The sequence below is a fragment of the Ctenopharyngodon idella genome, chromosome 3, assembly GCF_019924925.1.
Source record: "Ctenopharyngodon idella isolate HZGC_01 chromosome 3, HZGC01, whole genome shotgun sequence".
In the NCBI taxonomy this organism is placed as follows: domain Eukaryota; kingdom Metazoa; phylum Chordata; class Actinopteri; order Cypriniformes; family Xenocyprididae; genus Ctenopharyngodon; species Ctenopharyngodon idella.
The window spans coordinates 28,410,359-28,513,159 of NC_067222.1; the positions used below are offsets into that span (position 1 = coordinate 28,410,359).

The 102,801-nt window shown below is 38.3% G+C and overlaps 2 protein-coding genes across 8 annotated transcripts; both read right to left on the reverse strand.

The window, feature by feature from the left end:
• Window positions 1-13,026: 13,026 nt before the first annotated feature.
• lrrc4ba (leucine rich repeat containing 4Ba) lies at window positions 13,027-62,081 on the reverse strand. 2 transcript variants are annotated; one of them, XM_051887641.1, is made up of 4 exons: window positions 61,961-62,081; window positions 51,189-51,350; window positions 32,077-32,593; window positions 13,027-30,019 (listed from the first exon to the last, which is right to left on the reverse strand). In XM_051887641.1, exons 3-4 carry the CDS (start codon window positions 32,320-32,322, stop codon window positions 28,073-28,075), a joined length of 2,193 nt encoding a protein of 730 aa, XP_051743601.1. In that variant the 5' UTR covers window positions 32,323-32,593; window positions 51,189-51,350; window positions 61,961-62,081; the 3' UTR covers window positions 13,027-28,072. The 2 variants fall into 2 exon arrangements, with proteins under 2 accessions (XP_051743601.1, XP_051743603.1); XM_051887643.1 differs by lacking the exon at window positions 51,189-51,350 and having other exon boundaries at window positions 61,961-62,078.
• A 9,873-nt stretch (window positions 62,082-71,954) lies between these two features.
• med25 (mediator complex subunit 25) lies at window positions 71,955-98,958 on the reverse strand. 6 transcript variants are annotated; one of them, XM_051887645.1, is made up of 20 exons: window positions 98,814-98,958; window positions 98,122-98,262; window positions 98,002-98,047; window positions 97,789-97,913; window positions 97,518-97,616; window positions 97,179-97,299; window positions 96,746-96,905; window positions 95,496-95,617; window positions 93,063-93,138; window positions 92,707-92,954; window positions 92,524-92,610; window positions 88,665-88,750; window positions 88,499-88,556; window positions 87,497-87,604; window positions 86,509-86,682; window positions 79,370-79,459; window positions 79,127-79,198; window positions 75,851-76,009; window positions 72,680-72,788; window positions 71,955-72,503 (listed from the first exon to the last, which is right to left on the reverse strand). In XM_051887645.1, the coding sequence occupies exons 2-20, from the start codon at window positions 98,244-98,246 to the stop codon at window positions 72,397-72,399; spliced, it is 2,172 nt and encodes a 723-aa protein (XP_051743605.1). In that variant the 5' UTR covers window positions 98,247-98,262; window positions 98,814-98,958; the 3' UTR covers window positions 71,955-72,396. The 6 variants fall into 6 exon arrangements, with proteins under 6 accessions (XP_051743605.1, XP_051743606.1, XP_051743607.1 ...); XM_051887646.1 differs by having other exon boundaries at window positions 88,665-88,747; window positions 98,738-98,942; XM_051887647.1 differs by having other exon boundaries at window positions 72,680-72,785; window positions 98,738-98,942.
• Between the last annotated feature and the right edge of the window lie 3,843 nt (window positions 98,959-102,801).

The window sequence follows — 102,801 nt, forward strand, 5'->3', positions numbered from 1 at the left end:
TCATGTAGTCTCAGTTCTGTAGAATGAGCTTACCCTTAAAAGCGGCAAATATTTAAAACATGGGTTCCTTTAATATGTATAACATGACTCTGAAGTTCTATGATAAACCCCCAAAAACACCACTGGTCAAAATGGCCAGAATAATAGAATAATTATATCTCTTTATGCTGACAGTAGAGAGTCTGTTGAGGCCCTGAAAATACAACATGATCCAAAAGACCACCCAGATCTATCTCAAAGAAGCATTAAATAATTTTTTCAATAATTTAGGGTGAATTCATTATTTTCAAAAATGTTAAAGTGATTTAAAAGTGATATGGATCTTCTCAAATTAAAAACATTAATAAAATGTATACAAGTTTGTCACCCCTTGGTTAACACCTGCTCGTAACACTTCTAGGGCCTCATTTATAAAATGTTGCACAGAAACAGTCCTAAATTTGACCTTCAGTCATTTCTCAGATGTGCGTACGTGTGATTCATAGAATGAACGTACACACAGAAAATGAGCGTACGCCTCTCTTTCAGATGTGAAATCTATAAATTGAAAAATATCTTGAACTTGCGTGCAGTTGAATGGTTTCAGTTCTCCGCATTGTAAACGACACCTAATTGATGTAATTTACATATAAAAGATCAACAGTCATCATCCAAATCCTTTCATTTAGAATGACGAGCTGTAAGAATAGCTTAGATTTCAAAAAACCTGCAGTAATCTGACAAGAAAAAGTGTGTACGTCTGCTCAGACCCTGACGTGGCTCTACGCGCTTTTCCACGTCAAAGACCGTTTTTCTAAATATGAGCGTTGGTGTGGATTTAAGCGTACGTACACTCTAAGATCAAATCTGTGCGTATGCACGCTTTATAAATGAGGCCCATTGATTTACATGGGCTGCATCCAAAAGCTTAGGCAGCTGAATTGTTTGTACACACAAAGGTACCTCACGAAACTGATTTCAGACAGACTTCGGAGGCAGCGTAGCGGTTTAATGATCTACAACAAAACAGTGTGAGCTTTGGTGATAATTAAGCAATTATTTAATTACTACAGTAGTAATTTCTCACAAGAAATGACACCAAAAGTGGAAACGTTGGCCAAAAACGTACATTTACCCACAAACTGACCACCAACCACAAATTTCAGACGCCATGTTTATTTTAAAGCTCAACTAACAAAATTAAAAGCACAGGATTGAGGGATATCAAAGACAGCAAAGGATACATCTATGCTATGTATTCGGACGTGCCGTAATGCCTTCCTACCTTGAAATGCATCCTCTGGTTAAGGCAGCATTTTTAAGCTTTTGGACGCAGCCAAGTTTTTCCTCGACCCTTGAGTGATTTAGATATAACCTAATTTTTAAATCAGTTATTCAATTTGCATTATTTCTTATTTGGAAATAATATTTATTAATGCTCTTTTGAACCTAATGTGGAATGACTGGGCAGTCTTTCACAGCAAAACAAATTTATTTAACATTCAGCACCCTGAACACTATCCCACTGAGAAAATACTGTGTGGGGATAGTGGTGTAGATTAAAAGAAATCTATATTTGCAATTTCTCTTTTAAAAGAAGCCATAAATATAGCTGCTTATCTTCACTGAATCTTCTCTGCAGTCCATTAGTGGTGTGAGAAGATTCACAAATCAACTTTTCACTTCATTACTCAATGAGATCTTTACCAAACTGTGCATTTCACTCCAACACATTTGAAGATATAAAATCCACATTTACTATCCACATAGTTCGTTCAGAAATGGTTGTGTAATTGTCCTAGAACAAACCACATTGCTCTTGGGACATTCTTGTTCCCCATCCATTATCCTGCTGCTCTGGGACAGTAGGAGCAAGTACACCTTCATGCTTAATCATTAATGCTGTAGAGCAAGAGTTCATACATGTTAATTAGCAGAGAGGTGGAAAGGTCATTACTGGTCCTCTCATCTCTCCAGATACCGTACAATGTATGAACGCTAGATATCCAGACTGAGCTGAAAAATAAAACGCAAGCAGAACTTTGAGAATTAGACTAAATTAGACTAATCAGCAACTGGAGTGAGCAGAGATGTCCTCACACAGAAAAAAAGGGTATACTGTAGGCTTTTGGGACATTGTCAAAATGAGAACTGACCAAGAGATAGTAAAAAGACCATGGGAGCAGACGTCACAGTTACATCACTTGCAGCTGTGTGCACACAGTGGTGGTGGAAAAACAGCGGTAACAAGTGGAGGAAAATGGTCCGTGGTTAACACAAGCTCAAGTTACTTTCGTGTTTTATTCTATGACATAAAATACATCACACTACCCATGATTTTTTTAAAGCTGTCTTGAAAATGATGGTTGCTAAAAAGTGGCTAAATCGGTCTACAGAGGCTGTCGGCGACATTAAACGTCATCATCATCATGCCGAACAGGTAAGCTCAGTCCGCTTTTACAGCCTAGTAATGCTTATAACGGCACTCTTACAGACTATTCTAATTCAAACTTTCAGGAAAATGTTTTTAGATAAAGACTGAAAGAGTTGCGGGAAGCTTAGTGGTGGTGACGTTGAAATTGTGCGACCGTGGTGTAGTTCGCTTATAGCCTACCTTTACCTTTTTGCTTCTGGCGACTGCATTTAGGCTTTAAAATTCACAAAAAGTTATGTTCATTTTTGAAAATGATCTTGATGGACAAAACGTGTAAGTATCATAAACCTTTGTTGACCACAGAGCTTATTTTTGCGATAATCCAAAAGCCTACGGGAAAATCCTATTGGGTTTTTGCTGAGGGAACCTGCACCGCGCTATATCAATACAGAAATGTAAATTCAAAAATGGAGAAAATATTTGTTTTGAAGAACAATAATAAACTATTTAATAGTACATAACATAACAATGATAATCAAAATGGTGGAAAGTGCCTGAGAACCTAATTACATCTGTGTTGTTTACTGAACATTTGTTGACTTTAAAAAAGGTGTTATTGTATTAATAATAAAATATTACTATTATTATAAATACAGTAATGCTTTTATTACTGTATTATTGTAGTTACTGTTTTGAAAAAAAAAAAAAGTGGTTTTAATAAAAAGTTAATATATAATTGATTGCTAGCTAATCGTTCTGATAAATGGCACATGCCTTTAACCTGGAAAATGGAAACTGTTTAAACCTGGAATAAATGTCCATCCAAACGCAGAGCGGAAGCTTCACAGATGTCCACAATCTGCTGTGGGCTGAATAAGGCGTTATATTTGACGCTATTTTTTTGTTGTTGTTGTTGTTGTTCTACCAGCATAAACCAGCCTAGAAATTTCTTGATCTTTCTTTAGCTGGAAACTATAGCATATAAACTGAATTTCCACTCTGACCTGTGCGATGTCTGCCATATGTTGTTAGATGATGATTTTCACATCCAGAAGGATGACTGCACATTTTCCACCTGATGATATTTCAGTCTAATTCCACTTTTATCATGCGTATGTTCAAACGGGACGCGACTATGGCACCTGAGGGATATGCATGCATGTGTTTGCACGTCCACGGTAGTTGAAACAAGCGTTTACATGCAAGTCGCATGCTCATTTATACCCACAGTCGCATGCATACACATTCACTGGCTGGCTAGACGCGCAGAGAGAGAGAGAGAGAGGGGGCAATGAATGCAGCAGTTTTGAAAGAGCGTTTGGCTCGGTTCAAATAGTTGCCATGGTTTCAAGAAGTTGCCATGGAAACACAAGCTGCCAATAAAATGAATCTGAATGCAATCTTTGCAGGGAGAGATGGGATGAAGGGAGGAGAAAGGTAAAGTGAGGCTGAACGAGAGAGAAAGCGCCCCTCCGGATTGCGTCCCACAGTAAAGTGAGCAGTACGGCGGAGGTTTGGAGGGGTGGGGATGTATGCTGCTGGGAGGTAAGAGAAGAAAACAGCGCCACAGAGAAAGCAGGGGTGAGCGCTAACTATTTTAGGCCGCCAGTCGTCATAGTAACGAAAGCCTCGCCATAGCATGAGGAGGTAGTGTGAGAAATGTGAGGCAGAGAGATAAACAAATAGCAACGCTCTGGGGCACAGAAAATGTGTCCTACGTGAGTCACGCCGATGACTCTCCTCAAAATGTCATCGCGCGCGCGATGAGACCCGCAACTTCGTCTGTTCTTCGGCCTGTCGGCAGGTCTCGTTTCTCTTACCGCGTCTATTTGCATCTCTCGCTCACGGTCCCCTCAACCGTTTCTCACCCCCACGCGCTTTCTTCCGAGCATCGCGTTCCCTCTTGCTCCCTCTCTCTGAAGGACAGAGGTATTCCCACATTTCTCGGTCGCCATGGCAACGCTGCAGCAAGAAAGGAAGAGAGGCCGCGAGAGGGAGGAGGGGAGAAGGAGAGATGAGGCTGGGGATGTGTGAACAATGCTAATGCTACTTCACTGATCACCAATTGTGTATTTACTCCTCCTCCTCCTCCTCCGCTCTCTTTTCCTCTCTTCTCTCGCTGGTTATCTTCCTCTCCTCCTGTCTGCTCTCCTCGCGGGCTGAAAACTCTCTCTTAAAACAGTGCTGCCATTGTTGTCTGTATTATTGTTGGGCCATTTAGCCGACGCCGGTATCCAGGGTAACCGGGGAGATGTGACATTGGTTCCCCACGTGAATACAAATATAGACAAGTATTCATCAATATCCAAAAGAGCCATTATGGGTGTAATGGCCGAGGCATCCCTGTCAGATCCCTCTATAAATAATGCAGTTTCATTAGAATCCCGCCGCAAGTCCACCAGACTTCATTTGAACCCGATTGAGTTTATGCCCTACCTATGGGTGTGTGTGTAACGCTCATTACCAGTGTGAGTAAATATAACCCTGTCAGTAAATCAACTCAGGTACTGGATCTGGCGTCAACAGGTGTGTGTAGGGCCTAAAACTAACTTTTTGACACACCTGCCAATGGCCGGTGACTTAAGAGAATTTAGCAGCCATAAATATTTTTTTAATCAGCCATGAAACAGATTAATTCTTATTAAAGTTACAAAAGTTATCCAGTCAAGAGCAATGAGTGATTGTTCTTTGTCTTTTGTTGTTTGATTAACATTAAAAACACAGACAGCAGCAGGACTATTAGGCTGCTGTCACTTTAAGAGCTAATGCACAGACCCAATATAGCCACATGCATTTCATTTCTCAGCTGTTTACATTCGGTTAAGACATAGCTATGTTTAAGGATACTTGCCAAGATGGTAATTTTGACAATTTTGTTTGTCTTATTGTTTGTCAATATGTTAAACTTCAAGCACAAGAAGACATGAAAGAGGACTCAATTCAGTATTCTTGCGCTGTTTGAGACACGGATTTCTGGGCACGTGCTTCAGATGTTTGCTGACAGAAAACTTCCCACACAGCGCACGAGTAACGAATTGAGTTCCCTTTTGCGTCTTCTTGAGCTTTAATATTTAAATTGGCAAGCCTTAAACATTTGTGACAATGCAGCACTGGCAGCATTTGGCGCTTGTCGAGTGTTAATTTTAGGCTCTGGGTGTGTGTGTGTGTGTGTGAGTGTGTGTCTGCTGGTATCACCTATATTTACATGCAGAAATCGCCTTCTTCCACTCCACAGCGTGTCTCTCATCCTAAAGGCTTTTCTTGGTTTAATCCATAAATAGATATGCTTTGATATCACTAATTTAATTGAACGCAACTTATCTCCTGAAATGGCCTGTTTAAATGGATAAGTTTACCCAGAAATTAAAATGGTTTACTGATATGTTGATTCATGTTTGGTAGCTCTTTTGCATGCAGTGAATGGGACTGGGGAATTTCAGTTTATCAATCAGAACTGTCACGCTGAGTATGTGGAATACTTTTTAAGCTTAAAAGCTTCAATATCTATTAACTGCATTGAAAAAGGGTCTAGATTCTTTAAAAATCTCTTTTTGTGTCACACATCCATCCATGCATGGACTTTATTTGATTTATTTATTTATTTGTTTTTAGTCTTATAATTTGTTTGTTTATGAAAAAGGGCCCAGGTTAAACCCTGATTTAATGTATTTATTTTTGTAATAAAATAATTAAAATTGATAATGACATTTGTGACCCTGGACCACAAAACCAGTCATAATTCGCACGGGTATATTTGTAGCAATAGCCAACAATACATTGTATTTTTTGTATCAATTTTTCTTTTATGCCAAAAATCATTAGGATATTAAGTAAAGATCATGTTCCATGAAGATATTTTGTAAATTTCCTATCATAAATATATCAAATATTTATTTTTGTGAGTGGATATGCATTGCTAAGGACTTCATTTGGACAACTTTAAAGGGGATTTTCTCAATATTTTGATTTTTTTGATTCCAGATTCCAGATTTTCAAATAGGTGTATGTCGGGCCAAATATTGTCCTATTACATCAATGGAAAGCTTATTTATTCAGCTTTCATATAATGTATAAATCTCAATTTTATAAAAATTTACCCTTATGACTGGTTTTGTGGTCCAGGGTCACATTTGTGTCCGATGGGGAAAAGAATATTACCTACCAAACCATGTGTAATAATTATTATTATGAAACATGTTGTTATTATAAGTATTCATCAGTTTTTGGTAAATCCTCTTTTCCCATGAAACACAAATGGAGTCGTTGCAACTTAGCTTGCTAATATATAAAATAATTATTATTTATTTAAAAAATAATAATTTAAATAATAAAAATAATTATTATGATTATTAGGGATGTCAAGAAACATGGAGAAAAATCATTAAAACTCCATAATAATAATAATATATATATATATTTTTTTCACCGTTTATGCTGGGATCTGTAGGTTGTGGCAAGGGCTAGGCGACATGTAACTTAAATTTAAAGAATTGTCATTTTTGGCTTAATTATTTTTTAAAGACATAAACAGGGCCTAAAATTAACATTTTTATGAATTCTAACAATGCAATGTTGTCAGAACATAAACGTGAACAAAAGTGAACGATGCTCTGTACAGTTGACGGTCAGTGCTGCATCTTTAGAGGTTAAGTCTTTCCAATGTGAATATTCAAGCGCTGGAACACGCGAAAGGGAATTCGATACTCGCGCTCTATCTAGAAACATCCAAAACGTGCGCCCTGAATGCCATGCAAATACTACGTTGAATTCTCTTTCATGCATTCCTTGACAAATTCACACAAAAATTGTCAAAAAAAATGACAGTCTCAGCGAGTATCCTATAGTAAACAGCCAGATATGTCTTCAAAGAAAACACATGATCCGTGGTGCGTGCATTCGGTCTTAAAGTGACAACATCCTAATAATCCTGTTGCTGTCTGCGTTTTTAATGTTAACCAAAAACAAAGGAAGAAAACAATCACTGCTCTTGAACTTTACAGTATATGTGAACAGGATAGGATACGAAGACTATGCAGTGTTATTTATTTGATTAGCCTACTTTATTAAATTTCTGTACCTGAAAACTACTGTTAGACCTGCATAAAAAAAGAACTGTTTATTGAGTTTGTATCTTTGTTGCATTGCATTTATTTCTGCTATAGCTTGTAATTTGATTTTTTGTTCTTTTTTTACTTGTCTTTAAAAATGTAGGCTATTAAAATTATATTGGTTAAGCTTTAGCCGTGCTATTGAAATTGGAATAGAGGATTGTGAATTTTCACTAGTATCTAAAATATAGATGTCATAACTGCCTGTTTTTGTTTCATGGCTGGTAAAAATGTCAAATTTGGCCAGTAAATTTCATATAAAGACAGCAGTCCATTAAAGCAGAGCATGAAGATTCCATTTGTAAGTGCATTTATTTTTCATGTCTGAATTAATGCCGAGCCAACCAGCAACAAAGTCAGCTATGTGCACTACACGCCGCTATCTTGAATGTGAACAGTACTGATCTCGAAACGATCCACATACGTGAGAACATGTGTAAACGTGTGCATGATTAACACATAACGCCGCCTTCGACAATCTGTGATGGTTTAACACATGTACTGTATATGGAGTTGGTAAGAACAGAATGTTTTTGATGAGCGCCCTGCATTTCTGTACGTCTTTACCCAGAAAAATGATTTTGAACTCCGAGCACACAGATCCTCAAGCCCCTCAGTGCCATGGAAACAGCATATCTCCGATAGCAACAGTGACCGTGGTGACATTTGTGATGTAACCTGATGTTCTGTCATTTCTGCAGTGGAGTGTTTTAATTATTTTTTTCCCCCCACGTTCCACAATGTCCCAAATTCCAGATCATTTGGAAGTAAGAAAGTGTTGTTGTTGTTGTTTTTAAAGATACATATTAAAATCAGATATTGAGCTCTTTTTTCTCATCGCCTCAAATGATCTTTCATCTGACAGAGGTGTGAACCAAAAGACCTGTAAATTTAGCTGTCTCGCACATATTTTGCTAGACTTTTTAGTCAAGCCGTTGTCAACATAGGCACAGGCTGCTTTTTATGTTACCATTAGTGCTGAAAGGCACTATTAATAATATTCCATTAGAGTATGTGCATGGATTTGTGCAATATGGTGCATCTGACATAAGATTGTTGTTATGTTGTTGATGTGTCATTGTACTCACTCTCTGATTATCATCCTGTCTTTCTTTCCTTCACTCACACACTCATGCACCCTGCTTTGCAATCAATAACTCATCTTTCAGCGTCGATTTTCCTCTTCCCCACAGGAAAACAAACGTCCTTCTACAGGACAAACAAAGGGGAGAGAGGGGAAAAGAGATGATGACACACCAGAAAGAGAGGACAGGATGCGAGGGTTGATCATTGGAAAATTACAGAATATACTGAAACAGAAACATACTGTCATTTAAGATGAAGGGAAAAGTGGGCCAGGGTGTGCTGGGGGGAGATTGAAAGGGTAGTTATGGGATGGATGATTAGCCCTCGTCTCCAAGGTTACCCTTTACAACTGTATTAGCGCAGAGCGGATTGGGAGAGATGAGGAGGGGTTGTTTGGGGGGACGGCATATGGAAGGGATGGAGCTTAAGTCAGCACAGAGATCAAAGACCCGTATTGACCTACGGTACAGCTGCATTAATTTCTTATAACTTGGGCTGCGAAAGATAGACAGGTTTTAAGGCTCACAAAGTGAAAATGATACTTGGCTCAGAACTGTAATACTGAGTTTATGACTAGGAGTCTTCTTAAAGGGATAGTTCACCCAAAAACGTTTACTCAACCTCATTTAGTTCCAAGCCTGTATGACTTTTTTCTTCCATGGAAAGAGGTTTAGCGTCTGCTCTTTTCCATACAATAAAAGTGAACCAGGGGCTGTGAAGATCCAAAAATGACAACATAAAAGTACCATAATGGTGGTACATAAGACTTGTGACCTATAATTTTGAAAAGATACAGAATGTATATATGTAACGGAGGCCAGCTAGTATTCGCTGTGTGAGTAAACCTCACTCCTCTGATCTCAAGAGATGCTCTAGCGATGCTATAGAGGTTGCAGCCTTTAGCCTCCTTGTTAGAGCATCCGACTCCCACGCTGGAGACCCGGGTTTGAGGCCCGCGCAGAGCGGGGCGAGTAGGACCTGGGTAGAGGGGTTACATTGGTGCCGTGACCCGGATAGGAGTGAGGTTTAGGGGGGTGAGTGTAACGGAGGCCAGCTAGTAGTCGCTGTGCGAGCAAACCTCACTCCTCTGATCTCAAGAGATGCTCTAGCGACTGACGCTAGGGGTTGCAGCCTTTAGCCTCCTTGTTAGAACATCTCTTGAGATCAGAGGAGTGAGGTTTACTCGCACAGCGACTACTAGCTGGCCTCCGTTACATATAAATGCTTAAACATCATTTTTTTTGTGTGTCACAATGGATTGTGACCAAATGTGAGAGCTTTGGCAGGGGTTGCTTATCCAGTATCTTTGCATAATATATATTGCATGATTTCAAAAGATTTTGAATAATTTCCTTACAGAATGAGAGCAGGGCAAACATCTTGCCTAATATTTTTTTGTGGTCTAACGTAGAAATAAATGAATTTTGGAATGATCTTGGGGTGAAAAAAAGACAATTTTTGGCTGAACCGTCCCTTTAACCTCAAAACTACAGAGAACAGCTGGAACATCTATTAATAATAGAGCTCAACAGATGTAGGATACAGTTTTTAGTGTGAGAGCTGTTCTGTTTATTAAGTTCAAAGGTGGAAACAGGGGTCAATACAAACCACAAAACCTCCAAAAACACATGTGACTAGATTGAATTCAAAAGAAAAATTTAAGAAGACTGGCAGAGGCAGTATTTTCACAGCACCAAAGATGTAACAAATATTTAGAGAATAAAAAACGCAAGCAGATACGTGACTCAGTGTTTTGGTTTTGACTGGAATTTTGTTGATTTGACCAGACCTTGACCGTTTCAAAGATAGTTTAGTGGGATATTAACAATGATCCAGGATTCAGGGATGCGGTGCTGGATCATTTGCACGCATTAGAAGCAGTGTAAACATTCAGCATGTTCAGATGAGGTGTGAAGACGGGGCCCAGCCGAGGCTGTGGTAACATTAGTGTACGTATGTATGTGTGCTGTGAGGTGAGAATGAGGATTGTTAAGCTGCTTACATAATTTATTCAGTGCGAGTGTGGATCGGGCACCCTGGGTGAGGTGTGTCACATCAGCATTGTGAAGGGCGCGCACTAGGCTGCCTTCAGCTGAACTCCATACCAAGAACATATGATGGATGTCAAAGCTTTGTGATTTTAAGATTTGTACATCAGTTTTGTATCAGTTTGTCACTTGTATGGTTGAATTAAAATTTATATTTGAAACCACCAAGTATTAGTATAAGTACATTAATATATATATACTATTAGCATATTGAAATATCATGGTATTTTCATGGAAAATGCGAAGGTACTTTAAAGAAATCCTGTCCAAAAATTTGTAAAATTACCATAATACTATATCTGGGGGGGAAAAAATGCAATAAAGGAGAATTTTTTTCTTGCATTTTTCCTGTAAAAATATATATAATTTCTTACAACAAGACAAAATAAAAATAAAAAATTACATACATTTACAATAAATTAAAAAAAAAAATAAAAAATAAATCAAGACAAATAAATTGTCTATAATTATATATAATTAAGTTTTTTTTATGTGTTAAGCATAAAAATATATTTATTTATTTATTTATTATTATTATTTATTTAGCAAATGTGATAAGGAAAAAATGTATTGTTCTCTGAGAAGTTAAGCCTTGTTTTGTGTAATGTCTTGTTATAAAGGGTTAGTTCACCCAAAAATGAAAATTCTGTCATTTATTACTCACCCTCATGTCGTTCCACACCTGTAAGACCTTCGTTCATCTTCTGAACACAAATTAACATATTTTTGATGAAATCCGATGGCTCAGTGAGGCCTCTATTGACAGCAAGATAATAAACACTTTCAGATGCCCATAAAACTACTAAATACGTATTTAAAACAGTTCATGTGACTACAGTGGTTCAACCTTAATGTTATGAAGCGACGAGAATACTTTTTGTGCGACAAAAAACAAAATAACGACTTTATTCAACAATATCTAGTGATGGGCGATTTCAAAACACTGCTTCATGAAGCTTCGAAGCTTTACGAATCTTTTGTTTCAAATCAGTGGTTCGGAGCACGCATCAAACTGCCAAAGTCACATGATTTCAGTAAATGAAGCTTCATTACATCATAAGTGTTTCGAAACGTTTCAAAATTTCAATAGTTCACGTGACTTTGGCAGTTTGATACACACTCTGAACCACTGATTCGAAACAAAAGATTTGTAAAGCTTCAAAGCTTCATGAAGCAGTGTTTTGAAATCGCCCATCACTAGATATTCTCGAAAGAGAAAAAGTATATAGAAAAAGTATTCTCGTCGCTTCATAACATTAAGGTTGAACCACTGTAGTCACATGAACTGTTTTAAATGAGTCTTTAGTAGCTTTCTGGGCATTGAAAGTGTTAATTAACTTGCTTAAGGTTTGGAACGACATGAGGGTGAGTAATTAATGACAGAAATTTCATTTTTGGTTGAACTAACCCTTTAAGGCTGTTTAAATGTTTTTACTGCAAAATAAAACAAAAACTGATTACGATTTTTTTTTTTTTTTTTAAGTTTGAGTTAACCTTATTCATCTGTGTAATGCTATCCCTTCTTAAAGACATGGATACTCATAAACATATGCATACTTTTATTCATGCAATGAGAAAACGCCTCCACTGGGGTGGAATGAAACGTCAGAAAAAACCTGTACGCAGAATCATAGTGCTGCTCTTGAACGATCTGCCTGTCCCTTGTTTTTGTATCTAATATGCAAAACACAAATGGACAGGAACACAATCACAATGTCACCCTCATATACAGACTAGCATTCACACCCTTGGGTTAGCCGATAATTGTAACCCTGAGTCAGTAGTATTCAGATGCTGACCCCATAGCTAACCCTCAGCCAGCACAGGAGGCGTAGACTGCAGGCTAAACATCAGCCCAGAGAGACACACGTACACACACAAGCTCACGCGCACAGCGCAGGCGGAGGTCAGCCATTGGGGTCAACCTAAACACCCTGCAGCTAGCAAGTCACAGCTCTAGTGTCAAAGCAGCGATAACACATTGATATAATGGCTGCTAAGCACACATACACCGATTCCATTTTAAGACATCCATAAACTCACACAAATCACTGAGTCAGATGTTAAATGTCAACATGACATCAAAATGAACCCTTAATGTTCTTATTGTGTGTGATACATGTATGTTGTTCCATTAGAAAAACAGTCTTTATAAGTCTTTTATCAAAATGAAATTACTTGCTCCAGCGCTTTTTTTTTTTTTGGCTGATTTCATCAAGTCCTTACTTCTAAGCCCCTCCCCTCCACATTTCACAATCCAATCAAATCCCAATGGATAAAATCAAATCCTGCCCTGTTTTTTCTCACCGAATATCCTATTTCACTGAGAAATACGTACATTTACTAAATTAAAATCGGCTGTGATTGTCGACTTTAAAATATACGTCATACAAACAAACATACAAAATACACACTCGTGTTCTCACATCTCTCGTTTTGCATTCGTCGTTTGTTTGATCCTGCTTTTGACATGAAAAACATCCAAAATAACCACCCACAGTTCAATACTCATTTTGTGAAAAAAGAACATCTTTTATTCCATAAATTTATCAGTATGGCACATGAACAGAGATTGAATGGTCTGAAAAAGATTTGGCACAGAACCATTACAGCAGAACGAATCTGCCCTCCTCCACACACACACACGCGCACACACACACACACACACACACACAACACATTTCAGATGTTAATAATACACACATTCCAGAGCGATTTATTTAACAGGTTCAAACTGAGTCAGGAGAAACAATCACATTAACAACTACTTTCAATATTTCAGAGGGACTCAAACAACCCAAAGTGGCAGATGGGGGGAATGTTTAATTGAACAGAGGGAAGGAAATATCTGAGGCATCAGTTTGCTTCTCTGTTGTGTTTCTGTTTTTTCTTCCTCTCAAGAGAGGATTGTGGTTGCAGCGTGTGTGTTTGTGAGTTAGACACCAGACAGTCATGAATTTCTGGTCCTTCAAGAAGAAAGGATAAACGAGAGGCTGATGAGAGAAAGAGTGAGAGAGAAAGAAAAAAACAAAAGCGATGAAACTGGGAAAATAAGGTAAAATGGCAAAGGAATTAAGGGATTGCTCACCCAAAAATGAAAATTATGTCATAATTTACTCACACTGTCATTCCAAACTAATATGAATTGATTCCCAAAAGATGAATTTTTGAAGAATATTTTCAATATAATGAAGTGAATGAGGATTCAAGCTCCAAAATGTGAAAAAGCACCATAAAAGTATAATAACAGTGGCCTAAGCTATCTTCTGAAGCTTTGTGTGAGAAATGCACTGAAATTAAAAAAAAAAAAAAAAATTCAATTTAAAATGGTGTGTAAAGTAGCAATGTCCGATTCATAAATGAATCATTCATGTGCAAGATCATTTCAATGAATTATTTGCTCCAGTTCACAAAACCACTCTGAATGATTCAGACTGATTCAGTTATTTTCTTTCTCAATGGTTCAGACTGATTCGGAGCTTTAGTTCAGCTCACTGACTCAATGATCCGGTCATAGCGGTTAACAGCTCACTGGAGGAACATTATCAGTGAATAGCAACTTAAATTTCAAACTGCTCGTCACACACGACTACTGTATCATATGGCTTCAGAAGACTTGGATTACAGTGCATGAGTCAAATGGACCGCTTTTATGGTGCTTTTGCTTCTTTTTTGAAGCTTTACAGCCCCCCTTTACAGCCTCAGTTTCATTACATTCTATATTTTGCAAAAATTCACCTTTTGGGTTCCACAAAAGAAAAGTAATACAGGTTTGGAACAACATGAGGTTGAGTAAATGATGACAGAACTTAGATTTCTGGGTAAATTATCCCTTTAAAGGGCTGAATGAAGAGCATGAGGTACGAAGAGAAAGAATGTCCCTTTTTTCTCTCTTTCATTTTCTTTCTCTGTAAGTCGGTGACTCAGAACAAAAAGGTCTGATGTGTTATCCGCATGTCGAGAGATATAGATGTAGGGAAGGAGGAAGAGGGTGAGAAAAGGAGAGAGCGAGGTGATGTCAGCTGTGCGCCTCTCATTCCTGCAGGTTACTAACAGTGAGGTCATCACAGCCCACAGCAACGCTTGACATACAAGGATAGCAATGTCCCTGCACGCACACACACACACGCTTGCACCGAGACACACATGACTCAATTTTGGCAGACGGACGGACGTCCACATGCTGACTGTCAGTGACCAAACACGCAGAATGTTCACACGGACACCTACAACATACAGTATACACACCTTCATGCACGTCATACAAACGCACGCTCCTATATGCCCACACACTCATTGTTTGGTAGATGTACAAACACCTTTCTTACTTAGTTCACAATGTCATTGGCGCAGACATGCCTACGCGCACAAACACTCAAATAAGACATGATGAAAAGTGACAAGACATGTCAGAACGTCCTATGACAGCCAGCCTCATCTCATCGCTCCTTCTATTTTCTCTCCTGATCTTGTTCTTTGTCATAGATTTATCAGCAGAATTAGCAAATAAGTGCATGAGTTTATCTGCAGGGAAAAACTTCTTCAGCCTTGATTTTAGCCCTGGTTTCAGATTTTGTGGTCTAGGGGAATGATTTTTGACTACAGAGCAAGAGCTCACAAATAACTTTTAATAGTAAATTAGCAATTGGTGCCATATTTTTTTTGTGACTTCACTGTAACGGAGAGTGGCCCACAGATGAGCCTATAGGGGTCAAGGTTGTGATGGCTTGGATGGTCTAGTTACCTCCTGCTGGTAGATAACAGGGGTCCATGAAAATTGTACAGAAAAAATTACAAAAATATATTTTTAGGGCTGTCAAAGTTAGCATGTGCATTTGAAGGGTTAGTTCACCCAAAAATGAAAATTCAGTCATTAATTACTCACCCTCATGCCGTTCCACACCCGTAAGACCTTCATTCATCTTCAGAACACAAATTAAGATATTTTTGATAAAATCCGATGGCTCAGTGAGGCCTCCATAGACAGCAAGATCGTTTCCTTTTTCAATGCCCAGAAAGGTACTAAAGATGTATTTAAAACAGTTCATGTAACTACAGTGGTTCAACCTTAATATTATAAAGGGCTAAAAAAAACCCCTAAAATAACGTCTTTATTCAATATCTAGTAATGGGTGATTTCAAAACACTGCTTCATGAAGCTTCGAAGCTTTATGAATCGTTTGTTTTGAATCAGTGTTTCGAAGCGCCAAAATCATGTGATTTCAGTACACAAGACTTTGTTACATCATGAATGTTTCGAAATTTCAAAAGTTCACGTGACTTTGGCAGTTTGATACACGCTCCGAACCACTGATTCAAAACAAAAGATTCGTAAAGCTTCGAAGCTTCATGAAGCAGTGTTTTGAAATCGCCCATCACTAGATATTGAATAAAGTCGCTATTTTGTGTTTTTTTTGGCGCACAAAAAGTATTCTCATCGCTGCATAATATTAAGGTTTAACCACTGTAGTCACATGAACCGTTTTAAATATGTCTTCAGTAGCTTTATGGGCATTGAAAAAGTAGATGATCTTGCTCTCAATGCAGGCATCACTGAGCCATCGGATTTTAGCAAAAATATCTTAATTTGTGTTCCGAGGATGAACGAAGGTCTTACGGGTGTGGAACGACATGAGGGTGAGTAATTAATGACAGAATTTTCATTTTTGGGTGAACTAACCCTTTAAGACTTGAATGCAATGGGGTACAAATTTTATACAATCAATTTCATTCTGCTTTTTAAAGAAATCAAAAGATAAACTGCAATTATATTATTTTATTAAAAAGCACTAATTTTTAACATTACAGATTTTTTTAACATAAGAGCACAGGTGGCCTTGAGTTCCCAAGGCTTCCGGTGTCAGATGCTTATTTTAACTGTACAATAACAGTCCGTTATGTTGCTTGATTTTGCAAACTGGTATTTGTTAACATGTTATTTTAATTTATTATTGTAATCATAAATACACAAGTTTGTAGCCCAAATACTTCTATAGCAGATAATGAATCTTAAGTCTCATGCAGTCACAGGAAATAGCTTTTATAAAAGTTAAAATAAAAGATAAATGGCAATTATTTAATTTTGGAAACATTTAAATTTTCTTGTCTTTGTAGCATCACACGTATCTCAATATTTTTCTTCACACAGTATAAACTGGTAAAAATTCATAGCTGCCTTTATATTTTAAGAAAGGGACCTTCATATTTGGGGGTCCCTGACATCCAAAGTTTAAAAACCTCTGGGCAAGAACATGAATGTTGTCTAATAATCTTCAGTGGCTGGGGTTTTGGGAAAACCCTACTGGGGAAGGATAGAAAGGAAATTGTTTTACAAAAATGACTGCTCCGTGAACATAAATCAAAAGCTTGAAAGCTGACAGAAGGGGGGGAGAAGTTTAAAGTGAAATCAATAATTCTAGTTAAGCTTTATTTCATATTGATAAATGTTTACTGTTGTGCCGCTCTGTGCCTTTTAAAGTTATTGCACCAAAATCAGTGTGTGAGATTTAATGTGCTGAGATAATGGCACGCTTATGTTTCGCCTCTTCTGCAAATCTTGTTCTGCGTTCCACCGCACTACACTGTAACTGGGTCACATTCAGATCCTTCAGTTCACCCAGTCTTAGATGGCACCAGCGCTCTGACCCCAAGAACCCAGATCAGGTCCTCTTGCAGCTCTAGCGTGGGTTCACTTTATGGTATCCCAGCATGAACAGGTTCATCATGAGGTGATCGGGTCACAGCTCATTGCTCTCTCACCAGCCCCTCCACAGGCTGGCTGCAGATTGTCCACTTTAAAGGTTTTCCAGTGGACTGCTTCTCTAACATACACCCTCACTTTCCAACTTTATTCAAACAAACTTCACACAGGGCATCTAGCCATTACGATGCCCAAAAACCATAAACAGTAACTGTGTTGGAGGCTGAAGAGCCGCAAAAGGCATAGTCTGAAATTCAACTGAGAGTTTATCCTCAGAGAGAAACCAAGATGCTGCTTCAGCGGTTTTAACAGGGCAGACTCATTCAGGACGCTGTCACACATTTACACAACCCTACACTGCAAAAAAATCTAGTATTTTTGTCTAGTTTTCCAGTATAAATATCTGAACATCCTTACAACAAGAGGATTTTGCTACTTCAGCAGTAAAATTGCTTAAGCTATTAAGATTTTTTAAGAGAATTTACCTTAAATTAAGCTTTTTTTCTTACCCCATTAGCATTTTTTTGTTTAAGCCTAAACCTCTTTTGTTGAATTTATGCTTAAAAACAGAAAAACTTTATTCATGTATATTCTTTGAACACTAATCTTAATATTTTATGAAAGGGGGGTTTAAACTGGTGTCCATACACTGAATATATCAAATGCAATGAAATATGTTTAAAGCTGCAGTCCGTAAGTTTTGCCTCTTTGCCGCCATCTCTGTTTGAAACCTGCAATTGCAGTTATTTGCAGAATTATCATCTTTACGTGGGCTGTGTGTCGGCATGGCTGCTCAGTGCAGATGAATCTGATGTTTGCTGTCAGTCACCGCACTGGTGTGGATACTGTACTTCAGAATCACAGATTGTAGTCTTGGAAGTATGACCAAAATAAGAATTTTCACCAGAAAATGTCATCTGAACAAGTAAGTAACATGTCTGCCACTTTTGTTCTGACCAACTGAGTTAAAAAGCATTAGCCTACAATAACCAATGGTGCCAATGGTGATTAAATCTAACAATCGCTTAGCTCGGATCACGTCAAACCATGCAAATTATTATTACTGTTATACTTTGTTCTCAAACTGTTAATGTTAACAACATCAGCATTGCGTGACTATAGCTGTAGATTTCAATTTCTGTAGCCCCTCCGCAGTCCGAAGTCTTTTGCTTTTGACTATGGGTGAATCTCCAGTTGTCACTGATGATTGTCATTTGGACCTTTCTGGATTACAATCCGCCATCAAAATGATAAGTTTAATTATTGCAGCTGATGTGAGAAAAGGCTATAAATGATCCGTCACCTGTAGCATCCTCCACATGCCATACAGCCTACTAGCTGGGACTCCTTCTTTCTGTTTACAGACGTGAAGTAATGACGCAAAGACGAATGGCGGCATGCTCGAATTTCCCACGGAAACCTACCAGTAGGGCTGCACGATTTATCGTGTTTAAAACGCATGCGATTTGGCAAAGGCTGTGATTATTTAATGGGCAGCTTGTCAGAGCTGTACGGCTCTGTGATCAGTAGTAAATGCTTCTCCATCTGAAAGCCAGAGGGCGCTCTTGCGCAGAAACTCAAAATTTGCCCTGCTGCAGAAGAAGATAACAAACATCATATAGCTGTAGCTGAATAAACAGAAGATTTAAATGCTTTGATTGATTAAATATGACTAATAAACACATGACTGCCTTATTCTGTGTAAGAAGCCACACAGAAGGACGCTCAACTGTCATTATGAAGTGATTTTGGAGTAAAAACAGGTTATTAAATGTTAATAATTAAGATGTTAATAAATGTTTCTCATGTCTGGAAAGATGTTTGATGCGTGTTGCTTTTTCAAATGTACATTATAAGAGATTCAAACTCGCAGTGCTTTCAGATGGATTAGCATTTGGAGCCATAACGTACTTCATTGACAAGCTGCGCATAAAAAAAAAAAAATCGCAGCCTTTGCAATTTCATAATCGCACTAAGAATCATGTTTAAGTGATAATTGTGTTTAAGTTCAATGGTAAGGAAGTTCTAAGGTAAGGAGATAGTTTTGAACACTGGCTGGTTATGTACTTGCTCAAAAATTGATTTTGGATCATTTTTAACCAAAAAAACGTTACGGACTGCAGCTTTAACGTAATTATCAGTGTTATTATTATCATATTGCTATTTTATTATGTTTTCTAAAGACTGGCCATGAAAACCCCATGCTTTAAGCAACCTTGCTTCTAAAGTGAAAACAGCAAAAATACTGATAAAGAAAGTGATATTTTTTTGCAGTGACTCAACAAGGTTGCAAGACTTTCTAAACCAGAGGAGCCGAACACATCACCGCGTCTCTAAAAAATAGAGCATTGTGGGAATACACGCAGGATTGAAGAAGCATGAAAACAATATTGCAAGGGATTTGTCCTATGAAATAATCTATGTGAACTGAATTTAGCAATGTAATTCATTCCCATTAGCAAACACACTCAGCTGTAACTTTATCTTCATAGCCTTTGCATAAGCTAGCTATTTGTTTTAAAGGAGTCAAAACCCCAAAACATGGTCTTTCTAATGTTTCCAGGAAACACATGCACAAAACAGGATGATAATAAGCCACATGACCACCATCACAAAACCTAGTGACATCCTTCAAAGTTCAAAGCAGGTAAGTCAAACCACAACATGCAGCCTCTTAAACCAGACCCAAGACTTATCATGGGGCTCCGGCACATGGTGTGGATGGACATTATTGCAGACATGCAGAAGCACAGTATACAACATGTCTGGCCCATGTGCATTTACCAGCCAGTCAAGTGGCATCCAATCAAAAATGGCAGTGACATTTGAGAAGCTTGTACCATGGAGGATTACATTAGATGACAAGGCACAAACTGTACAAAATCACACAGAAGACACTGATGCGGTTTCCGAGTCTGAGGTGTCACATGCAATTATCAATGCCTCTGTCCGTAGGCGCATGTGTGCGTTCGAGGGAGGAGGCGGGTAAAAGCACTCTTTATTGACTAAGGTGAGGGTCTAGAATACAATCTTGCATTAGTGTGTGTGTGCTCAGGGGCAATCAGTGTTTGACAAGCTGCTGCAGGCTCTTGTACAGACCAGTGCAATGACGCAAAGAGACGCCATGAACAACTCATCTCATTCTCTTTATAAAACCCCTCAAACACACACGCACACATAAATGCCCTGATGGGTATCAAGGAACCCACACAACTACAATGGCAAACGAGGCACATGTTCAAACAAACCATACACACACTCCCTAACACGATAAATCATTATGTGTGATTTTTGCCGGCACACACACTCAAGCTGCTTTAATGCTCAATTCCAGATCTGTCACACACACTCAATCTCAGGGGCTAAATAAGTTTTTAGTGTTGAACAACACACTGGTCCTCTCTCTTTCTCTTTCACTCTTGACATCGAAGCAGACTATAGTTTTGTGAGCACTGACCATCAAATAATAGTAATTGTAGCCAATTACAATAATGGTAATGCTTTACAATAAGGGTACATGAATAATCATGTACTAATACCTGAATTATTACTTAATTCAGCATGAACTAATGATTATTGAAAGCATGAACTAATCATGAACCATTGAAGAGCTATACTTAACTATGACTGGAGTCATATGGATTCATGCATGAATAACGGCAGTCTTAACTACATGTTAGTACATGTTTGATAGTTAATGAATTAATTAACATTTATGGCTAAACCATATCAAATAGCCTCTTTAAAGTGCCCCTATTATGGATTTTTGAAAATTACCTTTCATGCAGTGTGTATGTGAATGTAAACAGACCGCAAAGTTGTAAAGCTGAAAATGCATCATAAATAAAGTTACTCTCTCAAAAGAAAGAGTCGACTCTGAACCGCTTAAACGAGTCGTTTTTAGTTCGAATCCCACGCTCGTTCGTGAACATGTCGACAAGACGCTGTGCGCTGCGCTGTGAAAGGAAATTCGTTTTATTCTCACTTCCAAAGTGTGAGGCTGTGAAAGATGGGACAGTACTTGCTTTATTTGGACCAACTTGTTTCTCAGAATCACAAACTGTAAGTGTGATTAATTATTGATGTATTTTATACCGAGTGTTCAAAATACATAGTTTTGTGTTTTAGCTATTTTGTGTAGGTCTCCGGCTAACTCAGGTTATTACTGTCTTACTGAAATACTTCTGCTAATCAGCTGTGGCCCTCTATTACTTAAAACTGTCCATTAATACAGACTGTCTGTCGTTCTTACTACTTTGAGTAATGATAAAGGATGGAGCAAGATTTGTTTTACAAACTTTAATTTTACATCAGTCATTCACGTTAGTGCCTGGCTAACGTACACCATTACTGATAGTTATGATAAAGTTACCACATGTGCACCGCAATAAATTAGAAATATACACATCGGTTTGTTGATGGACATACACTTGTTAATGCTGATAGTGAGGAATTACATCTCATAATGTACCTCAAACTGAGTAGTGTAACACTGAGAAACTCATATTCAAGTCGTCCTTGCGAGGGAGGTTTGGGTTGAATAACTATTTCTTCTAATATTTCATCATCGGACTCGCGCTTAGATTGATATGGTAAAATTGACGCTATCGTTAATGTCTTTACAGCGTGTACAATCGCTCAGCTTTAGGAAGCATACGGACCTGAATCAGTTATGGTAATGGCCGTTTGTTTCCGACTTGCGCTGTACGCGGTAGTCCAATCACAACAGAATGTGCCGTCTGGCCAATCAGAGCAGAGCAGGCTGTCGGAAAGGAGGGATTTAGAGAGACTGAAGCATCCATCGAGTCGTTTGACAATCATTGAACAATGTGGTGATATGCAATGTATATTATGAGAAAATGAAAGTGTTTTTTTTTTTGACCTTGGATGCATGTAAACCTGTTGTAGGAGACCTCCTAAACAAAATTAGGAACTTTTCAACTTTTACCCTAATAGAGGCACTTTAAGAAGGAATAAGAAGTACTCTGACTTTGAAACAAATTTAAATAATATTATCAGAGTTTGAACTTTTGACTGCAGCTTTGTCATAAACATTACTAGATGGCACAGAATTAATTGATCCTCCTCATAAAATGTAGAAAACACTAAATAACTGATCTTAAAAAGTCTTTATCTGTTTTGTGTTGTTCACTTTCCCTTCAAACTCTCCCTACTGAAACTTATGCGCAGCTAAATAACAAATAAAATTTCAAAACCCATGAAGAACATCTGTGGAACGGTTCCCAAAGAAATTACCAAACTGGAATCATGGTCAGAACGTTTGCTGGGTATCAGTACAGTTCATCCAGATGCAGGCCGTGATGATACTGTACCTCCACTCTCTGACTTCTTGAAAAGCCACACGACATCACTTAACTGGCCTTAATACTAGTTGTTTTAGTACATGTGTACTTGATACTAAGTTTAGAATAAATCATGTGCTGAGTTTAGTAAGTAGTTAACAGTGAAATACAAATATTTTGTTAGAATATAAATGTCTTTACTGTCAATTTGAAGCATCCTTGCTAAAATAAAAGTGTTAATTTCTTTAAATAAATTCTATTGAGCCCAAACTTTTGTTTTAAAAGTGCTTAAAACAAGAAAAAATAATTTGCCAGTTGAGTAAGGAAAATAAACTTTAGTCGACATTTTACTACATACTGATATACAGTCAAACCAAAAATTATTCAGACATTTTTGATATATTTTTACTAGTGGGTGCAGGACACTATAGTTCATTTATGTAAGTGAGGAGAGCAAAATAAAGTAAACTGTGACATATTATACCCAAAAATTCTTCATACAGTGGACTACCAGTAAAATTGATAAAAATTTGGGACCAAAAATTATTCAGACACTTTGACCTGACCATGTTTTGCTTAAGTGTTATCTGACATAATTAAGATAATTTTTTTCTGACACAGTTTATCTTTGAGATCATGTCATATTTTATTACCATTTTTTTTTTAACTATAGTGAATAAACTGTATTAATGAATGAAATGTTCAAGGTGTCTGAATACATTTTGGTTTGACTGTATTTTCTAAGTCTTAAACTATAAAAAGTATCCAAATACTCCATTTATGTGACAAGCAAAATTGTGACTGAGTTTTTTTCATTGCACAATGCTGTTTTTTAAACCCGGCTTTACAATCGGGAGCATCGGTGTCAGAGCGCCGTGACAGGCTGTGGAACTGTGGTAAAAATTGTGTTTTTTAGGCACACAAGCTACATCCACACCCTGCCATAAAAGATTTGTCTGTTCTGTCTAGCCCTGACAATTACAATGAACCAGTGTGAAGAATGAGACCATCCCTCGCAGCTGCTTTAGAAACGGACCATCACTACAGCTTCCACCAGTAGTAGGGCTGAAGTATGACTTTTAACTTAGATGTACTTGAAATTCTAGCGATGCACTCTCAAGTAAGTAGAAGCTCGTTGTTTGTGTGTTCTAGTTGGTTTTGTGGCTCAGACTGTGACATCTCAGGGACCAATGCTATAGATCTTCTGCTGATGAATCCAGGACCAAAGTGCAAACGACCAAATACAAACCTTTTAAGTAAAGGCTGGAACAAGATATTTACCCCTCACACCCAAAAGCAAGAGCTGTCCTAGATTTGTCTGTCAAAGCCTGAGCATGACTGCAGCTTTAACACAATACAACGGGGACTATTGTCGCATGTCTGAATTTCTGAATTATGTATCACGACCGCAACTAGGGAAGTACCTCCCACCGTTTCAACTGGTAGGAAATTGGCACGGCTGGCCCCTGACTTCTCGACTGGGGTATTTAGGAAGGAAAGAAAAAAAAAAAAAAACGGAAAATCCCCAACTGATGTTTTTCTCCATTCTGGCTAAGAGCATCATTCAGAAGATCATACACACGCCTGAAGCATAGTATGCTAAAGTGATTTAAACCGGGGATTTGAAAACGGTCTGACTCTCGCCGTCTCTCACGACAGTCTCTAAACGCAAAAAAAAAAAAAAACACAGATAATGCAATCATACATACACAAGCTCAAACACACTGCAATGACAACAGAAAACAGTCTCTTATTGTAAAACAATACAAACTCGCTCTTTCCCACACATACACACACAAGAGGGCAACAAAAATGATATCAATGAAAAACATTGGTTGAAATACTTGGATGTCTTCAAATAAGCTTACAAAAGCTGAAATGGCCATTTCCAAAGTTTTCATACACTCGCACACAGACACATGGTTAAGCCAAAACCAGCAACACCACATTCTCTGGTGCACTTTGCATAAGTCCTAACCAGCTGGTGAGCAGGGTATTTCTCTGCCAAGCGTGTTTATGAGAGAGCTGAGATTCGTCGGCTTGATGTGTACGAGTGTGTGTGTTTTGGGTCCTGTGACTCAGATACCGCAGTGCTACGAGGGAGAGAGAGGGCTCCTGTCTTCCTACCTTTGTCACAGCATTCGCATGCTTCATAAAGACTTCAGGAAGCGAGAGATATCTGAGCTTGCAGGCTAGGTGAATAGCATGAGATATGTGATATGTTATAACAGTCTCTGCCCTGTCCCACTACCAATCTGCTTGGCAATACTTTCTTGTAAGTTGCTTTGGAAAGAAAGCATATGCCCTAAGCACAAATGTAATACGATTACTGTGTCTGATACACACACATGCAAACAGATGTGTACGTAATTCGCCCGAGAAGCAAATGAACATATGCAAATCGCCGGTATGAGAAGGAGAATATGATAATTTCAAGAGTAGGAGATGGTGTGCCTATGGAAGATCAATGGCGTGTTAGATATGGGCATCTCGATGACTGCTACTCAAGGTTCATGAATGTCAGTGGTAAGGAGGTTTATTGATATGCAGTGTGCTGCGAATATGCTAATTTCGGTTACGTCCTCGTAAACGCCGTCCTATACTGCCTCTGTCCTCGCATTTGTATCCGAGACCTGAACGCTGTGATGGGGACTGTCGCAGCAGCAACAGTTGCCAGGGAAACCTCACCATAGGAACCAGTTGGGACACTGTGCCAGAGTATGGGTCGGATGACAATTGACACGGCGGTGTGCTCGCGTGTGGATATTTGTACGTGTTGTAGGCTAACAAGGTTTGACAAACACAGGCACGGGGACCCACAAAGATGGAACCCTGGCTCTGACAGTGTTTGGCACATTAGTGCGAAGGCGTGTTGCTGTGGCAACAGAGTGTTGACATGGCACAGTCGCACTTCTCGGCACTGATAATGGGTGACATTCTGAGAACAAGCGTGTATCAGAAACTCGGTCTCTCTCTTTCCTCTCTGTCTCTCTCTCTCTCATATCTCTTTCTCTGCAGAGAAGAACGCTACCACCAGCCAAATCACATTCTGTCTGCATCTGGGGAGATTCTGTCTCCAAACCGTATAAGCTCCAAGGGTTACATACAGTGATACCTCAAATACATGAGAAAAAGAAAAGACAAAAACATAGAACAAATCAATGCCACCAAGTTTCACGATTTCAGTTGCCATTTTGTGTGCCATATATATATGTATATATATATTTTTTTTTAAATTTCGAAGTGACTTCTGCTAACAGAACAGTTTTCATAATTATAACGAGTGTAATATTAGCTAATTATAATAACAATAACAATATTACAATTAAGATAACACTTGATTTTGAAAAAGAAAAAAACAAAAAGAAACTAGATAAAAACAAATAATGAAAGACACTTATTATCATAATAGTTTTGTTTTAAAAGAGCTCTATAATTTTCTATAGTTGTCATTTATTTGTCCATTTTCATTAAAAAAAGCTTTCCAAACTCCAGTCTTGTTCACTGAGTGGGTTTTCTCTTACCTTTCAAAAGCTATCCTCCGTTCGCTTTCTGCTCAAACAGTAGTTCCGTCCACATGTCTGGACACAGTGTTTGCAATAATCCATTTACCCCTGCAGTATTCACCAGTGTTTGTGTTCTGTTCTGAATCGCCTTGAATCACATTGGCAAAAAAAGCAGGGTCCTGGTAAAGTTTTTGTCTTGTACAAAACAGAAGGGACAGGCCATTGAGGGAGCCATTTTAAGGGCCATCCATTTCCTTGTTTGGAGTTGTTGTTGTGGCTTTGTGGTGCTTCAAGCAAATCGTTGTCATTGTCAGTACGTCCACCGCTATTCCATCTTTACTGAGGGGATTATCAGATGTAGCGACAACCACTTTTTACACAAATACCACCTCTAGGTAAAAACAATGAAAGCAAATAAAGCCTCTATGCTTTTGACACTTGATGTTTTTCAATAATGATGATAGTAGTAGTAATGTAATGTCAACAGGAGCCTCTTTTTATTCAGCTTTCAAATCGAATTTCACTAAAATGTCCCACTAAAAACGGCTTTTCTCAGTATAGCAGCATGTAGATAAACTTTTACAGTATCTTGTTTCATTGCATTACATAGTACCATCATTATTGTCTTTTATAATTCTGCTGATATTGGTGATAACTGATATCCAACCAATTTGGATCTCAAAGGCCTGCGGAATCAAACAGTAGTTATAATGTGAATTAAAATTACATCTTCTCAATAACCCTGTCAATTAAAGAACAGGAAAGAGAAACCTTTTAAGACTTAAAAAACAAAGCCAAAGTATCTGAAATCAAACACAATTTCCAGAATATCCATCCCTGTCCCTCTGTCCCCTCAGGTCAGGATGCCCTTAAGTCCCATGAGGGTGTAACAGTTTTAGACGCATTTTTGTTTTAATGCAGAGAAAGGAATTATCAGTGACAAAGCGCTACAACAGCAGCTGCTAATTTTTCAAAAGCCGTGGCTTCAGTCAGAAAAATGTAAAGATTCTTCATAATTTATTTCTCTGAATGAAAATATATTTATATATCATGTATACTTTCATAGTTTATATATTCTTTTAAAATTTGTATATCTTTCATTGTCTTTTTGCGCTTTAGGTTCTTGTTCGATTTTCCTCTCTTCCCCTTAACTGTGACAGCCTTTGAGAAAGGGGAGAAACTGAGTCCATCATCATCAAGAAACACAGGCCCTCTACACAGTGCTGGTCTACTTATCCATCCTTCACAGGACCGCGAACCTCAACAAAATTTTAATGATCCATTTTGTTATCTGAGCTTTACGGTTCTCTAAAACATTTACACACATGATCTTTCGTTCTCAGCCAGTGTCCATAAATACTTAAGGTTGTTCATGTATTTCTATATACACTTCCTACCTAATGGTGTGTATAGTTTTGATTTTTGTAGCATCTTTGCTTTATTGATGGAGATCTGTGTACGATGGTGTACAGTATTCACACAGATCTTTTCACCTTCTGAAATGTGTCTGTACACATGTGTAGTGATGCTGATGTGCAAAGATTTTGCTTTGGCACAGATTGGTGCAAGTTTGGCACATAATTATCAATCTTGCATTACACAAAAATGTATCAATTTATATTGTTTTGTTTGCTGATGTTTGATGATCCCCTTGATATGTGCGGATCAGAGTATGGCAAAGGCTGTGATTTTAAACTGCGGTGCGTTTGCCTGTCTTCCTTCTAGAAATTCCCCCACTCTTTGCCAGCGCATTTACTTTATAGTGATTTCACAGCTGTATCTTGTAATCTTGTGTAGGATATATTTCATACAATGCTAGGTCTGCCTTTCTCATTACTCCTGAGAACATACCCATAGGGGTTGAACAGCCAATACGCTTCATCTGTTTCTGTCTCCCTGACACTCTTTCTCCATTTTTTATCTGTACATTTACCTTTCTCCCTTTCTCCCTTCCTCTCTTTCTCAACTTCAGATCTGGGTTTCTTGGACATTCTCCTTGGAGCCACTCTTGAAGAGTAACGGCTCGATCTGTGGGTTCTGCCCTTTACTCATCAGGGTTTTTATTGACCCGTGGATGCCAAGGGTCGGCAGAGCCATTGGAGTAGGCATGGAGCACGATGTAATACCTGCAGAGACTGGCACCTGCGTGCAAGAGATGGGGGTATTCTGGGCCTGGGAGCAAGGCGAAGGGTTGTTGTTATTGTTTAGGCCTCCGCCCGAGCCTCCACCAAGGCCCAGACCCATCATGTTATTGTTGAAGTGATGGGCCTTGTAGTAATGGTTGAGATGCTCTGCTCGTGCAAGGTTTGGGAGGCTGACGATTTCAGGGTGGTGCAGTCGCAAGCTCTGTCCGCCGGACCCTCCTTGCGGTACTGTGGATCCTCCTGAAATGCCGCTGCCGCGGATGCCCGTTCCTGCTCCGATCTCATCTTCGACGTTAATGATCTCGATGGCTCGTGCCGGCCCGTGGTGTTTGTGCAACTGGTGCTGCTTCCTCAGCTTGTAGAACACCACCAGCATGACAGCGGCCATGAAGGTAATGGCCACAAAGCAACCAATGATGATCTTGGTGGTCTTCATCACATCGTCTAGTCCAGAGGGGTAGTTGGGCTCAGAAATGGGTACTGTGAAAGTGGGTTTGGTTGCTCGGGGAGAAGATGATGAGCCAAGGATTGAGAGAGAAGAGGGAGTAGTGGGCACTTCACGCCAGAGGTGCCCAGGTGGTGTTGTGGGAATGTGGATGAAGGTCTCGTTGATGGCACGCAATGCAGAATCTTCCTCTCCCGTAGTCTCCACAGTTTCTACAGTGACCGTGGTAAAGTAGGTGTAGTTGACGCTAACGTCTGCTGCGGTCACATTCAGGACAGCAGTTGCCGTAGTGTTCCCAGCTGAGTTGGTCACCATGCAAGTGTATTGGCCAGTGTCACGCAGAGTTACATTGGTGAAATTAAGTGTGCCATCGTGCAGCACAGAAATCCTGACCCGATAGGAGCCATGGGTCATTAGGGTGCCATTCGGTGTGATCCAGTTCACAGAAGTCATGGAAGTACCGGTGCGACACTTGAGCTCAGCAGCCATGCCCTCGGTCACATTGAGGTCAGTGGGCGGCTCTACAATGACAGGGGCATAGCAGGTGAAATGACTCTGGTCCAGCTCTCCAATGTACTTTCCCTTCAAGTAGGGTGGTGCGTGGCACCGTGCACAGCAGGTTGTGTTGCTCGGCACGGTTTCTTTCAGCCACCAGCTTAGCCACAGCACGTCACAGTTGCACACCCAAGGGTTGTGATTGAGGTGAACTCGCTCTAGCTTCTGCAAGGGTGTGAAAAGATCATGGGGCAAAGAGTGAAGGGAATTGTGGGATAGGTTGAGCTCCTCTAGGTTCTTGAGATCATCGAAAGCATTGCGCTCGATGACTGACATCTGAGAGTGCATGAGCCATAGTTTGCGCAGAGATTCCAGGCCTTGGAAGGAACCAGGTCTGATGATTTCTAGACGGTTCCCAGACAACTCTAGCTCCTCCAGTCGCACAAGGGGAGTCAAGTTAGGAATGTCCTTCAGGCCACACATACCCAAGTTCAGGTAGCGCAGGTTGATAAGTCCAACAAAGGCTGCGTCAGATATATAATCCAGCTTTTTGAGTTCGCCAAGATCAAGACGTCGCAGCGAGGGGACGCGGTGAAAGGCATAGCCTGGTAAGGTCTCGATTGGATTGTTTCGTAACCACAGTTCCCGCAGCTTGCTGAGATACTCAAAGGCTTGCGATGGCACCAGCGTGAGGCGGTTGTCGAACAGTTCCAGAGTGTTGAGGTTTGGGAGGCCATTGAAAGCACCCACCTCTATTTGACGAATCTGGTTCTTGGAGAGCTGGAGGATCTCCAGGTGCCGTAAATGTTTGAATGTGTCTGATTTTATCACCTAAGTGAGAAAATTACAGGTACAAGTTTAGGATCAGAGTTATGTGTGATCAATTTGTTCTTGTGAAGGATGAACATTTTTAAAAAAAAAAAAAAAGTCATAGACAAAGTTTTAAAAAAGTACATTCATTACTGACTGTTGTGCTTTACAGATAAAATGTTTTGCAAGTTGTTATCAGTCACTCTTAATGTTTGAAGAAAAACACATTAAAGGGATAGTTCACCCAAAAATAAAAATTGTCATTGTTTACTCAACCTCTTGTTGTTCAAAAACTGTATGCTGTTATTTTTAATCCATGAAAAACAAAAGGTAATTTTTGAAAAATCTTCAAGCAGTTTTTTTTTCTGTTCATAGTGACCACTTTTTCCAAAAACCAACATAAACACAAAAACAACATAAAACCACCTTTAAAATTAAGCCATATGACAGCTCTGTGCAAGGAACAGAATAAAATTTAAGTTACTGTTCACAGCAAATCTTCCCCTTTGTTGCAGCACTCAAATGTAGTAATTTGACACATTTGAACTGGCATTTGAACAGTGTTCAGTTCTGACATGTTGTTGCACCGTTTCAGAGGGGAAGACTATGAATAAGGCTGTGTCCACCAAAGTGTTTTTAGCCAAATAAAAATGCTTTTAGTTGAGACGTTATATGTGGAATATCCGCAGAACTGTTACTAGTATCTGATTTTGCAAATAGTTTGTTTCTGAATATAACAGTGTCAACACAATGTAACGTACTTGCTCTGGCACTAGTTTTGGATGAAGAGATGTGTTTGTTGTTGTCGTTTGTTATCGTTGTACCAGCAGGATGTGGCGGTTGGTCGGTGTGGTATTTGCCCCCTCCACTGTGATTGGACAGCTGGGTACCCAAAAGTTGAACAAAAGTTTACACAAAAGTTTACCCAAAGTTGAACATTCTTCAACTCTCAGTGACGGGTAAAAAATGCAGGGCGCTCAGTGTGAAAAAGACGCTCATTGCCTCGTCACACTGATGGTGTTTTAAAAACGCAATGCTCCCACTTAAAACAAGTGGAAAAATACGCTAGCCTTGGGGAAAAAACGCTTTGGTGGACACAAGGCCTAATAGAAATGTAAGACAAATAACAGAACTGTAAGACAAAGCACTGCATGAGGGTTCCTAAAAAAAAAATTTTTTCCAAAGAAAAAAGCATACAGGCTGTAAGTGACATGAGAGTGACAATGACGCAATGTTCATGTTTTGGTGAACTATCCCTTCAAAACCCAAGAGAATGACTTTCAACTGTAAATCTTAGTAATGGTGGGGGGGGAATCAACCAAAGAGCAAACAACAGTCATAATAGAATATCAACAGTCTTATTAGAATTTGCTAAAATGTAATGAAAAGACTAGAGAATATCCACACATCATAAACGCTATGGGTTCTGAAGCCATTTGTCTCTGTGCATCTGATGTAGCCAGAACTGCTTTTCTTGGGCAGCGAGAAGCTTCCTCCTGGCCTACTGCCACAATCCCCTCTGTATATAGAGCAGGGGAGGGGAGGAGGGTGTTAAACACACTGGGTTGGGGGTGTTGAAGAGGAGGGTGGAAACTGTCAGAGCTGCACTCTTGTGGTAAAATGCTATGGGAGAGAAAGAAGCCAAAGAATCTAGGATGCCTTCAGGTATTAAAACATTTTTAGATTTTTAATCATTTCAAGTGGGGCTCGAGGACACAACAAACCAAATCAGAATTTTTATGCTTAAATGGAGGCTTCATGAAAAGCATTATTATTATTCCCCATTTTTTAATAGGCTTGTTTTTGGTTAACACTTTCAGTGCCGGGGTTAGCCGTATATTTGCTGTTATCTTTTTCATCTTGAGAATAAATCTAAACCTTCACACTCAAAGTAGGTCATGTTAACACCTGACTCCACACTGAAACCTCAATATTTGAGCAAGGCTGAGCCATTAGAGCTAACACAACTCAGTGTTCCAGCAACATTAGTGAAACTGAGACACAATACAGCTAAGAAACAAACATAAACATCCTTTCCCAAAGCCTAATGGGGAAAGAATGCTGTGGTCACTATTTACCTGTATCGAGTTCTCCTGTAAGTTGAGGTATCGTGTGTTGTTTGATATACTGTCTGGCACCTCTTCTAAGTTTCGTCTTGTACAGATCACTCGACTAGCTTGATTAGAACAACTGCACAGCGTGGGACAGGTGGAGGCGGCTCCAACTGCGTCTTGGCCTGGGAGGATGAGCCGCAACAGCAGCTGAACCAATAAGAGGAGGAGGGGGGAGGGACTAGGAAGGCTGGTCACCGTGGTGATGCGCATGGCAACTGGGTCATGACCCTTCCTATATTCCAAAGAGGATGACAGGCAGATTCCAATGTCTCTTGAATGCTGTCTCTTTAACTGTTGTAGCTTCCTCCCGCAACGGATGTCACTTCTGCATTTTTCAGTGGAAATATTGGGTCTCCTTGGTTGGTGGCGTGTTTTGTCCTTGTTTACTTTTTCATACAGATACAATTACATAAGTTGTGTCATCTTCGCCTTAACAGGTCCTCTAATGTGACAGGCCGCTTTGTGGTGAATACATGTTTTACTGCAAAAGAGAAACAAAGAAGAAAGCCATGTTTTGTTACTCTCACATAGACAAATATTTCAGGTTTGCATAATAACTAAAATGCCACACAATAATTACTTGCAATCAAATAAATGTTGAAGAAAATTAATGCATCAAGTTGACAGGGACAAAAATTGTTTTAGGGATGCAAGGAGTAAAGGTGTTTCCATATCTCGTCTGGAAAACTCGACTACTGTACATTTGTAATGCATATGGATTCTTGTCTCTCTGTGCATATTAATGATCCTCTTGTATTATATACAAGATGATCATTATATTCATATCCTCTTATATTCATGTTATATATAACCAACCTAAAACATCCCAGACTTCAAATTGCCTGCTATATGCAAGGTTTAAAACTTATAACTTGCATGCGAGATGAGTCTCCTTCTCCATTAAAACTGCATCTGTCATTAAAAACACTGAGACCCACTGAAATTTTGTTCCTCGTATTTACATCTGGGAAGCATAATGGAAAGAATATTTTACAAATGTGTTGCCACCTGGAGTTTTGCAGTAAATGCTTTAGCCCTTATGTTGTGAGAGGATTTTCTTTTTTAATGTTAATGTTATCGCATTGGACTAAAGCTTACTGATTTTGCTCACACAGGGTATAACTACTTTCCAAAATTTTGGGGATAATTTTTGTACTTCTTGGATTTTTTTCCACATTGGCTATGTTTACATGCACCCAAATAATCAATTTGTAATCGGATTGACGGCTCAATCGGATTGAAAAACGTTCATGTAAGCACCTTAATCAATCCGATTGAGCTCGACCCGAATGATATTTCGATCGGATTGGAAGGGGTGGTTTATTCCTTTTCTAATCCGATCCAACAGCAAAACCATGTAAACGCTTGAATTCGACTACTTTCTCAATCGTATTCAGAAGTCTCTAGGGCACATGTGCAGTGCAACTTTGACACGCATTACGCAGTGTTCACGTTCACGTCTTTAGTTGTAAAGATTTATGAATGTGTATGCCAACAGGGCAAAAATAACGATGAGCTCTGTTGGTGTCAAGTCCATGGTTGTCTGAGCAAGTGTGATTGATAGGACATCACACGCAGAGCACGTGTGCAAAAGTTTTAATCAGAATGTATACAAAACACATATAAACGGATATTTGAATCAGATTACAATGTTAGAGTACATGTAAACAGATCTGCAATCTGATTCTGTTCATTCGGATTGACGCAAATTGGTGCATGTAAACATAGCCACTGCTACACTTGTAGTTTTCCTCGTCAAAAATGACAGGCCTACAAAAAATAGCTTATAAATCTCTCATTATGCTAGATTATCACCAAATATTGAATTCAATATTTTTGAAAAACTTGTTTGCTTTTAATTTTGGACAGGTTTTGTATTTCTTCCACGGGTTCACACATATAATCAGATATAGTATAAAATATGCATACATTTGCGATAAAAAAAAAAAAACCTCTTGGATTTCATCAAAAATATCTTAATTTGTGTTCTGAAGATGAACGAAGGTCTAACGGCTGTGGAACGATATGAAGGTGAGTACTTATTTACAATAATTTAATTTTTGGGTGAACTAACCCTTTAAGGGTTAGGTATCCTAGATAAAATGGTAAATTTTTTACAGAGGTTTTCATTAGTAGACATTTATATAATATTTTTTAAAGTCGACATTAAATGGAAAATCACCTTAGCTATTTTCTAAATGCATCCTATTGATCTTATTGGGAATGGTTAATCTATGTGCACATTTCTTTTTTCTGAGCTTGTAACTTTTAATCACCTTCCGTGGCGTCTAAATGATTAGTTTTGAACCTTGTTCATCACTTACATTAGTGATGGTCAGACTACCGTTCTTTTAATTCAAACCATGTATTAAGTTGCTAGTGAGTAACAAAAAAAAAAAAACTGTGAATCACTAAAACCATATTTTACTCATATTTGGCGAGTGTTATTTCTGGACCCTGGCTGTATGCAATACACAGAACAGATCTGGCTCAACTTATTCGCCTTTACCAGATTTATGCGCTTTGCTCCTTTGTGCTTTTCTGCAATAATACTGCACGTGTGAACTATGGTACTAATCTTTATGTCCATACTCGCCCATAGACTTGAGGCTCATGGGGTCTTAGAGCAGCATTAACTGGTGCAATGTGCTACAGCTGATGGATTGCTAATTCAACACGAACCCCATGCAAGGGGGCTCGGCTCTCTCACTGCAGGTTATTTAGACTCCAGTAACCTCATATAAGGGTATCCAATGAGACACAGGCCGTTACTAATGATGATGGCCCTAATTATCGTACTCTGACATGCATGTTCATTTAACACAGGATTTTACACTCGGCGCAGTGAAAAATAAGAGAGGAAGAGAGACAGGAGATAGAGAGAGAGAGCAGGGCAGAAGGCAGAAGGATGGAGAGATTATTAAACTGATAGATGACTGTACAGCTGCAGGGATAGAAGAGAATCATCAACACTAATAGATGAATACTGAGACAGAGAGAGAGAGATCCAAGTGAAATGTGAACGAGAGACAGACAGTAAGGAACAGATATAGAGAGAGGGAAATGTTAAGAGGATGAGATAGAGGCTGAGGAAAGAGAGGAGAGGGAGAAACATTAATATTAATCATTTCTCCCAGAGAGAGCAGCATGGGGAAGGCTTAATAGAAAGGGATGAATATGAAACAGACAGAGAGATAGAAAGAGGAGAACGACAACATAGGTGCATCAAAAACAAGGGCACAAGAAAGATGGGAGAGATGCAGGGAAGACTACACAAAGGAATGAATATAAAACAGGTAGAAACAGAGAGAGAAGAAATAACTACTGCTGTGTGTGTGTATGTGTGTGCGATGGGGAGGTGATAAAATGAGTTTGAACACTCAATATAATACAGTAGTGCAATGACAATACAATGACACATCTAAACATTTCAGTGTCTCGTTCAATAATAATTGCATACAAGTATACTTATTTATGTACACTTGGAAAGATCATGTGAAACTTTAAAAAATAGTAATAACTTTAGCCCCTGCAACGGATATATCTGCCACTGGATATGATGCCACACTCCATGCCTTTCTTGTGAATAATAACAATACTTGTAATTCAGATTGTTAAAACATACAATATGCTCCACTCTGCTGCATTCTTTGTATTGAGTCAAGAGGTCTACCGGTAAAATGTCTTTCCCTTACATGATTACACAAGTTTAGTCAAGAGTTCACCAAACCTGAACTTTCTAATAGACAAAATTTCTTTATGAGCTAATATTTGCATGCATATGGATGAAAGTGAAATGAGCACAAAGTCTGCACCAGTCCTTACCTGTTTAGACATTCTTTACTCTTTGCAAATGTATTCTTACATGCTCTAAAGATGCAAGATCTTTCTAACTTATCCTAAATTTAGACAAAGTGCAAACTGAATGAATGAATGATGATTTCTGCATAAAAATATTCACAGGCTCCCTTTAATAAGCACAACTACAAGGCGATGAACCCTGCCTTAAAAAACACACTCTCCAGTCAGGGGAACAAATGTGACATCCCCTGCTGCTGCTTCACTGTGACCATAACCAGTGTTTTACTGTAAGCATTAGCATGCCGTTATGGGCATAAGCCATTTGTAGAACTGTCATGTAACAGGAAGCCATGCCCCAGGCCCTCTTCTATAAACATTGCAACTCAAGCATCACTAATAGTCACAGCTACCTGCAGCAATACCTGCCTCTGTTGTTCCCTACTGCATCTGCTGGTAACCAGGTGGGCAACCAGTCCCGACTACTGAGCTATAGCCCCAAATGTGTTTTCAGTAGCCCTGGACCCAGGGCCTAAAACTAACTTTTTTGCCACACCTGCCAATAGCCGGTGACTTAAGAAAATTTACTGGCCACAACTATTTTTTACTAACCATGAAACAAAAACAGGCAGTTATGACACCAATTTTAGATACTAGTGAAAATTCACAATCCTCCATTCGATACCACAGCTAAAACTACTAGCTTAACTAATATAATTTTAATAGCCTACATTTTTAAAGACAAGTAAACAGTCAGTAATAAGAACAAATAATTATTGAGATACAAACTCAATAAACAGTGCTTTTCATGCAGGTCTAACAGTAGTTTTCAGGTACAGCAATTTAATAAATCAGGCTAATCAAATAAATAACACTGCATAATCTTCATATCCTTTTTAAAGTTCAAGAGCAGCTAGTGATTTTTTTTTCCTCTTTTGTTGTTTGGTTAACATTCAAAACGCAGACAGCAGCAGGATTATTAGGATGCTGTCACTTTAAGACTAAATGCACACATGGATCATTTTCTTTCTCAACTGGAGACATAACTGGTTGTTTACTAGAATACTCGCTGAGACAGGCTTTTTTTTTTTTTTTCGTGACATAATTTTGTGTGAATTTGTCCATTCAAGCACAGGAATGCATGAAAGAGAGTTCAACTTTGTATTTGCGTGCTGTCTGAGAGATGCTGCTTTCAGGGTGCGCGCTTTGGATGTTTCGGATGTTGAACTTCCCACATAGCACATGAGTATCGAATTTCCTTTCGTGTGTTCTAGCACTTGAATATTTACATTGGAAAGGCTTAAACTTTTGTGATGATGCAGCACTGATCGTCGGCTGTACAGAGCGTTGTTCACGTTCATGTTCTCACAACAATTCATTAAAATGTTACTGACCATCTGGCGACTGGCAGTTTCAAATACTCGCCAACACCGATTTTTACACGCATTTGGCGCTTGGAGAGTGTTAATTTTAGGCCCTGCCTGGACCTTATGTTCGGTCTCTTCCACAATTGTAAATTAAATAAATGTGGAAAATGTTAATGATTATATGAAAATGAAAACTGACAAATGAAACTGGAGCTGTCAAGTTGACCTGCGGTCATTACCTTACAGCAGTGGTTCTCAATCACTACGGGGCCTCAACAAAATTTCAATAGGGACTCAAGATGATTTAACTCTAATTTATGTAAATGAATAAATTAGAGTTAGGTTAGTTTAATATATTAATAATAAACTAAATCACATGCTAAAAAACACATCTATTTTCTTTGTTCCCTTTAATAATTACTGCACATATTTCTTGAATACAGAACATAACTTCTGGAATCACAAAATTAATTGTGGTTAATTAAATATATTACATTAATTATTCCTGTTAATTGAATAAAGAAAGTTTGAAAACAAGCAGTGGTGTCATAATTACAGCAGAAATATCTTAGAAAATGCGGGGCTTTCAAGTCAAAAAGGTTGAGAACCACTGCCTTGAGCTATTTCAGCACAATTTAACACAATTCAATTTTGCTGATGTAACCTAATAAATTTAGGTTGATTCATTGGTTACAAATATTTTTGACTTGAATAATATCAATTAACTGTTCTAATACCACATAAAGCAAACTGTTTTTGGTTAACATTTTTTTAAAGTACCATAAAAGTTGTCCATTCAAATGCACTACATTCCAAGTCTTCTGAATATTAAAGTTTTGTGTGAGAAAATGTAAAAACAAATTTTCATTTTGAATCTGTCGATTCATTTCACAAAACCGGCCTAAATGATTTGTTCGCTTATCAGACTGATCTTGTTCTTGACTTCAGCTCAACGACTGATCCAGTCGCAGTGGTTCTCGGGTTCACTGGAGGAGAAGATTCAGTAGTCATTTAAATTCAGGGTTTTTTCTTACGCAGAGCTGCTGTATGACTTCTGAAGACTTGGAATATTTGAAAGATTAAATTGGCATTTCTTTAGCATGTTAACAAATAAAAATAAAATTCATTAATGGAGCTCTCTTTCTAAATATGTGTGGAGCAGGAATCCTGCTGTAAATAACCACAGCAATTAGACATTCTTTTCTTTTTTGGACATTTAGAGATTCATAAATATTTATAATATAACACAGTAATGTTGTGTGCATAATGATGATTTCATGATAACAATGTTTTGGTGTTATTTACTCTTTTAGAAAACATACCAGTGTGGGCAAATGGGAAACATACTGTACCTGCATTTGCAAGGAGGTTATGCATTTAACAGCATGACTTAACCAGGTTACGTCTGATGTTTAAAATGGATCACGGGCTCAGTTCCTGATGTTTGCAGAATCTCATCACGCTCATTCGTAACGATGCATTTTGTGAGCCAAAAGAAAAGGGCAAGAGCGCTCACCATGAAGTAATTATTAAAACATCATCCTGGAAATTACGATCACCTTATTTTATCTATCCGTGTTGTGTCATCTTCATGCATGATTGACAAGAGCTACAATTAGCTCAAAGTGCCAACTGCCAATTAAATGGCTGTAATGGGAGATGGCATCTGCTGTGATGTTGATGGGAAATGGAGTCCAAAATGACAGTGATGACAGGAAACTGAGTCAGCTGTGAGCCTGTTGGGAAATGTGGTTTGAATGGTTGGCACATAAAATGTGTTTGCGATGTGCATGTGAGACACTGTGATCCTGTTATGGTCACATGCACTTGAATTCTCAACCCACCTTGAGCCCTTATCACATGCTTTTGTCTCTGTCCATAAACATGTTAAACCCCACTGATTGCCTTTATCCTCTCTCCCATTCTACGAACACTCTCTCTCACACTCCTGTCTCTGCACGTCCTGTCTGTGTCCAGTCGGTGTGTAAATACGCCGTTGGCCTCTAAGCCTGATGAAAGGTTAACCTGCTGCACTGAAACATATTAACCCTTTAGCCTACGTTCTGCATCAGCATCCTGGAGGATCTCAGCCTCACTCTCTGTTTCAAATCTTAGCACACCATAGTTACCATGGTTACCTTTCACCAAACTTTCTCTCTACACCAAATTTCCATCCCACAGTGCTTTTTACACACATACACACACACACTCTCTCTCTCTCTCACACACACACACACACACACACTGCTGGTGGATGCATTGCACACATTTTACATGCCCTGACAGTACACATTAAACACTACAGATTAAACAGTAGGTAAATAATACCTGGATGTACTTCTACTACGACCGTGCGAGGGGAGCTCTTAATGATGGAGAACAGCGAAATGGCTGATGTTGTTGGTCACACTTTCTATGCAATGATGATTAATCAGCTAAAGCCCGTTCACACCAAGAAAGATAACTATAACTAGAAAGATAAGTATATTGGCATCCACACCAATGACTAATAACGTTTGGGTAATTTGTTTTCAGTGCTCCAGTTCATTAAATGCTGGTGGATTCTGATTGGCTGTCAATGTTTTTATCGTTCATCAGCAAGGAAAAATCGTCCTGAAAGTGACTTCCTCTGTGTCGTTGTCATTATGTGTAGTAGAGCTGTGGGTGTAGACTTCCCTATTCTCACAGAATTACAATTATAAAAACTTTATAGTTATAGTTATAATTAGCGTCCTTGGTGTGAATGGGCCTTAAACCTCCATGACAAATAAAACAATACCCCCCAAACACACACAAAATTATCCTAATGACTCATTCACTACATTAAAAGTTGTTTTTTGTTTTTTTTTTTGGGGGGGGGGGGGTTAGTTCACCCAAAAATGAAAACTTACTACGCAGTTGATGTAGTAAATACAGTGCAGTGCTTCCGTGTTTACGTCTGAACGCCGGCTCAGTAAAATACGGCAGCTCTGCACTGCGTTTACTGCGTCAACTGCGTAGGAGACTGACATGGAAGAGAAGACATTGTTGAATAAAGTCGTTATTTTTGTTTTGTTTTTGCACACAAAAAGTATTCTCGTGGCTTCATAAAATTAAGGTTGAACCACTGCAGTCATGTCGACTATTTTAACATTGTCTTTACTACCTTACTGGACCTCAAAAGCTGCCTATATGTGGTTCAGAAACCCTCAGATTTCATCAAAAATATTTTGTGTTCTGAAGATGAACGAAGGTCTAACGGGTGTGGAACGACATGAGGGTGAGTACGGAGCCTGGACATGACATGCAGGAAAAAAATAGTAGGCTAAATCGTGCGCACGATTTAGTAAATCGAGGGAACGAAATAGTAAATCGTGCGCACGATTTAATTTTTTTTCTTGCATGTCATGTGCGGGGCTCTGTAGGTGAGTAATTAATGACAGAATATTCATTTTTGGGTGAACTAACCCTTTAAAGGTGCAGTGTGTAAATTTTAGCGGCATCTAACAGTGAGGTTGTGAACTGCAACCAAAGGCAGCTCACCCCTCACTTTCGAAGCAAAATAGGTAAGTCGCGGTGGCCGTCTGGCTGACACAAGTCAAAGATGTCGTCTGAGACAGCAGAGAGTACATTAGCCAGTCAAGCAATGAGGTTTCTTCTTATTTCTAACAAAGAACGGTCTCTGCTTTTAATAAACCTGACGACTACTACTACTACTACTACTACTACTACTACTACTAATTTGTGCGTATTCAACGTAGTGACGATGCAAGCTGCCTCTAAAAACACGAACGATTTAGAAGAAGAACAACATAGCGATGAAACGCGCTCTGTAGAGTGTTTGTCCGTTTAGGGTTGCTGTAGAAACATGTTGGCACAAAATGACGACTTGACATGGAGGGGGACCCGCGGTGCATGAGATAAAAATGACTCATTCTAAGGTAATAAAAACATAACGGTTCATTATGTAAGGTCTTTATACACCACTGAAAACATAGTTATGTATATTATATTTCATTTCTGTCAATAGATCCTGCCAAATTTTACACATTTAGCACCTTTAACACTTTTGATGTATGTGCATGAAGGGATTCTTCAAAATATCTTTTGGTTACACAGAACAAATAAAGTCATTTGGATTTAGAACATCATTTGTGTGAATGATGTCAGAAGAACCTTTACAGTTCTTGAGCATGGACTCAAAATTATTTAAATTAATAATTATTAAACTTTCTGAATTAAACTTAATTAAAATGCTAAACACAAAACATACAATCAAGATGCTTCTTTTCCCCTCGATACCTATTGTTTTTATTGAAGAACACACATTATTATATTATATTATATTATATTCTTAACAGAAACTAGGATAGAAACTAGGTATAGGTAAACCACAATTCATTTTGTGATTCCAGAAGTTTCAATAACTTCTTCATTTACTAAATTTATAGTGTTGTTATATTATATAGGGGGCTTTCAGTTGAGAACTGGTTGAGAACCACTGCTTTATGGTGTGAAAGGAAAAAAAAAAATCACCTTTAACATCTTAATGATAATACTCACCCACGCACATGTCTTACTTTTAGCACAGATCTGTACACAGCCACATAAAGCGGATGCAGAGCACTGTTTCCTCCTGAGGGAAAGTCCAAATTTAGGAGAAGACACTAGTATGGATTCTGGGGCTAGCAATGTGGCCTCCTTGTTTCAGCTACAAAACCTTCTATTATATCAGCTGTAATAGAGAGGTGATGCCTCAGCATTACATTTAAGATCCCATCACGAACAATACACATACTGCGGCGAGAGATTTGAAGGAAAGCAGCGTAAACGTGACTATCTCTCTCCCCCCGCATGTCTGCCAGCTGATGCGGAGAAAGGGGGAAAAAAAGCCTATTCTATTTTTACTTCAGAGTTCAGTCCAGCAACTGTGTTTATTCCTTTTAGAGGGAGATGTTTGAGGTGGCACGCCGCAGACAAGGGAGGCCACTAAAATAAAGGATTCTGCCGTGTAAGCAAAACCCCAGAGATAACCCATTCATCTGCTGTTATACAACAAAACATGTGGACCTATGATGAAAAATGGTAATTATTGGTTGGGCAGATTGCCATTGACAGATGCACTGGCACTACAACAATGTGTATGTTGAGCTGTTATTGTTTCCCCTGTAATAAAATTGTGACAATTAATTTTAGTGGCGGTTACTGGCTAACACACTGGTGGCTGCACTATTTCAGCTGAGACAAGAGTACTGCAGTTAAGGAAAGTGGGGTTTTTACAGAGCAAGACATCAATAAATAAATGTTTGTGAATCACTGAAAACTTGAACCTATATAGAATAGCACTCATTCAGTGAGCAATATATCTAAAAATATCTGACGATCCAGTTATCTTGGTGTGAAACGGCGAGATCAATGGTGCAAGTAACACAAAACGCTCCTGATCCTCAGCGTTGAGATGATGTTAATGAAATGTAACTAAATCCAATAACTGGGCCATACGTTCCTCACACAGAGCCGTACAGTGCGTTAACTAGGCTCAGCAGTCGGCTAAGTACCTTATCATCAGCACAGACAGTGAGCGAGCTAACATAAACTCCACACAAACTCTACAGCAGCCGTCACCATTGGGGAAAGACTCTGATTATGCAAACAGTATGAAAAAAAGAAAAACCATACATACTTAAAACTCTGCTCAGCATAAGGATGAGTTTATTTTGAACGGCAGGCGCTTTCTATGTCTTCGCAGGCTAAGATGGAGCATTAATTCCAAAATAGAAGTTAGTTAAAGGCTATCAGATGGTTTTAGTATGTAATTGTAATTATGAAGACATGATGACCCTGACATGACTTATAAAACTAATTTAACGCTTTATTAGTAAAGACTCTGAATAGGGATATCAGAGCACTGCCAAAGCGCTTAGACAATCTACAAAATTAGAATTAATATTTTAAATAATAATACTGTTTATTTTAATGTTGAAGCATGCACATAAATCTTTCGTTCATTATCAAATTGAGATATGCATACTGAGTCTGCATGAATGTCTAATAATATAGAAATGAAAAAAAGCAAGGACTTGAGAACCTGTACTCTGGTGCGAGTGGAGTTTCTAGTGGCACTTGCACATCCTCGATACTAATCTACAGGTCAATTTTCTGACCAAAAATTACAGAGCACAAAACTCCCGCAGGATTTTTTTTTTTTTTTTCTACTCTTGGAGTAAATGTGCCAGATGTCCTTCACTGAGAGACAGAAAGTTCACACTGCTTGCCACTCGAGATGACTGCAAGGAACTTGCAGTGTAAATAATGATTGAACTTCGTAGCAGGTGCGTGTGTTTGTGAATCTGATGCTTTTTAAAGGGTTAGTTCACCCAAAAATGAAAATTCTGTCGTTAATTACTCACCCTCATGTCGTTCCACACCTGTAAGACCTTCGTTCATCTTCAGAGCACAAATTAAGATATTTTTGATATCTTTGATATCTTATTTTGAATCTGATGGTTTAGTGAGGCCTCCATTGCCAGCAAGACAATTAACACTTTTAGATGCCCAGAAAGGTACTAGAAACATATTTAAAACAGTTCATATGAGTACAGTGATTCAACCTTAGTATTATAAAGCGACTAGAATACTTTTGTGCGCCAAAAAAAAAAAAAAAAAAAAACTTTATTCAACATATCTAGTGATGGGCGATTTCAAAACACTGCTTCATGAAGCTTCGAAGCTTTACGAATCTTTTGTTTCGAATCAGTGGTTTGTAAGGCTTTGAAGCTTCATGAAGCAGTGTTTTGAAATCGCCCATCACTAGATATTGTTGAATAAAGTCGTTATTTTCTTTTTTTTGGAGCACAAAAAGTATTCTCATCACTTCATAACATTAAGGTTGTACCACTGTAGTCACATGAACTGTTTTAAATATGTCTTTAGTACCTTTCTGGGCCTTGAAAAAGGAAATGATCTTGCTGTCAATGGAGCCCTCACTGAGCCATCGGATTTTATCAAAAATATCTTAATTTGTGTTCTGAAGATGAACAAAGGTCTTATGGGTGTGGAACGACATGAAGGTGAGTAATTAATGACTGAATTTTCATTTTTGGGTGAACTAACCCTTTAAACGTTTATTTTGTTATTGATACCATGTTTCACACTATCAGCATTTTTGTGTATCTAAAAATCCCCCTGAATCCTTGATGCATTGCGTGGCTGTTTTTCCATAAATCAAATGTCCCATTCCATGCATCAAACATTCAGGTGATTTTTTATTTTTTTTGGTTCTGTCTAAAAAATACATAAATAAACAGTAAACAATTTGGAATGTTTTAATACCAATTTTACATCAAGCACAGTATTGCTAAATAAATATTTTACCTAATGTTTATAGCGTATCTATTTCTAGGAAGAATTAAGCTCTGTTGTGCTAATGTAATGTGACGCATAGCAATATTTTATTTTTAGGCAGTCACATGGGATTGAGGCTGACATGGTTTTTTATTCTGTTGCTTCACTATGGGCAGCAAAAATGCATCTGTCGGTACTCAACCACAATAAGGTCTGTGTTACAACTCGTTTTAGCTTTTCTTTCCATTATTCATCGATTCGGTAACCTCAAAGAGGAGCTTCAGACTTTCTGCATGCCTTAGTCGTCTGATCTTTGGTGTAAGGAGTGTGTGTTCAGCTTCATTTTCATCCCCATCTTGTCTCCCATTATTGTTCTGGTCCTGGGGTTTCAAACTGCCAAGCTGAATCCAAGTAAAACAGCCTCAGAGATGCACTGAGCCAAGTCTTTTACATAAATAAATGTGCTCGTTGTGGAATATTATGACACTCGCCCACTTAAAAAAGACTGGATATCACATATCAGACCTAAAGGCTCTCTTTTGATCAAGTTTATATGAAGAAGGGGAACTCACTTTTCTGAATCAAGTTGAAAAATAGGTAGTCCACTACCTGTTTGTTTGAGGTCTGAGAGACTTCAAGGTCATTTAAACAGCCCAAAATATAAATTTAACGCTATGTAGCAGGCTTAAACTTCACAACTTTACCTAATCTTATATGAGATATGATTACAAACTATTTTAACTTGACAACGCGCTTCAACTCTCCATATAAATTTAATTAAAATGTTTAAAACATAAATAAATGCAATAAATTATCCATCGCTACGATTCCAGAAACATATAAAAAGAATTTAAATGCAAAATAAAAAATTAATTTCAATATTTTCATTTCTACACATCCTTAATTGCAGGCTCTGTGACTATAAACATAAAAAATAAATTTAATATCAACATTTAGGAGGATTTTTAGCCATCTGCAAACAGTGCAGCCGTTTAAGCCAAGTGCAAGACCTGAACCAATGAATGAGGTTTTGACGTCACGTGCCCACATCCCACACACACTCCTCCACACGAGCGCTCGTCCACGTTTGCACGGAGCTCGCACAATGTCAGAGACATGACTAATAGTATGCTAACTCGCCTGCTTTGTGTTGGCTGTGTAGTGGCTGATTTATGTGTAGGCTCGGGGGAGAGAAGCCCCCCAGGTTATTGAAATATTCTACGTGGGGTTTGAGGCTGAATGTTTGTACAGGTAAATCGATGGTCGCAGTCAATACTCTACCCATGGCTAAGCGAGCCGAGAGGGGCGAGCAGGGCCGCACGGAAGCTGGCTCGACTCCTGCGCACCTCCATACAGGTCACATCACATATAGCAGCAAATTAATCCCGACCTCCATTTTACTTTCGCACTTTATTTTTACACGCTGGAATTACGTCGGCGTCTGCCAAGGACATGATCTGTGCGTGGCCGTATTCGAGTGGTCTGTGAAAGACTGCAGGGCTGGATGAGATCTGATGGGATGTGATTGGGAATGATGGGGCTGCTGATGGTAGAGGAGAGATCCTCCTCTCGCATGTGTCATAAAGTTTTAGCACTCAGCCTCGGCGGGGCTTTGTACAGTGATGTTACGGATCGGGATGAAAGATGACGTGCGGGACTGTACGACAGTACGCACATATGCAGACGTGTAAACAACTCACACCTGCGGGGCACTTTGAAACCTCGAGTGTGCATGAGAAAACAAGTCATAAGTATTCTGTGATCCTCATCCAATCAGATGTTAAGTACACACAGTCACTCTAAGATCATAAGCACATGTACACAGCACCCTCTCCCACTCTCTCACACATACATACAAACAGTCCTTGATTTACTCACACTAACAATTCCTCTCAGAGACTACTGATACTTCCTGTCTGCCTGCATTTCTCCTCATTAGGATGCAACTGGAGGGCTGGGATCCGGCCTCTCTGTAAGCTGAACATAGGCGTAATTTACGGGTGGGACATGTCCCCACCACTTTTTGAAACATCTCGCGGCACGGATTGATATTACTACAAAAGAAACATCTCCAGTTGATTAGCAATTCGTTCGTTGTGTTAAATAATAGGCGATCTGGCGCTGGGATGTGTTGTTTTTGAAATCATGTTGAGTATGAGGTGTCGTTGCCGCTGTTATCAGTGCCGCAACAGCGTTCTCTTGGCGCTCGTGCACATGCGCAGTCTTCAAACGAGCGCTTCAATCTATCGTCCGGAGATTCTATTCGTTCCGGTGAAATCACAAAACAAAATACACATAAACGTGTCCCTGCTCTTGATATACAATCACTGATGAACATCTTTGGTTTAAATGAAAAAAATAAAATAAAATAAATAATACAAGGGCAGATTAGAACCCAGAACCTCTGGTACGCTGAATGTATATTTCACCCCTCGTCCATTAGGACGATCTAATATGAAGTGCAGATTTATTGGCTAATGTAAATACTTTCGAGACTAACAATATATTGTATTATAGTAGATGCGAGGACGAAACTATCATATTAAACATGAGGTCTATGTCGAATTTTGTGCTTTTATTATTGTAATGATACAATTACAATACACCACCCTGTTTATTGTGTATTTCTGATCAAATGAATGCAGCCTTGGTGAGCATAACAGACTTTAAACATTAAAAAAAAAATACTTTTGAACAGTAGCGTAAGTCAATACCATTAAAGCTCAGGTCTTAGTAATGGAGCACAATTTAAAGCCTTTGGTGCAATTAAAAGGATTATTCACATATAACGACTTTTATTTTTGGGTGAACTACCCCTTTAAACTTCCAGTCATTCAGTCTCCAGTCATTAGGTTTATCTAAAAGAAACTGGGAAATAAAATCAAGTCCAGAAAACTGTGATGGGGTCCATCTAAAAACTAGATTTTATTGCCAGAATATAGCACAGGTGAAATGTAAGTCAATCTTTGCCATTATTATTGCTCATTCTTTGGGTTTTGAACAAAAATTTTGAATTGGAGCTTTGCAGCTACAGCCGCCAAACTCGACACAGTCCTTTAGCCTGTTCTGCCTCAGTTAATTTTTTCTTTTCTAAAAGGACAAACTGTTTTACTTTAGGGGACGACTAAATATCCCATAGACTTCCATTTGAAATTTCTCACGGTAATACCAAGAGCTTCCAAGCTAGTTCACACAACCCCAAATAACGCAGACATGACATAATTATATTATTATATGTATAATGCAAACAATAATCTATCTATCTATCTATTCAAAGAACCTAAGGACTTAACAATCTTCAATCCTCAAGGCTTTTTAAACTTTCAGGCAAGATGTTCCATTTCTAGTTTACTCTACACTGTTGCTGGGGCAATGCAGCCAAAGTTTTTTCCCCCACTTGACTATCTCTGTAATAAAAGAGCTTTTGTGAAGCGAAACACCCCTAGGTTGTGAGACATATATACACGTGCTTCTGGCAAACAATTAATTGGCACTTTGCAGTGCTAAAAGTGTTGATACACTTGATTCCTGTTTGGCTGGGAGGGGAGCAGAGCAGCAGCCATTAATCAGAGTGTCTCTCAGCCATTTACAGAAGCATGTAAACTATCACACTGTTGCAGTGGCGGTGCAGCCGCAGCCTTGCCAGCTCATCTCAGCGATCCGTGTTTCCAGGGCCTTCTGTGAAAACTTACTTCAGCACTTTTGACCACCTCTCTCTCTTTTTCATTCCTCTCTCTCCTTGTGATTTCATGTGGCTCTGCAGGCTAGAAGCATGCAGACTCTGTATGTCTCGGTCAGTGGGGTGTGGATGTGTCCTCTTGTGAAATCAATGCTTCAGTTCGCACTTGTGTGTGTGCAATTTTTTTTCTAAAAAAAACATGTAAGCGAGTGTATTTACATGAGCCGTCGTTAGAATTTAAAGGGATAGTTCACCCAAATTCTGTGATCATTCACTTAACCATCATGTCATTCCAAACCTGATTTTTTACTTCTGTGGAATACAAAAGCAGATATTTTGAAGAATGTCTCAGCAGTTTTTTTTGAGTCCAGTGTTGTGTTGGACGCTAAATAAAAATACCCCGCAATTGTAGGCTACTTTTGGAATACTAAACTGGTATACTTAAAGTCTGCTAAACTGGAACAACTAATTTTGTACTTAATGCACTTTAATTGTGCGGAAGTAGTGCTGAGGTCCAACTAAAGATATCTGATTGTGCTAAAGTGGAACTATTGCAAGTATACTTTAGGTACACTTTAAATATTTTGCATTTAAAGACCGATATTATACAAAGATAATGCAATCCTTATTAATAGTGATATTAAAACACTTTTTTGGCATAATATTAAGAAATGTGCATTGTGCGACAAATAAAGTTTAATTATAATTTTATATCAGTAAGTCAATAAATATGTTAATGGATTTTAAGTACTCAGTATGAAATAAATGTATTTTAAATAGATTTTGGTGTAGGTTTTTTTTTCTTTACTATGGGAATATTAGGAATACCAAAGTGAAGTGTATAATTTCAATACCCCTTACAAACAGGAAATGCAAAAATAATGATTATTTCCACACAGTTTTCCCAACCACCCTGTCTTGTGTTACTGAGAAAAACAGGTCATCCTGCCGCAAGTGTGTAGTGTACTTGTAGTTTCCTCTGCACATTAAACTGGGATAAAAAGTGTTTTAAAGTTTCAAACACTCACATACTTTGGCCCCGGTTTAAGAAGGCCATAAGGCTGCACCCCACACCCTGAGTGACACCATGACTAATACATACACAGATAAACACCATCTATGACAAACATGATAAGAGTGCGGTAAAACTCGCTGACAAACACCCCCAGATCCGCATCCCCATGGAAATGCTGACACATACTGACTGATGGATGTCTCCATGGATACCTGTCACCGTGGAGACAGACACCATGTCTCTCTCAGCGCAGTGCCATCAGAATCAAAGCGAGCAAGTAAAGCAGCGGGGAGGGAGGTGTGGAGAGATGGACATGAACAGAGGAGAGCAGAAGAAAAGCTGCGTTTATCTGACAGCCAATGCTGCAGTGTTTCTTTGGAGGTCTCCTCCCTCTTGCGAACCTGTCGGCTTGTCGCACCGTTCTGTAGGTGGACATATTCATCTCTGTCCCTTTTCTTTTCTATCCACCTCCTTTCTCATTCAACTCTCCCTCTCCATCCCTCCTTGGCCATCACTTCAGGGGTGTGGCTACGGACGGGCTGATTTACCACCCGATAGAAAATCAATTAAATTACAGTTTTAGCTTAAGCTTGTGCATTTTTCCCAATTGATTATTGGCCATTCAAGTGTCGACAGTCAGCGCTGCATAATCAGCTCAGAAACAGCTTTTAGAGTAAGTCCATGTGGTTGTTTTAAAACTTACTAAACATAATTAACAAGTTTTCATTTAACTAAGAATTATTACAGAAAAACTGGATTTAAACCATAAAAAGTAACTATAACCTTAACCAGGTTAACCTCAACCATTAGGATTTTTTTTTTCGGCTTTTCCAGTCGGACGGCAGTTTTTACAATAGTTTTGTGATTTTTAATTGCATTGACAATATTTTCATCAGAATCAATTATTAATTTTAGCAATGCATTTTTTTCTTTTTTGCATTTGCTAGAAAATGTTCTGTTTTTCATTAAATGTTAAGTTTAAGTTTATATTTAAAAAAATACATTTAATTTACAAATACAAATAATTTTTAGTTAACATTAAAGCTATTAAAATTATTAAAATAAATCTGTAAATTAATAACATTTTAAAATATTAAATTAACTGTTAAAAAGTTTAATATAATGAAAAATTGCTGAAAATTATAAAGCACAATGTAACTACAAATTACTTAATTACTTAATTATTACATAAATACGATTTTGCTAGAAAACAATGGCATTTGCAATTCATACTGAAGCTTTCAAATCTATCATAGGTCATTTTTGCTATTTTGACAAAAGCTCATCTATGTTAGCCAGGTAGATGACATTATCTGGGTGACAAATCAGCAGAATTTGCAACAATATTTTCGAAGACCATGTGTTTAAGTTTGCAAGACGTAAAAAATGGATGTACAACAAAAACAATTAATGTAAGAATTAATTTTTAGTGGCATAGCGGCACTGGCCCGAAAGGTCCAAAACTCTCCTGGGTCGTCAGGCCATCCTTATTGTTGTTACTTTTAGACCAACAAATCCAAAAAAAAAAAAAAAAGTGTCAGCTGTGTTATATTTGAGTTAATAATTTGGATTGTTACAGTAGCGTTTCACAGATTTGGTAAAATAAAATCATTATCCATGACAAAATGTTTAACTTTCTTCAACCAAATTTTACTTCCTCTCATATTAACTTCAGTTGCCTACACTACACCTCCAAATGCCCACCCCAGGATGTCATCCTAGTAACATCATTGCATTGCTCTCTCCTTGTCTGCTCTCCATACCATCCTGAAACTCCCTAAAGCTCCTGGCAGCCTACTCTTCAACATTCTCCCTCCATCATTCTCTCCCACACTGGGTGAAATGGAAGCACGCTCTGAGAGCCTGGGGTTGCTATAGTAACAGGCTCACTCACCATCTTGCGTGTCACCATCACATGAGCTCCTGACGACCATAGCCCAACTCTGAGGCTATGTGGCTGGGACGGCTCCATCACTCTGCTCTGGGGACTCAGAACCCCACCTGGGACTCCCTGTCTCTCTCTCAGTGCTGCCACTGCTGCTACTTAGGGCTGTATCTACACAGGGAAAGATGACAAGGTCGACCAAATAATTAACGAACGGGCAACTAAATGAAATAAATAAATCCACATGCCTGAGTCAACTCTCTGTAGACTCCTAACACCCACGGCAGGGCTCAATAATAACCCTTTTTTTTATACTGGCCTGGGTTGGTCGAGCAGGGGCAGATCAGATTTTTACTTGGCACCACCACAAATAAATAGCTATTTTTAGCCACATATTTTAATATGCATCAGAATAGGATATATTTATGTTTTCATTAAACATTTTTTTAGTTTTATTGTAACAAAAAAAATAAATAAATGCAAAATGCTGATCTATAAAAAAAAAAAAAAACTCTAAAAAAGCTGAATAATCAATTTTAAAATAAATACATATATTTATAAATATACATATAAGGGATGTGTATATATTATATATATATATATATATATATATATATATATAAAATAAAAGAAAATTAAAAACAGTATTTCTACCCTTTTCGAATGATGTTTCCAAGACCGTCACTTGCTAAATAACATATTTAAATCAGCACACTCACACCAACAATGTTTAAAACATCCCAGAAGTCCAAATGTTTAAGTTTACAAGGCATAAAAACACATGTACAGGCTCAACAAACATAATGTGCAGTGACAGTGAGGCACTGGCCCGACAGGGAAACTGACAGTTCCGTCAACTGGCTCAAAACTCTCTCACACTGGCCCCAGGCCATTGGGCCATCCTTACTTGTATTGGCCTGCACTGGATCACTGAGAAAACCGAGAGAGCAAGAAAGAGAAGTGTATGTGTGGGTGAAAGAATAAAGGCCAGCACATTCGCATGATGGCACTCTGCATAATCACTCTAAACATGGAGCCAAGGCTCTGATTTATCACAGTAACAGGGCTGACGTCACACCACGGACACTTCTGTATTGCGCTACCTTGCTTTATACCCTTCTCCATCTTTCTTCCTTTGCCCTTCACTCTCTCCTTTTCTTTTCATGGCACTCTCACCTGAAGACAGGAGAACTCACATTTTTCATCACTTTCATAAACACCTTACTCACTCATAAATCAGAATAAATGTAAATGAGCAAAGGTGTAAACTTTCTCATTTGCCTCTTTCTCTAATTGATCTATGTATAGCACATATTTCTATGGCATTGTGAATATGGTTGGAAATGTAGAACCAGTTTTTAATTCCGTTAACAGTTCTTCAAAATCCAAATTGTTCAGCCGACGCAGACAGAAAAGTTTCCTACTAAAAGTCAATGTGAAGTGCCTTTTGCAACCCACTGTACTTACATAATGTGACTAATTCTGAGTGAAACAAGATGCTAAACAAGCAAAAATTAAGGAAGGGATGGGATTTTATCCACTGGGAATTGACTGGATTTTGAAAAGGGGATGTTGCATCAGTGTCATCGTATTGTAGAACAAACTATTAAAAATAGTTTTTGTTAAGTGAAATAAAGCTGAAATAAAATATAAATATTAGATGAAATCATTAAACTTAGAAAATGTAAATGAAAATGAGACATGTTCCATTAGCAACTAACTGAAATAAAATAAATTTAAGTTGAAGTACTAAAATGATTAAAACTAAAACAAATTAAAATAAAAGTTAAACAGAAATACTGTATTAAAAAACTAAATAAAAAATGACAAAAGCACATTAAAGGGATAGTTCACCCAAAAATGTACATTTTGTCATCACTTATTCAAACCTGTATAAGTTTTTTTCTTCTGTTGAACACAAAAGAAAGAATGATGGTAATCAAACAGTTGACTGTAGCAATTGACTTTCATAGTATTTTTACCCTACTATGGAAGTCAATTGCTACTGTCAACTTTCTGGTTACCATCTTTCTTTCTTTTGTGTTCAACAGAAGAAAAAAACTCATACAGGTTTGAATAAGTGATGACAAAATGTTCATTTTTGGGTGAACTATCCCTTTAAGCATATTAATAAATACTATAATAGTATTTCTGTCATGACAGCTCTCGGAGTGTTTGGCATGGTAATGAGTATGACAATGTCGATATGTTTGGTCTTGGCGGAATAGATCTGATACGTTGCTGCTGCTTTTATTGCTGCTGCTGCTGCTGCAGAGCAAGTACGGGACTTGCTACTGCCGATACATACACGACACGCTGCTGTGAGCAAGTAAGACATGCTGCTGCTGTACAATATAGCATACATGAATAACCCGTAGCAGATCTATACAGGTGGAGCTGGACAAGGTGGAGGGTTTCTGATGCACGCTGCACTGCTAAGGCAAATGCTATTCATGTATTTGAAGATTGAGCACGCAAGCTCATTGGCTACTAATACAGCAGGAACCAATCATTTGTGTCCTATAGATAATGATGTGATTACAAGCAGGTTGAGTTAAAGGACCTATTAGCCTGACCATTAGAGTTTCATGCCAGAACTTTGTATATAAATAATACTAAAATGACACTGTGTTGCGTTCAGTTATGCTCCCAGACCTGAATGCAATGCCTACATAGCTAAGCGACTTTGGTACCAAAGGAAAGTCATGTTAGAGGAACTCATTACTACAGTAAATTTTGATTAAACATTGCAAATACATTTCTTTCTTTAATAACATGAACCTGAATAACAGAACCAGGGACATAAAGACAACAAGTCCATTTTGAATTAAATGTGATGAATCACAAATCGTAATACAAAGATACACCTTTGATTGCGACTAGCTTGCTGGTGGTTGCGTACAACAACAAACATGCAAACAAATTATGTGTTAATTAATGACTCTTAAGTTCTTTTTAATGAATCAACCAAAAAGACTAAGGCTGCATCCCATAGCTTAAAAATGCTGCCTTCAGAGGACACATTCCAAGGTAGGAAGGCAATGTTAGCAGATTGATTTTTGAAAGCAGCATAGATGTTTTCTTCGCTGCCTTTGATATCCCACAATCCTGTGATTTCCATTCTGTGACAGTTGAGCTAAAAAAATAAAAAATAAAGATGGCATCTGAAAGTTGCGGATGGTGGTCAGTTTGTGTGTAAATGTACGTCTTTGACCAACATTTTCCACTTCTGATGTCTGATGGAAATTACTATTTACTATTATTGTTTTGTGAGGTGCTTTTGTGCACAAACGCTGCCTGCAGAATCACTGCCTGATAAGGCAGCAAGGCAACAAGTCAAGCTGCCTAAGTTTTTGGATGTAGCCCACAATATCTGTCTCAAACTCATTAGTTATCAGTTTGAATCAGTCTAACGACTCACACACTCACTGAATAAGTGAGAGCGTTCTTCCGCAAGTACTAAGAGAATCATAAATTGAATCTTTAAAGAACCGGAATCATTACTTTCCTTATGATTCCCAACCTTAACCATGAAAAACATACATAATTAAAGGTCCTTCCTTCACATTAGACTCTCTCTTCGTGACTACTTCCTCCCACCCCAGAGGAGAGCATTAAGATGATCCCCAAATGCACACAAACACACGTCGTGGTGACCACCACTTCACAGTAAATAAACTCTCCCCCAGGGACAGTGTCTGCTTAAAGCCCCACGAAAAGCAGCACAGATGAGGCTCTGAATCTGGGACTTCTAATCAGACATCATCATCATCATGGTGATATATTGTATTCTGGCTGGCCTGCTTTGTAAAACACAGTCGAGACGCTTATTCTTACAAAGAAAAGCACATACTCTCGCATGAGGATTTACAACAGGAAAAGCCCCTTTGCTTGAGTCTATACTGCTGCGTCGAGCTCTTCTCCTGCCCTGGCTCACTTATTCCTTCGGTGACCCGAATCAAACTCCTTCCAGATAGTGTGGCTCAATGCAGCGGCACCGCCATAGTGCTTGCATTGCGAGGTCACTGAAGCCTGAATGCTCTCATTACCAAACTGCCTCTCCAAACACATGAGCTAACCATAGCCTGACCACTTCCATTACCCCAAGTCAGCTTTACTCACACATGATCGAGCCATTGTCTGACCACCCTTACAAGTCAGGCTATGGCTGTTTACCCATGAAATAAGCAGCTCCTGACAGTCTCCATTAGGGAATATCAATGTGACAATCCATTATCTATATAACATCACATTACGACCTCTTCATGTCACCCTGAAATCAATGACTTATGAACACATGGCTGAATCTTAGGTTGACTTGCAGTTGACCCTGTGCTTTTGCCAATATCCGTTAGGATCATGGCTAAAACACTTCCAGATGTACAGTTCTTCATGTTTTGAGTCAAACATGATGGGCTAAACATAGCGCCATCACTTGCAGTTAGCATTAGTCACACATGGATAAACCGCAGCATGGCTGCAGTCACTACAAACACATTGTGCGGAGTATATGTTCTGAAAGCATCTCGGCTAGAGAGCTTTCTTCAAACAGCTGCACAGAGGTCAGCATCTGTCATGACTCAACTTAGTTTACAAAGCGAAAACCCAAAAATACACCATGAAACCACGCGTGACCTTAAAATCCCTCCATGTATTCTCTCTCTGGCCAAAACAAATCTAAATGCTCATATTGTCTCGCGTCAACAACACCAGCACATGACATGAAACTAAGACGTGAAAATGTACACATAATGTAAACAAAGACAGACTGCTTATTAACACACAGCTGTTTTAACTGACTGTACGGCTGGCTATTTCGCTTCTTATCCACACAGGCTCATTAATAATCCCTCACGGGCAATTTACTTAACTCGGCACTGGCCATCCATGCCTATTGTCCATTTTCGTGAACACTCGATCAAGATGTTCCCCCCTCCCCTCAAACATGACAGACCTCTCGCCCGAGTCCCTCCATTCCCAAAGCCTTTTACCTCCACATGAGCGCACTTCCATCGCTCCAGTGGGTTTCCAGACCTTGCCACGGGAGACTCGAATACCACAAACGCTTTCTGCCTGGGGAGACATTTCCACTATTTCCAATTATGCCGCTTCAGGGCTGGATTACGGTATTAATTTTATATCGCTAACCACTGCCATTCCTTACTGACAATTACTCAATAATTAAAGGTCTGACAGTCTTCATTGTTCCCCTGAAGGACCAGCACACAGGCCTGGACTGGGGAACTCAATCAAAGCAATCACGGGTAATTATGCCATGGCCTCTTCCTCCACGCCCCCACTCTGCAGGGAGAGCAAAGGAGGCCAGAATCAGCACTATGGATGGGTCAGTTCTTGCACGGCTCAATCCACCACGTTTATCAGTTTTGAAAGCAAGCCAGAGTATGCAGACTGCTCACCGAGTCACTTTAACTCTGCGTCTAAGGTGACATGCTGTGATTTATACAAAGCCATCTCCATATCGACGGAGACGCCTCGGATTGCTAAGTCAGGCAGTGGTCAATTCAGTAGTCCAAACATCTCTTCAATAAAGCCTGAAGATGGCCTTCTCATGATCCAGCCAAAAGTGGCGTGTCTTGAATGCCACTAAGACGTTTTGCATGAAAACTCTGACTTCTGGCCCTGTAGTCGGCAGATCGTTCGAAAGCAGTTCAAGCAAAGAAGGCGGCCAAGAAGGGTCATCCTTCTCCCTCGCTTAAACAAGGGGATTTATATTTTATGTGCAGTGCATTAAAATACGACAGAAGAGTCTTGCACTTGCCATGATGGTGTAACTGTTGTCCCCAGACATCACTTCTGACTTATTCATTACACTTTCATAACTTTGCTCAATGTCATAATTCAGCCAGCCAGTAGACGCAACACGTTGCAAGATGCATTAAACATTGTGCTCTCACATACTGCTATACCACCTTGAATATAGACTACAAACACGGTCAGTGCACCGTAAAGCGGCGTCTGTATCGTTATCTCTAGGGGAAATCGTCCAGCAATGTAATGGCTTGAAGATTATTCGACACAGGCTCTGATTTTTTTGGCTTCAAACTAAGGTCTGTGGAAGCCCTTTAACTATGCCTGTTGAAGACACTGTATATGGACTAAGATGGAGTCTTACAATCAACATTATCGTACTGCAAAATTTCTCTGCATGTCATCAGCCAGAATTTAGCTCAAGATCCCATGGCACAAAAGCACCAAAGACTAGCGGATGGCTAATACCATCCAACATGCTACAAAACCTTCCCACTCCCCTTCTGAATTAGTAAAAGCCTTTTATTGTTGTGCAGTGGTTACTCCAGAAAAAAAGACTTAGTGTGATGTGTCACCTGGCATGTAAAAGAAGCCTATGAGGCAGTTTAGCCCAGTGGAGTGTGTGTGTGTGTGTGTGTGTGTGTGTGTGTGTGTGTGTGTGTGTGTATGTGTGATCATTTCTGAGTCATCTAAATTTCTTGCTAAGAGACAGGTGTGCAGGTGAGTTGAACCATGTCCCATGTGCGAGCGTGTCTTATCATTGTCATTGTCTATGAGTAAACAAGACAGATTTATGACTGTAATAATTAAAGAGCGTTCTGGTTTAATTAATGCATTACTGTACACATCCATCATTGATTTTTCCTAATGGAAATAGAGGTGAACAAGGGCGAAGTAAAATAAATAAATAAAAAATCCAAATTGAACACAAAGTTTACTCCCTGGACATCCAGATCCTATAGTAAAAAGCTGATTGCTTTATTAAAATGAATATTCCAGGTTCAACAGAAGTTAAGCTCAGTGGACAGCATTTGTGGGATAATGTTGATTCATTCCTTGTTTTCTTTTAAAAAAGTAAAAATCAAGACTATGGTGAGGCGCTTGGGATTTAAAAGCTGAAATGTGAAGCTTATTATTTTATAAAAACACTACATTAATTCTCCTGATAAAACTTGTGTATTATTTAAGCTGTAAATCATATTTACAGTCATTTTAAGGTTAGTAATTGTTTTGTTTTTTTCACACTAAAATCATGTTAAAACATTGTTTACATCTTCTGGCTATTTAAATGTCTCACTGTAACACAGTACTTTTTGTAAAGAAAAGGCAAAGTGGGAATTTATTTCCGTTAATCAACATTATGCCACAACAAACGATGTAGATTGAGCTTAAAGGGTTAGTTCACCCAAAAATGAAAATTTTGTCATTAATTACTCACCTTCATGTCGTTCCACACCTTCGTTCATCTTTGGAACACAAATTACGATATTTTTGATAAAATCCAATGACTGAGCGAGGCCTGCATCATCAGCAATAACACTCCCTTTTTCAATGCCTACAAAGCTACTGAATACATATTTAAAACAGTTCATGTGACTACGAGAATACTTTTTGTGTGCCAAAAATAACAAAATAGCGACTTTATTCCACAATTTGTAGTAATGGGTGATTTCAAAACACTGCTTCGTGAAGCTTCGATGCTTTACAAATCATTTGTTTCGAATCAGTGGTTCAGAGCGCCAAAATCCCATGATTTCAGTAAACGAGGCTTCGTTACATCATAAGTGTTTTGAAACTTCAATAGTTCACGTGAGTTTGATACATGCTCCGAACCACTGATTTGAAACAAAAGATTCGTAAAGCTTCGAAGCTTCATGTAGCAGTGTTTTGAAATCGCCCTTCACTAGATATTGTTGAATAAAGTCGTTATTTTGTTATTTTTGGCGCACAAAAAGTATTCTCGTCGCTTCATAACATTAAGGTTGAACCATTGTAGTCACATGAACTGTTTTAAATATGTTTTTAGTAGCTTTCTGGGCATTGAAAAAGGGAGTGTTATTTCTGGCGATGCAGGCTTCACTGAGCCATCGGATTTCATCAAAAATATCTTAATTTGTGTTCCAAAGATGAACGAAGGTCTTACAGGTGTGGAACGACATGAGGGTGAGTAATTAACGACAGAATTTTCATTTTTTGGTGAACTAACCCTTTAACTTGTATTGCCCCTGAAATATTCCTTTACATTATGCCACAACAAATGGTGTAGACTGAGCTTAACTTGTATTGAACCTGAAATGTTTCTTTAAATGTCTAAAATATCTGTTGTGTTCTAAACAAACAATGTTCATGATGTTTAACAAAAAAAAAAAAAAAAAAACTTTTTAATATTCAAAAATACAAAAAAAGTTGCCAATTGGCAGCTTATCCCTCTAATAGATGATCAAGGCCGTAACATGAGCAAGTTATCATGCAACACTATGCAACAGCACCTCGCTCTCCACATGCACATAATCTAATCCCACTAAGGCGTCTAGTTCTGTTCTGCAGCTGTGTCTTGTTTTTCCTTGATGTCAAACGACTTTCACTGCCTTCGTTTTCTGTGTGTCTCTAAACCACCTTTTAATCATTATCTAATTATTTAGATCTAGATTTGCCGCAGGCGCTGAGGAGCAACTTGCTGAGTTGCAGCCCTGAAGGGTCTGATTGGAGCAGAAGGGTTGAGGGTGCAATGCTCTCTGTGAACTGCTCCCTAAAGCATGTCTGCATAAGCCTTCCTCTCTGACGGCTGATGTCTGTCACCTTTTGACCTACTGAAGTTAAAAGCCCCTTCATACATTTAAAAAAAGGCACATGAAACGCAAAAGTAAGGTGAGGCATCAAAGGTCGACTAGCGCGCACACATAAAAGGTATGATTTTAAAGGCCCTTTTAGCAAGAGAAGCTTGAAGCTGATGTAAGAAAAAAACATTAGATATCATTTATCACTTAGAACTGCACATGCAATATATTGCACAGGCTGCCAGAGTCACAGAGAGGAATGGAGCGTGAACAAAGGCATTTAAATGATTATTCATAAAACTTCATGTCACCTTTAAATTTAACACCTGCGTGTTAAGAGAACCCATTGGAAAATCCACAGCAGGTAAATGGCTCACTTCAAACCATTCAAGAGGCATTAGAGAGTTATTAACGAGCGTTAATTCCAACATGGTGGATGGTTTTTATGAACACAGCTCTGGGTGACTCCAGAGTTTAAAGGGAAAGTTCACCCAAAATGAAAACGCAGTTAACATTTACTCACCACCATGTTGCTCCAAACCTGTATGACTTTTTTTCCCCAACAAAATATTATGCTAGTCAAAACGATAGCATCGGTCACTATTCATTTTCACAGCATCTTTTTTTTTTTAAATCATACAGTGAATGCAAATTGTGACTGATGCTGTAATTTCTGCCAAACACAAACGAGCTCAGAGCAGCTCCAAGAACTGGAAAATTTAGTACTCAACATGGTGAAAGACAACTGTTTACCAACAAACATCTGTCATGATTCTGATTGCATCCATTTTGGCCCAGCCATACCTGGTTTGCAATGTGAAATGTCTCCCTCAAAGCTTATGTTCAAATAATATTTATGTGATGTGTCATGGCTTACGTTGCCAAGGGAACATATATGATAATGAAAGCACACTTCCGCTCTCGAAATGCACTCCGATTGAACCTGTAAAAAGCTTCAATCATTCTCTTCCAATATGACAGCATGTCTCAAACTCACGATCATCTGATCACCAACTATTTCCACCATAAACTTTCAACTTAAAAATCTAAAATCACCCTTTTACTTCTGAAATGACATTGCAATAATATCAGCAGCATCTACTATTACTAGCCAACAATACACTGAGTGATAAGGCACAGCTTTATTCCATCCATAAATAGGATACAGCATGAGAAACCTGTGTGAAGAATTGCACCCTGTTCCTTCAGCAACAGATGCCCAAGTCATCACCACTCATGTCACACACACGCACACACACTATCAGAGCGCACAGCACATGCCTATGGGCTAATTCTCTCTCAACTGAACCACCGCGACAACACATCAGCATTTAAACCCTTCGTTTTATGTGTCACAGATAACAGCTATAGATCTTCATTCATTGCGCTTAATCTGTTTGTTTCTTGTTCGCAAGCGGTGGAGCTCGCGCAGACAAGCCGCGCGCGCTTTAGTGATTTATCACAGGCCACACAGTGCCTTCGTATTTATACCCATAAATTTGGTCAAAGCGTCTTCCGAAGTGAAAACACTCAATCATTTTCCAAAAATCCAACTTTAATCCTAAGTTTGAAGGCAACAGATTCAGTGGTTGCTACATTAGTTATTAGTAAACCAAGAAACAGCGTGACAAGTAAACTAAAGAAAATGCGCATTGGTGAGCATCTTTTACACTCTGAAAAATACGCATTGAGAGCCCGATATTTGATGTCATGCAAATAAGTCTAAGGTTATTACATACATACCCAGCACTAACTAAAATAACGGACGTTACAATGAATTTTCAGACTAGTTTTATCAGACAAGGTACGTGTTTAAAACGAATAACCTGTCGTTCCTCGACTTGTAATAAGCAGTCCTATATCCTAAAGTAATCCATCCATAATTTATGACTCTAGGTCACTAAATATTGGTGAAAGGTGTCTCGACAGCACAAATTCATTAGTTTACATCGACGCCCGGACACACACGCGTGCGCGCACTCGCGCGCAACTGGACACATACACAGACACACACATACTGCCGCATTAATTCCTTTGTATTCATATACATATTAAAACATGCTTTTCGTTATTATAGTTGTCAATACAACTGGCAAATAATAGAAAATACAAAATAACCGTTATAAACGCAGCTGTTTACGAAGGCTATTTATGCACAAATTTCCTAGACTACCGAACAACATGCGTACAAGAGGTTTGTTTTCCAAGTAATATTACTAAATTGTACAGTCTTACCTCGACTCTTGTTCCTTTGTTTTAATCTAAATATATCCGTCAGAAGCTCTGGTGCGGAGTCGATGTCTCTTCTCGCCTGTCTTTCTCCGTCTCTCTAGCTCTCTCGCCGTTCAACCCTCTCTCTGTCGCTCTCTCTCTCTCTCTTAAATTGATTCACCCTTTCGCAGAGCTGGAAGCAGAGCACTGTCTGCCTGTGAGTAGTGGCGGGTCAGATGGAAAAATACACGCAGGAAGAGATAGCAGCCAACTTTACCACTTTACGATGAAATACATGTAACATATGAGCCCGGAGACCATGTAGGCTAGTGTGTTTAAAAATCCATGAGATTAATTAAATATTATTAGCCTGAACTGACACAACAGAGATACTAAAATAACGATTAAATCGCAAAAACCGACCAGTCAAGTTTCTCGCTGTCAATCAAACCTAAATCTTCAGACAGACCAAAAACACGCCCCCTTTTTCAATAGCAATAATATTTAGGCTACCAATCAGAACACGCATCTCTTTTAACTCACAGAATCGCTCCAAGTTCACGTGCCACGCTCCCAGCTTCCGGGTTCCCATATATGGACTTCCCGCAATGAACGTGCAAAAATTACAAGAAAAAAAGCTGAAAGCTCATCAAAAACAAGTCAATTGGTGTTAAAAATGATTTTATTCTTACCATTATAGTCTGACAAGTCCATTTAAGAAAAAAATGTACATACAGTTGGCAATGTTTAATATGAGGCTGCGCAACGGCCTTAGTAAAAAAGTTGTTTGCAGCGTTTGTCCAATCAATTACAGTGACACCGCAAATATGCAAATAAGAACTCTAATCCAGGGTTTACGAATACAGTGTGACACATTAAATTATTGTTAAGCCTAGGTAAATAACGTTTACCCGCGGTATAGAATGATCCAGGCCTATATTTCAAGTGTGAAAAGCCGTATGGAGATCATTCGTAATCGAAAAACGGGTTTCAAAGTTTTACAAACAATAACCATTATCATCTACAAAGCACGAATTTGTGAAAACGGTAACGTCATGCGTTTTCAGAGCAGGCGCGGCCATTTTGTAATTTTAATGTGTCTGGCTTCCGGTGTCATTCGCTTCCAGTTATTAACTGTACAAAACAGCTCATTATGCTGCTTAATACTGCAAACTGGTATTTCTTACCATATTATTTTAATGTATTGTCTTAATTATAAACACGCTGGTTTGTAGCACAAACAGTTTTACAGTTTACTACATTTTGATATTCTTCCCGTTATTTCTCTATAGCTGCTAAAAATTCGGAAATCTTGCACATTCACAGACAACACCTTACTTCCGCGTTGAAAAATAAGGTAGATACTGTACAAAGTCACACCAGCTGCTGGCCTGTCATGAATAATACAGCGTTTTAGTCGTTTTCGCGGATCTGTGTGAATGTACGCGAAAAACGCAAAGGAAAATACAGAACGCTTTGAGCGGGCATGAGAAATTACTGTCGCTCCATTCCACCCACAACTGTGTCCAGTAGCCTATTGTGCTGCTTCACAAGTTCAATGCGTTAGCTTCTTTTGGAACTATTTTCGTCGAACTTACCAAATTTAGTTGGAAATGTTAGAAATGTAAGCTACTCAGTATTAACTTCATGTGTATTGCATTATTTATTCGTATACAAATAATTTAAACTAGCACCAGTGGTGTTTTCCTGATCAGCCTACATGCTGCCGAATTACTCTTGTTCATGTGAATAGGCCAAAAGCCAAGTTATCGTCCTTTCGTTTGGGCACTAAGACAAAACGTGTGTAAATCTCTTATCCACAGGGGCAATTACTTATTTAATGAGCAATGGCGCAGGTGAATGTCGGTTAGAGCGTATTTCATGCGCGTCACATCAGAACACGCAGGACATGTCAATCAATCGATGCACTCTATAGTAGAGACAGGCAGCTGTCCTTTTATCGACACCAGACAGGCCTGGTAAAGCATAAGAATTTCTTACTTCACACTTCTTGTGTTTGTGTAGGAGTAATATTTGTGTGCGAATATGTATGCGTGTGTGGTACAGAACGCATATGCGCGGCCACAACACGCGCGCGCTCCGCTTTGGATGTTACGTTGGCATAGCAACGCAGAGGCGCATACAGTAGCCGAAGCCGCCCCCTGCTCGCGCTCCCGAGCACCCAGCATCTGGCTTTAAACGCTTCACCTTTTCTTACCAATTTAGAGCGAGGTTGTGCAGAAGATCGCGATAAATAATTGTGAGGGATATCACTCGATACACGGGGGCGTGACAACATGAGTTGGTGCTTGGAGGAATTGGGGGGTAAATGAGGTGTGAGAGGAGGAGGGAGAGGTCAGTGGAGGAGAGACAGAGAGAGGGGGGTATATCAGATGGCTGATTAGCACTGAATTGATAACATTCTAAATTCAGACACAAGGAATCAGTCACTGCCTCTCCATTTTTAACTCTTCACATCCGACACTGCTGAGAGTTCTTTGACCGCAATAAACGCCTGAGAGATGAGATTGCGGCTGACTTTTCCTCTATATACCTTTCTTTTTTCTCTCAGGATGGACAAGGAACATAGCTGCTGTGTCTTTCAGCCTAAAATGATATTCACACTCGGCTACGGCTTCCTCAGAGGGGCTCGTATATGGTCCAGTGGCCAATCCCGGCCCCCTCCGAATTAGCATGCCCCCGAACGAACTCCCTCCGTCCTCCCCTCCTCCGTCGCTCTCTGCGGCGCACTCGCTCTACTGACATCACATCTATAGCATTAGCTCTCTGAATACCCCCGCCCCCCTTCCCTTCCTGCCTTTTGCCCCCGAACTGCGCTCTATGCAGTAGTAGAGGAGGCATTGTTCACAGCCCACAGCTCAACCCTGGAATTCTACACCAGTGGGTTCACTCTCTTTCTCTCTCTCCTTCTCTCGTCCAGCTTCAGCATCCTGCTCCTTCTCTCTCTCTCTATTAAATTTCCAGTCACACAACAGTGCAGTGGATATCCCTCCCTCCCTCCCTCCCTCCGGTTTTCTCTCTCTCTCCCTTTCCCTCTCTCTCTCCTCTTTCCAGTCTCCTCCCCTCTCCCACAGATACCCTCCTATGTTGAAATCTTCCTGGATCTCTGTGCGTCTCCCTGTTGACTGCTCTCTCTCCGAGTCAAAGCCCTCAATCTCCATTGATTAAGACTGCAAGCTGTCCCCCTCCTCATTTACAATCGCCTCATCTCTTCCGCTTTCACCCCAATTAAAACCTTTCTCTAGCTTTGAGCTCCCCCCACCCCGATTCACACTTATCCGGCACGGCAGTTGTGTACGTTGCGCAGTGTGTGTGCGTGTGTGTTGTTCGTTGACCATGTGGACTGTTTTTCTTGGTAATTCTCCCTCTTTCGGTCTCCCTCGCGGGCAGCTGAGATTTGACTGATTATGTGGACACCACAGGCCATTAAATGAACAGTGATGCGGGCCGGCTGGAGGATTAATGCAGTTCACATGATAAAGATAGATCGGACGCGCTGAACACTATAAGGCCCTGTGTGTGTGATTACCGCCCTTCACGGGGAGCTGCGGGAAAGTGCGCGGCCCTTTGAGTGCTAGCTTTACTACCTTTAGCGAACAAGGCGCATTTCATGACACGCTTCGGAATTAATGCTCTCCGCCGTGTCCTCACCTGCAGAGTGAAATACTCCCAAACCACAGTGTGGGACGACAGTGTTCTCGGGATGAGTTTCTGCTCAGTTTTGCAGTGCCTGCTAAATGTTTTTTTTTTTTTTTTTTGTCATGTGGGCCAATGATGTGATGCTGTGTTCATTTGCTCAAAGTTACATTCAAAATGATATTCATACACAAAGTGATTTGAATACAACTCATATGTGATGAGCATGTTTTTCATTTTTGTATTTAAATAATTTTTATATAGGCTATATATTTTTTGTGGCAATAAAGTAAATAATGGCAGGATGATACAACTGTCCTGATATTATAATGAAGAAAAAAGGCATTAAAGGGTTAGTTCACCCAAAAATGAAAATTCTCTCATTAATTACTCACCCTCATGTCTGTAAGACCTTCGTTCATCTTCAGAACTCAAATTAAGATATTTTTGATGAAATCCGATGGCTCAGTGAGGCCTGCATCGCCAGCAAAATCATTTCCTTTTTCAATGCCCAGAAAGGTACTAAACATATTTAAAACAGTTCATATGAGTACAGTGATTCAACCTTAATGTTATAAAGCAACAAGAATACTTTTTGTGCGCCAAAAAAACAAAATAACGACTTTATTCAATAATATCTAGTGATGGGCAATTTCAAAACACTGCTTCATGAAGCTTTATGAATCTTTTGTTTCGAATCAGTGGTTCAGAGCGCGTATCAAACTGCCAAAGTCACGTGATTTCAGTAAACGAGGCTTCGTTACATCATAAGTGTTTCGAAATTTCAATATTTCACCACTGGGGGTGTGACTTTGACAGTTTGATACATGCTCTGAACCACTGATTCGAAACAAAAGATTCGTAAAGCTTCAAAGCTTCATGAAGCAGTGTTTTGTAATCGCCCATCACTAGATATTGTTGAATAAAGTCGTTATTGTTTGTTTTTTGGCACACAAAAAGTATTCTTGTTGCTTTATAATATTAAGGTTGAACCACTGTTGTCACATTAACTGTTTTAAATATGTCTTTATTACTTTTCTGGGCATCTGAAAGTGTTAATTATCTTGCTGGCAATAGAGGCCTCACTGAGCCAACGGATTTCATCAAAAATATCTTAATTTGTGTTCTGAAGATGAACGAAGGTCTTACGGGTGTGGAACGCCATGAGGGTGAGTAATAAATGACAGAATTTTCTTTATTTCATTCATCATTTTTGGGTGAACTAACCCTTTAAAAATAAATTCTTGAAATTATTTCTTCTTAGAAAAAGGCAATATATGTGTGGCACGTCATCCACAAAATATAATATTAATAATTTATATTGGACTAAAAAAAAAAAAAAAAAAACTTTTATCACGTATTTATGTATTCAAGGTGTAAGGAATGGCATTGAGTTCAGACATTAAAATGGACATTTCCTTGAATATGAACGCATATTTTGATATATTAATTAAAAGAAATATAAATGTTTTTCAAAACAACGTGAATATAATATAATCTTTTTGAATATAAAGAGTACATTTCAAAGAAGTAGATTTTGAATATAAGTAGATTTTGAAAAAAAAAAAAAAAAAATCTGTGCCTCTGTGTTTTCATAACACTTTTTTTTTTTTGTACACAGGTCCACCAGACATGTGGCAAGCGTTGCTTCCTCTCCGCTGCTTTAAACCATGTCAGCAGATTTAGCAACATCAAAATTTGCTTTTCTCAAGGGCATGTCAGAATACATCTAACGCAGTAAGTAATTCATGCCATGTTTGTGTCAAGACCTGTGTTGTCCTCTACGGATGACAGAAAGGTGGGGCTATACTGTTCTTTGCGTGCCATTTTGAAACGTTGCAATACAAAACAAAATATGCGATGTAACCATGTGCGACACTCCACAGGCCATCTTGCTGTTACTTACAGTTGCATTAAAATTTAACTACTGCATTAGCACAAAGCACACTTGCACTGTTAACTGCACAATGTTAGCACTTTGTTCTGTGCTGATTTCTGAGTTGTTTCTATGTACAGATGCATACGTGCCCTGTGACAGTGGATAGTTTCTGAATGAAAGATTAACATTACAGGAGTGCTTTAAATCTAGAGCTGGACTGCCCTACAAACACTTCCTGGTCACGGACTAACAAATCTACACGAACCATAAGCCATACATTATTGATTTTTGTTTTGTCTTTTATCTCACCATAAAAGTATTTATTTTTCGAAATCTTGATTTAAAAGTTGTCTCGTTTTTTTTTCAAAAGTCCATTTCTAACTATCATAATTAAGTTGCTCATAATTAGGTTAGAAAAAACAACACAAAAAACAGAGTTGAGGGCACCTTGATGCATTTTAAAATGTAACCCTATATGACAACAAACTCCCAAGAGCGATGGAGAAACGCAGAAGAACTTTAAAAGGTCTAATAATATTTTCATTATGTTTACAAGCACTACAATCTCTGAACAAACGACACACGTCAGTTTAACACAGAAAGAATAAAGGCATAGTTACTTTTTTTTGTCCATTCTTCTTTGAATTTTTGGTCTACATCATCGTCTTCCACGTATCAGAATATTTCCTCATGTCATCGCGTTCATGATCAGATGTACCGCTGTATCAGTGTCCTTGATTAAATAGGTGTGCATACACGGTGATGATTCATGTTTAGAGCACTACAGTATGTGAAATATGTCCATAAAAACTTGCTTACTCCAGTCCATATGATCTTATCAAAACTCATCAAGACTCAAGATTACTTTATTGGTCCCTAAGGAAATTTGTCTTGGACAAAAGTCTGCCACATAAAAACATACAATTGTTGTACAATAACAAACACAAAAACAAATACAGACACTACTACTCAATTCACACTGCCTTACATCCTGAATTTAGAAGATTCACTGATAGATGAATGAAGAATTTTTATACCTATTCAGGTATCATCGCGGCGTTCCGCGCAGAAACCGCTCTTATGTGCGCTCCCCATGTTGTTTATGCGATTTTTTTCTTCACTGTAATGCGATCTTATGCTTAATACAGTGCAGTGATTGGGTTGAAAGAATTCATTCTCATAAATATAAATGCAGAGAAGCGCTAAGAACTGGATGACGTAGAATCATGCCTCTCCAGCCCCAGCAGCCAATCACACACTCCGGATGCACGCTTCTGTCAGATTCCGTGACGTTGCTTCGACAACGGAAGAACAAATTTGCTCAGAAAAATGCAAAAATAACTAAATTCCACTTAGTGATTAAATTTATGAGTGCTTTTAGTTAGGGCTGCACAATTTATTGCGATTTATCACAATTTTAATCGCACACGATTTGGCAAAGGCTGCGATTATTTTATACGGCTCTGTGATCAGTAGTAAATGCTTCTCCATTTGAAAGCCAGAGGGCACTCTTGCGCAACTCCAAATATGCCCTGCCGCAGAAGTAGATAATATGCGTCATTCCAGGAAATCCCTATGAGCATCATACTATCGCTGTAGCTGAACAAACAGAAGATTGAAATGCTTTGATTAAACGACTAATAAACACACATCTGCCTTGTTCTGTGTAAAAAGCCACATCATCTCACAGAAGGATGCTCAACTGTCCTTATGAAGTGAGTTTGGAGTAAAAACATGTTATTAAATGTTGTCTTTTGTTGGACAAGATGTTAAATGCTTCTAATGTCTGGAAAGATGTTTGACACGTGTTGCTTTTTCAAATGTACATATAAGCGATTCAAACTCGCAGTGCTTTCAGATGGATTAGCATTTGGAGCCATACTTCATTGACAAGCTGCGCATTTTATAAATAAATAAAAATCGCTTTTGCGATTTCATAATCGCACTAAGAATCGTGGCAATTTCAATCTTATTTTTCGTATCGTGTGATAAATTGCATTATTTTACCTTATTTTAATTGGTCCCTCCATGGAAAACAAGGACGCTGGTTCAAATTCTGACCTGATATATATATTTGTATATACATTTTCTTGCCTGGGGCACATCAAGTGAGCCAGAACTGCCTCTGGTGCTCCTTCAAAACAAAAGGTACAAAACAACCTTGAGTGGAATGATGAGATTAAACTGAACCAATCAAAACACAGTGAAGACTCGGCGGCGATACTCCCTTGACCAGTATGAGCACCATGAAAGCGCCACTGCAGTGAACCCGTTTTGATAAGCTCTAGTGTTGCCTGTCTGCATACCGTTTCTCAATGCGCAGTGCCAATGGTTAATAATATTTCCTATCAGACCTCTCAGTTTCACTTCCTGTTCTTAGCTGCATGTCAGCCGCCGTACCACATCAGGTCAGGATTTGTAAAAGGCTTAGTCTTACTGTGAAAGAAATGCATTACATCTTTCTTTGACTTTTTTGCTTGATCTGAACCATTCAGAGAGCGGGCTCCTGTGCGATACGACCAGAACTTTTGCTCCACGTTATACAAGAAAGAGATCAGTTTCCCCACAGCACAGCAATTACACCCAATAAACATCTCCACTGTCAAAATACAAACCCTTCAAATGCTCCCTCATGGGCATGAAAACCCTAAACCCTCAATCTTCACCCAGACCCTTGAGTTTTGCATGTCGAAGGCCGTCGAAAATCAGAAGAAACTACAAGAAAACACCTGCACGCTGAGCCTCCATCAATGCACATCCATTAAGGCCACAGATGCATCTCTGCCCCAGAGCACTAGCAATCGCGCCACTTTTTTTCCCGCCAGTGCAAGGCAAACGTCTCTGGAGGTAAAACGACACTCTACTTCCGTTCTCCTGCCACTGTGTTTTATATTTAAAACAAAAGTCAGTCAAAGCGATCGCCCCCTAAAACAAACTCTGTATGGCTCCGTGACCCACTTATTCCCTTGGCCACAGCTCAACGTCGTTCGAGCAGACGCCGCAAGATTAAATGCAGCCATACGGCCACTGGAACTGCAACAATACTCGCTCTTCCAGATGAGTGAGCAGAATGGCCCAACTCCTCACGTTTAATATACTGAAGCAGAGGCACCAGTCATCACTGTCAGCGCTGCAGCGATTTACTTGCTGCGATGCTACTCCAACGCTTTATTTAGACAATAATGAGCCAAGAAATGTGCATAAACACACATCAAACTGTGATAAGTGCAAGCAGTCTGCTTATCCCAAGGAGTGCCTTTGAAACCGAGCTGGCTTTAAATAGGAACAACTGCAGACTAGAAAGTGTGAAAGGAAAAAGGCAAGGGCATGTAGACCTCAGTTGTTCAGATGTTGACGTGACCTGGATGGCAGCGAAAGGGATGAGCAGCCGCCACTGTGAGACAGAAGAGCCTCTATCTATGAGTGTATGCGGCGTGTGTGTGTGAAAAAGGGATGGAGGGAAAGCTTAGAATCAGATCCCAGTGTCAGTGTATCTTAGCAACCGTCTCCGTCTCCCAGGTGACAGGGACCAACATCACTTCCTGTCTGTGTGAGAATGTGTGTCTGTGTACTAAGAGGTCCGCACGTGAAAAAGCACACAAAAACGTGCATGCTAGTGCAAACGCTTGACTGCTCTGACCGGAGGCTGTTTAATTCTCCTAAATGTCAGCGGTTGGTAACTCTCATTGTGCTCCCATGTTCCCATTACTGGTGCGATAGATTCAGAACACGCATTCCTAATGTGACAGATATATAGTAATGTCTCGCACAAAGCTTCATAATTAATGCCTCAGGGTACTCTGAAAGAATAAGCATGATGGGACAGTCACATTTAGTGACGGCCATTAAAATTGTTTGTTCAGCTCACAAGATGGTTAATCAGGATGGTTCAGTGTCAGATTATGCATATACGTCCACACCGATCCAAGATATCTCCGTATATGTGTGGATTGTAGTCGTACATTGTGTCTGTGTCCAGCCTGATTACGTGTTATGCCAAGAAAAGCGTGGCCAAGTGCCGCCATCTGGTAGGACTACTTGGCACAGGGGTCCACTGTATGGTTCCATGACATATTGGAGTGGTTAATTTTAACGCTGTGACACCATTTGGCAGAATCAAGCGTTTTGCAACCTATCATTCAGTCTATTTAAGTCACTCGCCCGCCACCATCACATCACTACCAGGTTAACACACAAACAAATACTTTGCCTACCTCATGTCGTTCCAAACCTGTAGGACTTTCATTCTTCTGTTAAACATAATAGAAGATATCTTGAGGAATTTCAGTTCCCTTCGACTTCCATTGTATTGGTATCGGTTGTCAGCATTCTTCAAATTATCTTCTTTTTTGTTCAGCAGAAAAAAAGAAACACATACATGTTTGGAACAATATGAGGGCGAGTAAATGACAGAATTTTCTTCTTCTTTTTTTTTGGGGGGGGTCGACTATCCCTTTAAAGGAAGACCTTGAATACAAAAACTGCTTGAGAAAATTAGGTTTATTTTATTTTCATAAAACAACATTACTAGATTTCAAAAGACAAATTAAGAAAAAGTAAAACCGATAGAAAGTAAAACTTTCATAAAAATACAATAGTAACCGGATCCGATCGGATTAATCTCGAGACGAGAAGAGGTGTAGAATGGCGAAAGAGCCAAGCCTGTTTTTTTTAAATGTCTTGCTCTTCGTTCCCATCTGTGTGAACAATCATGTTACCGCTCACATGACACGGTGATAGGCTTGTGTGTAAATGCATCAACGAATACATGAGTATCAAAATAAAGTCCTGCTCTCACTCTAAACACCGATATTCTTCCCCTACGCACTTGCTTATAACTAAAAAGTAAAAAGAACAGAGCTTAGATGACTTTCGTATTCCATAATGAAACCTCTGAAACAAAGAATGATGGGTAAAGCAGTCCTTAGATAAGGTCCATAAGAATTTCATCCTCCATGACGCTCGACACTGGTGGCATCCCGGGATTCTGTGCGACTGGCCCCCGTGGACCTGTAGGGATCATCAGTGGACCTGCGGGAATGTGAAACTTATTACATAAATGTATCTAAGAGGTTTAATAAAAGATTAAATAAAAATAGCAGTACAAACCACAGCAAATAAATGAAATCTCTTACACAATTAACGAGGTCACAGATGTGATAAAAATAAATTGTGCTAATGATACTGTACTGAAAATTAAGTGTTACCTTGGTGAGGCTGCCTCCACTGAGCCTGCATCTGAGCGCCCCCTCCTGGTGCTGGATGGACCATCTGCTGGATGGGATGCATCCCCTGCATGCCCTGCATCCCACCCTGCTGAAGAGAGAAATGATGGCATATCAAAGCAAGCCGAACTGTGATTGGAGAGATGATTTCACAGGTATGAAGGAGTCAGTCACACTCAAGGGCGCTGTTTTGGTTTGAACATTGGGAGGGTTGAAGTGTGAACTCTTTTAGCAGGGTCCCAGGGCATGCTACCTCTTGAGATTTATTTATTTCTACAAAATGGTCTTTTGTGGTATGTTACCCATCATCCACATGTGCAAAGTTGGATAACATAACTGCAATAAAGTAATAGCCTATAGTTAACAATTTTTTGTGAACATAGGATATTTACATTTATTCATTTTGCAGACGCTTTTATCCAAAGCAACTTACAAGTGAGGAATGCAAGTGAATAATCATGAGTCAATAGACACAAGAAGTGCTTACAATAAAAGTTTCAGACATTGCTTAGAGTAGCATAAGCTAGAAAAGGGAGGGAATAGAGGAAGTGAAAGCATTTTTTTTTTTAAGATGAGGTTAAGTGCTTATGAAAGACATGAGTTTTCAGCTGAATATGTGGTGTATTTTATATTATTTAGGCATCTTGAACCTTATCAGTTTGTCAAATTGTCTACTTCATAATTCAAGTCAAACTAACTTTACTTAACATTTTACTGTATTGAAATTGTTTATTTCCTATGTACACTTAAAGGGATAGTTCACACAAAAATGAAAATGTTCCCATGATTTACTCACCCTCAAGCCATCCTAGGTGTATATCACTTTCAGACAAACACAATCAGAGATATATTTAAAAATATGCTTAGTCCTCCAAGGTTTATAATGGTTGTGAATGGGGGGCTGCGTTTTGAAGTAAAAAATAATGCATCCATCCATAAAAAAAGTAATCCATACGACTCCAGGGGGTTAATAAAGGCCTTCTGAAGTGAAGCGATGCATTTTTGTAAGAAAAATATCTATATTTAAAACTTTATAAAATCACATAACTAGCTTTCGGTGGACGACCGTACGCAGAATGCGCAAGTCGATTTGCGGCGGAAGAGTATCCTCTGACCTGACGCACAACGTAATGATGAACGCAGAGGATAGAGCAAAACAAATCACCGGTCACGGATTATAAGTCTAAAATGATCATTTTTAAAGAGAAAGAGAATATATATATATATATATATATATATATATATATATATATATATATATATATATATATATATATATATATATATATATATATATATCGATATAAGAGAAGAGGAGCTTATATTTATTGCCCAGCCCTATTTGTTTGAACCGTGAGAGGCGTCCAAGTTTACAATACTCCTACATCCTGCGTCACACATCACTGCGTCACACATTACTCATTTGGCACAAGTCAACTTGCGCATTCTGCGGACGGTCGTCTGCCGAAAGCTAGTAATTTGAATTCATAAATTTTTAAATATGGATATTTTTCTTACAAAAACGCTTCACTTCAGAAGACCTTTATTAACCCACTGGAGTCGTATGGATTACTTTTTTAATGGATGGATGCATTATTTTTGACTTCAAAATGCAGCCCCCCATTCACAACCATTATAAACCTTGGAGGACTCAGGATATTTTTAAATATATCTCCGATTGTGTTCATCTGAATGAAGATAGTCATATACACCTAGGATGGCTTGAGGGTGAGTAAATCATGGGAAGATTTTTGGGTGAACTATCCCTTTAATATTCAAAAATATTACTGATCTGCCTGCACTGACACCATTGTATGCAAAATTAACTGAGCTGGATGATGACATCACTGTTTTCTCCAGAGCTGCTGTATAGATAAATGAACTAAATTAATAACTAATGATTTTTATAACAGAAATGAATCAATACTGAACTTAAGCTGGACAATGACATTATTTTCTTCTAAAGCTGCTGTACAGCCAAAATTGTGTTTCCTGCTATTACTGTAAAGCTGCTTTGACACAATCTGCATTGTAAAAAGCGCTATATAAATGAAGGTGACTCGACTTGACCTACTCCTTAACAGTTCATCAGGCTCTTAAAGATTTTGGCTAGGTCATCTCTTGGGATAATGCCAGGTTTTTACTAATATCAAACATTTTACACATGGAGAAAACTTGGGGATTGTCTGGTCAATAATTCAAGAAGGTCCAGACTTTAAAGCTTTTGATTCCATCTTGTACTTGCCCTTATGAAAACATAGTTCTTGTAATTGTTTAACTGTAGCATTTGTTACAATAAGGCTATAGCTACAGGTATGACCATTGATGGCTCCTCATTAGGCCAATGTTGACTTTTTTCTTTTTATTTATTGATCTATAGCATTTGTTATGAAAAACAGAAACCTACACATTTAGAAACTATGGCTACAACATGTCACAGTTGTAATATAAATCTATAATGAAAAATATATGTCATTAAGAGATTTTCTATCATAAATTCTAAAAGTTACTCAAAATGTAACAAAAAATACAATAAAACGTGATAAATTCTAGTATGGGTGGTAACGAGTAGTTTAAAAAGCTTTCTTAGTTTATGTTGGTGCAAGTCTTTTTAGTTTATGTGGCTGTTTTAGATCATGTTAAAGTAAATTTTAAAGTAAATTCTCAACAAAATTCAAATCTTTTTATCATCGGCGTTGTGATAGGAACAGCTGGTGAATGCGCACACAGTATAAGGTGATTTGCACATCACAAATGCACAAAATAAGCTTCAGTTCAGACCAGAACTTAGTGCGTATAAAAGCTCAGTACGTGCAAATTCTATGTTTCCACCATGGTATAAATATTGGGGGGAGGGTTGCAGGGTTGTACTTGTCAGTTTTGGTTATATCTCCTCGCAATCTACGCCCCTGGTCATACTACACTTTTTGTCCCATTGACTTCCATTCAAACGTATGCGAGTGTGGAAAACGCAAGCTCACATGAAATTTGCTGCATTCCAAAGTTTGTTGAACTCTGCCCTGCAAATTTGTATCACATGAAGACAAGTGACCAACAGAATACTAATTTATCACAACCAGACCTCTTAGCTGAATTAAAAGAACGCAAACTTTAAATCTGGGGTTGCATGTGCTTTTCACTGCACACACTTACAGGTTGTTGGCTGAGGAGGAGACTGCGGAGCTGGGGGTTTGCGCCTGGGTTTGGGAGCCGAAGCATGCCACCAGGAGCCTGGGCTTGAGCTTGGGCCACCTGATTGGGCGGAGCACCAGAGACTGGCGGCTGTTGATTGGCTGTTGCAGCTGCTCTCAACTAAGGGAAACCAAAATCACACACAGTAATGAAAAAAGAAAGTAAGTGGACATGAGAAGGCACTGCTGTAAAACACTGTATTACATAAGTGCTAGTTCTGTGTGAGAGTCTCACAGGAGAGAGCCTTGAATACAGACCACTGTAACTGTGTTAAAGGTAATAAAGGGGACATACTCCACACTTTGTAGCATTTTTCCCAGAAGTCCACTTATAATACAAGTCAAGGCTTCCCGCATCAAATACAGTTGTAACTTTTTTTTTTTTACTTACATAACCATTTTCCACTCTATTAAATAGAATATAGATATTCAGAGTTTTATTTGGCACAGTTAGTAACAAGTAAACTGGATATTCACAAGCAGAATTGTTTCTTCTAGGGATAGAAACCACAGGAAAATGTAATGATTCCAAAGGCGGAATAAATGCAATTCAATATTTGGCATTAACTATATATTACATAATACAAAACAAACAAAATAATGTAGTAGCATATTTCATGCATTCTTTAATATATTTTTAATAAAATACTACTGACAAATTTCATCTGTATTTTAAACTAAGTGTTGTCATAAGAACAGAAACTCAACAGCCTTGTGTAAAACAAGACATACTGCTAGCACTGAATGTTTTTGATTCATTAAAAAGAAGAGTCATTCATTCAATAACAGACTACACTGATCTCACTGTATGATTTGGATTTACTTAGAAGAAGTGACTCATGAGAGTCATTTGTTCGGAATGGGATGGGCTACACTGGTTGTGTTGTATAATTTGTGTTGGTTGCTGACTAACTGGGAATTTCTCGGACAGAATAAGCTGCAAAGTAGACCAGACTTCATCAGGGTTCCCACTCTTTTTCAGGACTTTTCCAGGACATTTCAAATTTCATGACGGAAATAAAAGACAAGGATCTATAGTAATATATTCCTCTTTCCAGAAGTCTTAAAAAAACCTGTAGTTTGTTTTAATTTTGTTTTTATTTACTATTTTACTGACAGTATTCAGTCATACTTCATTGTCTTTTGATTTTTGTAAATCAAATTTTATATAATCATCTTAAATAATGCATTCATATATTAAAAACTATTTAATAAAATTATATAAACAATCATTAGTAATAATCTAGTGTATTAACATAAACAAGATATCATAATTGCATAAATAATGCTATGAGTTTAATGTTTTAAAACATGTGCATGATTTATAAATCAAGGGAACGAAATAGTAAATCGTGTGCACGTTTTTGTAAATCATGCGCACAATTTAGTAAATCGAGGGAACGAATTAATAAATCGTGTGCACTATTTAATTTTTTTTCTTGGATGTCATGTGCGGGGCTCCGTAAAAATAGTAAAAATAAAAATGAAAGTTACTTTTAAAATTAAACTAACACCATCAGTAGGTGGCAGCGAATAATAATAAGTGAGTCATTGGAGTCAATCTTTCAAATGATTCATTTAAAAAGCTTATTAATTTACGAAGCAAATAACGGCAAAAAAATGGGTCATTGAATCACTTTCTCAAACTTTTCGTTCAAAATAATAGATTCTGCTCTGGTTTTGTTTGGAACTACTTCTTGTTGGCAAAACAGGCAATATTTTTTCTAAAATGTAAGTCACTTATATTAACTTATTTAGTGAACTGTTGCAAATCAGAAAGACATTTGCCTGCACCTCGTGTTCATAACACTAGTCTGTGCAATAAATCGCTGAATGTGTGATTCAAGGAGCATCACGTCAGCGTCTCATTATGACTTTGCTAAGAACTAAATAAAACCAGGGGGACTACGTAAAAGAATTACTATGAAAAACAATTTGTCATGGAGATGCAAGAGGTTTTAACATTTCTAAAGCATTGCTGTCATGCAAGATAGTTTTCCATGCCCACCTCTTGCATATACCACATCAAAATTATTAGTTGCAACAATAAATATTATCAAGGTTAACAGGGTACCTACATTCTCTGCAAACATTTGAGCACTTAACAATTCCTAGCTCCTTCACAGCAAGATTAAACAGCGTCATTTAAAAATACTTTTCTCACGTGTCAAAACTCAACGTCCCTGAACATAGCACTTTCTGCTACTAGTGTTAATTGTTTTGGAGCAATTGTAAACTGTTTGTTGTTCTTCACTGAACAAAAACACTTTTTTTTTTTTTTTTTTTTTTAAAAAGAAAGATTTTTCCAGGACATTTAGATTTCCTTTTCTCTCATCTTCTATGCGTTTTCCAGGACTGGAAAATTGGTCATTATTTTTTCAGGATTTCCAGGAAGCGTGAGAACCCTGTTCATGTCGATGTGACACTCTCCTCTTTCTGACCTTTAATCAGACTGTATCTTTAAGACATCTATATGTAAATGACTTCTGTTGTGTTTGGCTAACCTTTTCGCATTTGAAATGAGTAGCAACTCGACTACCTAGATGCTGAATACTGAAAAGGTGTTGATATGTAAATAAAATGTAGGTGACTATGGCACATTCTTAATGATACGTTTTTGCAGCTTAGTTTCATAAACGGACTAGACTTACACCATTGTTCTAAAGTTTGGGGTCAGTATTTGCTTTTTGTTGTTGTTGTTTTTAAAGAAAGGTTTACTTTCATTTAGCAAAGATGAATTAAATCAGTGGCAGTAAAGACATGTTACAAAAGTTTTCTGAAATGCTGTTCTGAATCCAGAAAAATGTATCCTGCTTTCCACAAAACTATTAAGCATCACAACCGTTTTTAACACTGATAATAAGAAGAAATGTTTCTTGAGCACCAAATCAGCATATTGATTTCTAAAGGATCATGCGACACTGAAGACTGGAGTAATGATGCTGAAAATTCAGCTTTGACATCACAGGAATAAATTACATTTTGAAATATATTAAAATAGAACTTTTTAAAATTATAATATTTCAAAATATTACCGTTTTACTGTATTTTTTGATCAAATAAATGCTGTCTTGCTGAGCCTAAGAGACTTCTTTTAGCAATGTCCCCTTTAACACACAGCTCTGTTCACAAGGTGCTGAAATGGCAGAAAATCAAGTGGTGAAATCCTGTGTTTGCAGGGAAACATGGTCCTGCGTGTGTGCATGCATGCGTGTATAATTGTGTTTCTGATTCTCACCATGTTGTTTTGTCTCTGCTGGTCCTCCATCAGTGTGACCTGACTGACGGAGGGCAAGCCCACCACCACAGACTGAGGCAGAAAGAGAGGGACAGAAAAGAGGGGACGAGGAGGGTTTAGAACAGCATGCACATTCCATCTCAAGCCAAGGAGAAATACAAACGGGGTGAGTGCACAGGGCCAGAGAGACACAGAGAGAGCAGGGCAGGGGAGAGAAGAGAGGGGGAAGCACTGCTGCTTTACCTGCTGTTGTACGTTGCCATGCGTAACGGGGATGGGGCCCGGCGGTCTGTTGAGGAAGTTCTGATTGGGTGGGACCTGTCCAGGTTGCATCTGACCACCATTGTTCATCCGAGAAAAGGACATACAATGAATTACTGACAGAGCTAAAGAAATGCAGCATAAGCACACTTTTCAAGCAAAATAGCTGTTCTTTTCATGACTGTCTATTTGTGTGTGAATATGTTTTCATTATTGTACATTGTTACGCTAGAGTTCATGCGCATGCACATTTTCAAGTGGGGGACTGCATAATTGATTTTGCATGTATGTGCACTCATGTTTGCAAAAACATTATTTTTTTTGTCCTGTTTGTTTCCCTCGGGGTTCAATCCAAGCTATGCTCAAATCAACATCACTTGTGGCATAATGTTGATTACCAGAAAACAATTCCCTCTTTTTCCTATGTCAACACGATCAACGCTGAAATGAATCTACAGCAGTCAGAGGCCTGTTGCATGAAGCTAGCTGAACAAACTCTGAGTTTTAGAGTATGCTTAGAGTTGACAAATCCAGGTAAACCCAACCTGGTTTAGATCAGGTTCAACGGGCTCACAATGCTTGATATAAACGTTCCCTGTCAACTCAGGTTTGATCCAGAGTTTGCGATTAACTTTGAAGCATGTGCACCTGAAAGTGTGATGCATGTGGCAAACAGCCAATCACACGGAACACTTCTCGCGAGAGAGACGACAAATTCACTACTCTTCTGAAGATTAAAATAGCGTTATGAAAAATATCATAAAAATTAAACACAGGAATTAACACTGCTGCTGCAGTGAAAGTTTGAGAAGGCAGCTGAAAGAAAATATCTGACTATATCAATAAATGTGAATCAAAGAAATAGGCCTTATAATTTACATAGGTTTTTATAAAGGTTCAAAAAGAGCTTGAATGAATACACATACACTTTTAATGAATGTATTTATATAAATTTAAAAGCAAAGCTTAATATTAATTGTCAATTAATATAATTATATGAATATATTACATTAATTATACATAATTAAAATTCTTATCATAAATATAAAAAATTATTAGCAGCAAAATAAATGTCTCTAAATTTCTTTCACTCTAATCTGGTTTAATTTGGAGCGAGAGATACAGGGTGAGTGGCTTTATTGCATCAGACACGTGTCACTTTGCTCACAGCTGATTGGTTTAGTGGTTTTGGTTTTCAATCTCTAACCCAGAATAAAACCTGCTCCGGAGCAGGACAGCGTTTGCTCAAACAAATCTCAAACTTACCTGGGTAGCAACTGAAACCAGCTTTGTGCAACAGGCCACAGGAGCTACAATTAAGAGCTCTGTAAATTGCTTACGTTCATTATTGTAATGTTATGTGATTTTAGACAGGAGATAATTTAACAATGTCTCTATTGACGCTCTGCAGATTCTGTTATGTGCTGTGTGATTTTGGAGGTGGTGTGACTTTGGAGACGCTCTGATGGGAGGGTGGTATCTTATGCTTCCAAAGTAGAGTTGTCAAAAGTACCGACTTCGGTACCAAGTTGGTACTGAAATTTTAAAAATGTGACGCTCTGAACGCTGTTGAGCGGATTCGTAAACACCTTCTGATTGGCCATCGTGTTCACGGCTCATCACAGATATGTCTGTGATTGGCTACAATGATCAACGCTTCAAAAACGTTGTAAATAGTTACCAATTACGCTCTTCATCAAGCGCTTAGACACAAACGGGAGTGGACCAGTCCGCTGATAGATGCCTGCTTTCAAATTCAAACACTTTTGTGTGCTTTCAAACGCTGCCGTGTGTTGATCATTGTAGCCAATCACAGACATATTCTGATGAGCATCTGAACACAATGGCCAATCAGAGGTGTTTATGAATCTGCTCAACAGCGCTCAAAGCGTCACATTTTTAAAAATGTGCCCCTTAACATTACGGGCAAAAGTCGCATGTGCTTCGGTGGAAATGTAAATAATGGCGTCAATATTGCCTTATCAATTTGAGCCCGAATGAGACTCAAATAGCAGTAATGAAGAGGGTCAAGCAGAACCTTTTAAAGGACGTTTATGAATGGTAAGTATTTTTTTTTTTTTGTATTTGTGTCAAAGTGTTTAGATATGCTGTCACTTGTAAATGTTACTGCTGTTTACGTTAGCTTTCGATATACGGAGTTATCCTGATTTAAGCTTTACTGTAGCTGAATACATGCTGAGTAGTAGCATTTTTGTAAAGGTATTGTTTAATTTATAACATGAACAAGCATGTGGGTAAACACAAGATAGAAGCCGTAATGAAACAATGCTGTACACTGGTAACAGAAACGCCAACAGAAGTTCGCTGGTGTGATTACATAGAAGTTTGTTGGTGTTTGTAGGCGTTTGTTGAAGAAGTATGAAATAGAATTTAGCTAACTGGCTAGCGAAGCCAAACCGCGTTGGTCTTGGTTTACGTCCCAGAAACTATATAACTTTATAAACAATAAAACATACTTACAGGTTGGGGCCCATAAACAGCAGCTTCTGCTTTTAAAGTAGGGATTGCTTCATCTTTCAGTAATAGCCTTTGTGCAAATCCAGCATTGAACTCGTCTAGATTATGGAAGCTGTCTTCCGTAAAATGTGCAGCACAGACAGCTAAATTAGCATTATAATTGTCAGGAACAGAATTAAACATAAATTTTAAACATTGTTCCCGAAGTCCAGCATCCCTAGAAAGTCCGAACACAGAAGACTACATGGCCTCGTCCACTTTGTTGTGTGTTCCTGTGGGCAGGATTTATGTTAATTGTAGGGTTTATGAGGTCACCAACCCGGGAAGAAGCTCGTTGTAGTCCAAATTTAAATATTAAAATTAGAAATAAACCATTTATCAAAGAAGACTGATCTAATAAAAACACAATTTTTGTTGCTGATCTATTCAACTCAAATGGTGATTTGTTATCTTATTACTGTTTTATATCTATCAATATCCTGTTCCGTTTAAAGAATTTAACTCTGTTATAAAGGCGATTCCTGATGGATTAATATGTCTGATGAAAGCGTCCCTTTCCCATGAGTCATGCTCAAAACAACATTCACAGTTATGTTTGGGAGGTGTTTCGCTTTTAAGTAAAGAATGTAATTGTGATGACGAACTCTTACGATGACGTCATCCCGGGGTGCCAGTTTAGTGCACCTCATTGGGGTAAATGTTACTGTTCAGTTTATTTAATATATTGTTTAAACTCATGGTTTATCTATAACATTTCATTGTATCATTCGGGGGATATATGTGTGTCTACACGTAACTGGTTAGGATGCCCAACTATGGACGCTAGCGACTGCACAAGTTGTACATTTGTTTACATCATGTAAGTTTCATTTCTTCTGCTCTTTCTGTATACCCAATAAAGTGAAAGTGCATTTTAAAATTTTGCATAATATATACCCTTGTAATGCTCGTGTCAAAATTTTGTGATGTAGCTGATATATGCACCTTCTGTAAAAAAGAAAGTGAAGATATTTGTCATTTATTTTTCTCATGTAATGTTTCATCACTTTTCTGGAAAGATTTGAGTTCCTATTGTTTTTCTAAAGTTAATATGAACTGAAATTTACACATTAAGGATGTTGTTTGCTTTTTTGAAAACCAAAACAAATCTTCAGAATCTACTGTTAACTTTCTTACCTTGTGGCAAAATTCTATTTTCACAAACAAAGGTTTCTTAAGAAAATACCTACTTTTATAGATTTTTTATGTGAAGTAGAACATTTAATCAAATCACTAAAGATAATTAATAACAAAAAAATTATTATTTTTTTTTTGAAGAGATATGATGAGATCTTTCATGTACCGTGATTAATACTTGTTTTGGTGTTGTTTTGTTTCCCACTTTTTCTTTCTTTGTTCTGTTCCTGCCTTTCTTTATGTTCCTAAAAAGCTATTTAAATGTATCTTTCTCTTTTAACGGTCACTGTCAATTTATTTTTTTCTCTTCCATATGTTTAGATGACTTTGGACTTATTGTTGATACATTCTGTGTAATGTATGCAAAGTTGTATTTCATTAATGTCATCTTTAAATTGTATGCAATAAAAAAAATTAAAAAAAAGTAGTCCAAACCGGTCATAATTGTAGGCATTCACTGCCATAACTTTAAATATCTCCGTTTGCATTGAACTTTCAGCGCTGTAACTTTGCAGGTACTGTTTATGCCCAAGCAGCAACATTACACACTAACTAAAGTTAAAAATGTGAAATCGCAAAGAACCACCCCTTTAAGGGTCCTAAGCTTTGTTTTAAATGGCCAAAGCTACTTTTTACTCGCAATTAGCACTTAGCAATAGAGATGCACCGATTTGTATATAACAAAACCGATGGTTTGTTAATGAACTGCGTGAGGCGCTGTCTGTTCCATGAACCCAGCAGCTGTCTGCACTTTAATGTTAATCAAATAACAAAAGACAAGAAAATCGCACACTATTCTTGACTAAATAACTTTTGTAACTTTCATAAGTGTAGCTGACCCCATCCGAATGATGGCCAAAACTTTAATGATGTTTTATTCACTTTATTGCGTCCGTTTTCACTACGAAAAAAAAAAAAAAAAAAAAAAATCACCATAAGAGCTAAACAAAATACAGCACAATTAAACTCTCTCTCTCTCTCTCTCTCTCCGTTGCATTATCATCAACATACAGCAAATTACACAAAACACTTATTACAACTAACAGTAAACAAATACATACAGACCTCATTCCTTTTCGGGGGGTGCTTAATAAACTGGCAAACTTTAAATCTACAAAATAACTCCAAATAACTGTGTGCACTCCCTAAATCCGTAGACGAGAAAAACCGTCAAAATAAGAGTCCCGCCTTAGTAAAGGAGGTAGTGCAGATCTTATACATATTTAAACTTACAAAAAAAAATATTAAAATGTATACAAAAACAAATTAGAAGATTAACCACAATAAAGTCTGTTACAATAAGGAGGGATTAATATGCATTTAATTTATACAGTGAAGAATGTGCAGTTTTATTTTACAATTTGTTTCCTTTATTTCTGTACCTGAAAAAGCACTGTTTATTTCATATGTATCTTTGTTCTGTTGTATTTATGTAGGCTTGCTGAATGTTAAATGGATCCAACCCATGTTCATTAAAATTATTTGATGATGCAGCAGCAATAAACTAGCTAGTATAACTTAATGTGTTATCTGATTTAAAACATGATCAAAATACTATCTATTTTAATGACAAAATTTCAAATAAGAGAGCAAGTGACAAATATTGGTATCGGCCAAATATTTGTTTGTTAAAATTGGTATGGTGCACCCCTACTTAGCAAATGTTAATTTTAGACGCTGTGTGCAGTATGTGTGCAACATAAATGCAAAACCAGAGACAGTTGCTCACAAGATGCAACAAACATAACTGGATTGATTTCATTTTTAAATAAACTCAAATAACTTTTGTTCTTTTACACGTAAACATTTTACAGAAACAAAAAGTGTCACTTTAGATGTGAATTTCATGTGTGCATGTTTTTCGTGTATTATATTAAAGTGCCCCTATTATGGATTTTTGAAAATTACCTTTCATGTACAGTAGAGTGTAACATAGCTCTAAGTGAATGAAAATATCCTGCAAAGTTTTAAATCTGAAAGTGCACTGTATATAAAGTTATTGTCTCTCAAAAGTAAGAGTCGACTCTGAGTCAATTAAACGAGTCGTTTGTAAAATGAATCCCAAATCATTTTGTTGTGATGTCACAAAGAAACATTAGCATATTGCCTGCCCACTTATTGTGCACGCAGACACCAGGGAAAAATTCATTTTTTCAACAATACCACAGCAGTGCAATCTTTTGTTCTTTTCCCGTCATTTTACTGATGACTGCTTCTCAAACCTCGGGGAGTTTAACGCAGGATTCACAAAACACTTGGTCTTAAATGACCAGTCAATGACCAGTTTATTTGGACCAGCTTGCTCCTCTGAATCTCAACCTGTAAGTATGATTAATAATTGATGTTTATATTTTCTAGCGATCATTCATAGTTTTGTATGTTATGTTGTGTAACGTACACCCTAGTCTGTCTCCTGCTAACTGGCTAACTCACGTTTCTGTGGTTCTGCTATTCAGATGTGTGTCCAATATTGTCTAAAAATGTGTTGATTAATGCAGCTTGTCTGTCTTATTACTTGGAGTAATGATCAAGGATGGAGCACGACTTTTCTTTACAAAGTCTAATGCATTATCAGCAATTCACGTTTGTGCTTTACAACATAGAAAACAAACTGTTTTTTTCCCTGCGTTTTTATTATTACAGTAGAGTAGAGCTCTATCTGTATTGTAATAGGATGTTAAGATGCTAGTCCGTGCTAACTAGTTGAAGTATTCTCTCTGTAAACACTAAACACCCATCGTAATGTCAAACAAGCCATTTTTCTTTGTTAATAGTTATGACGAAAAAGTCTGTACACATTTGGCCTAAATGTTTATCTTATGTTAGAGGTTTTCAGCTTCCCTTGGCATTCTGATACAGTTCCCACAGGTGCACCTACAGAAAGTATAACAGTGACGCTGCTATCACGTCTTATAAATAAATAAGGTGACACTTACCATATAGAAACGTCATACTCCAGTCGTGATTGCGAATCAGTTTCTGGTTGATCGACTACTTCAGACGTTTCATCGTCAGACTCGGGCTCGAATTGATATGGTAAAATCGATGCTATCTTTTCTGTCCATATGTTGTATACAAAATGTCTTACGAATTGATAGCTGTCATTCAGTTATAGCAATGGGCGAGCGGTGCGGGCAGTAGACCAATCACAAAGGATTAGGCCATCTGACCAATCAGAGCAGTGTAGGCTCACAGAAAGGAGGGGTTTAGATTCTTTGAACTGCTTCAAATGAGTCGTTTACAAAAGATTGAAAACTCAGGTGAAATTAAATGTATATTATGAGAAAACGAAAGTGTTTTTTGACCTTGCATGCACTTAAACCTGTTGTAGGAGACTCCCAAAACAATATTAGAAAGGGCTTAATAGGGGCACTTCAACAATTTTACATTTTTATGCTGCTTAGTTTGCATCACGTAAATAACTCTGTTTATTCGTATTGAAAACAACACCATTTTGTGTGACTCACCGAGCGGTGCTGCTGCACTTGTTTATGGTTAGTGATGACCTGCCGAATACCATTGACGAATCCGCTCTGGTCATTAGGGATGAGTCCCATGAAGATCCTCTTCCTAGACGAGTACAGCAGCATCAGCACACGCACCTCACATGGAGCACTGTGGGGGAAGTGCACACAGCCAGCCTACACACACACACGCGCACACACACACACACACACACGCGCACACACACACGCACACACACACGCACGCACACACGCACGCACACACACACGCACACACACACACACACGCACACACACACGCACACACACGCACGCACGCACACGCACACACGCACGCACACACACACGCACACACACACGCACACACACACGCACACACACACGCACACACACACAGAATATACATCAAACTATGTGCCAATCCACACATCTAGACAGCATACACAACTAGAATGACTAGAGAGCTGCCTGGGCCTACACGATTATATTTGAAGACAGGATTAAAACGAATTAAACAGCCGTTTCCCAGACACAGATTGAACCTAAAACTGAATTTAATCAGTGTTAATGGTGATTCACTACTGACATCTCCTAGTCTGCGTCAAGGGATCTAGCTCCAGGGTAAAGGTTCATTTCAGAGCCTTTCATTTTCAGAGGAAATGCTGGCTATGTGACTTTGCTGTTATTTTTTTTTCATGAGACTTTTTTTTTTTTTCCATAGCTAAATGTGAAAATCTTTTTATTTTGCTGCAGTGACACTTAAAAGCAGAGGAAGAACTCCCCCAAGAGGCTGAAGAGCATTATTACACACCATCACATTCTCTTCAGTAGTCTGCAAAGGGAAATACACTAAAAATAAACAGAGATATCTGCATAGGCAACACAAAAACCTGTTCTATATGAGAAGTTATTAGCCTGAATATTAATTCTTGAACTGACTGACGCATCTTACAGGAGGAGATTATAAATATGATGCTGTTCATGTACTCACAAATCCATTGGTCATAATGCGATACAGCCCCTTCAAAGACTCCATATCTTTATTAGTGAAGAGAAACTGCACCATACGAGAGTTCCTGAACAGAGGGCCCAGAGTAGTCTATAAAAACAGACAAGTAGACATATGGATTATTTTATTAATAAACCATGTGACCCAGACATTTGACAACAATTTAGCATATTTGGATGACACATTAACAAAAGCAGTGTAAAGTCAACAGATTTTAAAACTGATCTAATTTAAATACATGTATAGTATAAAGTCTAATTATTTTTAAAGGTATTATTTTGTGTAGTCTATAAATTGATATTCTACTCATTTGACATACTGTATTTAGCAAGGAAGTATGCATAGCCAAACACAGGGTGTGAATCAAAAAGAGTAGAAGGACAAGATGAAGGAAGAGCAGGCGAAGAAGATGGAGGAGAAAGGAGGACGAGGAGACGATAAAGGGGGAGAAAGGGAATTATGAAAAAAAGATGATCAAGAAAAATGAGATGATAATTAATGAAGATGAGGAGATAATGATGGAGTAGGAAAAGATAGAGGAGAAGAAAAAGGAGGAGAAAATGAGGAGATGATTAAGGAAGAGAAGGAAATCAAGGAGTAGAAAAAAGGAGGAGGAAAAGAAAAGGTGCAGAAAAAGAAATGAAGAAGAGGAGGAGAAAAATATGACAAAAAAAAGATGATGGAGCAGAAAAAGGGAGGAGGAAAAGATTGAGAAGGAGAAAAATGAGATGATGCAGGGAAAGCAATAATGATGAGAAGAAGAAAAAGACGAAGAAATAGGAGGAGATGACAGAGAAAATGGAGGAAAAGAAAAAGACATAGAAAACACTGAAAGGTAATGGAGGAGATAATAAAGGAGAATAAGAAGTAGAATAACAAGAAGAAGTAGGAGAACAAGAAAAATTGAAAATGATGAAAAGAAATCCTGCTTCCTTTGCAAGCAGAGTAATATATCCTGCAGGGAATGACAATGTTCACATTTACCAGGAGCTGCTGAGGGATGAGCTGCATGATCAGCTTCTGTGGCCACTGGTCTGTATTTCTGAAAAAAAAAAAGAAAGAGGGGGAAAAAACACTACTTCATTCTCTCTGTGCATCTCTACCATTTATCCTACATTATGCAAATCTGGGCCAAACAGGAGTCACTCACAGATTCTCCCCTTGGCTGACTTGGACCTGGCAGGGCAGGGAGCGTGTAAGTTTTGTGTTGGAGTCCATGGAGGAAGCCTTGGGCTTCTGCGGTGATTGATGGAGACAGAGGGAGAGGTGACAGGGGGAGGGAAAAAAGGAGAGGCGGAATAAGATGAAGAGGTTAACATACAGAGTAAAAAGACCTTGCTGGCAGAGATGGATGATTGGACTCAAGGCAGGAGGTCTCGGTGAAATAAACAACCTGTGTGTGCAACTTCCACAACAAGAGAGATCGCACTGGCGACGGAACAGCTGCTATGATATTATGTCAATCAAAACTGTGTTTCCCCCTAGGAAACATGCGTGATGGAACCTAATTTTTCAGGGCTTTGTTTACACAGACTTGTTGACACAGGTAACACAACAATTAGTTGATTTTGAAAACAGTACCAGTTTTGCACATCCTACAGTATCACTGCAAAAGGACAGTGTGGATAAAATGCAGGATTCATCTGCTGATCGACAGAGTGGCGCAGAATTACTATTGATTTAATTTACACAGCACAGCTTGGCAGTGTTTGTGTTTGCGAATAGTGTGCGGTGAGCTGTGTGAACTCATCATCCAGATGGTGACTCCGCGACAGGCCTCAGCAACGGAGCGTGCCACCATGCTTGATAAGCGCGCATTGGTTTGCTGGCATGTTATTGACCAGATGGTGATAATGACCACGGCGTGTGCGTCTGTGTTTTTGTTTCCTGATCATTTGTGTTGACCCATTGTAAAATCAAAACATTTCAATAGTCGATTGTGTGCTTGAGAACATTCATTGCTGAGACGCCCCCTGAGATGATCTCGTGGCTATTGTGGAATGGTCACTAGAGCTTCATTAATCTAAAGAGAGGGTCTCTCCCATAAATCAAACAGAAATCAAGAAACATCATTGATCCCATTACAGTCTGTGCAAATGGCACCTCAGGCACAATACCCATGGGTCACCTAACAATACATCAATGAAATGCGACTAGAAAGCTTTACCAGATTCGGTCTGAGTGAGCGAATCAATCTTTTTCACACGTCTAGAAAAGCCTGCAATTCATAGGTGAGTCTTTCAGAGAGATTAATTGAGGCACCAATTAGGTTTCATTTTCCAGTAGTAAACCACTAACAAACACTCCTCGCACGCACACCTGGTTGGTACAGGCAGTTGTTTAGAAAATTTCCCACACGCTGTCGTAGCTGGCAACTGTTATTTTAGTATTATATACTATTATTATTTATTAATAATTCATTTTAATTTTATTTCAAGGTTGTGTCCTTTTCAATTTCTTACACTACCAGTCAAAAGTTTTTGAATGGTAAGATGTTTTAATGTTTTTAAAAGAAGTCTCTACTGCTCACCAAGGCTTCATTTATTTGATCCAAAATACAGCAAAAACAGTAATATTGTGAAATATTTTTACAATTTAAAATTCTATTTGAATTAAATTCTATTTCTACATTTACATCTACATTTTAAAATGCAATTTATTTCTGTGTTGCAAAGCTGAATTTTCAGCATCATTACTCCAGTCTTCAGTGTCACCTGATCCTTCAGAAATCATTCTAATATGATGATTTGCTGCTCAAGAAATATTTATTAATATTACCAATATTGAAAACAGTTGTGTACAATTTATTTTTTTTTTTTCAGGATTATTTGATGAATAGAAAGTTCAAAAGAACAGCATTTATCTGAAATAGAAAGCTTTTGTAACATTATCACTACCATTCAAAAGTTTGGGGTCAGTAAGAGGTTTTTTTTTTTTGGAAAGAAATTAATACTTTTATTCAGGAAGGATGCTTTACACTGATCAAAAGTGACAGTATAGACTTTTATAATTTTGCAAAAGTTTTATATTTCAGATAAATGCTGTTCTTTTGAACTTTCTATTCATCAAATAATCCTGAAAGAAATTGTACACAACTGCTTTCAACATTGATAATAATAATAAATGTTTCTTGAGCAGCAAATCATCATATTAGACTGATTTCTGAAGGATCATGTGACACTGAAGACTGGAATAATGATGCTGAAAATTCAGCTTTGCCATCACAGAAAACAGTTATTTTAAATTGTAAAAAATATTTCACAGTATTACAGTTTCTTGCCTTGGTGAGCAGAAGAGACTTCTTTAAAAAAATCTTACCATTCAAAAACTTTTGACTGGTAGTGTATATGTTTACCTTCAATTTATTTTTATTTCAGTTTTAGTAATTTTAGTACTTAAAATTATTTCAGGTAGTTGCCAAGGCAACATTTCTAATTTTAGTTTTCCATATAATATTTCTTTTTTATTATTTTATTTTAGCTTTCAATAAAGAAATTTTTTTTAAGTTTTAGTTTTTGTTAACAATAACAACACTGGCTTGTTATGGGACATTTTAGCAACGTTAAATATCTTGTCAGGCTATTCATAACTACCATTCCTTTTTTGCTCCAATAATCGTGGAAGAAATTATTTTGTTCTCTTGAACAATGAAAAACTGCCTTGCCTAATTTTTTTTTCCTTCTCAATATTCAGATTTTTCCACATAAATTAACGTTGCAACTTGGACGGAAGCATATCTAATGACATCATCACTATCATTCTATAAAGCGCGATTCATTAAGGCCCTAATTATGGTTTGTTTTCGAGTAGTAAACCAGATTTCAGATGAAGACTAATCACATGGACTGCCCCCGACTAAAGATTTTTTTAGTCAACTAGTAGTCCTTCATTTAAGCCAACAGTCGACTAATTGCACGTTTATGATATTAATTGAATTGCTTAAATATGTACTTGGGGGGGGTTCAGGGCTGAGAAAGAATATTATATGTAACATTGCTAACATTGTTCTACATTACAGAGAAAAACCAATCCATAACATTTAGCCTTAAAAATATAAATTAAGTGCTCAAGCACACACATAAAGATTTTCGTTTGTCAGGAAAAAACAAAAACAAAACAAAGCAGACTGTCTGAACATTTTAATAATTTATTAATAAACTAGTGATTACTGAGTCAGTGTTGGCTGCAAAGATTGATAATGCTGAATCGCCATCTCTGCAGTATAGAGAGAAATGGACATTTCATACAGATTACATAAACAGATGATATTTGTTTTTGATTTGAATTGGTTAATTTAAAAGTAGACATTTCAATATGTCTAGACATATTTCTCATGTCTGTGAGTTTCAGTTAATTTTTGTGACACGCTTCAGTGCACGGAGACTGACAGGGCGAAAGCGCACCCTGTTTGTTTCCTTTTTTTTAAAAAAGCACAAAGTTTTGTTGTTATTGTGAGTGTACACGAATAAAAGTAGACCCTTTACAGTTTTGAATCTTTACAGACTCTTATCTGTATGTCTATTATCGGTAAAAATGACAGATTAAAGTTTTAAGTTCTTTCCGCTGTTATCAGGAAAAAATTACTGCGCCAACGCCTCCAGGAACACTTGGATATGCACCAATAATAGAGCATTTATCCAGGTTAACATTAGAGCGAACAGCCATGTAAAGTAACAAACATTAGGCAACTACTTGCATGTTTCAAATGATAAGTCATAGTTAGGCCGATGAATGACAGGGGACCGTTTGGATTTCCTGCCCGACATACTGTAATTACCACATGGACCAGCTGTTACGATTGGTCTGTCACAGACTGCGTAACTTCGCAGTCTGTAGATAACTGTAGATATTTTTTTTGCGAGTAACCAACTAATCGTCATTATTAAAAATTTGGTCAGCTAAGCCTCTTCGTCGACTAACGTTTGGCCGACTATTAGGGAGCAGCCCTACTAATCACCATTCAGTATGCAAATATTACCATGACATCATCACTAGTATAAGCTTCTCACCTCCTGCCATTCTAGAACTCCACTCCATGCCACAATCTTGTTGGCAACACCCTGCTGTGCCCCAGCCTGAGGTGCAGGAACAGCAGTCTGAAAAATAAGAATATTTTGAAAGGGCAAGAGCATGATGGAGAGTAAGAATCCAAATGAAACAACATCCACAGAAATACATTTCTCAAGTCTGACCATGCCAGGCTGAGTTGGTGGAGGCGTCTGCTGATTGTTGGGCTGCTGCTGAGGGGCCTGAGGAGGTTGCTGGTTGGGTGCGGGCGGGCCTGGTGGTGGGACTTGTGGTTGCTGTTGTGGCTGCTGAGGTGGAACTTGCTGCTGCGTTAACACTGGCGGTGACACTGTGGTAACTGTAGATAGGCTGGGTTTACCTCCTGATGGGAGAACGGGTGGTTGGCTGAAAGGAGGAGTTGGCATTTGAGGAACTGCAAACAAAACAAAAACAACTCAGTAAATGGTGTTTCAAATACAGAAAATAGGTGAAGCAGGAACACAGCAGAAGATCCAAGAAGCATAAATACAATTTGACTCACATCGACTCTTCTGCTGCTGATTTGCAGCTTCTAACGCCTTCTGTGCTGCATCATGGGCCGCGTTTAGAGAGGGATTCTATGGGAAGAGAGAGTGAGAGCGTTTGTGTGTGTGTGTATGTGTGTGTGTATAACAGAAGGACAACATTCATGAGGCCTTATCATTAGTGTGCACAGCCTCATTTCAAAACAAAGCCAGATCTTTCTCCAGAATACAAATGCATTCATGCACATCTCATCTACCACTTAGATCTATTCAAATGAGATTATAACAGCACTTAGTCTTAATCTTAAGAATCAAAATGAGGCTCTGTAGGCTGAAAATTGCCAATAATGTCCCTCCAATTAGGCACAGAAAGGTTCAGAATGAGTAGACTGAGATCAGCCTCTTATTGAGATAAGCGCTCTGATTACTCTACATCATTGAAGCAATGAGACAGACAGAGCCAAAAATTAACCTTTTACCTCACCTGCCAATGGTAAGTCAACTGAGACAATTAACCGCTTATTAAAATGGCATACATTTTTGTTGTCTCAATTTTCCCTTCTTGTCCCTATTTTCCCTGCCTGTGGCAAACAGTGCAGACTGGCATCTTCTTGGATCTGAACAATTTGAGCTCGACCATGATTTTGTTACTCATATTTTCAATTCGCTGGCCTCAAACTTACAACAATCATACTTTATGTTATGTATAATTATGTGAACTTCTGCTGAATGAACACCCACATACACACATATAATATTATATATATATATATATATATATATATATATATATATATATATATATATATATATATATATATATATATATATACACACACACACACACATTCATACAGTATCTCACAAAAGTGAGTACACCCCTAACATTTTAGTAACTATTTTAGTATATCTTCTCAAGGGACAATACTATAGAAATTAAACTTGTATATATTTTAGAGTAGTCAATGTGCTGCTTGTATAGTAGTACAGATTTACTGTCCTCTGAAAATAACTCGACATACAGCCATTATTGTCTAAATAACTGGCAACAAAAGTGAGTACACCCTAAGTGATAACAGCTCTACATCTTTTAACCATGCAAAGCCACATGTCCTATTCAACATGTTCATGTTTTTGTCTGCTTGATAGGACAATACAAATTTGCATATCTTGTATTAGAGCAGTTAAAATTTGGTGATTTGAGTACAGTTCTCTCATACTGACCACTAGATGTTCAACATGGCACCTCATGGCAAAGAACTTTCTGAGGATTTGAGAATTAGAATTGTTGCTCTTCACAAAGATGGCCTAGGCTATAAGAAGATCGGTAACCCCCTGAAACTGAGTTACAGTACAGTGGCCAGGGTCATGCAGAGGTTTTCCAAGACAGGTTCCACTCGGAACAGGCCTCGCAAGGGTCAATCAAAGTAGTTGAGTCCTCGTGCTGTGCGTCAGGTGCAGAAGCTGGCTTCAAAAAACAGACGCATGAGTGCTGCCAGCATTGCTTTAGAGGTTGCAGAAGCAGAAGGTCAGCTTGTCAGTGCTCAGACCATACGCCGCACACTGCAACAAGTCGGTTTTTTTATGGCTGTCATCCCAGAAAGAAGCCTCTTCTGAAGCTGGCTCACAAGAAAGCCCGCATACAGTTTGCTGAAGACAACCTGTCCAAGAGCACGAATTACTGGAACCATGTCCTGTGGTCTGATGAGACTAAGATAAACTTGTTTAATGCTTGGTGTCCAGCGGGTGTGGCGACGCCCTGGTGAGAAGTACCAAGAAAATTGTGTCTTGCCTACAGTCAAGTATGGTGGTGGTAGCATCATAGTCTGAGGCTGCATGAGTGTTGCTGGGACTGGGGAACTGCACTTCGTTGAGGGGAACATGGATTCCAACATGTACTGTGACATTCTGAAGCAGAACATGATGCCCTCCCTTTAGAAACTGGGCCGAACGGCAATTTTCCAACATGATAACGACCCCAAACATGCCTCCAAGATGACAACTGCCTTGATGAGGAAGCTGAAGGTGAATGTGATGGAGTGGCCAAGTATGTCTCCAGACCTGAACCCTATTGAGCACCTGTGGGGCATCCTCAAGTGAAAGGTGGAGAAGCACCATGTGTCTGATATCCAGTTATTTAGTCAATAATGGCTGTTGAGTTATTTTTAGAGGATAGTAAATCTGTACTACTATACAAGCAGCACACTGACTACTCTAAAGTACATACAATTTTCATTTCTATAGTATTGTCGCTTGAGAAGATATATTAAAATGGTTGCTGAAATGTGAGGGGTGTACTCACTTTTGTGAGATACTGTAAATATATATATATATATATATATATATATATATATATATATACACACACATACACATATATATACCCCAAAACTTAGTGTATATGTAATGAAGTTATATAATTCTATTAATTTCCATTAACTGTCACACACCTGAAATGGAAGGGCTGTACTCATCTGAGGAGGAGTCTGGGCTACAGTGCCCAGCGGAGAATGGGACACAGGTGGCAAGACAGGTTTAAGGGAGACTGGACCAGAACCTCCTCCAGGAGCAACTGGACACACACACACATGTAACAAAACATTACCAAAGCAAATCTAATACTACTAGGGGTCTAACGATATATCAGTATATTATGATATAAAATTGTAACAATATGCATTGGTGATGTAAACGATATGTTTTGCAACACAGAGTTAGTTTTATCCAAGACACATCCTCATGTCATTTCATGTTTTAAGTGTTCTTAGTCTTCTGAAGACTATATGATGAACAGATTTACTGATCAACACACATACTGTAGTAAACACAGACGTTCAAATATGTGGGTACGTGACGAGTGAGAACGACATGAAATGAAGAGCTTTTTTGGATGAACTAACCCTTTAAAGTTTAAGAACAGCCATTTTGACACACTTTGCCACTAGAACTTTGATTGACTGTATTGATCATCTGAAGCGCAAAAGTGCTTGAGCGGCACTCCTCAAATTGAAAAGCACAGAAAACATTTAAATCACAATATCACGTTTTTAGAAAGCGCATTGAATGCACAAGTATACTATGTGAGAAAAAAACAAATTTACAGTTTCAGTGACAATACTTCATTAAACAATTATACACAATGTTGAATATAATGTATACTATTGCAATGGGGGAATATTTGTGGGTCCTGCAGATGCCAAATATCTGATTTTACCAGTGAAAAAGGACCTACATTATTTTAAATGTACGTAGTCAGTGACAGAGAAAGCATACACAAACCATACATAATTCTGTATTTTCAGCTTCAAAATCATTAATCATGCACTGGGGACCAGGACCAAGTCCAAGCCTCTTCAAGTCCACCTCTGATGTAATACCAAATTTTGCATTTTAATTAACAGTACATTTTTGTTAACTTTTTATCATATGTCTTAGAAGTAATAATAATAAAAAAAACCTTGGCTTAAAGTAGTAAGAAAAAATGGCTTAAAGTATTGCGATAGTATCGTATCGTGAGTTCAGTATCGTGAATTGTACGAATCATGACACGAGTGCATTGTTACGCTCCTAAATAATACAATAAAATACTACTTTAACTCATATTCCGCCATGTGCCAAAAGAGGTCTGTCCACCTGCTGACACTGTTGAGGTTATATCACAGCACATTCATAAACACATCAAGACAAGTTTCTTTCTTACCAGGAAGTGCAATGCCCCTGACTAACACCATGTGAAAGGGGTCTTGACTGTAGTCTGGGTGTGAGGATTCAGGTGCACCTGCTACCGAGGACGCTCGTTCAAAAAGAGATCGAAGCGCTGGAAGTTTCCTTGGGGCAATTACAGAAAAATGGATCCCCCGCTACAGCCAAAAAATTAAAAAATAAAAATTATTATAAATTCATTAACTATGTATGAGAAAAAGACAACACCTTCTATAAAATAAATGGCTCATCTTAAAATTTGGCATGACTACACAGTGGAAAAAAAATAACATTTTAACATTATATTGTAGGCTATGATAGCATCAACTAATATGATCAGTATCAAGGCAATTACATTACATTACACGGTCTATCATTACAACCTCACTCTCAAATAACTTATTAAAGAGGCAGATGCAGTGCAGACTCACGTCACGTATGATCTGGACCAGGCTGTCTGCGGTGCAGCCTGTATAGCTGACGCTCTCCACAGCCGGTAGTAAGTATGGAGGAGAATTACACAGCAACACACAAACCTTGTGGGTCTGACCGCTGAAGAGAGAAACAATAGTTAAGTTCAAAAAAACTTGCCATCCCTAAAAATGCATTGTCATAAGTTTAGTATCGCAAACGAAATCTGCTTGAATGAATGGTTCCATACATAATTTTGTGTGAATCACAAATTATATTGTATCTTTTGCATCCCAAATCTTAGTAAAATGGAGAAATAAGAAGACAGCAGACTCCACAGAACAAGTCCAAGAACTCACATTTGCTCCCTCATCTTTTTGAAGTCGTCAAAGAGCTGTAGGGCCACGGAAAGACCCTCAGCTATGAGACTGCAGCTCTCTGCTCCGCCTCCCATGAATCTGTGCAAAAAGCATCAGCATAAAGCTGTAATTCTCAGCATTTAAAACAGGAAAATCTTTAAAGCAGACATACACCCATAACTAAGAGCTCATCTAAACAAACAAGAGCACAATTCTATCTCAGAATTCCTAACGTAAAATGCAAATATGATGGAATCATGGAAGCCCGTACTGAATGCTGTCAATCCAAGAGACGAACTCGAAAGCGGAGCTGGTTGGAGCGTGGCACTGGACGTAGGATTCTGGAGCACAGTCCACTGTGTTGAAGACCACCAGTCCATACTGAGTGCCACCATACTAAAAAAGGAAAAAGATCATCAGATGTGATATCTGAAATGATAGCAGGTATGTAAAGAGAAAGTGTAAATGGATTCATCCAACTCACATCTCCTCCAAAATCAGTTTCAGCAGGTGGTCCTCCATTAAAATACCTGAGATCATACAAAGTAGGTTGGTAAAGAGGTCTAACAAATGTCAGCGTGGATAAACAGGTGTCGATTCTTACTCTATAGTTGGTAGTATGTAATTCTTCCGAAGGGATTCAAAATATGGACCAAGGTTTGCAGTTCCCTCTATGACAAACACTACATCTGACACCTGATTCAACCCAGACTTGGAGGTGGGGTCCATATGGGTCACCTTGGGTCTACAAACAAGACAAACATTAGATCAATACGAAACATTTGCTGTAAATCTTAAATAATCTATATAATATGTAATTATTGTAGTGCACTTGCCCTTAATGTTTAATGTGACTATTGACTGTACAGCAGTGTTATTTATTGTTATTTTGTAATTTACTGTTATTTTATTATCATGTCTATTCTAAAAGTTAGGGTACCAAACCATGACATACACATTAGCTGTCTCAATACCTAGTGAAACGCCTATAAAGACATTTTTAATGATTAAATTCGTGTCAAAAAAGATTGACAGCCTCATTTTGGCTTATATATATTTTTTTTTTTCTCTTCTCATCCTATTAAATATTTATCCGTTTAAATATAGTGCAAATACAAATGAACTAAAACAAACAATTTGAACACATTTAAGTCTTACACATCCAAGTCTTAGCATGATAGCCGTTATCCTCAAATGCTAATTTAGCTCGTGTGCCTTACCTGCTAGTATTAGTAGATCTGACTTTTAATAAGAATAAAACGGACTGATACAGTCATTGATATTGATTATACGCACACCAGCCGACTTTAGTTGTATTTTGAAAGCTTCATCTGAACGTTCATGTAGATCCTAATGACAACAAATATCTGGATTTACGCTCGGCAATCGACAATCCGGTCTGGTCTTAGATCCGGAAAATGACTGGGTTGGTGAATCGATTTATGAGTGATCGATTTTATACCAAGAGTACGTAAATTTCAAACCAACCTAAAATATAACTATGCATCCATCAAAAAATATCCATCCATCCATTATTTTCTCACCGCTTGTTCTATGTATGTATGGTTAACTCTATATTAATTTTATCTTAATTGTTTTATTATTATTATTATGTGGTGGATCTCATCTTCAATCTTACATTACATTATGGTATTTTATCTGTTTTAATGTGAAGTACGTGGTGCTTTTTGTAATGCTTTTTCATTGTAAAGCACTTTAAGATATATTTCTTGTATGAACTGTGCTATACAAATAAAATGGGCCTATATTCACCTGCTAGGTCTAATCTGGCCACCCTAGATCAAAGAGCTTAGCTTATTATATATATATATATATATACAGTCAAACCAAAAATTATTCAGACATTTTTTATATTTTTGGTATATTTTTAGTGGGTGCAGGACACTATAGTTCATTTATGTAAGTGAGGATAGCAAAATAAAGTAAACTGTGACATATTATACTCAAAAATTCTTCATACAGTGGACTACCAGTAAAATTTATAAAAATTTGGGACCAAAAATTATTCAGACACTTTAACCTGACCATGTTTTACTTAAGTGTTATCTGACATAATTAAGATTAATTTTTTCTGACAGTTTAACTCTGCGATCTTGTCATATTTTATTACCATTTTTTTTAAACTATAGTGAATAAACTGAATTAATGAATGAAATGTTCAAGGTGTCTGAATACATTTTGGTTTGAATGTGTGTGTGTGTGTATATATATATATATATATATATATATATATATATATGTATATATATATATATATATAAAGGGTTTCTAATGGGCATTACATTATTGTTCTTAAATAAGAAAATATATTTTTTAAAAATCGTATTAAATTTAAGTGTATAAACATAGTCTATATAATAATAATAATAATAATTATAATTAATATTATTATTATTGGGGGCATTCAACGGTTTCTAAATTTAAGAGCAATCATCTAAGTAAACAGTAGATGTCACCAAAGTCAAGCATCCAAAATTAAATTACAAACAGTTGAAGACTAGACAATATACTGCATAACTGTGTTTTGTTTTTGACCAATCACTTTGCACGTGGACTCTAAATTATTGTCCTGTTTAACCCTCATGTTAGGCCTACACACAGTCAGTCCAGTCTCTGCTACTTCACTGAATAGGCCTATCAGAAAGGAGGAGACAGGTAGAATCATGTTTTTAGGTCGGTCTGCAACCTGTTTCCTGTCCTCGTTGCTCTTTACTGCAAGAATGTGCATAATTACTCAGACGGCCCCGAGCGACCCAACCTGCTGTCAAATGAGAACAGCGTGCCGTGAGCTAAGTGGCCCTGAGGCTCTTGCGCGCTCTCGTGTTCGCTCTTATTCCAACAATAGAATTTATTCTCCAGCGAGCAACGAAGAGCATCAAGTCATCATATTTAAAACCTCCCATACATACAATGCTCTGAATCAGTTTAACCCGTTTAAAGCTATTCTCTTACAACCCCTGGCTGGCTTTCTTTGCTTTTCGCGGTCAGTAAACAGAAGAGGGCCCCTAGGGTAAGTTATGATTGTCCGGAACTTAGGGCCAGTGTCCTGTGTCCAAATACGAGATTTTTTTAGAGATGCATTTACTGTGCTCTATTCTACATCCATCTCCAGGGAGTTTTCTTTTGTGGAGTGGCACAATTTTGGAGGCTTTAGCTCAGCACCGTGTGATCTAGGGTGGCCAGATTAGAAGGAAACTGCAGAAAAGACAAACCCACTGATAATCTTTACTTCATATATTAACTGACAGCATCACACAGCCCAAACATTGACTGTATTGACTAATTTCAATTTAGTAAACCATGATTAATATATTTAATTATTACTTAATATAAGGTTGCCTGTACGAGCGCAACCTAAAACATGTTTCTGCCAGTTAGATAAACAGTAGAATAATAGGCTACATATATGATTTACAGAAGAAGAACATGTACTGCATGAAAAAAATAAAAACTATAGTTCAAAGGTTTGGGGTCAGCAAAAAGGTTATAAGTAATATTGTTAAATATTGTTACAGTTTAAAATAAATGTTTTCTGTGATGTCAAAGCAAAATTTTCAGCATCATTACTCTTCAGTGCCATAAGATCCTACAGAAATCACTCTAATATGATGATTTGGTGCTCAAGAAACATTTCTTATCACAGTTGATATATATAATATTTATATCATTGAATAAGACTACCAATTTATGGCCATGTTTACACACATATTCTGTTATATCTTTCATAACATAGTTGAGAATCATATATGTAAATTAATACTTTTGTTCAGCAAAGATGCATTAACAGTAAGGACACATTATTTCCACAACATTTTTAATAAAAGCTGTGCTTTTGAATTTTCTATAGGCCTATATCAAAGAATCCTGCAATATACACAATATTGCCAAAAGTATTGGGACACCCCTCCAAATCATTGAATTCAGGTGTTAGCTCAAGAACAGTGTGTAGAGAGCTTCATGGAATGGGTTTCCATTGCCGAGCAGCTGCATCCAAGCCTTACATCACCAAAGCCTCAGATGCAGTGGTGTAAAGCACGCCGCCACTGGACTCTAGAGCAGTGGAGACGTGTTCTCTGGAGTGACGAATCACGCTTATCTGTCTGGCAATCCGATGGTCGAGTGCCTGACTGCACTGTATCAAGTGTACAGTTTGGTGGAGGGGGGATTATGGTGTGAGGTTGTTTTTCAGGGGTTGGGCTTGGCCCCTTAGTTCCAGTGAAAGGAACTCTTAATGCTTCAGCATACCAAGACATTTTGGACAATTTCATGCTCCCAACTTTGTGGTAACAGTTTGGGGATGGCTCCTTCCTGTTCCAACATGACTGCGCACCAGTGCACAAAGCGAGGTCCATAAAGACATGGATGAGCGAGTTTGGTGTGGAGGAACTTGACTGGCCTGCACAGAGTCCTGACCTTAACCCGATAGAACACCTTTGGGATGAATTAGAGCAGAGACTGCGATCCAGGCCTTCTCGCCAACATCACTGCCTGACCTCACAGATGCGCCTCTAGAAGAATGGTCAAAAATTCCCATAAACACAAACCTTGTGGAAAGCCTTCTCAGAAGAATTGAGGCTGTTATAGCTGCAAAGGGTGGGCCAACTCCATATTAAACCCTATATATATATATATATATATATATATATATATATATATATTTTTTTTTTTTTTTTTTTTTTTTTTTTTTAACAGTCAAACCAAAAATTATTCAGATATTTTTTGATATATTTTTTTACTAGTGGGTGCAGGACACTATAGTTCATTTATGTAAGTGAGGATAGCAAAATAAAGTAACTAATAAAAAACTGTGACATATTAAACCCAAAAATTCTTCATACAGTGGACTACCAGTAAACTTGATCGATTGGGAATTTGGGACCAAAAATTATTCAGACACTTTAACCTGACCATGTATTGTTTAAGTGTTATCTGACATAATTAAGATTCTTTTTTTTTTCTGACACAGTTTAATTCTCTGTATCTCATTTGCATATTAATGTGTTCTTGGGGCAACATGTAATGAAAAAAAGAAGTGTAATAATGGGAGTAATAACTTTTCAACAACATTTTCATAAGAAGATCTCATATTTCAATGGAATATTTATATATAATTTCTTACCCTATTCACTTATTGTGTCTCCACAAAATACCTGATTAACATGCTGTAAGTCCTGATGTCTTCTACAGGGGACATCTATAAAATCGACGCCCTGTCTAGTAACAGAAAGTCATATTCTGATTTGAAACCCTAGAACGTTTTCCT

Coding starts and splice junctions, on each gene's coding strand:
- lrrc4ba (XM_051887641.1), bottom strand. CDS start 32,322: ATGCGCATCACCACGGTGACCAGCCTTCCTAGTCCCTCCCCCCTCCTC. Junction 30,020..32,076: donor TACAGGAGAACTCGATACAG/GTAAATAGTGAC, acceptor TTTCTCACTTAG/GTGATAAAATCAGACACATT.
- med25 (XM_051887645.1), bottom strand. CDS start 98,246: ATGGACCCCACCTCCAAGTCTGGGTTGAATCAGGTGTCAGATGTAGTG. Junction 97,617..97,788: donor TCTTGGATTGACAGCATTCA/GTACGGGCTTCC, acceptor CTTTTTGCACAG/ATTCATGGGAGGCGGAGCAG. Junction 92,611..92,706: donor CACCAACTCAGCCTGGCATG/GTCAGACTTGAG, acceptor CTTATTTTTCAG/ACTGCTGTTCCTGCACCTCA.